Here is a 144,179-nt window from a genome sequence, read left to right on the forward strand (position 1 = left end):
TAATTCTATTTTAACCTTGCAGTCGCTGCAGAATGTACTGCGGAATAACTTAACTTTTCTGTGTGCCCAAGATCTAAAACACATTTCTGCTGCACCACACCAACCTCTTGCCATTAAGGCCCTCACAAACCCTACCTCTACAGATCCACTCCTGAGCTTTAGTCTCAGTTCAAGTGTATACTCTACAGGTAGATGATTGTTCAGTAAGTGCGAAACTGCAAATAAAATTGAGCATGCCCATACCAAATATGTTGAAAGAGAGGGTAAATCTAATAGCATTGTAAATGACCATCTTTTGTGTGGTATTCTCCTAGATTTTTGCCTTCAATAAGCTATTTTGCTACTGAACCGATTTGTATTGGCATCGGGAAGCTGTAGTTTGGAAGACAACATCCGCGATTGTATGTAAGTCCTGTGTCGGTCTCAGTGAAGCCTGCTGGTGTTCCTGAGAAGACTAGGGGCTGGTTATATTTCTCCAGCCCATAACCTCTGTATTATCCACTGGAGTTAAGTTCTTCCAGTGTACAGGTCAGAGGAGTACACTCAGGCACTAACCAAGGGTCCATGACCTGGGGAGGCACCTCTAAGGGATCAGGATTCAATCTAGTAGAGGACAGCAGCAGGGCAGGGCTCAGACAGATCCAGTTTGGGCTGCGCAACTGGATAGGTGCAGGGAAGGCCTCTGGAAGCGTGTTGTTGTGACCCTTGGAGTCACTTCTGGGATTCTGGATCCAAGGCAAACAGTTCCTGTCTCCCTTCTGCAGACAGCATTGCTGTACTATGAAATGTGTGCAGCAAACTGTCACATTCATTGGATAATGTAATCAGTGATGTTATCATTGATGTAATTTAACATTCCAAGATGTAAATATGTGAGGTCATAAGCAGGTCATTCGAGGATGTAAGTTATAACTACTTCGCTGATAACTGGCAAATGTATGTGATTTTTTGTTTTTAAGTGCTGGTTTTAACTCATTGCAACACACCTAACTATAACTTTGCTTTAACCTTAGTTTTTTTGCTGCAAAGTTCAGCATAATTTCAGGAACTTTGCATTGTACTTGTTGATTAAGAACATGGAACTGGAACAAAGTGGAGTAGTGTGTATCCCACTTTTATAATAATTTGCTGGAAATAGGATGTGGATGCACTGTCAAAAGTCTCAGAATTCGTTTGGGTTACTTCTCTCTCAAATATCATTTTCAGGCTGCTTCTCAGGCACAGCCTTTTTCAAGGTGATGGCTCTAAAAGCAGGTAGCAATGATGCTGGTTCCAAGCAGGGGTATCTAAAACAAAATGCACAAAATGAGTATGAGATCACTGCACCTGGATGTCATCAGCGTTCCGGAAGAAACATTCAGGTACAGACGAAAGGGCAGACCTAGCCTAGAAAAAAACTGTAGTAATGTTAAGAAGCAAGCAGTCTTTTAGCTATTACCACACATACAGATACTGTACTGCAGATAATACATACCCGACATTCACCCCTACAATCTACTAAAAGGCAGATCTCAGGAAGAATAATTTGCAGCACTCTACTAACAAGGGCCTCATTAAATGCCTAAGGGTATCCCTTGTATGGTCTTCAGACTATGAGCGCCAGAACCCCATGGTTCTGGGCAGACTCAATGAGAGAATTATGTAACCATTTGGGGAGGTGTTAAGGTGTGGTCATTGACTGTTAGGAGATAACGAGAAGTTCAGTTCAATGTTGTACGCTGGTGAATAGAGATGTCTGTTATGAGCTCCGTGTGTGGCATGTTCATTTTGCATGCTCCTGGATGATTATGGAGGGTGCTACAGCCATGTCTCGATCCTCCCTCATTTCAGTGTCCAAATCTTCACCCTCCAGCCACAAGAATGTAATCATTACAGTTCCACTGATGGGGAAATCTGTATCCTCCCTCCATTTTATGCCAGGTTTAACCAGTGGCCACTCAACATAGATTGCACTAGCCCTAGTTTGTAGACTCTCACCACACACAGCATCCTACTACCACATGTGATACACTGCTACTGCACACCTGACCCCAAAAATGGCAGAAATGTCTGGGGCTCATTTGAAAGTGGACATTTACACAAGAAGGTTCTCTAGACCATATTCTTCTTTGACACGGGAACATGGTTATCCCTAAACTTTTAGCCTTCCCCCTCCTACTTTTCTGACCCTCTTTTTGTTGGCTTTAGGATTCTGAGAACTTTACAACTGCTAACGAGCGTTAAAGTGCATATGCTCTGTACTCAAAACATGGTGACATTGGCTTATCCACAATTGGCACATTTAATTTACCTGTAAGTCCCTGCTAAAGTGCATTATGTCTGCCAATGGCCCTCAGATGAAATGTTACTTGTGGGCCTGCAGCAGATTTCATTACAAGACCGGAGGCTACATTATGCAATAACTTTTATTGCTGCCCAAGATATGCAGCCCTTTAAAATGTAACAATTACATCATGAATAAAAACATTCCAAATAACATAACAAAGCACCATAGCAACCAAATATCTTCCTCTTTTATTCGCTGCTCTTGGACAGTTAAGTACAACTTCTCATTAACTCCTATTACCTTTATCACTTTTGATGTAATTTAAACGTTATTTATACATGATTAATGTAATTTAATATTACGTATACATGTTTAACACTAATATACTTAATTGAACGAATATTTTTCCTTTTATTCAATAATTTAACAAGATCTCACACATAGAATTGCTTCTGTCACTGAACTGTAAGCGAAATAACTAACTTATTTATTTATCTAGCTTCAACCTTAAATGGTAAGTCTTTGTAGGCTTTTATCTACCCTTCCAATTTATGGTCGGGTTATTTTCCTTTGTCTCCTAATTACATTCAACCTTCTAATCACCCTTTTCATTAACCTTCTATACGAACGTCTAAACTATTTGAACTCTCTCCTTAACCGCTTTGCTTCGTTTCGTTTTTAACAAGAGCGATACTTCCCCTTTATGCATTTCAAACGGAGCGAACGAAGAGCTCCTTACCTGTGAACGTCTACGGTTCCACAAACGGAGCCTTCCGACATGTTCTCATGTTAAGTCTTCAAGGATTTAACATTGCCGATTTGCGTCTGAGTTCGTCTATCCGGGTCGCGACCCCTGTTGGGGACCCGCACGAACAATTTAAGATAGATGTGACTGGCAGAGCGAAAATAAACACGCTCGAAAGACTCCTCTCCAATATGTGTTTCCATGGTAACAGAGAGTGGAGCCAACGATATTTACTCGGCTCGCATTCCATATCAGCTGTTTTTTAATCGTTTTGCTTTCACAAACTGCAATAATTAGCGCTTTTGACTTATTTATAGTTTTGCAACATCCTTAAAAGGATTTTAATGAAGATTACACCCTTAATTCATTAACTACTAACTTAATCTTAAAAAAAATTACAAAAAATTAAAAAAGGGACAGAGAGAATTTTAAAGTCTAATCTATAGACCTACTTCAATAAACCCTCTAATACCAAAACAGGGTATTTAAACCATGTCTCAAGGTGACTCTCAACCAATCAATGAGTCACCACTCACAGATTCATCATTAATGAACCTCTTTGAGAGGCAATTAAAAAACTCATTGAAGGAAGCCGTGGAAGCAGCATTAGCCAAAAGAAAGAGGAATACTCTTAACGAATATCAATCTTCTTCCTCGGATGAAGACCAAGACTCCACTCAAAATAAATGCGGTAAGGCCACCAAAAAAAATAAACACATTGAGCCTCAACGTAGCCTAGACGCTACTCCAATGACAGGATTCTATCCATTGGTAGCCTGTGCGCTACAAAAGACCCAGGTGCCCTGAGCGGCACACAAAGAATGACCTAAATGGCGCAAAGAGTATAGGTGTCCCCTGCGGCACAATAAGATCAGGTGCACCTCACGGCACAATAGACCTCATCGAAGATGACGATGACTACCTGTCTCCAAATAATATGATTGACGAGGCCGATGAATACATCTTTGATCCCCAGGAAAAATTAGAACATGACCTCAACGAAGATCTATGTCAATCTAGTAATTATAACACCATTAAAGACCCTTCTGGGTGATAGATGTTTAACCCATTCTAAGATTACCCACCCTAGAGGTTCGGATTGGTGGCCTCTAGATCATGTAGCACAATTTATTAAGGCTTGGATTAGAAAGCCGCTAGAAAGAAACTCTAGAAATGTAATGAGATCGGAGTGCCCAAAACCTTTTCTGGACAACAAAGCCGGATTAACCCCCAACCTAGACCCTGAACTACTCACCTTCCTTTTTAAGGCTGGGAGAGATCCACGCAAGGGCCTGGAATGCTGTCTGAAACAGTGCCAGGATAAACTGCTCGACATCCTTGGTCCCCTTGCTAGAATCCTAGATCTAGCTGAAGAATCCTCGATGAATGGTACTCCCGTAGATACCGAACTCCTTCGAGGTTGGAGTCAACGTGCAATTTGCCTCATCGGTAATGCTAATGCCAACCTGACCTCAGAGAGACGTAGAGCCATCCTAATGCGGATGAATCCCAAATTTGGAGATCTGGCTAATAAAGATATCCAAGGAGACCCTAACGGCCTTTCTTTGGAAAGGCCTTTATTAAAACTCTGGGAAATTACGTGTCAACATTCTCCGCTTTTAACAAAGCACAAAGCAATATGAGAAGAATGTTCAGAGGAAGAGTTTTTGGAAGGGCTGACAGGGGAGGACCAGCTGCCAGCCGAGGATTCAACAGGTCCTCATATCACCAAAACCAACGCGGTTACTCAAGATACTACCGGGGGAATAACAACTTTCATCCCCTGAGAAGCCGCAACATACGAGCACGAGGTGGCAACAGTCGTGGAAGATTCCAAGGACAAGGACAACAAGGTAAGACCCTCTCTTCATGTTTCTTCCCTCCCAAGGGTAGGGGGAAGACTTTTAGAGTTCAGCCACAACTGGCCCACCATAGCGAACGATTTCTGGGTCCTAAAGACTGTGAAAGATTTCTAAATAGATTTTGTTACTACTCCTTTCCAGACCAAACTCCCAAGAGAATTTACCCTAAATCAGGAACAATCCTCTTTAGTAGACGCAGAGGTGACCCAAATGTTAGCCAAAGGGGTAATTCTCGTCGTCTCGGATGCAAGTCCAGGCTTTGTCAGCACAATCTTCCTTGTAAAAAAGAAAGAAAAGGGATGGCGCCCCGTTATAAATCTAAAGGATTTGAATTCCTTTCTTGTATACAGTCACTTCAAATGGAAGGAATACACCTCCTGAGAGACATCCTCCAAGAGAAAGACTGGCTCATAAAATTAGACCTCAAGGACGCGTACTTTACGTTCCCTATGGATCCAGACTCACAGAAATTCCCAAGGTTTGCATGGAGAAATGTAACCTATCAATTTTGTTGTCTTCCCTTCGGTCTATCCTCAGCTCCTTGGTGTTTCACCAAGATCCTGAGACCAGTGGTCTCATCCCTGAGGAGAAGAGGAGTTTGTCTTATTATCTACCTAGACGACATCTTACTGATGTTCCAAAACAAAGAAGACTGACTCACATGAAATGGACTGTAGATCTATGAGAGTGTCTAGGTTTCATTATCAATGTAGAGAAATCCATTATGACCCCTTCTCAGAATCTAGAGTTCCTAGGTTTTCAAGTGAACACTCCTCTAACTCAATTACAACTTCCCCAGAAGAAACTAGCAAAAATAAAGAAAGACGTTTCTTATGTCCTATCAAAGAACTCAGTCACCCTAAGAGAATTAGCAAGAATCTCTTCATCCATCCAGGCAATTTCTCCGGGACCCTTACATTACGGAGCCTTACAGAGACTGAAAGCTTCAGGACTAAAGAAAGGCTTTTGGTATTCAGACCTTGTTCCCCTATCCCTGGAAGCTCGAGAGGACCTTCTATAGTGGCGCAACAACTTAGACAGTTGGAATGGAAAAGCAATATTCGGGAACACCCTGGACCACACATTGGAATCCGATGCAAGCAACCTGGGGTGGGGTGCCAGATTAGGGAATCTAGAAACTGGAGGGAAATGGTCCCAGATGGAACTTTCCTTACATATAAATTGTCTAGAAATGATGGCCAGCTTGAACGCTCTAATGAGTTTCAAGGAATTACTGAAAAACAACGTAGTTCTTATCAAAATAGACAACTTTACAGCTGTGTCCTACATCAATCGTTTAGGTGGAGCCAGGTCAAAGATACTAGCAGATCTGGCACAGAAGATTTGGTATTTCTGCTGGAGTCAAAAAATAATTCTAAGAGCAGAATTCATCCCAGGTCATCTGAACACAAGAGCAGATTAGAACTCAAGGTTTCTGAAAGATTCAAGCGACTGGAAACTGAACCCCGTGGTCTTCCAGAAACTTCAGAATCATTGGGGTCTTTTCGAGATAGATCTCTTTGCCAGCAGGCTGACCTTTCAGATAGTTCGCTTCTTCAGTTGGAGACCAGACCCTCTAGCTTTTGGAGTGGACGCCCTTCTACAACCATGGGACACAGCGAATTGTTATGCCTTCCCTCCTTTCGCACTAATCCAGAGAGTACTCTTGAAGGTTCGAATGGAGCGTTGCCGCATTGTTCTAATTACTCCTTTTTGGAGTTCTCAAGTATGGTTCCCAACTGTGATGGAGTTGGTGATAGAAACTCCACGTTTTATCCAAGGGAGTTTAGACCTCCTTCAGGGCCCAGAGGGAGAAGTACACCCTCTTCTCTTAGAAGAAAAAATGAACCTTCTTGCCTGGAAGATTTCAGGGGTTCAAGAAGATACTCAGGCCTTTCAGGAGAAGCTAAAAACCTTCTGGATGAATCATGGGCTCCAGGAACAAGGAGAAGATACACAGGGTCTTGGAAAAGATGGTGTAGTTGGTGCATGGAACGGAATATGGATCCCATGGACGCACCTATAGTTGATGTAGCAAATTTCTTGGCAGACCTCTTTAAGTCAGGACTTTCCCATAGAACTGTTAATTGCTATAGATCTGCAATTTCTGCAGGACACTCCTTGTTAAATGACTTCTCTATCAGTATTTGTCCCCTAATTCGCAGAGTGATGAAAGGTATAAGACTCAAACATCCACCTAAGGCCAAATATGATTTGCTATGGAACGTAAATCTTGTCTTTGAGCTTTTTTCATCTTGGCCTGATAATTCTTCTCTTACAAGAAAACAACTCTCCATCAAGTTAGCTACTCTACTCTGCCTTATATCTTTTAGACGAGTGTCAGATGTTAAAGCATTAGAGATATCTAATAGGTCTTACTCACCTGATGGCGTATTATTTGAAATTTGGAAATGAACCAAAACAATGTCTGAGAATATTTTATACCCTTTCTTTTTTGACTGTCCCAAACTTTGTGTGGTAAGTTGCATGAAAGTATATGAACAAAAAATGAATGTCTTCAGACCTATGAAGGAAAACCAATTACTGATTTCCTTTGTTAAACCCTACAAGGCAGTCTCTTCTGCTACTATCTCTAGATGGGTTAGAACGGTTATGATGGAAGCAGGTATTGACCTATCAAAATTTGGTGCTCATTCTTCAAGAGGAGCTATGGCTAGCAAAGTTTTCTGGGGTGGAGGGTCACTTTCCGATATCCTTAAAGCAGCAGATTGGTCAAATGCTTCAACTTTTGTTAAATGTTATCTTAAGCCTGTAGAACATGTAAGCAATGTAGCATTGCAAAGCTTTAAACTTGCATAATGTAGCCTCCGGTCTTGTAATGAAATGACGATTCTACAATTATCATACAGAGAGAATCTTGACTTCATTAAAGACAAAGGAGGCTGACATTATCCCTCCCACCACTCCCTGATGGATGTCTGATTTAACTTTATTTTAATATGTTTTCTACAAGTATTATATTCTTTTCTTTTCCAGACTCAACTTGATTGTAAATTCAGAATGACGTCTAACGTGGAAGAAGTTGTCTTAACGTTTTGCATCTCTAAGAGGAAGATATTTGGTTGCTATGGTGCTTTGTTATGTTACTTGGAATGTTTTTATTCAAGATGTAATGGTTACACTTTAGAGGGCTGCATATCTTGGGCAGCAATAAAAGTTATTGAATAATGTCAGCCTCCGTTGTCTTTAATGAAATCAAGATTCTCTCTGTATGATAATTGGAGAATCGTCATTGTTCCACCCACTCAGTAGCCCTTTAAACATGGCTCAGGCCTGCCATTGTAGAGAATGCATGTGCAGTTTTAAATTGCAATTTTGACCTATGAAGTTAACCTACTCGCCATGCCCAAACCATACCTGTAAGTTAGCCCTTAGCTAGGTCTTAGGCAGCCCAAAGGGAAGGGTGCAATGTATTTAAAAGGTGGGACATGTACCTTTAAGTTTTACATGTCCTGGTAGTGAGAAACTGCTACATTTGTTTTTCACTACTGAAAGGCCTATCTCTTTCAGAGGCTTACATGGGGAGTCTTTTAAAGCATCTTTTAAGTTTAACATTCGATTGGGAGCAGATAGAAAACTGTAGTTTGGGATCTCTGGACTAACAACACAGTGGTTCCTGAACCTGTTGTGAACAACAACTACCGAACATTTTCATGGCCTACGATTATGGCCAATCAGAAATGGTTTACTGAGATATATCAGTGGTTCTTACACTTTTTATATAATTATGACGATTCCCCTGAGGAGGCTATACCCATTCCAGACATTCATGGTAGTGTTCTTTTAACAAACTACAAAGTATTTTTTATAACGACTGTAGTGGTAACATGGTAGGCCCTCCCAAAGACCCAACATGGTATTCGCCCGACTGTGAGAAAGCCAAGGAAGTGCTGAGAAGCGCTATTAGCGACCACAATCGATTCGAGATTAGCACAGCCCAACGGGACTACAAGTGTGGTATTGGTCATGCAAAAAAGAAGTGGGAGAATTCTAATTGGCAAGCCATGCTCCAGGCCCTTAAATGAATGATGGCTGAACATTTTGGTACATTACTACAAATGGGACCATTGAAAGTTTTAATCCCAGGCAGATTTTATATAGATTACATGATTGGATGGAAGATCTGAGGATTTTGACTACCTTTCAGGAAGGATTTCGTGCCACAGGTAGTACTTTAGATCAGGTTTTTAAATTGCCCTCCTCCATTGGAAATATGTCTTGCTGGGTAACCAAAATCTCTACATGGCATTTGTGAACCTGCGTGATGCATTGGGCTTGATACTTAGGGAGTGTCTTTGGAGAGTACTAGTGGACATGGGAGTCCCAGGGGGCTTAATTGAACTACTAGCAAGGTGACATGAAAATAACTATGTACAGGCCAGTTGGGGCAGTGAAAGTGGGTTGACAAAGAGCATCTCAGGGCAAGAGGGGTATGACAGGCGTGCGTTCTAGCCCCCACCTTGTTTACGTTATATGTAAATGATGTGGTTGAGGAACTGACAAAGTGTGCTAACGATTCTCCTGATCGCAGCAGTGTTGAAACACCAATACTCCTGTTTACAGATGATTCATCATTAATCTCCAAATCCCCAATGGGGTTACAAAATCTGTTAAGTAAATTCTTGGAGTTTTGCGATCACAGGGGTTTGGAGCTGCAAAAATTAAATGTATGGTTCTTGGTAATGTGTCAATAAGAGCTGTTCATTAATGGCTGGGAAAGACCATTTGAAAAGGGTTTTGTTTTGACTATTTGGGGGTGACCCTGTCGGACAAATTTAGGTGGGCTAACAAGGCAAATAAAGGAGCGCTTCTGATATCTCATAGGTCTAAAGCCATTCTACTCTTTCAGAAGAACACATACATGCTTTACATCTCTCCGGCCTTGGAAGCCTATCAAGCGAAGCCTCAAAGCGATGCATTATATGGCGCAGAAGTCAGGGGCTGGGTGATTTGGGAAGGCTCGCAGTGTTGGAAAGCTCATTTATTGGATTGCTGCTCTTGGTCCCCGTAAGTATCCCTCTGGTTCCACTTTATTTTGACACAGTGATGAAAAGAGTATCCGATCTGGTGCATTTAAAACCACTAATATTTTGGATCCGTATCTGAACTGCTCCAGAATTATCTGAATATAGAGATTACTTGAGGGATGTAAAGAATATGGGCCATGCTTTAGAGATAGCTTGGTTAAGTTTTGTTTGGGATTGGTTTAAAAATTTGGATCTGAGCAGAGTGTGGGAGTTTTCAGAATTACTGTGTAAGGAGAACAAGCAGGTCTTAAAATCATCCTACTGGTCACAAGTGTGGCAATAAATAACATCTAGGGGCACAACGGGCCTTCTTACTGAGCTGTTCCTTTCATTTAAACCCCTTCCTGTTTTGGAAAGTTATATCGACAATACAACGACACCACTGGTCAAGAGTTTATCAGATTCAGAGCAGGTTCTTTGCCGCGTTGATCATTTAGAAAAAACTCAAATAGTACTTCCTCTTCTTATTCATGTCCAGCTTCTGGCATGAATTCCGGGAAACTTGACCATATTATTTTGTCTGTCCTAAATATTGCGTTGTACGTAGGAAATTGTTACGCCTGATCTGCCTGGCCTTGGAGGTACCACACTTTAGAGAGGCTAAACGAATTGAGACAACTGATACATCTGGCCCGATTGTCTTTCCCGTGAGCCGATTTTTATTCAATTTCTGGATTAAGTGGGAGAAGCTACTGAAATTATTGTAAATCCAGTAGTTTAATGCATAGGTAGTGCCATGGGAACCAATGTAATTATATTTGTCAAGGTAAATTGTGTTTTTTTGCAGCCATTATTGATTGGCCAGTCCAATTTTAAAGCACTTTTTATGGTATTATATATTTTTTAAATTATAATGAATTTTATATGTTTTTGGAAACTAGGATTAGTTTTAATTATTAGAATAGATATGTAGAGATAGGACTATTTATTAACCTAAGGGATTCTCCTGAAATGTCGGAAAAAACTGCTGTATTGGAATGGCAGGGCACATGGGCTGCTGAGATGTTTTATGATTATGTTTTAATGTTTTATGAGAGTATACTTATGTATTATGAATGCTGAATAAAGCTAAACTGTTGCATGTACTACAGGGATGTTTTGTACTTTTGGTGGTTTGTAACCAAATAAAGGATTTAATATGTGTGGTAACAAGGAGTCGTTTCAGAAACTGACTGGAATTAGAAATTGAGAGAGGATGAAGTCCACGTTGAAGTGAGATTAATGATTGTGAATGGGTGGACATGCCGGAGCAAGAAATGGGATAACACCAGATCATATTGGATGATCAGACATGACCTAGGAGAAGTGGAAGTGTACTTATTTTGAGGTACTAAGTAAGTCCCACCAGAGAATATAGTAGAGAACCTCATAAAAACGTAAACGAGGGACACTTTGCTGTTTGCAAAATGAAGGAGAGAATAAGATTTGACTTCTGGTGGCCATGTATGGACATTCAAATTGAGAGGTTATTCAGTGAATGTTCCCTATGCAAAAATAGTGATATTATTCTATTCACATGAAGACCCCCAGTTCTTTCCCGCAAACTCTCAGATAAGCCCTGGAATTACCTATCTATAGACATCATAGTCTCACAGTCAGTGGAAGTTAACACACCACATATAGTCATTCTGATGGATTTATACTCCAGGTGGGCAAAAGTGAAAGTTATACCAGAAATTAATTCCAAACACATTATAAAGTTTCTTGAAGAGACTTTTGTGAGGGAAGGGTTACTCTCCTCTAGTCTCTCTGATAATTGGGTGCACTTTTCTTCAAATGAAATGAGAGAGCATTTAAACAGAATTGGTGTCAAACATCGCCTCTGTGCACTCTACCATCCCAAAATCAACAACATGGTAAAAGATTTAATAAAATCACAAAAGAAGGACCCAGTTTGCAAAAGCAAACAACATAAGTTGGAAGGGTGAAATATTTCTAAGGGTGACACTTTTCAGATTGACACCACATCAAACAATAAAGAAACCCCCTTTGAACTTCAAAAGGTCAGGAGACCAAATTCTGAATTAGCACCTGCCTGGATGAAGTGGCAGAAAGGCTGGAAGAGAATTAAGACAGCAAAAGATAAGAAACAAGAAATATGATGGGAATCACTATGCAAAATGAATAAATTTGAAAGTAGGAGAATGGGCAAAAAGTGAAGTGCCCTGTTGGAAACAATTGCTGGTCAAAGTTTAATAAACCCAATTGGTTTGCAATGCTGTGAAAACTGAAGATGGGAACATTTGGAAGTTAGGCGCAGTAGTTATGCTCCACTGCACTATGCAGTACTAGCATGGCTAAATCATCAGAAAACTATTTCAGGAATGGCAATAATCAAAAGCCCAGTAACAGTAAGAAGGTGGAGATGAATGTGAATGGAAATTCATTAAGTGTTGCTCAGTACAGAGTCAGCCCTCGGCCAAGTTCACTGGCTAAACCTTTTAAGGACTACATCATCTATTAGATATTCTGTGTAAAGATTGGCTATCAAAAGTTTAACATGGCCTCTTGCATGTTCACAAGTTACAGAAACTGATGATTGTTTTTACTATTAATGTTATAATTGCATCTCGCATTTATTGAACTACAATAAACATGGTCTCCATCTTCAATATGTTCAATCTATTTACTTTCTCTTTAAAAATGTTGCCTGTTGTTGCTACATAATTATTTGTATAAAATATAAAAAAGGAAGATGTGTAGTAGCTTCCCTCCCCATGGACATGGAATTTCCCCGTGCAAGGTTTTGACATCACCATGAGATGAGGGAGAAACTGTGAGAGAGAAAGTGGTGACAACGCTGTGGCTGGGGTGTCATGAATAAAGCCTAAGGACAGCCTTCTCTGCCATTTTCTCACAGATAGGCACTTATCTAATCTCCTTGTTGACTAACAAAGGTCCATACAACCATTGGCGGGGTTTATATGATGATTGAACTCGATGTCTGAGATACAAAAATCCCCGCTCCAGCAAGATCAACAAAGCCCTGCAAGATTCCATAAAATACAACTTACGTACAATTTTCCTGCCTACTTCCCATATGCTGCACAGCAACATATGAAGTAAACAGAACATGTTAATCACTGTGCTGAGATTTATGGCTATTCTAAAGGCCTGCTGGTTGTTTTAAAAAGTGTTATTGTTCTTAATATTGAATGAAAGTTTTGATCTGTGAAGCTCAGTGTTACTGCCCCCTTGGAAAATAGTTTGCATTAAAAAAGGAAAGAGCAATGGTTATGCTTTAAATCTTCAAGTCAATTTCTATGCAAGCAGCAGCATCATGACCACTTAAAACAGGAATTCAATAAGTTAATTCTCAAGACTAAATGGTAGCAACACATATCTGAAATGCAAGCAGATTTACTCCAATTCCCGGGACCCCAGAGTTAGATCTGGAGCTCGAACTTTGTGTGATTGCTTGTATGTCTTATTTAGGAGATTTATGGCTATCGGAAAACCCTGAGAAAATTGCCCAATATGTCCCTACAAATTAGGCCATTTTTCAGGGTTTTCTGATAGACATACATTTCCTAAATAAAACATACAAGCAATTTTTCCCTTGACCGTGTATTGGAAATGACCATCTATTGTGTGGTATTCTCTCACAGTTCTGCTTTCAATTGCTGCACCATTTTTTGTTGGCCATAGAACTCGGAGTACTTTAACATTGCTAGCCAGTGATAAAGTGCTTATGTCCTCCCTTTCACATCTGCTAAAACTGGTACACATGATTGGCTCATTTAATTGGCATATAAGGTCCTAGCATATGGTACCACCTGTACCCAGGGCCTGCACATTAAATGCTACTAGTAGGCTGCAGCACTCATTGTGTCCCCACCACTTCACTAGCACTGTAAGACATGTCTCCAGGCCTGCCACTGCAGGACTCTGGGAGTGTAGAGGTGTTTACTTCCTTGACAGGATGGCCTGGGGTTTGTGCCAAGCCCCTTCCTGAGAGTGAAAGGACACCTGCCTTGTCACTGGCGGATGAAGCTCACACCTAGTCCTGCCTTTTCTTTCCAGTCAAGTTGGCTTCAAACTGATTAGTAGGGGGAAATTGACCAGAACTGGTACCCCAGAAGTGACCCCAAGGGTCAGTTGGCTGACGTCTTTTATGAGCTACAGGGAACTAGCTTCAGGAATCATTTCTCTCTGCAACTGCCCAGCTCACCGGTTACAATGAGACCTGCATTGGATCCTGTTGCTGGCCTCTGCTGGAGTCCAACTTTCTTCCTGGAAAACCGACAGATATCAGGGTCACCATCGCAGCAGCAGCTGTCAAAGTCAAATCATTAGTTGGCTTCAACATGCTGGGCTGCCCCTGTGAAAGAGATCCAACTTCCAGAAAAGTTACTAAGTCTGATGTATAGAGATTTCCTGGGACCAGCTTCAAGCAGCATCCAATTGATACTGAGACCTTCCTGGGCATGGACTTTGTTCGCTCAAAGCTTTTCCACCCTCATCGATAACAGCACTGGGACACGGGATTTCAGCAACCTACCATCATCAAGCCCTCACTTAGGATCTAGCTTGAAGCTTTCTCAACCAACAACTCATCAATGACCACTTTTCTCCATAAACGTTTTGAAGTCAGAAGGTAAACTTTCCACTGGAACAAATCTGATCCATGCTACACCACAATCAACCTTAACCTATATCTATGACCCACTCTAGAGTGACCGAATACCAGGTGACTGAATACCAGTGATTGGTGCTTTGTGCTTTTTGTCACTATTTTTAACTCAAACTTAAAAAAATCATATCTCTAGTTCTGCTTGTTGGATTTTTTCCATTATATGTAGTCAAAACATATTTTATTTTCTAATTTGGTTTGGGATTTTTCTTGTTTTGTGTTTTCACTTTATTACTGTTTAAGTGCTGCGTAATACATTACACATTGCCTTTAAGTTAAGACTGACTGCTTTGTGCCAAGATATCAGAGAACTAAACTCAGGTTTATTTAGCAAATAAATGTAAATTTGATACTTGTATAGCGCACTACTCACCCGCAAGGGTCTCAAGGCGTTTGTACGAATACCGCTGTGGAACCCATCCTGGCTTTCCCTGTGAGGCGACCACTCCTGGGCACCCCCAAGGTGGAGGCCAGGCATCCTTAGCGTTGTGGGGGCCGTTGTGGAGATTAAGCAAGCTATTGCCCAGAGTTGTAGAGTGGGACTCCATGATTGGAATAGGCACCGAGGCAAGAATCATCAGGTCCGTGGAATTTTTGAGCCCAAGACCCGCCGAGGTGGGGAATTGAACCCTGGTCCCGGGCTAGACCTCTGCATCAGGGTCTGCTGCTCTAATCATTGAGCCACACTTCTCCACTAGTAACTTTTGTGATTCAACCTGACAAGGATTGTGCTATTGTTTGAGATGGGTTCTCACCCTCCTCAACCAATGATCCAATTTCTTACAACAATTTTAAATTTTTAAATTCTCCTTTATTTTTGGTTTGGATTTTTTACTTTTTCCTAACTCTCCCTCCTGTTATCTAGTTCTGTGAATATTATTTGAGGGGGCTATTACCCCCCTCAAATAATACTCCAATTTCTTATTCTGTGTCTGTAAACGTTCACAGGATTAGCTGAGCTGTACCCCATTGCTCTTTATACTCAACCTGGCTTCTAAATCTGATAAATAAAGTTGCCACACAGTACAGTTGGTCAGAGTTCAAATCTTTGATTACCTAGGGTTCACACATACCGAACAATTTGATTAGTCTCCACATATTGTAAAATGTAGGTTGAAGCTTGAACAGTACTCTGCTGGAATTACCAGGTCCCCTAGGAGCTCCCAATTTCGCCCCATTTACCCATCTCTACAAATGTATAACATGCAAGCTGGGAGGGGGGGGGGTGGGGGCCCAGCATATGGTGTGGAACTTTGCAGCTCGTTGGACAAAGTTGAAAATTGTTTTATGCATTCACTGACCAACCTCCCTGTTAGCACTCTACTCATTCTGTTGCACTTAGATCTGGGACTGAGAGTGCTTAGCTCAAAAATAGAGCTCAGAACAATATTGTATTGGTGCAGAATTTAGGTGATACCTGAGCTGCTAGCCTATCAACCGGCTCTAGAGGATGTCCTCAGGTCGCCTAGTGCCCTAAAAATACCAGGCAAACCTTTATCGAATTGGCTTGTGCGAATCTTTGGACTATTCAAGCAGACCTTAGTGGAATAACCAAGGCTGCCTAAAAGAGCTTGTATTTGCAGTATATGATATCCACATACATTGGGCAAGTGGGAACAGGCTCTCTACCGTCTGTATTTTTTTATTTTAAAGTAGATTTTAAATTGGAACCCTTTTTTGATGAGGTGGAGCCCTGTTAAGCTAAGTCATTATACTTGAAATTCCGCTTTGAGAATCTTCCTCTATGTTCCTTTACTTTTAAACGTCAGCGAGCATATAGGGCGATGAAACAATTATATCCTCTTTATGCTGGATTCAACGAGACCATTGAACATGTTATGCTCTTTTGTCCAGGTTACAAAGGATATCAGAAAAAATAGATACTTCCACTTTGTCGGCTTTTGGGCATAAGAGATTATAGAACAGCAACTAGGATATTGAGAAGTGATTCAAGGCAATCCAATGTGTTTGCTGTCTCATGATTTCTGTTTTGTCTGTGGAGCTTAAGGTCCAAATATCTGCAGTCCAGTGTTCCTGTTTTTATTGTTGCTTGATTTGCATATACTTTGTATGTAAATTTGCTGCTAAATTGTATAGCTGGAATGATTTTATTTGTTTTTTTCATTATGTACTGCACCATTTGATTCTAATCAAATTATATGTTTTATGTACTTTTATGGCTCTGTGGTGAATAAAGAATTTATATATATAATCTGGGAGTTTTATCCATAATAATGCGATTAGAGTTCTGCCTGTACTTTTGGATTCTGTACAGATAGTTCAAGGAGATGCTATATGTTGTACAAATAACACCCTTCTAATACTGATCTGAAGTGGGAGAGTAATGTAATCTTTGGTAATTTGTGGATGGACCAAGCATAGCAATATAATGCGATGGCTAGGGCTCTGTTCAATTTAGAGAAGAATGCTAACGCCCATACATCAAGGCTGGAATAAGCTTAGCTTATATGACCATAATGTTAAACCAAGTGAACAATGAGGTATATAGCTACAACTCTTGGTGTATCCCAGTAGTTCAGCCTTTACTTTTTGCATCCCTACTTTGTGCCCATGGAAAGCCAAGGCATTCACAATTAAACTCCGAAAGTTAGAACAGTGAATATGCTTGGTCTCTGCTTCAGTCAAATACCATCTAAATGTATGTCTTTGTATATACGTATTAGAAGGTTATTATCTTTGCTGAGCGGGCTTATTGCACAAGGGCAGGCTAGTTGTATAGAGGCCAAATACATTTGGGATAAATGTGTAGCCTTGATTTAATCATGTAATAGTTGCACTCTTGGTGAAGATTGCCCATCTTTGTCTATGTTCTGTTTCAAGTAACTTCGTATAATATTACTTGAAGAAAGACCCCCATCTAAGCCTTACTCCATACACTTTGACTTGAAGAAATGTCATTCTATCCAAATAAGGCAGTGATGAGTCAATGGAGTGGTCATAGAAGGGGAGCTGCTGAGGCTGTACCCTTTAGGCTATTAGCTGCATGATAAAGATTGTGTCTGTTGTCCCGCTGATAAGCATTAAGTCCAGTTTGACATCAGTAGAGCAAGACATTTCCTTTGCCCAAGTCCTTTCTCATATAATTATACTTCAACAACCAACAAGGTTGTCATACTATATTTGGGACAAAGGACCCCTCTTGCTTAAAAGTTGGGCAAATTATCCAACCTTACCAAGTGTATGTTATAATACCTGGGGGCTATGCTTCGGTAAAAGGTGAACTAAGAATCTTTGCCTAAAATGGTGTACCATATTTCAGCACTTTAGAGAGTAGGCCTTTGGCTTCGGGGCTTCTGCAGAGTTAATGCAATGAATAGGTTTTAATATTACTTTTTGTGTTACACTTTTCCCTGAAGTAAAAGATGCATCGTGGCACTTCTTACTGTAGTTATCACCTGCATACAATAGAGGAGGATGCCTAATTGATACCGAGGCCAGCACAGTGTCAGCTCCTAATACATAGTCCTTTCCTACTGACCCTTACTAAACCTCAAAAATCTTTGAGGGCATCTTGACAATTTTATAAATTGTGACCCGTTTCTTTTCCCAGCAACACATTTGGCTTTTCATAAGTACATCTAAACAGGCATTCCTAGTTGGTCAGGTAAATACCATTGGTCTTTAGACCATTATCATTTCTTAAATCTTGGAATCAGTAGGAAATGGCTTTCTTTTGTTACCTTACCCTATTTCCACTTTAGTAGAGGTCATAATTCTATTTTAACCTTGCAGTCGCTGCAGAATGTACTGCGGAATAACTTAACTTTTCTGTGTGCCCAAGATCTAAAACACATTTCTGCTGCACCACACCAACCTCTTGCCATTAAGGCCCTCACAAACCCTACCTCTACAGATCCACTCCTGAGCTTTAGTCTCAGTTCAAGTGTATACTCTACAGGTAGATGATTGTTCAGTAAGTGCGAAACTGCAAATAAAATTAAGCATGCCCATACCAAATATGTTGAAAGAGAGGGTAAATCTAATAGCATTGTAAATGACCATCTTTTGTGTGGTATTCTCCTAGATTTTTGCCTTCAATAAGCTATTTTGCTACTGAACCGATTTGTATTGGCATCGGGAAGCTGTAGTTTGGAAGACAACATCCGCGATTGTATGTAAGTCCTGTGTCGGTCTCAGTGAAGCCTGCTGGTGTTCCTGAGAAGACTAGGGGCTGGTTATATTTCTCCAGCCCATAACCTCTGTATTATCCACTGGAGTTAAGTTCTTCCAGTGTACAGGTCAGAGGAGTACACTCAGGCACTAACCAAGGGTCCATGACCTGGGGAGGCACCTCTAAGGGATCAGGATTCAATCTAGTAGAGGACAGCAGCAGGGCAGGGCTCAGACAGATCCAGTTTGGGCTGCGCAACTGGATAGGTGCAGGGAAGGCCTCTGGAAGCGTGTTGTTGTGACCCTTGGAGTCACTTCTGGGATTCTGGATCCAAGGCAAACAGTTCCTGTCTCCCTTCTGCAGACAGCATTGCTGTACTATGAAATGTGTGCAGCAAACTGTCACATTCATTGGATAATGTAATCAGTGATGTTATCATTGATGTAATTTAACATTCCAAGATGTAAATATGTGAGGTCATAAGCAGGTCATTCGAGGATGTAAGTTATAGCTACTTCGCTGATAACTGGCAAATGTATGTGATTTTTTGTTTTTAAGTGCTGGTTTTAACTCATTGCAACACACCTAACTATAACTTTGCTTTAACCTTAGTTTTTTTGCTGCAAAGTTCAGCATAATTTCAGGAACTTTGCATTGTACTTGTTGATTAAGAACATGGAACTGGAACAAAGTGGAGTAGTGTGTATCCCACTTTTATAATAATTTGCTGGAAATAGGATGTGGATGCACTGTCAAAAGTCTCAGAATTCGTTTGGGTTACTTCTCTCTCAAATATCATTTTCAGGCTGCTTCTCAGGCACAGCCTTTTTCAAGGTGATGGCTCTAAAAGCAGGTAGCAATGATGCTGGTTCCAAGCAGGGGTATCTAAAACAAAATGCACAAAATGCGTATGAGATCACTGCACCTGGATGTCATCAGCGTTCCGGAAGAAACATTCAGGTACAGACGAAAGGGCAGACCTAGCCTAGAAAAAAACTGTAGTAATGTTAAGAAGCAAGCAGTCTTTTAGCTATTACCACACATACAGATACTGTACTGCAGATAATACATACCCGACATTCACCCCTACAATCTACTAAAAGGCAGATCTCAGGAAGAATAATTTGCAGCACTCTACTAACAAGGGCCTCATTAAATGCCTAAGGGTATCCCTTGTATGGTCTTCAGACTATGAGCGCCAGAACCCCATGGTTCTGGGCAGACTCAATGAGAGAATTATGTAACCATTTGGGGAGGTGTTAAGGTGTGGTCATTGACTGTTAGGAGATAACGAGAAGTTCAGTTCAATGTTGTACGCTGGTGAATAGAGATGTCTGTTATGAGCTCCGTGTGTGGCATGTTCATTTTGCATGCTCCTGGATGATTATGGAGGGTGCTACAGCCATGTCTCGATCCTCCCTCATTTCAGTGTCCAAATCTTCACCCTCCAGCCACAAGAATGTAATCATTACAGTTCCACTGATGGGGAAATCTGTATCCTCCCTCCATTTTATGCCAGGTTTAACCAGTGGCCACTCAACATAGATTGCACTAGCCCTAGTTTGTAGACTCTCACCACACACAGCATCCTACTACCACATGTGATACACTGCTACTGCACACCTGACCCCAAAAATGGCAGAAATGTCTGGGGCTCATTTGAAAGTGGACATTTACACAAGAAGGTTCTCTAGACCATATTCTTCTTTGACACGGGAACATGGTTATCCCTAAACTTTTAGCCTTCCTCCTCCTACTTTTCTGACCCTCTTTTTGTTGGCTTTAGGATTCTGAGAACTTTACAACTGCTAACGAGCGTTAAAGTGCATATGCTCTGTACTCAAAACATGGTGACATTGGCTTATCCACAATTGGCACATTTAATTTACCTGTAAGTCCCTGCTAAAGTGCATTATGTCTGCCAATGGCCCTCAGATGAAATGTTACTTGTGGGCCTGCAGCAGATTTCATTACAAGACCGGAGGCTACATTATGCAATAACTTTTATTGCTGCCCAAGATATGCAGCCCTTTAAAATGTAACAATTACATCATGAATAAAAACATTCCAAATAACATAACAAAGCACCATAGCAACCAAATATCTTCCTCTTTTATTCGCTGCTCTTGGACAGTTAAGTACAACTTCTCATTAACTCCTATTACCTTTATCACTTTTGATGTAATTTAAACGTTATTTATACATGATTAATGTAATTTAATATTACGTATACATGTTTAACACTAATATACTTAATTGAACGAATATTTTTCCTTTTATTCAATAATTTAACAAGATCTCTCACATAGAATTGCTTCTGTCACTGAACTGTAAGCGAAATAACTAACTTATTTATTTATCTAGCTTCAACCTTAAATGGTAAGTCTTTGTAGGCTTTTATCTACCCTTCCAATTTATGGTCGGGTTATTTTCCTTTGTCTCCTAATTACATTCAACCTTCTAATCACCCTTTTCATTAACCTTCTATACGAACGTCTAAACTATTTGAACTCTCTCCTTAACCGCTTTGCTTCGTTTCGTTTTTAACAAGAGCGATACTTCCCCTTTATGCATTTCAAACGGAGCGAACGAAGAGCTCCTTACCTGTGAACGTCTACGGTTCCACAAATGGAGCCTTCCGACATGTTCTCATGTTAAGTCTTCAAGGATTTAACATTGCCGATTTGCGTCTGAGTTCGTCTATCCGGGTCGCGACCCCTGTTGGGGACCCGCACGAACAATTTAAGATAGATGTGACTGGCAGAGCGAAAATAAACACGCTCGAAAGACTCCTCTCCAATATGTGTTTCCATGGTAACAGAGAGTGGAGCCAACGATATTTACTCGGCTCGCATTCCATATCAGCTGTTTTTTAATCGTTTTGCTTTCACAAACTGCAATAATTAGCGCTTTTGACTTATTTATAGTTTTGCAACATCCTTAAAAGGATTTTAATGAAGATTACACCCTTAATTCATTAACTACTAACTTAATCTTAAAAAAAATTACAAAAAATTAAAAAAGGGACAGAGAGAATTTTAAAGTCTAATCTATAGACCTACTTCAATAAACCCTCTAATACCAAAACAGGGTATTTAAACCATGTCTCAAGGTGACTCTCAACCAATCAATGAGTCACCACTCACAGATTCATCATTAATGAACCTCTTTGAGAGGCAATTAAAAAACTCATTGAAGGAAGCCGTGGAAGCAGCATTAGCCAAAAGAAAGAGGAATACTCTTAACGAATATCAATCTTCTTCCTCGGATGAAGACCAAGACTCCACTCAAAATAAATGCGGTAAGGCCACCAAAAAAAATAAACACATTGAGCCTCAACGTAGCCTAGACGCTACTCCAATGACAGGATTCTATCCATTGGTAGCCTGTGCGCTACAAAAGACCCAGGTGCCCTGAGCGGCACACAAAGAATGACCTAAATGGCGCAAAGAGTATAGGTGTCCCCTGCGGCACAATAAGATCAGGTGCACCTCACGGCACAATAGACCTCATCGAAGATGACGATGACTACCTGTCTCCAAATAATATGATTGACGAGGCCGATGAATACATCTTTGATCCCCAGGAAAAATTAGAACATGACCTCAACGAAGATCTATGTCAATCTAGTAATTATAACACCATTAAAGACCCTTCTGGGTGATAGATGTTTAACCCATTCTAAGATTACCCACCCTAGAGGTTCGGATTGGTGGCCTCTAGATCATGTAGCACAATTTATTAAGGCTTGGATTAGAAAGCCGCTAGAAAGGAACTCTAGAAATTTAATGAGATCGGAGTGCCCAAAACCTTTTCTGGACAACAAAGCCGGATTAACCCCCAACCTAGACCCTGAACTACTCACCTTCCTTTTTAAGGCTGGGAGAGATCCACGCAAGGGCCTGGAATGCTGTCTGAAACAGTGCCAGGATAAACTGCTCGACATCCTTGGTCCCCTTGCTAGAATCCTAGATCTAGCTGAAGAATCCTCGATGAATGGTACCCCCGTAGATACCGAACTCCTTCGAGGTTGGAGTCAACGTGCAATTTGCCTCATCGGTAATGCTAATGCCAACCTGACCTCAGAGAGACGTAGAGCCATCCTAATGCGGATGAATCCCAAATTTGGAGATCTGGCTAATAAAGATATCCAAGGAGACCCTAACGGCCTTTCTTTGGAAAGGCCTTTATTAAAACTCTGGGAAATTACGTGTCAACATTCTCCGCTTTTAACAAAGCACAAAGCAATATGAGAAGAATGTTCAGAGGAAGAGTTTTTGGAAGGGCTGACAGGGGAGGACCAGCTGCCAGCCGAGGATTCAACAGGTCCTCATATCACCAAAACCAACGCGGTTACTCAAGATACTACCGGGGGAATAACAACTTTCATCCCCTGAGAAGCCGCAACATACGAGCACGAGGTGGCAACAGTCGTGGAAGATTCCAAGGACAAGGACAACAAGGTAAGACCCTCTCTTCATGTTTCTTCCCTCCCAAGGGTAGGGGGAAGACTTTTAGAGTTCAGCCACAACTGGCCCACCATAGCGAACGATTTCTGGGTCCTAAAGACTGTGAAAGATTTCTAAATAGATTTTGTTACTACTCCTTTCCAGACCAAACTCCCAAGAGAATTTACCCTAAATCAGGAACAATCCTCTTTAGTAGACGCAGAGGTGACCCAAATGTTAGCCAAAGGGGTAATTCTCGTCGTCTCGGATGCAAGTCCAGGCTTTGTCAGCACAATCTTCCTTGTAAAAAAGAAAGAAAAGGGATGGCGCCCCGTTATAAATCTAAAGGATTTGAATTCCTTTCTTGTATACAGTCACTTCAAATGGAAGGAATACACCTCCTGAGAGACATCCTCCAAGAGAAAGACTGGCTCATAAAATTAGACCTCAAGGACGCGTACTTTACGTTCCCTATGGATCCAGACTCACAGAAATTCCCAAGGTTTGCATGGAGAAATGTAACCTATCAATTTTGTTGTCTTCCCTTCGGTCTATCCTCAGCTCCTTGGTGTTTCACCAAGATCCTGAGACCAGTGGTCTCATCCCTGAGGAGAAGAGGAGTTTGTCTTATTATCTACCTAGACGACATCTTACTGATGTTCCAAAACAAAGAAGACTGACTCACATGAAATGGACTGTAGATCTACGAGAGTGTCTAGGTTTCATTATCAATGTAGAGAAATCCATTATGACCCCTTCTCAGAATCTAGAGTTCCTAGGTTTTCAAGTGAACACTCCTCTAACTCAATTACAACTTCCCCAGAAGAAACTAGCAAAAATAAAGAAAGACGTTTCTTATGTCCTATCAAAGAACTCAGTCACCCTAAGAGAATTAGCAAGAATCTCTTCATCCATCCAGGCAATTTCTCCGGGACCCTTACATTACGGAGCCTTACAGAGACTGAAAGCTTCAGGACTAAAGAAAGGCTTTTAGTATTCAGACCTTGTTCCCCTATCCCTGGAAGCTCGAGAGGACCTTCTATAGTGGCGCAACAACTTAGACAGTTGGAATGGAAAAGCAATATTCGGGAACACCCTGGACCACACATTGGAATCCGATGCAAGCAACCTGGGGTGGGGTGCCAGATTAGGGAATCTAGAAACTGGAGGGAAATGGTCCCAGATGGAACTTTCCTTACATATAAATTGTCTAGAAATGATGGCCAGCTTGAACGCTCTAATGAGTTTCAAGGAATTACTGAAAAACAACGTAGTTCTTATCAAAATAGACAACTTTACAGCTGTGTCCTACATCAATCGTTTAGGTGGAGCCAGGTCAAAGATACTAGCAGATCTGGCACAGAAGATTTGGTATTTCTGCTGGAGTCAAAAAATAATTCTAAGAGCAGAATTCATCCCAGGTCATCTGAACACAAGAGCAGATTAGAACTCAAGGTTTCTGAAAGATTCAAGCGACTGGAAACTGAACCCCGTGGTCTTCCAGAAACTTCAGAATCATTGGGGTCCTTTCGAGATAGATCTCTTTGCCAGCAGGCTGACCTTTCAGATAGTTCGCTTCTTCAGTTGGAGACCAGACCCTCTAGCTTTTGGAGTGGACGCCCTTCTACAACCATGGGACACAGCGAATTGTTATGCCTTCCCTCCTTTCGCACTAATCCAGAGAGTACTCTTGAAGGTTCGAATGGAGCATTGCCGCATTGTTCTAATTACTCCTTTTTGGAGTTCTCAAGTATGGTTCCCAACTGTGATGGAGTTGGTGATAGAAACTCCACGTTTTATCCAAGGGAGTTTAGACCTCCTTCAGGGCCCAGAGGGAGAAGTACACCCTCTTCTCTTAGAAGAAAAAATGAACCTTCTTGCCTGGAAGATTTCAGGGGTTCAAGAAGATACTCAGGCCTTTCAGGAGAAGCTAAAAACCTTCTGGATGAATCATGGGCTCCAGGAACAAGGAGAAGATACACAGGGTCTTGGAAAAGATGGTGTAGTTGGTGCATGGAACGGAATATGGATCCCGTGGACGCACCTATAGTTGATGTAGCAAATTTCTTGGCAGACCTCTTTAAGTCAGGACTTTCCCATAGAACTGTTCATTGCTATAGATCTGCAATTTCTGCAGGACACTCCTTGTTAAATGACTTCTCTATCAGTATTTGTCCCCTAATTCGCAGAGTGATGAAAGGTATAAGACTCAAACATCCACCTAAGGCCAAATATGATTTGCTATGGAACGTAAATCTTGTCTTTGAGCTTTTTTCATCTTGGCCTGATAATTCTTCTCTTACAAGAAAACAACTCTCCATCAAGTTAGCTACTCTACTCTGCCTTATATCTTTTAGACGAGTGTCAGATGTTAAAGCATTAGAGATATCTAATAGGTCTTACTCACCTGATGGCGTATTATTTGAAATTTGGAAATGAACCAAAACAATGTCTGAGAATATTTTATACCCTTTCTTTTTTGACTGTCCCAAACTTTGTGTGGTAAGTTGCATGAAAGTATATGAACAAAAAATGAATGTCTTCAGACCTATGAAGGAAAACCAATTACTGATTTCCTTTGTTAAACCCTACAAGGCAGTCTCTTCTGCTACTATCTCTAGATGGGTTAGAACGGTTATGATGGAAGCAGGTATTGACCTATCAAAATTTGGTGCTCATTCTTCAAGAGGAGCTATGGCTAGCAAAGTTTTCTGGGGTGGAGGGTCACTTTCCGATATCCTTAAAGCAGCAGATTGGTCAAATGCTTCAACTTTTGTTAAATGTTATCTTAAGCCTGTAGAACATGTAAGCAATGTAGCATTGCAAAGCTTTAAACTTGCATAATGTAGCCTCCTGTCTTGTAATGAAATGACGATTCTACAATTATCATACAGAGAGAATCTTGATTTCATTAAAGACAAAGGAGGCTGACATTATCCCTCCCACCACTCCCTGATGGATGTCTGATTTAACTTTATTTTAATATGTTTTCTACAAGTATTATATTCTTTTCTTTTCCAGACTCAACTTCCTTGTAAATTCAGAATGACGTCTAACGTGGAAGAAGTTGTCTTAACGTTTTGCATCTCTAAGAGGAAGATATTTGGTTGCTATGGTGCTTTGTTATGTTACTTGGAATGTTTTTATTCAAGATGTAATGGTTACACTTTAGAGGGCTGCATATCTTGGGCAGCAATAAAAGTTATTGTATAATGTCAGCCTCCGTTGTCTTTAATGAAATCAAGATTCTCTCTGTATGATAATTGGAGAATCGTCATTGTGCCACCCACTCAGTAGCCCTTTAAACATGGCTCAGGCCTGCCATTGTAGAGAATGCATGTGCAGTTTTAAATTGCAATTTTGACCTATGAAGTTAACCTACTCGCCATGCCCAAACCATACCTGTAAGTTAGCCCTTAGCTAGGTCTTAGGCAGCCCAAAGGGAAGGGTGCAATGTATTTAAAAGGTGGGACATGTACCTTTAAGTTTTACATGTCCTGGTAGTGAGAAACTGCTACATTTGTTTTTCACTACTGAAAGGCCTATCTCTTTCAGAGGCTTACATGGGGAGTCTTTTAAAGCATCTTTTAAGTTTAACATTCGATTGGGAGCAGATAGAAAACTGTAGTTTGGGATCTCTGGACTAACAATTTAAAAACATAACTTTTGGTAAAGTTGTTTTTTAAATTGCAGGCCTGAAAATGCCACTTTTAGAAAGATGGCATTTTCGTACTTTAAATGTACTGTGCCTCTGCCTGGCTCTGAATGCATATCTGGGTCAGGGTAACAGTTGGGCCTTGTGTATTCCCAGTACAATCACAGAAATGGAGCTGGGTGTGACATTTGCATCCTGGTGGCCCATCACCAAACTCATGGGTCTTTTCAGCGGTATATTAGGAGGGAGGTGCTGGCACCAGCACCTGAATAGGGTTGTGCCTGTCCCCACACAGAGAGCTGCATACTCCAATGTTTCTGGAGTGGGAAAGGAAGGGTGGGGACTTAGGGGGATCAAAGGACTCCTTTGTTGTCTCCTCCACTGTAAAGACACAATTTTGTATAAGTACTGGACCTCTGACAACCCCAAATTAGTTCACTCAGGAGTCCAGAGGAGACTCTGCAATGCAGAGGAGCTATGATGCTAGGAGGCACTGCCACTTTGCAACTTCTGTGCTTTGTTGGCCTGATACAACCTGATTGATGTGTTCTCAGGAGGAACTGCCACTTTGCACTGTGCTCTGCTGTGTTGGCCTGCTGCTTGCTGCCTCTACAGTGAGGGAAGAAGGATTCTGACCTCTTCATTCAATCACTCAAAGAATTCAAAGGGCATGCCAAGCTTTCCTCCTGTTTTCGAGACCTCAGACCCATAAAAGGTTTCCTCCTTTCCACCTGAGCACCACTGCCATTAGACTCTGTTCTATTGTGAGTCTGGCATCTGTGCGCCTTTACAAAGACCTCAGTGAGGGGTGTAAGACCTCAGCTTCAGAGGGCGATGTGGCATTCATGCACCATCATTGTCGAGAGCGCGGAGCATCGATTCCATGTCATTGCAGCTGAACCACTACGCCCAAGGCGATGCGCTGATCGGGAGTCATGCAGAGCCTGGAATGCAACAGAGTTGGGATGCAGCACCACGGACGTCGGTGGCGAGGTGCCGAGACTTATGCTGTAGTGGTTCTTTGGCAAAGCTGCAGCAAGGTCGATGCTGCATTGAAGTCATGATCGTGGCTTTGCATGTGAGTTGTGTCCATGGCTTCAGTGTGGGCAACGGTGATGCAGGACAGGGCTGGTGCTGACCGTGTCAAGGTGTCAATTGTCTTGTGTTCTAGCACCAAATTCACCTCCTATGGCCCAGGACTGGGTCTGGCACCTCTTGGCAGGTCAGGACTCACTGCAGAGGTGCTGTTTGTAAGAGGCAGGTGAAGTCTTTGATGTCCCTGAGGCTTCAGCAATAGGAGGCAGGGTCAGTCAAGTTAGAGAACCTTTAAGAAGCAGGATGCAGAGAGTAAAGTCCAGTCCCCTCACTCCCAGGCAAGAAGCAGCAGGCAGCAAGCTAACAAAGCAAAGCAAACAGTAAAGTGGCAGTCCCTCCTGGCAGCACAACAGCTCTTCTTCCTGACAGAATGTCCTCAGTCCAGAAGTGTTCTGAGTATGTGGTTTCAGAGGTCCAGTACTTATACTCATTTCAGCCTTTGAAGTAGGGAGTTCTTTGTAGTGCACAAGACCCTGCCCTTAATGGCCCTGGCTCACTACAGGGGGTATGCAGCTCTTTGTGTGGGGACATGCACAGCCCTATTCAAGTGACAGTGTCAACTCCTCCCACCTCTCTAGCTCAGGAAGACCCATAAGCCTGGTGATGGGCCCTCAGGCTATGCAGGGCACACCTCAGCTCCCTTTCTGTGTCTGTCTAGAGGGAATTCACAAAAGCCAACGGTCACCCTGACCAGACATGTATTCTAGAGACAGGCTGGTACAGAAAATTCTTAAAGTAATAAACTGCCAACTTTCTAAAAGTAAAATTTTCAGACCTGCAATTTATAATCCAACTTCACTGAAAGATGTTTTTTAAATTGTGAGTGCAGAAACACCAAATTCCATGGACATCATTTAGGGTCACCAGGGGTCGCAGCTGTGACCCCTAGATTGCCCTTTTCCAACCCTAACACTGCCTCTGTTACTCCTGACCTCAGAGGTCGCAAATTTAGTGCCAGGTACACAGAGGCAGCTGGGGTTCCACTCTCTTTATTTTATGTCATTTTTTTTATTACACTAATAGTGAATAAATAAACTCTATTATTCACTAATAGTGTAATAAAAATGGAGTACAATAAGCTAGAACATGCCCATCCATGGCTGCTGAAGTGAGTAAAAAATGCTTCTAAATGTATGTTGTGTGTGTGCTTGCGGGTGAGAGTATGTTTATGTATGAGAGAGTGTATATGTGTGAATGTGTGTGTATGTGTAAGTATGTGTGTGGCTGAATGTGGAGGTCAAAGGCCATGTGATGTCACTTCCGCTACCCCTGGCATTTCGGTGAATTGACTTCCATGTCAAACTCCAATTTTGTACCTGCTTTCAATTGGAAGATACACTTGTAAAGTGTTACACGGCAGCTTCAATGCTAATGGAACATGTAAAACAAAAAAGCACATGTCCTACGTTTGAAAATACACTGCACCCTGACCATGGGGTTAACTAAGGCCTACCTTACGTGTGCCTTACATGTCATAAAAAGGAAAGTTTGGGCCTGGAAAGTAGGTGATCTTACCTGGTCGACATGGCAGTTTAAAACTTCACACACAGGCTTTGCATTGCCAGGACTGAAACATGTTTGAAGAGCTACTCATGTGGCTGGCACAATCAGTGCTGCAGGCCCACTAGTAGCATTTGACTTACATGCCCTGGGCACATGTGGTGAACTGTAGTAGGGACTTATAGGTAAATCAAATATGCTAATCATGGAAAAAACAATCATACCATGTTCTAGAGGAGAGAGCATATACACCTTAGCACTGATCAGTAGTGATATAGTGCCCGGAGACACAAAACCAACAAAAAGAGGGCCAGAAAAGTAGTAGGAAGAAGGCAAAAGGTTTGTGGATAACGCTGCCAAAAGGGTCAGGTCCAACACAACCACTTTACACCTTCCAATCTAAAGCCAAGGTGGACTAATCAATACCTTGGTGGGCTTCCCTGCTTAGGGTGATAGAACATGGACTCTGGCCCGCTACTGCAGGGGCATGTTCGACTCTACTCCTCTCTGAACCCAGTTGGATTCCTCTGTCTATACTCTCAAGGCCCACTGAGATAACCCAATGGGGATTTTTATTCCTGACCTGTGGATCCCATCTGTGCAGCACCTACCCTTAATTTGCTCACAGATGCATCCCAGTAGGCAGACAGTATCACCATGCCAATGCAGTGATGTGGCCCATTCCACCCCATGGATTTGACTCCTGCCCCCAACCCAAGGGCAACTCTGTCCACAAGGACAGCAACCAACAGTGGCCACTGACAGCTGTCAGTGACAAGAGCTAGGCATCAGGCCATCCAGGGTTCTCTAGCCTCTGTGGTTTCTCAGAGTGGGGGTGGTAGCCCAAGGTGACTGGCACTCTTTGTCCATTCTTCCTCCCACAAGTTCAGGGATGGTTTTCTGAGACAGGTCCTTCAAACCAGGGTCTGAACCCTGAGGCTGAAGATGTGCCTGGCAAGCCAGGATGTCCAGGGGAGTACACCTATCCCCCCCAATGGAAACACTTACTCTAAGTATTGTGCAACAGTCTACCTGGCAATGGTCTCCCAACTCCTGTCCATCTGACAGAGCATTGAGTCCTCCCAAGCCAGAGGTGGTATCACCAGGGTCAGTCTTCAGCACTCTGATCCCAGAGTGGGCAACTCCTGATGCACTGGCCCTCTTACTGGGGAATGTCTCCCCTCTTACCCCTTCATCTTGAATTATTCACCCTCCTCTGTGGAGTGGTACTGCTTGTATGATGCTTGTGGCAGCTGGCCCCCACACTCTCCTGACACTATGGGGTCCCCCTAAGTGGATGGTCTCCTGGTACAGAATATGCCCCCTTCCTGGTGCTCACTCTGGGAACTATCCAGGTTCTGGGACTGGGTATGGGGCACCCTGGGCCTCTCGCTCTACTCTGAGAAGGGACATGGTACCCTCTACCCATCCCACTACACTGGGACCTGTCTGTACTACTGCGAACCTGCCCCATCCTCGGTTGGGGGGAACCTGAGCCACCCCCTTTAGGATTACTACCCAGTGCCTTTACAGACACTTTGGCACTCACCCAGAGGTCTACCTCCTTTGCAAGCTCACTGGGGTCATAGAACTTACCCTTCACCAGATGTTGGTATAGCTCTGGAAAACAGAGATTGAATATGCTCTACAGTAAGAAAACTGTACTGCCCCTCAAGTGTGTTCACCACACTACTCTTCATCCAACCATCAGGTGCCTTGAAAAAGTACCCCACAAACTCCCCCAGGACTGGTGATACAGTATCTGACTGACCCTCAAACTCAACTCACACTCTACTGGAGTGACTCCATGCTGCCTTACCAGGGCTTCCTCCATGTGTACACCTCTCCATGCCATTTACTTTCTAAAAGTGCCATTGTTGGACCTGCAATTTATAATCCACTTTACTAACATATATGTTTTTAAATTGTGAGTCCAGAGACACCAAACTCCAATTTTCCGTCTGCTCCCAATTTGAAGATAAACTTGTAAAGTGTTACAAGGCAGCTTCAATGCTAACCTATGGGAGAGATAGGCCTTGCTGAAGTGAAAAACGAATTTAGCAGTTTTTCACCACTAGGACATGTAAATCATAAAAACACATATCCTACCTTTGAACACTGCACCCGGCTCATGGTGCCACTTAGGGCCTACCTTAGGGCGCCTTACATGTAATAAAAGGGAAGGTTTAGGCCTGGTAAGTAAGTGAACTTTCCAGGTCGACATGGCAGTTTAAGAATGCATGCACAGGTTCTGCAGTGGCATGTCTGAGACATGTTTGAAGGGCTACCTATGTGGGTGGAACAATCAGTGATTCAGGCCCGCTAGTAGCATTTGATTTACAGGCCCTGGACAGATGTAGTGCACTATGCCATCGACTTATAATGACATCAAGTATGCCAGTGATGGAGAAACCAATCATGAAATGTTTTAGAGGAGAGAGCATATACGTTTTAGCATTGATTAGCAGTGGTAAAATGCCCAGAGTTCTAAAACCAACAAAAAAGGGTCAGAAAAGTAGAAGGAAGAAAGTAAAACTATGGGGATATTCCTGCAAAATGAGCCTGTTCCAGCACCTTAGCCAACCAGAAACCCCATTTCTAACAGCAAGGCCACACAAAAAGTCAACATATTTGATTGCAAGGACTGCAACGAGGCTGGTAGTCCAGGCTCTTATTCTCTCCCGCCTGGACTACGGTAATTCCCTTTATTTGGGAGCCCCAAAGGCCACAACAAGGAAACATCAGGTGGTACAGAAGTGTGCCGCGCAGTTGCTGTTCAACATAGTTAGGCACCAATGGACCCGACAAGCTTTGAATTCCCTTCATTGGCTCCCTGTGGCTGCGAGCATCAAATTTAAATGCCATCCAAATTGCTCACAGGGCTCTTGCAGACACAGGACCTCTGATCTCCGGTTCCCTGCTTTCCTTTTACCTTCCTCAAAGAACCCCGTGTTCCTCTAACGCACACCTGGCCAAAGTATCCCAAGTCAGAAGGGAAAGATTTGGAGGGCGTTCTTTTTCATATAAGATGGCCAGGCTATGGAACAGCCTTCCCCTTTCTTTACGTTCTGTAAATCAGCTACTTCATTTCCGGAAAATGCTCAAAACTTGGCTATCTCAGAATGTCTCCCTGCATTCGAGGAACAATATTAAAACCCTTCTGACGCTTCTGTGCCGCACTCTCAGCACTGGGATGCCTACGGTTAGGTACGTGCTCTACAAGTGCTTCATAGACAGATAAATTCACATGAAGGCAGGCACTCCGGGCAGGGTACACACCTGTTTACTTGCAGGGGACATTCCCATCCCAAGAGTAACGAATCATCCTTTGCTGGAACTTTGCCCACCATTCCTGACCTTGCTTTAGGGTTCTCCCTCCTATTCTCTTCAATGCAAATGTCTGCTGTCCTAATTAATGTCCATTCTTAGCCACCTTCTAACGATAATATTGCAGTCTGTGTGAGCTTTCTATTGTGATTCCACTTCAGACAACTTCACGTTCCTGTCGTGTTTCTTCATATTTTGTGGCATATCAGCAACACCCGGCGATAATTATCGCTCAGCGCTCTTAGCGCTAGGATAATTATCGCCGGCTAGCGTGAATTTTTATCGCTGAGATAGCGTGCTATTAGCAACGCTTATCTCAATAGCGATAAAAATCCTCACGCTAACAGGCTAACGTGAGATTATCGCTGGAAACCCAGCGATAATCTCACGTTACCTTGTTGATAGGGACAGACAAACTTAGCCATGATATCCTCCTTCCATAGGATATCATGGCTAAGTCAGAAAAATACCAGACGTAAAAAAGCTGCGTTAACCGCGGTTAGCGCTGCTTTTTTTGTCTCTAACAGGGTTAGCGAAATTCTTGATAATAGGAGAAATGTCGCTTAGCGACATTTCTCGTATTATTTTACTCTGGAACGCCCCCTTTGCATCTCATTAGAGATGCAAGGGGAAGCGTAGAGTAAAAGGGTGCTAACATGCAAATTTGCATGTTAGCACCCTGTTGTTGATAGGGCGCTAGTTTTATCTCTCCTTTTTTGGCTTTTAAAGCCAAAAAAGCAGAGATAAAGACCTTGTTGATATGCCCCATAGTTCGGCCTTGCTGACAGTCGGTGAGCATTGATGGTAAGGTTATTGATTAAAAATACTTGGCTTGTCTACTGTGAGATGGTGGATTATTTTAACGGTTACCGATGCCCTTGGGGTGAAGCCCGAAATGCAAATAGAGAAAAACGGAGGGAATTTAACTGTATGACTTCCATCTCAATTTGGGTGTAATCGGCGATCAGCACGAAGCTCTGAAGTGTCTGAAAAATATGCAGAGCGAGTGAGCTATCGATCGGACATGCGCAGTTTCGCAAATGGATGTTGGCGTTTCCATTCATACTAACCAGGTCCCAGGCCAGCTATATATTTATTGGGTCCATATTATTCAAATTAATTTTGGACTAAAGAGAAATGCACTTTTAAGGCAGAACTTACATTTCTAAGACCATGCACTGCTTGGGACTGTATATAGACTTTCAAAAGCCACAAATATAATTTTCACATGTTTTCTAATTAAATCTCAAACATTAGAAAAGCGTCTTCCTATGTTCAGCACGCACAGCTCTCTTTTTTACATCAATGTTCCCTTTTATTTTTGGCAGATACGCTTAGTCAGTGAAGTAATGGATGTACTTTTTTGTACATTTCAGCTATTTTGGCACACATTTGTTATGTTTTGTGGGTGGTGTGGAACAGTCATTCTTGCAATCTCAACCTTTAAAAAATAACAGGTACCTCAAAATCCTCAGACATTAAAATGCCCCTTGGAAATCATTTGCACCATTCTTCCACTAATCTCGTTACCCTATTTCCAGTTAAAAAATAAATGTATTGAAGGAATCTTCAATCATTAGTGCATAACAAAGATGAGTTGGTGGAAAAGGGGATCATTTCTTTGAATCCCAATTTTCTTGATGCCTTTCCTTCCCATGGACTAGCACCAGGTGATCATGGGTTTACAGTTAAACCAGCATTTGGATTATTGGAACACATTATACAGCGTGCTGCTTTCCCCATCTACTAATTGCAATTTCTCAAATGTTTTTTGGCATCAAGAAATGTGATGTTATCTCTGATCCCAAAAGATCACTCCACTGGTGCGGTCTAAGGTAACTCTGCAGCGGTTCCCATATATCCTGAGCATGGGCCTGCACAGGCATTAGTTCCCAAACTTCCGACAGCTGATTGTGGCAGAATGCCACATCCTTGAGCCAATCAATCATGGTGGGTTTCGCCTTTGGCCACAGCACATCGCAACTCGCTGCTTCGCTAACAATAAGAGCAAAGCCGCCAATTTCCTAGTCTCCACAGGCACCCTGCGCACATATCCGAGTAAAGCAGTCAAAGGGGAGCGTTCAAACTTGCTTTCTAACAACGCCTCCAGCACATCAAAAATACACCCCCAGTATCTCGCGATGTCCGGGCAGACCCAAGTCAAGTGCAGAAAGGTTGCCTATGGCGCCCGGCACCGCACGCAGTGCGCATCCTCGTTCAGGCCATCTTTATGCAACCACACAGGGGTCCTATACAGTCTATGAATGAACTTAAAGTGAATTAACCGCAGTCTATAGTTAAGTGACATCTCCCTTGCCTGCGTGCAGCAGTATGACCATGTACCCTCCTCAAAGGGGACTCCCAGTATCTCGACCCCCTCGTGTGTGCCGGGGGGACACTTACCGGTGACATGCGCTGCATACCAGAGTAGAGCCTTAATGATGAGTTTACGTGGTGAGGGATTCCCCAGGAACTCTTCCAACACCTGGAACGTTGGCGGCGCTATTGGGAAGGAAACGAAGAGTGCGCGCAATGCTGCTCCATGCTGATAGTATGTCAATCTGTCAAGCAGTCCTGAGCTCTCGTCCCTGAGTGAGCTGTCTGTGGAGATAAAGGTACCATCTGGAAACACCTACCCCATTGTGCGGAGCCGAAGCTTCTGCAAACTTTAGCATACTCCGCTTCCACAGTGAAGGGTAGTGCCGGGTGTCTTGGTAGTGGTATTGAGGGGGCAAAGAGTGTCTCCAGGCGCGCCCTGCATCTAAGTTCCTGCCACGCCCATACTGTGCAGCCAACCATACTCACCTCTGCATGCAGCCGGGTCTCAGGTCCATAAAGAGCCGTATGCAGTGGCGTCGGGCCAAGAATTGGGTCGGGTATATCCAGTAAAACCCAAACTGAGCCTGCACGAAAATCCATGTCAAAGGCACCTAGACCTCCCTGCTCGAACAGCAGCATTAGGGTCTCCCATGCAACTCAGGGACGCTTCCCCGCAGAGGGGAGAGTATCAGGTTTGAGCATAATCTATGCCTGAAATCAGCGGTGCGAGGAAGTGGAAGGTTAAGAAAGACATATAAAACTTGGGAAGCACCTCCATTTTAGCAATGGCAAGACGGCCCGCCAGTGACAATGGGAGCGTTATCCAGCAGTTCAGCCTGCTCTCTAGCCATTCCATAAGCCTCCCATAATTGCAACACCATAGCTCTTCCAGGTCCCGGCTAAGCCAGATTCCCAAGTATTTTAACGGGGAGTCTGCCCAACTGAGTGAGAATTCCGACTGGAACTTAACTGTGGCAGGGGTGATTGGAAAAAATAATAATTGACTTTTCCCAATTTATAATAATGTCTGATAGTCCTCTTAACCAAGCAATTTCGCTAATTAGGGGGTCCAGGTTCACCGCTGGGTGTTTGACGTATAGGGTCACATCATCAGCATACATGGACACCAGGACCACCCGAGGAGTAAAAGTGAGGCCGCGTTGTGTATGGTGTTGCCTTAGTGTGGCAGCCAGTGGTTCCATGGCTACGGCAAAAAGGAGTGGGGAGTGCGGGCACCCCTGTCTCATGCCGTGGGCCACCAGAATGGGGGGGGGGGATTATGCCATTGATTTGCAATCTTTCTGTGGAGGCAGAGTATAGCAAAGCACCTTTTTAAAAAAAAAGGTGGAGCCGACACCGAGGCGAGACAGGAGTGCAAAGAGGTACGGCCGCTCCAAGCTTTCGAAGGCCATGGTAGCGTCCAGAAAAATAGCAGCAGCCGGGAGGGAGGGGTCTATTTCTAGCATGGTCACGATAAAATTGCCGAGATTGTGGGAAGTGCCCCTACCGGGATGAAGCCACACTGGTCAGGTATCAGTACCATGGGCAGCAGAGGGAGCAGTCTAGTAGCTAACAACTCTGCAAGAATTTTATTAGCAAGGTTGATCATCGACAGTGGTCTGTAGGAGTCACATTGCTGCGGGTCCTTTTTGTCTTAAGAATAGTTACAATAAATGCCTCTCGCAGGGGGAGAGACTGCCCCACTCCAGTGATTCATTAATCATATTGAAGAGGTGGGATGCTAGTAGTGGTACAAATTCCTTGTAGAACGCAGATGTGAGTCCATCCAACCCGGGGGCTTTGTCACCAGGCATGGCCCGGATCACACCAATCATCTCCTCCTACGAGAACAGTTCATCTAAGTATCTGCGCTGGCCACAGCAGTTCAATCAAGTCTAGGAAGGGAGTCAGATTGGGGTATACTTCTGATTGGCATTCGGATTAAAGTGAGGAGTAGAAGTAAAGCGTTTCTGCTTGTACAGCCTCCTTCAAACCAATACTCCATCGTCTACAGTGCGTAAGACGCTAATTTAGTCGCTTGCCCATGGCTTTTTTAAAAGGCCCGCCAGTGTTTTTCCAGCTCGATCTCCTTCGGCCCGTGTTTCTTTCCCCAGATAGTGCGTCTCTCTGTGAGCTGCCTCATCGAATTCTACAATTTTCTTTTTGATGCTCACTAACTGGTTGGAGGTTAAGTATTCTGACTCCAGCACCCATATGACCCTCTCAAGGCATCTGAGATCCCCTCCTAGCGATCACAGTACACCCACTAGCTTGGCGATGCATTCGCCTCTGATAACAGATTTGAAATTTATGTCGAAATACTCTACTATGGCAGAGCGAATTGCTTCCCGATAGACCCTGTCCCGAAGCGCACTGGTGGGGAGTCTCAAGCTGAAGGCCCTGCTTGGAGCGCCAGGCAACGAAAGCTCAAGTAGCACTGGAGCATGATCCGAAAGGGGGTAAGCAAGATGGGTAGTGCTAAGCACCCATGCATCTACATCCCGCGACGTTAGCCAATAATCAATCTTGGACCAGGTTGGGCCCGCTGCGGATATTCATGTGCCCTCCCTTCTGTGTAGGTGTCGGTGGTGCCAAACGTCCACAAGCTCACGATCAGCCATGAGGACCTGCAGCTACTCTGCTGCTCGCGGGTGGGGCTGACGACAATCTCCCGATCTGTCCTTGTCCAAATCTACTATTACATTGAAGTCCCCCTCCACAGAATAGCACCAGGGCCCAGCATCTCAGCTACCCACCACACCTCACTGAAGAAGTGTGTATCATCAACGTTGGGGCCGTAGACCGATATTAGCCTGACCAGTTGTCCCCCCAACACCTCTGCACCTATTACATATCTCTCTTGAGGGTCACAGAGCGCAGTATGTGTGCGCAAGGGGAATTCCCTCCTAAGACTGTTATCTGTGCCTCTCGCATATTTTGAGTAGCCGGCTATGAATTTCTCTCCTATCCAACCCGCTCACAGGTGCACGCAGCTGGCTCCTGTCAGATGCAACTCCTGCAGAAAGCAAATATCTGCACCATGGCGGTTAAGATATGCCGCAACCAGTCGAACCTTTCTGCAGTTGTTCAGACCACGGACATTCCACGTTGCTGCTTCCACTGTGGTCAAACTGTCAACAGTCATGCCCGTGCATACAATGATGCAGTTCCTTGTGCACCGGGGGTGTGACAGCACCAAGCACCTGGTGGAGGGAGGCCAGAGAGGAGTATGAGGGGGGAGGGACGAGAACAAAAACATTACAGCCATTCTAAGCTGCCCAACTCCCAAGAAACCCACCCCCACCCACTACAGCCACCCAACGTGGCTGAAAAGTGATACCCTACCCCAAACAGGCTCCAAGTGGCCAACTGTTAGGAATAACACAGGACTCATCTCAGAGGGGAACACTAGGAGCCCAGCACATCCCAGCAAGTGGGTGCTGGGTTACTGGATGAGGTGCACCTGAGAGGGAGATCCCCTCAGACATCCGGGCAAATATGTTATGTCACTAAAAAGTTATTGCAAGGGGGAAGGTCAGCCTGAATAAATACAGGGGGAGGCTTTTCCCCGTCGGCTCATGGAGAGCACAGCGCATTGAGTATCTTGTGTCGCCCAGATTCTCAGTCATTTTCGTTGAGAGGCTCATCTTCCGCCGTACTTCTGCCTGCAAGTGCGGGCTGTTTGGATTGCTTGAGATTATGAGCATATTTGGCAGCAAGTTTGGGGTCCGTGAAGAACGTGGTTTTGCCGAAGTGAAAAATTCGGAGCTTTGCAGGGTAAAGCAGAGAGTACGTGATGTCCTACTGTTGCTGCAGTCTCTTTCCCGGATCGAACTCTCTCTTCAGCCTGAACAGTTAAAGTGAAATTGAGGAAGAAAAACCCAACGTTGCCCTTGATATAGTTTCTTGTTGGTCCCTGGCCTTGCGAAGTACAACATCACAATCTCTATAATTTAATAACCGCATGATTATTAGTCTTGCCATGGGCTCCTGGACGGGGTCTCGGGCCAAGGGATCTGTGGGCCCACTCGACTATGCAGACCACAGACAAAGAGTTTCCAAATAGGGACTGAAGCATCTTTTCAACATAGTCCTGAACACGAGTCATGGCAGTGGACTCCAGGATCCCCAAAATTCTCAGAATGTTATTTCTTGACCTAGCTTCTAGGTCTACATTCTTGTTTCTTACGACTTCCAGGATTTTTTCCATGTGAAGCAGTTTCTTTTGTGTAGCGGTTCCCTCATCTTTTAGCACAGAAGTGCGCAGCTTGCCATACGCAATGAGTTTCGTCATAGTTTGAGACCTTGTTCTGTAGCCGGTCCAGACGATCTGACATGAAGTCAATATTTAGATCAATGGCCGATAGTAATTCTTTTAGATCCTTGAACATTTCGCGGATGTTTGGTTCTGGTGCAGACGTGGGGGCCATGGTTGTTTCTGGCAATTCCTCCTCTGGGGTTTCCTCCCACGTGTTGTCTTGCACAGTTCAAAGGACATTTTCGGTTGCCTAGCATCTGCTTTGCCCATGGTGCGCAATCTTTTCTGCTCCTCAGGGGATGTGCATCACCAGGATAACCGTACCCATTTGCAGTGTATCTGTCATGCGGACCCCGGGCTGATTAGGAGCTTTACTGTGCGTGTGATGTTCCACAAGAAGCGGTGACAGCATGATCTGCTAGGCTGGGGCAATGTCTTAGCATGGGCTTGCCTCCAGCAAGGCAGAAGGTAAGGCTGTGAGGTGCCCTATCCAGAGTGGCAGCATTCCGTGGAGCACACAGTTTTGGCATGCTCAGGTGTGACACTAAGTGCCCACTCCCAGGAGCAGGTTCAGTCGTAGATCTGCAATTCCCGGCAGGGCAGCACAGCGGGGTCTCACAGCGACGAGTTATCCAACTTCACTACGCAGCCCCCCCAGCACGGTCGCATGATTTGTGCTTCAGGGGAGAGCAGGGGCCAGTCCTCCCTCAATGCCCCTACTCTGGTCCCAGAGCTTGGTCTCAATGTTCTCGAGGGGGAGGGGTTGACGTGCACTTACAGCTGCATGCTCTCCCCCCGCTGCCACTCCTACATTGCTTCTCGAGGGTGTGTGGGCCTGATGTTTCCCCCGTGCCAGTCACCAGTAGGCCAGGCCCTCTAGTCTCAGATATCAGCAGTAATGAGGCAGGGGGTCGTTTTTCACCCAGGCCCTTCAGCCTCCTCTCGAGTCCCACTGGTCGCCGCCCCTATCGGGCCTCCAGCCAGTTTACCTCAGCCTGTCGTGGCCGCTCCTCCGTACAATGTCGTGCTGAGCTGGGCATCCTCCCAGCCAGCCTCCCCCCGCATTCGCGTCCTGCTGCCTCACTGCTAGGGCTGCCTGGGAGGGAGGCAGCCATGCATGACGCTGAGGCCTCACAGCAAATCCAGCCTCTCCTGATGCTGTTTGCAGGCTTACAGCAAGGCACAACAGGAATCCTCGGGTTTCCGCTACCTCCCCGTTCAGCGCAGGTCTGGTTAGGAGCAGGCCGTCTGCAAACAATGGTGGCAGGCTCCACCGCGCACCTCTCTCCATGTTAGCTGTGGACAGAAGAGGCGGCAGATCACGTTCCGGCGTCCGGGCCGAGCACACTGCTCGGCTGCGCTCGCTCCGATCATCGCGGGGCTACCATCTTGCTGTCTCAGACGGCTCCCATGGCTCCGCGTTTCCTTATCTGCTGCTCGAACTGTGCAACCAGGAAAATACAGGGCACAGTTATTCTGTGCCACAAGTATCATGGGGCATTCCCCCACAAGCATGGCCTACGATGTTCGCCCGGGCTGCTGGATTAATGACGGATTGTCTGTCCAGCCTGCAAAGCCTCACAATGTAGTTGCCATCTTGCAGCCGGTACTTTAGCACCCCCACAGTTAGAAACATCTTTAGCAGCCTGTTGGACGACCTATTGTTTTCCAGTACATATCATATACTTACAGTGGAATTTGGGTTAGCTGCTTGCTCCTTATTGGATGACTTTGTTGTATATGTCAGGTGTCTGCTCTGGTTTGATGGCTTTCCTCCTGATTCTTGTATGCTCCCTCCAGAACATTAATGTCTCACGGTGCTCTGATAGGATGAGTTGTATCCTTCCACTGCTGCCTTCGGGGAACTCTTTAATATGTATCACTCCATGGGAATACATGTTTTTCCTTGCTCTCTTTACCAAGCTTGTTCCTTTGCCAATCTTCCGCACCATTTTTTATTTCCTTCTTCCTCCCTGCTCCCCAATGCACCCCATCCTGTGCTTCATCCTGAGCCTCATCCTGCTTCCTGTTTTAAATATTTTATCATTATTTTATTTTTATGAGGGTGCAGGAGCTGCAAAGTGCAGCCTGTCCACTTTATAACTGGTATATTTCTTTTTTAGATTTATTTACCTTTCTAACATGTCCATATACCATGTTAGAGTGGTAACTTAAAATAAGAAAATGGCTACTGTGCATCACAGCACGTGCACATGTGTCATGATGTACATGCTTGTGTCACAAAGCGCATACATGCAGGATGACTTGTGTGTTCACCTCGTGTTGTGTGCGTACACATCAGTGCCCATTATGTGGTGGATTTTGTTTACTAAAAACCCAGTGTAAGTAAGGATGTGTGGGCGAGTATGTGCATCTGTTTGAGAATGAAGAGACATTATGCATGTGTATGAGATGTGCTAAATATTGATTTTGGTCTCAGAATAGCCTTTGGTAACAAATGATGGATAGTGCTTGTCTGCATCTTCTTTTGAATTCATTGCTGCGAAAGTGCCTGAAATGTCTTATTCCATAGGAAAACAATGTTCAATCTATCTCTCATATGCTATTTTAAAAATGTGTACATGTTTTAAAATCGTAAACAAGGAAGTTGTGAATACTTAGAAACTGTATTAGTTGAGAGAATGCATTTGTAGATTATACGTATCATTGTTATGTCATCAATGGAAGCACTCGCTTCCCCTCTGTTCTGCCACATCGCCCAGGGCGCCAGGCATCCAGAGATTTGAGTTAGGGAGGGAAATGGCGGCTGGCATTTCACCCACCTTCTATCACCTCTCCTGACTCTCCACAGACCCAAGAGAGGAAGAAAGCAGGCAGCCGTGCGTCTGTGCTAATTGCCACACTCCCATGTCAGTGCTGGAGACCCCCGCTGACAGGGAAATACATTTGTCAGAGGTGTTATGTCTTCACTCATATGAAAGCGTAGAGGTCTACTTGAGGCAGGAAGGAACAGAGATGTCACAGAATGTCGTGGAGATGGGTAGTGGGAGGCAATGTTTTATTTCAATTACGAATTGAGTGGAGTAAAGTTGTATGTTTAGGATAATAGGGGTGGATGGCAAGAGACTGGAGGTTTGTTTATATTTTGGAATGGGGGTGGACTTGTGGTGGCCAATAGCAGTTGGCCAGGTATTTTATTATCAGTGGAAGAGAGCGGATTCTCTGTTTGGCTTCCCCATTTCTCCTCTGTCATTTCTGAAAAAAGGGCAGATGGTCAGAAGTGGGTGTACCTATCATAGAATTAAAGATGAATAAAAATTAAATGAGCGGTTCTGGTCAAGAACTACTGTCCTATCTCTCTGCTCCTCTTCCCAGCCAAAGTAATCAAGAAGGCCTTCAATCACCATCTCAATGAACACCTGGAGAGCAACACTCTACTGGACACCTCCCAAACTATGTTCAGAGCCAACCACAGTACCAAGACTGGCTTAATCACCAACACAAATGACCCCATGTCCTTCCTCGACCACTGCGAGACAGCAGCCCTGATCCTCTTCAACCTCTTAGAAGCGTTCAACAGTGTATCCCACCACACCCTCATAAAAAGACTCCACCACATCAGGTTATAGGGAGTCACCCTCATATGGATCACATTCTTCCTCACAGGACAAACCCAAAAGATCCGCCTACCACGCTTCATTTCGGAACCCAAGAGCATGATTTGTGGCATCCCTCTAGGTTCATCTCTCAACCCCGACCTGTTCAACGTGAACATGACACACCTGTCGGACATCGTCAGAACCCACAGCATCAACATCATATCCTATGCAGACAACACCCAGTCCATCCTCTCACTCACAGAAAACCACTCTACCACCAGGACCAACAACCACAACTGCATGAAGAGCGTTGCCAACTGGTTGAAGGCCAACTGCCTGAAGTGAAACCTTGACAAGGGTAAGTGCTAAGACACCTGGTGGCCCTCTAAACTTGGACACACGCCGACAGACCTTGCCCGCAACCTCTGCATCATCCTGGACAGCAAACTCACCAAAAAATGCCAGATCAACTCAGTCTCCTCCACCTGCTTCCACAGCCTCTGCATGCTCCAAAAGATCTGCAGATGGCTTCCCATCAACATGAGGAAATGCGTCACTCAAGCCCAATTCACCAGCTGACTGGACTACGACAACGCGATCCATGCAGGACTCACCCCCCAACTTCTGATTAGACTCTAAATGATACCGAACTCATCCGCCAGACTCATCCTCGACCTCCCTAAATGGACCTACTTCACCCCCCACCTAAGAAACCTCCACTGGCTCCCCATCCAGAAATGATGCCAATTCATGATGTTGGCACACGCCTACAAGACCCTCCACAACCAAGGACCAGCATACATCAACCACCGCCTGAACTTCCACCAACCCTCCAGACACCTTCGCTCTGCCTCCCTCGCCCGCACTCCTCGCTTGCATCTGCCAAAGCAACAGTGGAAGACAATCCTTATTTCAATTACGAATTGAGTGGAGTAAAGTTGTATGTTTAGGATAATAGGGGTGGATGGCAAGAGACTGGAGGTTTGTTTATATTTTGGAATGGGGGTGGACTTGTGGTGGCCAATAGCAGTTGGCCAGGTATTTTATTATCAGTGGAAGAGAGCGGATTCTCTGTTTGGCTTCCCCATTTCTCCTCTGTCATTTCTGAAAAAAGGGCAGATGGTCAGAAGTGGGTGTACCTATCATAGAATTAAAGATGAATAAAAATTAAATGAGCGGTTCTGGTCAAGAACTACTGTCCTATCTCTCTGCTCCTCTTCCCAGCCAAAGTAATCAAGAAGGCCTTCAATCACCATCTCAATGAACACCTGGAGAGCAACACTCTACTGGACACCTCCCAAACTATGTTCAGAGCCAACCACAGTACCAAGACTGGCTTAATCACCAACACAAATGACCCCATGTCCTTCCTCGACCACTGCGAGACAGCAGCCCTGATCCTCTTCAACCTCTTAGAAGCGTTCAACAGTGTATCCCACCACACCCTCATAAAAAGACTCCACCACATCAGGTTATAGGGAGTCACCCTCATATGGATCACATTCTTCCTCACAGGACAAACCCAAAAGATCCGCCTACCACGCTTCATTTCGGAACCCAAGAGCATGATTTGTGGCATCCCTCTAGGTTCATCTCTCAACCCCGACCTGTTCAACGTGAACATGACACACCTGTCGGACATCGTCAGAACCCACAGCATCAACATCATATCCTATGCAGACAACACCCAGTCCATCCTCTCACTCACAGAAAACCACTCTACCACCAGGACCAACAACCACAACTGCATGAAGAGCGTTGCCAACTGGTTGAAGGCCAACTGCCTGAAGTGAAACCTTGACAAGGGTAAGTGCTAAGACACCTGGTGGCCCTCTAAACTTGGACACACGCCGACAGACCTTGCCCGCAACCTCTGCATCATCCTGGACAGCAAACTCACCAAAAAATGCCAGATCAACTCAGTCTCCTCCACCTGCTTCCACAGCCTCTGCATGCTCCAAAAGATCTGCAGATGGCTTCCCATCAACATGAGGAAATGCGTCACTCAAGCCCAATTCACCAGCTGACTGGACTACGACAACGCGATCCATGCAGGACTCACCCCCCAACTTCTGATTAGACTCTAAATGATACCGAACTCATCCGCCAGACTCATCCTCGACCTCCCTAAATGGACCTACTTCACCCCCCACCTAAGAAACCTCCACTGGCTCCCCATCCAGAAATGATGCCAATTCATGATGTTGGCACACGCCTACAAGACCCTCCACAACCAAGGACCAGCATACATCAACCACCGCCTGAACTTCCACCAACCCTCCAGACACCTTCGCTCTGCCTCCCTCGCCCGCACTCCTCGCTTGCATCTGCCAAAGCAACAGTGGAAGACAATCCTTCTCCTGCCTCGCAGCACAGTTCTGGAACGACCTCCCCCGTACCTTCGAACAGCATCCTCTCTCCCTGAATTCAGAAAGGGATTCAAAACCTGGCTCTTTGACTGATCCCAGCAAGAACCCAGCGCCTGAATACCCCCATGGGTGATTAGTTTGCGCTCAACACATCCGACTTGATTGATTGTGATCTATTTTACACCTTTTGGTGAAAAACATCCCTTATATTCATAGTTACTCAGCTATTATTCTGTACGTTTTTCACTTCGGTGTTTAGTTTTAATACAACTGGTTTATGACCGTACTGGTTTAATTTTCAGTACTGTGGCAAGGCTAAGGGTTAATGCTGCCATAAGTACCGACTAAATACTATAGACCATGGGAAATGCAATGCATGTTGGAAGACAGCACCTCGGATAAATCACCAACAGCAGCTTGAAGCAATAAGCAAACTGGCATCGCAGGATATCAATTGTTTACAAACCCTGCTACCTCATGCGGCATCTTTTATTAAATTTTGCTTAAAGACCTGAGAGAGTGTGAAGAATGACCCAGCAATTTAATGAATGGGACAATGTCGCTCAGTTTAGAAAAAAGCCTATAAAAATAGGTCTAAATTAGCATTTTTACAAATTGTTCTATTGTAGCTGTGCTTTGAAGTCAGACAAGCCGAACAATTCCCCAAGGGAAGCCTGCACTCTGAAAACAATTAAGAGCCAAAAGTGCTATGGTTAAATTAAGTGGAAAGTAAGCCTTTGAATAGTCTAGGGACTAAACAAGTCACAGAACTACTTAATAAAAGCACTTCCTCAAAACACTTGAACGCAAATAGACATCATAATGCAGAAACGGATACATTACAGAAAGAAAAACAAACCCTGAAATTAAATAAATTGTAGGTTATGTACTTTGCAATTGAATTGTAATGATTTTCGAGACAGCTGAGTTTTTTAAAGTTTGCCGCACGTTGACGTGCTACCAGAGCGCTCTAAATGTATTAAATTAAACACACACTAAGACCCCACACAAAGACCTACAGACACAAAAAATAGGTATTCTGAAAAATCGGCGCCACTGACTGTAATTTAATTCCAATTTGCTTTACGAAAACATATTTTTGTGTGCTTTTTGACCCTCTTTTCTCAATCTGTATGTAATTATCTTCATTGCCTTTTGGCCATCTTCGAATTGTGATGCTAAGTTTAGTAAAAAATGGCTAAGGGTAGCAAAAGTCATAGGGGAGCCCAATAGATTAAGTTTTATTGCAGTATTCTGAGTGCAGCACTAAATTTGGAATCGTGTCTTAAAATTCAGATAAGAAGCTGAGTGCAAAATGCTCTTCTTCCTGGGGCTTGGACCCAAGGACGTCATTTAGGGGTCTACAGGAGTCGCAGCTGTGATGTCTGACTCACTCCTTATGACCCCTGGCACTGCCTTTGCGACCCCTGGACTCAGAGGTGGCAAAATCAGTGCCAAGAACACAGGTGCAACTCACCCTTATGGATGTTACTTGGGGCTCCACTTTCCTTGTTTTATATCACTTTTTATTACACTAATAGTGAATAATAATATATTATTCCCTATTAGTGCTATAAAAAATGGAGTAAAATTAGCTGGAAGATGACTCACCCTGGCAGCTGTGGTAAGTAAAACACTTGTTTAAATGTATGTTGTGTGCGTGCTTGCGGGTGAGAGTGTATTTGTGAGAGACAGTGTGTATTTGTGAATGTGTGTGTGTAAGTGTCTGACTGAAAGTAAAGGTCAAATGGAGTGTGATGTTGCTTCCGCTACCCGTGGAATTTTGGAGAATTGACTCCCATGCTTAGACCCACGGCCGGTTCTAGGATTTTTCAGTCCCTGGCGAAGGGGCCCCTCTAATTTTCAAAGTGACAACCTCAGGGCTCGGGAAGCTGCTTTGTGAAGATTTTTCCTGGGCTGCAGCGTCTCCTCTCAGCCACCTACAAGCACATCTTTTACAGCTCATATCGCGCCGAATGTGTGAGATTTGCTTGGGGTCTGAGAGTTAAAACTGTAGGGGGGCTAAAGTGCTGGACAAAGGGCGTCCCGCAGTGTCTCTAAATGGGCGGCCGGGCAGGAGGCCTAATTGCTGGGCAAACCTCCAAAATGTATCTCCTTGCAACTGGGACAAGAGGAGGTGTCCTCCACCCCTAGGCCTACCCATACCATCCCTGAGAGGCCCAGGGAGGAGGGGGCCTCCCATAAGCCCAATTGCAAAGAGACACCTTTCTTTCAATTCGATCGGGAGGGGTACATGAGGACCGGTGGTGTGTTGAAATTGTGCGGGTCCCATGCTGGTAGCCTGAGTAGGAGGCCCTGGGCAACTGCCTACACTGCCCATGCATAGCGCCAGCTCTGCTTGGACCATGCAAAAAATCTTCTGTGTATTCTTGGGGAATTTGCATGGTCAAACCATTACACAGAGTTCAATTCCGTGTAATTTTACACATTGAAAAGCTAGCATCTCACGCTATTCTCTACTCAATGCTCAAGAACTCGAAAGGAATGTTAAGTGATGGTGTTACAGCAGTGCTTTTTATACACTATGTTGCTGTGTATCTCAGATTGAGGGACTTACATGAGGATTTCATTGGAAATTTATTGTCAAGGATTGTTGAAAATCTTTGGAAACATTTAACACTAAATTAGGTATGTTGTCAAAGTCTGGACAATAGAAGTTATTTTTAAGAGGGTGCTCACCTGTTAAGGATGTCTAAGAACTGTGCCATGAAAAAAGGTCAATCGATAGTAAGTATATATTGCCTGACATCTGGGATTTGAAGATCTGTTCTTTCACTCTGCTGCCAGCAAACGATATCCTTTTTATATACTATATTTGTACCACACACATCCCATCATTTAAAATGTACATCTCCTCTCTCTTTCTGTACTGATTAATATGACATTACAGTGGCCAGTTCCTGCTCTTTATCTCTTTGGTCTATAAATTTGCAATGAATATGACCCAGCTTCTCAAATCTACTTTTTGTTTGTTAATTTCTCAATCAGGTTCTGCGTCCCCTTGCACCACGCAAGGGACACAAGGCGATGTAAAACCTAGAATGAGATTTACCAAGCCACACACACACCTTGCATTGCTCTTCATGGCTTGTGGTAGATCTGGAGCAAGGTATGGCAGTGCAAGTCACTGCCTTGGATTACTAGGCCCTAGGAAGGCCTGGGTGGAGCACAGGTGTTCCCACGCATTCGCCCATGGATTTTGGTGCATTCAATGATTTACCATTAGTGGTAGACCTTGGAATGTGTTAAAATGCTTTGCCTTCCCTGGGGTAGGTGCATCAAGGAGAAATACCTTTATTTCTCCTCATTGTTTCCCTCTTTATACTAATGCTGCATTCTTTTAAACACAGAAAGAGGAAAATGAGTGTTACAAGGGTGGGCATGCGAATGAGGATGCCAAGTGTTCCAAGGGGACACAGCCCAGCACTGGAGGGCAGACCCAAGGGTTGACCTCTGTAGCACTTGGAGAATGAGAGAGAGAGAGAGAGAGATAGCGAGACAGCTGAGGTTACCCTCGTGTCCCTGAGTGACAAAGAGATGATGCCCAAAGCCCACTTACCTGTTAACTGTTAATTCTTCCAAGTATAGTCAGTGAGCAGATGGTGGAGGCTCTATGGGACAAAGGAGTCAGCATGGCTACTATAAGGTGTCATTTGGTGTCTTCAGAGTAGGTAATTCCCAAGTTGTAGGAGAAGACAACTGTGAGAATCACTACCCAGTAGCTCTGGTCCCCTTTGTGTTGGGGGGGGTCTGTGTTTTTTTTTAGAGTAGTTGTGAGTCCTGCCCTGCATGTTGATTTTCTGCTCGGAAATAACCGAGTGCACATTGTCTGGAAGGAAGTGGAGCTCAAGTCACACCTGGGGATGTTAGGGTTGCCTGAGTGGGAGTGCCTAACCACAAGGCCGATGGCAACCTAAGTGGGGAGGCAAGGAGGCCTGAATACTGGAAAAATGGCCCAGGTAGCTGCCTAAAGGAAGAAGGGCAGGGGGTATTGGAAACCTGCACCTGAAACTCCTGCACTCCGGGTTGAAGGGACGCCTGAGGTGGCCACACTGGAGCATACCAGGGAGAAGATTACAGCCCATAGAGACCTGCCTGCGTTTGCTGGATGGCAAGTTGAGGGTGGACCCGCCAGGGAGGAGTTCAGCAAAGCACAGAACGATTGTCCAACTGTAGAGGACTTGAAGCAGCAAGCTGAGGCCCAGGCAGCTGGTGACAGCTCTGAAGATCACCCGATCTATTGGGAGAAAGACCTCCTATTCTAAAACTTCTGAAAGTTGGCATTTTCTTGTCCTAACCACTGGTGCCTGCAGCCTGTATCTAGGGTCACATGACTAGTCATAGTTGCAAGTAGGCGTTTGTGTATTCTTCCCAGACAGTGATACATAGGGGGACTAGGTGTTGTCAGGATGGGCCATCTTGTTAGGATTGGAGGGGTGGAGCTGACGCATGTATTTCACTGGGGCTGCCTCAGCCCACTCACAAATGACTTCACATTAGTCTGTTGTCTCCCCAGACCGCACGGGTCAGGGCAGAGGAAAAAAAGAAATTCCAGAGCCAGGGAAGCTTACACCTTTCACCAGGAATATATATTGGACCCTTAGGCTAACTCTTCAGAACACTCTTGGACCTGCGGACTCTGCAAGAAGGACTGCCCAGCTTCCTGAGGACTACCCTGCTGCCTGAGGACTATCCTGCATCCTGAGGACTCTGTGCAGCTTGAACAAGGATTACCAGAGTATCTCCAATGGTCAGTTGACTGACCTCCTGTTTTGAGCTACAGAGATGCAGCAGGCGCCTGAAGAGCAGATTCCTCAGCACCAACCCAGCACGACGCGTCTCAAAGCAAAACTCACAATGCAACAATCTCTAACTGTGCAGACACTGTTGTACCCATCAAAACTCATAAACACCACAGAACCAACAAACAGGCCTCCTGGTACATGGAAGAATCTGGGACAAAAGATATGCGAACAGCTGGAAAAGAAATGAAGAGCCACCCACGATGCTGACGCCATATTAGCCTGCAAGGCTGCACTGAAACACTACCACCCCCTTCTGAGATACTCCAAGAGAAGATCCCTCAGGACTGGATCAAAGCCAGCTCCAACAATGGCAAATCTTTGCTATCATCAAGGAGTTCACTACTCCAGAAGCCTCAGACAATTCCATCACCCCATCCACGGAACTTTGCAACAACCTCTCCAACTTCTACCACAGCAAAATTGAAAAGATCTACAATAACTTTGAAAAAATAAAACGGCAAGGACATAATAAGCAACATGCCCACCTCCTATGTGGATACACCAAATCTGGTAGAGAACACTGACTGAGGGAGACACCTCTTCAATCATGAAAACTGTACACTCTGGGACCCCCACAGATCCCTGCCCGCATCATATCAGCAACTTAGGAGGACCTTTGATCAGCATATTCCACACCCATATCATCCATTGTTTCCACTACCTTCCCAGCAGCGGCGGCTACTCTGTTATAGCAGAAGAGCATCGCCTCACCTGCTGCCAGTGCAAAAGGCACACACATTAATAAAATGGTAATAAATACCATTTTATTAATGTGTCCCAGCCTCACGCTGTTATAGCATGTGGGCAGGTGGCGGACTGATTAGTGCAATTGCACTATTAATGCAGCCCCGGGCCAGTGCACATGTCAGATTGGCCGGCTGCCTACTGCCAACCAATCTGACCTGCGCAATTCAGAGCCTGTAATCCTAAGGCTGAGAAATAGCCAAGGGAATGCATCCGAAGACCCCCAGCCTCAAAATGAGCACCGTGTGAGCATGCTCCAACCAATCCTGGAGCTAAGTTCTGCTCCAGGATTGGTTGGGTTCGGGTTGCATAAGGGAAAAAGTCGCTCCCTTTCCACCCGAGTCAATGGCGAGGAGGAGAGTGCCTGGATGCCAGGAGGGGAGTCCTGTAAGATGTGGGAAATATTGGTAGCAGTGATTCTCCAGCATAATTATTATTATAGTGTGGAATGTATCCTGAGAAGCAAGTAATCTCTTCCTCATCTGAAGCCAGAAAACAACTTGGAACTTCAGTACATCTCAACATCAAACCTGCTGTATTCAAGGACTTGCCTACTGATATTTAGATGAACATTAATAATAGTTCAGACCCTGTGGCTGGCATATATGGTGAGTGTTTTGGGCATCGCGCCTCACCATATTGTAATGTTGCTGGCCTCCGCTCCTTCCCAGAGGACTGGAAACATGCTGCATTCAAGGTCCTCCTCAAGAAACCTTCGACAGACCCCAATGAGATGAGCAACTTCCATCCCATCTCCATACTACTGTACCCAGTAAAAGATTTTGAGAAGGCAATCAACCATCAACTCACAAAACCACCTGGAACTCCACAATCTTCTTGACTACACACAATCTGGCTTTCGAAGCAACCATAGCATGGAGATAGCAATCATCACTGCTACAGCTGAGATCCACACCATATTGAACTGTGGAGAAACAACTGCCCTCCCACTGCTGGACCTCTCTGCTGTGTTCAACACTGTGTCACACTCCAGCCTCTTCTAAAGACTACACGCAACAGACATCCAAAATCCAGCCCTCTAATGGATATGCTCCTTCCTCATAGAGAGAACACAGAGAGTCAGACTCCCTCCCTAAATATCAAAGCCCAAGTACGTGATCTGCAGAGTTCCTCAAGGATCATCTCGCACCTCTACCCTATTCAACATTTACATGACATCACTTGCCAACATCATCAGATCTCATGGCATCTCTATCATTTACTATGCTAATGACAGCCAGCTCATCCTCTCTTAATGTTGGTGAGCTGGGGGAAAGGAAAAAGTGTGCCCCGCCCCACTACGCAGAGTTTTTTGGAACTCTCCGCAGACCGCAAGTGGGAAAAACTCTGCAAACTCCTCGAGTGGAGCAGAATTTCATGCCTAGGCCTAATAATAGTAAAGGTACATAACATAGTTTGACATTTTTATTGATATATTTGTAATATTTATTAAATATAAATGTATATACTTTTATTACGGATATTTTTATACATATAATAAATAAATTTTCATAGTTATATTTAAACATTATTTTCTTACAGTTTTAATATTAATTGAAACATGCAATTAATATTTAAACAGTGTTGTACAGTTCAGTATTTTTCTTTTACATTTGTTACATTGTGGTGCATTTATTTTTGTACATTAACACAGATGTTTCATATATATTTTCAAACATTTTTACATACTTTTTAAAAGTATAGTTTAAATAATTAGATATTTTTTATAGCATTATTTATTTTAGATTTTACATAAGTGTTTCATAGTTCCATATCACTTTTGACATGTGTAACATTATTTAAACATTTTTAAAAAAAATTCTTTAGGTACATTGCCAATGTTATATATATGGATATAGTCTATTTTTAGATTCAGTAGTGGAATTGTTTTGAAGCAGGAATTAATTTTTTAAAGGTTTTGTATAGTACATTTTTTGGTTTCTAGTAAACCAATATTTTTAATTTTTATTTCCTTTCATTTTTGGATATTAAGGAAGATTTGCAGCTACAAGTCCACAGACTGCTAGACTCATGGGGAGCAGCGGTGGCGGTCTCCCGACTGCCCTATTACGATATGAGGTGTCGGACTTCCACAGCCCTGCCTCAGCCACCAGGGAACCACTGTTCCCTGGTGTTGTTGCGGCAGTCAGGAGGTAGTAATATGCTTGGAGGGACCGCTGTGGTCCCTCCAAGAATATTATACGTTTCCTGTCCGCAACAGGTCCTACTGCCATGAAAGGAAACAAAAATGCCCTACAGTTCCCCTTGGTGACTCACGCCCTGCGGGTGCACAACATTTTCCCCCCTGTGTACATGCACACCAGTTCCTGCACAGCATGGACTTTTCAGTCCATGCTATGCAGGATCTGTTTTTGGCAGTTCCATTGCAATGCCCATTTTCAGGGCATCGCTGTGGGAACATCAAAAACAAAGTCTGCCTAACAGGAGGAAGCTCCTGATCTGGTGCTCGGTCTGACCATGGTTTTGGCGGTGCAATGGCAGGGCAGACCCGGTGCCTCACTGCCAAAGTTGCAATTGGGCCCCAAGTTATATTCAACTTATTTTTTGTGTGGGAAATGTCATATTTTACTATGTATGTGTATTTGATGTGATTGATAGTTATATTACATTTTATGGGTTGTAGTTTATTGTTTTAATTTGGTTTTAGTCGCAATTTTGAGCTTTCTGGTTTGTGCCTTTTTAATATGCATAAAAATGTTAGTCATCAGTCTTATTTGCAATTTTAGTTGCATATATTTTTGCCTAATGTATAAAATATTTCTTTAATATTTAGTTAACAAATATGTTAGTTATGCTTGCAAGGGTTGTTCTTTTGGGTTATTGGGTGCTGTGGCTATTGATTCTAAGTAGTGTAATCCTTTGTTAATAAAAAGTTTTACTTTACATTGCAGCATGTCATACATTCTACAATCTATTGGTTTGTTTGCTAACTTAAGGTTTAATTTAGGTAACTAATTATTACATTCATAGTTATTGGTAGCTTTGTTCTTTTTGTAGAGCTACCATATATTTGTACACCATTGGTTGGGTTCTGTCTAGTGTGGATTGGAAGGCATCATGCCACTATGTTGCTGGTTTTGACTTCTTGTACCATGGTGCTGTTGTAGATATTCCACCAATGTTTTTGGACTTTGGGTTGGCGTCTGTGTACAGAGCAGTGCAGTCTACCAATGCAGCTGTCTTCAAAGTAGTCCACTAGGTGACATAGTTTTTGTTCATTATTTTATGTCAGGAGTCGTTGTTTGTTTTAATTTTAATATGGTTTAGCAATTTATAGTAAGTTCTTTATTTATTAGGTAGTAGGGCATACAGGAATGTTATCTTATTGTTTTGATATTCACCATGTATGGTGTATATCGGAGTGAATGATTTGGGGCTCATTTTGAATGTTCTATCCATTTTTTACTCTGGCCTAGTTTTAATAGGTTATCTGCTGTAGAAAATATCTAAATGTGTTTGTCATTGTTAAGGTTATCATGTACGAGGAAGAGTTCCTCCCTATGTGTGGTTGCAAGGTATTCAGGAATTTGGATATCTTGGTATCTTGTGGTGGGCTTGAGGGGTATCACTGGTGGCCTTTTTAGTTTGTCCTATTAAGTGTTTTAAGGAGGGAATAGGTGATAGCTGGCCTTTAATGTATTCAGGGCCCTTAGTGGGTATATCTTTTAGTATTTTAGTTGTGGGCTCTTGGGCGCTAGTGCTTGCCTTTCTTAAATCTTCACTTCAATTTCAATGACATTTAGGAGGTGGAAGTGTTCTCTTACATTAGTAACAACGCCATCTTTCGTTGTGGCTCTCTGATAGAAAGCATTAGAGTAATATTTTGTACATTTCCAATTGATAGTTTCTGTGCTTGTACTTTTATTAGTTTATTATAGGAAGAATTTTGTGAACGATATTTATTTTCTGTTATTTTTGTAATTTGAAATTATTAGCCTCGATATTATGTCAGTGATCCGTCTGAGTCATGTAATATTATAATCTGTGGTTTGATTTATGCTGGTATTTGCCATTGAGTTTCCACTCACTGAGTATTTTCTTTTCGTTTCATGTTGCAGAATGATATATTATTGTAAATAGGATTCCTTTTTAGGTCTCGCCTGAGCTAGCGCTTGCGTTGCTCTGTGCGAGACATTTTGTAAGTGGGATTTTCAAAGTGCTACCCACAGTCTTTTGGCTGGCCTAAAGCTTGAGTGCACGATCACATGTACGTGCACAGCTGGCATCTAATGGCTCCTCAGCTCCCACTCCCCCCTCCTTTCTCCATAGCTTTGGCTCCAGCCGCCATCTGCCTTTCTTATCTACGAGCTGTCATGGCTCATTAAGTGCTTTCGCGCGCCAATGCTTGTTTTAAGAATGCAGCAATACTTCTAAAATACAGCAGAGGGCGCCATTGTTCTTTCTTTTAATAGGTCTCACCTTTTGTTGGTTAGCCTGGCTGCACCCGCCCACTTCCGCCCTGCTCGTACTTCCTGATAAACACATGTTAAAGCATTCATGTCCAGGAATACAAAATGCTGCGTGTGCATTTTGTTTTTATTACCGCTGCTCCTCACTACTCGTGGATGCACAGGGCTGCCTCCAGACCCAGTCTCTAAATCTCCCCTCCAGGCGTGGCTGCAAAAAGGTAAGTATTCAGCAAATGTTAGACTTGCCTATAAAATATACATCCCATTTACCACATGGCCAACAACAAACCAATGGAAAATCTACATTTCCGCTGGCTGCTCAGCTTCTGTCTCCTTTGCCCGCCGCTCTTGGTACAGCCTCACTGATTGCCACAGTTACCTCTTGACGTGAGTCTTACGCCTACCCCTGAGTTTCAGGCGTCAGTAGTAACCAGAATGACTGCTTTGCACCCTCACTCTCCCTGCTGTTCTTCAAAGATCTGCAGATCACAGATTTATGTCCCAGCAACGCAGGCTCTGCCATCCATCCTTCGGTGACCATTAACTTGGGTAGAAGTAACACCTATTATTTATAAACAGCTGATTGCAGTATGAAACGCTATACGAAACACGTTATTTCCGCTGTGCAGAGATCTTGACCACATAAACGAGAATTAATTCCCTGCATATTACTGAAACAGCAGGGGTAGGCCGAGAGACCATGTAAGGACTGCAAATAGGATATAGAAAGGGGCAGTCAGCACCAGCTCCTTGCCTCCTGCGAAATTGCAGGCTGGAACTCAGAGTAGCTAATGACCATTCACCAGAGTGATGTCATGCCTCCTGGTGCACAAAGCACTACAAATGGACTCGGCTTGCTTGAGAGGGAACAGGGTGTGATCAAAGGCGCGCATTCCTTACGTCCTAAACCCAAATTATGAAAAGTATTCAGGCTGAATGAGTAGGAAAACATGAAACCATTCTACACTTCAAAGAGTTTTACTTTGAAGTCCGTTGGCCACAAAAGAAGTCCCCTTGTAAAAAAAAAAGAGTGCACACTTCTAACTTGCTCAACGTCAAGCACGTCTAGTCACGTGGCAAAGAGCTTCTCTCCACATGCTGTGTGTAAAAGCGTATGATGCACCCTGCCTTGTTCCACAGTGTGTTCCAATAATGGGAGATGGAACATGACAAAGCCCTCTAGGCGCACTCTCTCCGCCAGCTCTTTACACATTACTAACGCTCCGAGAGGGGCATGATGTCTCTCTGTGACAGGGCTGTTCAAAGGCACTTTCCTCATGACACCTACTTAGTCATCGGTCGACGTATCTGTCTCGGCGTTTATCTTATCTTCCCCGTCCTGCTATGTGGCTTAGTCTCCTATTCTCGCTGTTTCTCCCTGGGTCATTATCTGTGCTTTTTGACATTTCTTTCTGTCTGGCCCAGCTTTCTCATTTTCCAGGCTGCACAGACATACCTGCACTGCTGCCACCTGAGTGTCTACCCATCGGCCTCGTGCCCGTCTAATCAACGTGCATGTCTCTCCATTGTACACCATTTTGCTTGCCTTTGTCCATCTGCTCTCACTGCCTGTCTCTCTAGTGTTCTCTGCCTCTTGCATTGTGGGTCTCAACACACAGGTTTCTGAGTCGCAGTCGCTGTCTCGCCTCACTGTGCTTCTATGCATCGTTCTCAGTCTCTATCCTTAGCTGTTTCTCAGTCGCTTACTTTGCCTGCTCACTCCACCAAATAGCAGTCGGTTTCATTAGTCCAATAGGTCTCCCCTTTGAGACCTTATAAGCGTTTAGCCATGCAACAGTTAATGTTGTTGCACCAAGGATATTGTGCTGCATAACTAAACACTTATAAGGTTCCAAAGGCGAACCTATTGGCTATGCCAATGCTTGTTTGTAATGCGTGTTGACTAAGTGTAGAGGATAGGGCTGTACTACTACTACTGACTGATGGAAGGGATGGGATCAGTACTCTAACAATGATTGTAGAGGATGGACTAGAGTCATGCATTGGAGTTAGTTAGCCTGGTGGTATAATAGCTGAAGCCAAGTAGAGAGAGTAGAGAGAGAGAGGGAGGATCACGAGAGAGGACAATTGGCAAATTTCTTTGTAATGGGCCAGGATCAGTGTCTATTGTGATGGTAGGTATTTGGATCATTCTTGTTTGTGAGTGTTGCAGTAAAATGTACAACCAACAATACAACTAATCGCCATAATAATAACTATAATAATAAATAAAAACCGATAAATAGGAACAAATAAAGTGTTAATATTTCCCAATTATCACAAAATGCAAACTCCTCAACAGAGCACCCAATAAGTGCCTACAAAACTTATTTTCTTCTACATGGACAGATCCAACCTCCTTATAATCCCAAATACCCACTCCATATGTCAAAATGGGACTATATTTTTCATAGAAGGTACTGATGGACTTTTTCCCTATATTAGAGACAAGATGAAAATTGATCCAAAACTCAATTCTTCCTGTTTGATATGCAGGGGACCCAAGAACAAGTGCTTTCAAACATTATTCCCACATAAGAAACTGGCTAACTCTTGCTATAGGCCTATTAAATTTTTAGGGCCACATGCTATAATAAATATTTTGGAATAATTTGTTTCTATTTCAGGCTCTACAGAAACCCTACATATGCATCAAACAATAATTTGAGCACGTTCGGGGTTCTTGCAAGCTAGACTGCATCGTCAGCCTACAAGAGCCTCGGAATGGGTTTATTATTCAAAGCCAGAGCAGACAGCCCCTTTTTGACCGAATCAGTTTCCAAAGTGATATGATAAAAGGAAAATAGATTTGGTGCCATAACGCAGCCCAGGCAGACACCCCATGATAAAGGGAAAGGGTCAGTACATTTGTCCCCTTCTCCGTATACAACAGAGGCAGTAAGATCAGTATGTAGGGCAAAGAGGAAATCAATCAGCCCAACCCCAAAGCACATCCCAGTTAGGAGTTCCCATAATTTGGACCCATTGACACGGTCAAACGCACAGGAAAGATCAATAAATGCTAGATAAAGCGAGCTATGCTTAGCAACTGTATATTTGTTATTCAGCAGATACAGGATAAGACATTGCTCGAGTGTTCCCAAACCATTCCTGAAACCCTATTGGACCTCGTTCAGGTTGTTGTTCTCCGAGGTGAGGTCCAATGTCCAAATCAGCAATCTATCCAGAACGATCCTTCCTGATTTTCACTGTGGAATCGATTAAGGATAATGGGCGACAGCATTTTGAAATTTGAGCGTTTCTCTTTTTAAAAACTGAGGCAATTATCACTGAGCGCCAGGAGCACAGGGAACAAGCTTTACTGGTGGCATTAATGGTATTGGTGAGTTGCCAAAAACTCCAGGTTGTTCTTATAGAGGTGCACAGGAAAACCATCTGGCCCCATAGCCTTTTTAGATGGACTGGTGTCTATGGCATCCATTGCCTCATCTTAATAGAATGAAATATCTATTGCTAAAGGAAATACATTCCATTGGTAGGATTTAGAGCACAGTTGAAAGGGCAAGAAATAGAACGAGAACACACGCGTCAGGCCCAATATTCATACTCAAGCTTTTTTGTAGGGATTATGGGGGATAAATTTAAATTAACTAGCTTCCAAAACACCTGGGCATCCTTTAATTTACATGAGTAGATTACCTCTTCCTAGGTCTCATTCTGCAAGTCCGCCTTCCTATTTTTAAGAGCAAGCTTGTTCTCCCTTCTGCATAGTACTAAAGTATCTCTATTTCTAGGTTAACATTTCAACTCTATCTGCAGCCTGTAATTTTGAGCTCTATAAAGCCTGTCAAACCACAACGGATTATTATCTTGATTTTGTCCCTACACATTTAAAAAACAAGGCCCCTCTATTAACATTTAATGTGGAAAAACATTCAGTAATACTGAAGGGATTAACATCAAGAAGAACACAGGTACTAATTAAATCTTGATGACTACCAATAATCTTGCACAGTATTGAGTCCATATTAGCAAACTTCCAAACTAGCCTTCGACCTGAGTCTTTGGTAGACAAAAGTACACAAGAAACAGCAGCTGAGTTGAGCTCCCTCTTAGGGATACCAATTGAGGTAAATAAAGGATTGTGGTCCTTTTATACACTCACCTGGAATTCTCCATTTGTTATATAACTTAACATGTTCCTTGTTACACAAATATTATTGATAGTGGAACAACATCTTCTACCAGTAATAGTTGGAACAGCCTGGTCTGACTGGATCATAACATTCTAAGGGTGATATCAAAGTAAATATTTATTAGGCAAGTACCTCCTCACATCCTGAAACTAGGCAACATCTTGCTCCTGATTCCCAGTAATAAAACTTTAATGTGAAGGAGACATATTCGTGCCCAGGTTAGCATTTAAATCCCTGCTAAGAGAAGGTTAAACCTTGTACCCAAATTTCTATTTCTACTTACAACATTGCCCACAAAATAAAAAAGAATACAATAGTTTTGATTATCCTTAGTAGAGAATTTATCGATATAAAAATTCACAACTACCAGCCAACACTTATTATCCAACGTCAAACCGAAAGCCTGAATATTCCCACCGGCAACAGTAATTGTTTTGATGCAACAGTCAATTCTAACCTTAAAACATGACTCGAGACCTGCTCTAGACTGGCCCAATGCAGATGTTAATGCAAGTAGATTATAATATACGTATCCAACACAGTAGACATCATTTGTAGCACAGGTTTCTTGCACTAAAATGATATCCAACTTATTGATCTACTTTGTCCAGTGTTTTAACTTTACTTTTGCATCCAAACCCACAATATTTTCCAACTTAATTTTCACTAGGAGGGATTGTATGATTGCACAGTTTAGCACTTTGAGTGCCAGGTATTGGCATTATATTTTAGGGTGAAACGTGCCAACTGTCGATCCAGCAATCTTATTAAACAACCCAAACTCCTACTCATAAAAAGGTATGTCCCAGATAAGTTCATATTACAACATCTTATGCCTTAAATATTACAGCACTCATGACTGTTCATTGCCCAAAACACACCCCTGGATGGCACACAAGCTTCCTTCAGGTTCTAGATTTCCCTCATAATAATGCATTATGGGATAGTTTGTAGTAAGGCAAATGGGTTGTGTGGAGACCTGAAGGGCTGGATCTCCTCCTACCTGTACCCAAGACTTAATAAGTGGACTCCAAGGGTCAGTTTCCTGACATTCTGTGTAGCTGCTGTGACACAACAAGCTGAAAGCAGGTTTTTGTCCTGTAGTGTCTATCTGACCAATAGCAATTGGAGACGGACGGTATCCTGCTCGTGGTCTGCGTTACAGCAAGTCCTGGTCACGAAGTGCTGCCCCTGAAGTCCCTGGAGCCTTAGAAGTGCCCAAGAGAAGCTGCTGTAGAACCTGTGGGGTTGCTCTACTTTGGTAAGTGGGGATCTGGGGATTAGCTATACTATGTAGGAACAGTTGAGGCATGGCACCTTTATGTCAGTGCTCTGCCCTTACTTGGCTCATACTGTTGTCAGAAACCCATGTGAGAATGTGTTGAAATGCACACTTTATTGAAATTGGTGACCTCTTAACACAACATAAATTAAATATGTTGTTTATTTCTGAAAATTGGACCTAGTTAGAATCTGTTCTAAAATTGGCAGGGCCATGAATGCCTAGTTATGGTGAGTGGTATCCTGTTTTATCAACCTGCTTCTACTGTTCCACAGTTTGGGGATCTCCTGGCAGACTTTGTTACACCTTTTTTAATCAGTCATGCTGCCATGGTTATTCTTGAGTTTTTTAATGTGTTGGTCAATGTCATCAATAATGCACAGCCTAGCAACCTGGAGATTTTTGGGCTCTTTCAGATGGTTAATAGCCCTACTCACCAAGCCATTCACTGTCTTGATCTTATCTTTTCACCTCTTGGCTTGATAGGCTTTGATGAAATTATGTCTATGTTCTGTAATGATCATTTATTGATTCAGTTTAAGATAAATGTACCCCCGAATGAGAGGACTGACAAGAAGCTGCCCTGTAAAATGTAGAGCAAGAGGCTGTGGAGCAAGGTATCTGTTAAAGCACTGGAAACAGCACTTGAAGTTTTTGATTGACATTCTTTTACTTCAGCCATTCAACTTGATTATGAATCCTTTTGCAGTTGGATTTCGCAGGTGATAGGCAATGCAATGTCATGTTCGGTTAGAGACCATGCCACATCCTTTGGACCGCTAAAACAGTAATGAATTAAAGAAGACCAAATTAAATGTTAAAAAGCTTGAAAGACAGTGGAGACTTGGCTATACCACATACAATCTCTCTGTATCGCGTATTGGTGGCCTGTACTTAATTCCTTCTTATTAAGACCATCTCATGGCTAAGGCGCCTTGTCGACCCTTACAGATGCCCGGTATGTTCGTTCCTGAATACTATCATAGAGTTTCCAGTGAAGAGGATCAATTTTAAAGAAGATCTTACAAGTGACAACTACGGATTAGAAATGCTGCAAAACATGGGCGATAGAAGAGATGGTCTTAATAAGAAGGAATTAAGTACAGGCCACCAATACGCGATACAGAGAGATTGATTGCCAGTTTTTAGGTGTACATTGGCCCTTGTGCTCAAAGAAGGTTATTTAAGAAACAGACTTCTTTGTTGCAGACAACCTTTATGAGTGTGAGATTCTTTCTTCACAATCTTTGGTCCTGAAGAAGGTGGTGTTGCCACTGAAATGCGCATAGACCAAGTTTGCCCCTGAGAAGTGGTCTGGGAGAGACAATTCCATCACTAGCTGTGTCTGTAGGCATCTTGAAATACAAATCTCTCCAATACAACGTGGTACCTCCCAGAGGGCTGAATCTCTAGTGATGTGTATTTATAGTATGATTGTAGACAGAATGAGTGTGAATGTGGTACGAACGAACAAATTATAGGTTGCTGCTGGTTTAAGTATCTTGATACTTTTAGTAAATTTAGTTGTAACAATCCATGAATTTTGATTCAATTGTCTGAAGAGATGAGAACTGTTTTGTACATATGTATGTTTTTGTGACTTTTTGTTATTTAATATTATACTAAAAGATAAAATAATGCAATGTAAACTGAAAAAAATATTTCTATTGCACAAAGAAATCATGTTTCAAATATAATAAAATACAGTAAAACATTTTTTTGTTTGTCTTAAACTTTGAGGTGCTGCATAATATTGGTGGGTTACTTACATGGTGGAACCTGTTTAGGTCATATAAAGATCAATATAAGTCAGGTAAGAGGTCTTTAGTGTTAGTAGCTTTTGTTTTCCCCCTTCCTCTTGGGCCTGAAAGTATTTTAGGGGGGGACTTTCTTCCTTACAGTCAGTACATCATGTTTCTCCATTTAGATCAGAAGCAGGGTCAGTGATTTGTGGAGTAGCACAGGGTTTCTCCCGTTCTCCGGTCTTTGTCAACTTCTACTCCCTCTCCTCATTCACATCAGCAACTTCTTGGGGATTGGTTGTGTTAGACCTGGCACCTTGGCGTGAGTCTCCCTTCCACTTTTTTGTCGCTGTGCCTCATGTGTTTTGCTGGTGTTAGCTGCTCAGAGCACTGTGCCACTGCCAACCAGTGCCACAGTGCAAGTGCTCCCTATTTAAAATGTATATGTTGGTTGGATTCCATGATTGGCTTATTTGGTTTACTGTCAGACCCCAGTAAAGTGCGCCAGGAGTGCCCAGGGCTTGAAAATACAAATGCTGCTGGTGGGCTTGTAGCACTGGTTGTGCCACCCACAGAAGCGGCCTGGTAAAATGTATCTAAAGTCTGGTACTGTCTTGCTGACTGGGCAAGTGCACACACTTGCCAGTCCCTAAACCTTCCCTTAACTTCATATCAGTCACCCCTATGGTAGGCCCAAGGGCAGGGTGCATTGTAAGCATAAGGTAGGACAAGCCCTGATGTGTGTGGCATGTCCTAATAGTGAATTACAGCCATTTTCGTTTTTCACTATTGTAAGGCTACCTGTTCTCCATAGGCCAGAATAGGCTGCTAGAATTGTTACATTCTATGATCCTAACAGACCCAGGGAACATGGTAGAAATTCGAGTTTAGTATGCCTGAACTCAGAATAATAAAATACATATTTTAGTAAAGTTTATTTTAATATTCTGTGTTTGCAAATACCACTTTTAGAAAGTTGGTATTAGCTTGCCTGACCATTTCAGCCCGCCTCTGCTAGGATGTGTATCTGCCTGTCTGGTTGTGTGAGTGACAGGGCTGGGGAAACCCAGAGGGGCAGGGCTAGGTAGCCTGGTGGTGAATAGGAAGATTGGCAGCCAGATGGGTGGGAGGAGTACACCTGGGCTCTGAATAGGGTTGTGCTCTGCTATCACAATGCTGGCTCCACCTCCTGCGGAGCGGCTGATGTCTCTGCCCTGCTCCCTGAATAGAAAGGCAGAGTCATGTCAACAGAGTGCTCAAGAACTGGTTTGGACTGGGCAAAGACCCCTCAACCCCAGAGGAACAAAGGAATTAGGGGTATAAGTATTGGGACCCTGTTCCCAAGAAATTAGATCCTGCTGAAACAAGAAGAACCTCTGCCAGAAGAGAAGGAACTGGGAAAGTTGTAGGAGGAGTAACTGTCCCTGACCTGGGGGATTGGCCTGCAGTGGTTGCCTTGCTGCTGAAGGAGAGGAGAAAGACTACTAAAGACTTTGCTTCAACTTGTGCTTTAAAAAGATCTCCAAGGGCTTGAACTGAGCTTGCCCCCTGAACGAAGTCCCAGGACCAGTGGACTTCACCCCCAGCTCCCCAGAGTCTTTTGGAAGTGCCTGCTGCTGTTGTTGGGCCTTCTGAGGGTCTGCGTCTCGCAAGGAGCTGGAAGCGCGACGCAAGGAAGAGAATCGTGCCGCCGTTGGAGCCGCTGTCGTCGCATCTCGCAGAGGGTGTCGCCGCTGCAGCATCGCATCGAGCGGAAGCGTCTCGCATCATTCCGGAAGTGTCTCGCAACGCCGAAGAAGCATGTCGCCATCGCAGCCATAGTAGCTGTCGCATTGCACAGCATCGAGAGAAGAGTCTCGCATCGAAGAGGAAGCGTGTCGGCATCGCAGCCATCGTAGTTGTCACATTGCACCGCATCCAGAAAAGTGCCTCGCATCCACAGAGAAGCGTGCCGCCGTCGGAGCCGCTGTCGTCGCTTCTAGCAGAAGGGGTGTCGCCGCTGCAGCATCGCATCGAGCGGAAGCGTCTCGCAACGTCGGAGAAGAGTGCCGCTGCCAAGGCCGCTGTCGTCGCATCTCGTCAAGGGTGATGCCGCTGTAGCTGACGCATCGAGTCGAGCCTTCTCGCAACATCGGAGAAGCGTAACGCATCTGGAAGATCCCGTCTTTATTTCTTTTGCACCAAGAACTTCAACGCATCTGCATCGCTGCAACACTTTTGTTGCCCTGCGTGTCGCATCTAAGGTACATTGACTTAAAGTGTCGCATTTAAGAACTTAAGAGAAACTAAGCAATCTTCTACCAACTAAGCAACCGTATTGTGTATTTTTAATCGTTTAATGGTCTTGTGATAATCCTATATAAAGAATCCTTATTTTTAATATAAATACCTGTGTGGTGTCCATTTGTAGTGTTGTCACTTGGTTACTGTATGTGTTCACAAATGCTTAACCTATAACACTCTGAGATAAGCCTTGTCTGCTCGCGCCAAGCTACCTAGAGGGTGAGCAAGGTGTTGTTTTAGGAGTGTAACCCCTTACCCTGACTAGAGGAAAGGTTCCCTGCTTGTCACAAGTACCTACCTGTGCCAACCAGAGAACCCGGATTCTAACAGGTTGCATTTCATACATTTGACACACAACTGCTTTGTTAGCTAGACTGGTCTGACAGTGTTCACCATGCTTTTTTATTGTCTGTATGTCAGCCATTTAGGGCTAGATGACCAACAGCCTGCTGAAATTGAATGCAGACAAGATTGGAGCAATACCATTTGACCTTGACTTCACAGCTTCTAGTGAAGCTCCCTCATTGTTCCTCCAATCTGTCCACGGTGAAAAAACATGCTTTTAAGCTAGACAAAGAAGTGTCCTTGGAACCCCAAGCAAACTCTGTAATGCCAGTCTGCCTTTTACAACTCAACTTATGCAGGAAAAGGCTAGAAGTAACTCCTCCAAAATATTGCTTAACTATTGTGGTGGCCTGTGCCACAGCAAGGCTCGAATATGCCAATGCCTGTTATTTGGGCATATCACCGAAGCTATTCAGACTTCAACTCATGAAGAGTATGGCATTATAGCTTGTTTTCGGCTTTCACAAATTTGATAATATCACAGGCACCGGGTAAAACTGCACTGCCTTTGAAATGAACAAAAAATCTATTTCAAGCCATTATGCTTGGTGCAATTCAGGCACAAGTTTTGAGATATGCCCCCAGGCGTCATATGATCCCGGTTCACTCTGATTCAGTCCACTCTATAGACTTATGGGAGATAAGGAATTCTCTGTCATGGTTCGCAACTTTGGGGCTGTTACTTGTCTTAGTTTAATCTCCGGCCATCTGTACTTTTAGAAAAAAACAAAAGTAATTTTTTTTAAGTTTCAAAAGTAAATTTATTAAAATAATTAAGTAAATATCAATACTTCGTACAATTAAACATCAAAGATTACATAGGATGTAATACTAATGTTACATATTTTGTTTGGGAGAGAAAAACAAAATGCTTTAAGAAATACAGAGAGCTGGTTCTTGGAGGTCTTACTATAAGAAGAAATAAAAAGAAAGACTTAATATACTAAACTAAAGTAAATTAATGTTCGCCTCTTTCTCTTAAGTAAATTACTCCTTTTGAGGGCAGCCATGTTTCTCTCCACCTTTTCCAAGCACCACGATGCCATTTGGTGAATGCTTACAAATACCTGTTTAATTAATTTATTCATCCACATTAAAATTAATTAAGCCCAGTTCCGTGATTTTTGGTTTCTTTGGTATGAGATAAGTTCTTGTTGAGTCAAACAAACTTTGATTTGCAAAAGAGGGCCTGATTTTGACTTTTGAGAATGGAGTAATGTCCACCAGCGCAATGGAGTACAATTCCTAGTCCCGTTAATGTACATCCTGGCCCTGCGTGCATCTCTTAACATTGATAGGAGCCACAACCAACATTCCTGCCAATGTTGAAAAGGTTTGACGAATGGCTGTGAACATGGTAGCCAACTATCATACTTTTACAATGATTTTCTTTTTTTTAAAACAAACACCCAAAGCAGGAAGTTTGCCCACACTATAGGATGGAGTTTTATTTCATGGTGTAAGGGTCATTTTTTAAATGTTTACTGTTACTTGCCCTTAAGTTAATTATTCCGGAATTTACATGCATTATCTCCTTTTGGTATTTCAAGTGAACACCAGTGCTGGGAAGGTAGATTGCATGTAGATCTTACAAGGGCAGAGGAAGGAGGAAATATTTGCTAAGAACTTTGGCACCATTTGATGAATTTACATAAAAGTTAAGATACCAGGATAGGGCTTAACTTGCAAACTGCATTGGTAGTTTTTGAGGGTGCTTACAAGGGAGGCTGGTTTCAAGCGGCAAACCACAGTAACATATGACCGAAGGCTTCATGCAACAGATGTTAGCCACGAGGATGGTCTGCGCAGAGCCAGGCCTTGCACTCAACCCCCGCTGTGTGGACACACACACACACACACACTTTTAGATTCTCATGCTCTGATAAAGAATTCACTCACGCTGTATTAACACAACTGGGACTGTAAAACAGCATTTCAATGATTACTTTTTTTTATGAGGCTTCAACTTGGTTAAATTATATGCTGTTTAACTAATCAGGCGTTTGGCTTAACAGATGAAGTATTTGTGGTAAATGATGAATTCTCAAGTACATTAGTAGATGTGTTTTTGAGCTTTAATGCAATTTAAGTGGTGAAATTACAGTTTGCTGTCAAACCGATGAGTTAAACACAAATGCTTGATATGGAAACAAGAAGCACGCCTGGTTCTCTTTCACTTGTTTTTTTAACAAAAATTCCATCTAATTATGCTCCATTTACAGTACTAAAAATGTCTTGCTTAGTTCCTGTAATGCATTCTTTTCAACTGAAGAAGCCATTGTAGGTTTAATTAATCAATCAGTCAATCATGCTGTATGCATAACACCGTATGCGGCCACATGTTTCTAAAGTGGTAACCAATTATGGGTAATTCGTCTTGCTCACAAGAAAGTAAAGTAATCCTCACAATAACAAACAAGATATCAGGAAATAAGTTCACATATTTCGATTTTTGTGAAGATGATAGATAACATTATCACTGAGTTCAGCTAAGGAGAGAAGCCCTCAGCTGGACCCTATATCTTTTATGGCCAGTGGCTGAGTTATCCTAATGGGTTCTAAAAGCCCATTCCAGCCAATCAAACTGATCATCTGCCACTGCTTGTGAGTCTGATTTCGGAACACTAAGAAATGATACCTGGATTCATTTGATGACTTCCATAGAGCAATACACACTGGCCATGGCCTACTGATGGCATAAACCAATTGACAGAAAACTTTAAGTGAATAAAGTATATGTAGAGGTTAAGGTTTGGACAATTTCAGAGTGGGCAGCTGAACACGAGTAAACATCAAATTAATTCTGCAGTATCTTGAAGCTACAGACCCTGGGGAAAAAACAGACGTCTTTATAGTTGTGTCTTTTGTCCTATAGTAATGTTGAGCACATTGTGCAATTTCCAATTGTACTTTTATACAGTACTACATCTTTGAGAAGAACTCTACGAAAAGGCCTTTTATGTTGTGCACATTGCAGAACATGGCTAATTAACACCGTTTCTTATACTACACACGTTGAACTGATTACTTGCTATAAAGAAAAGGTTTAGGGAATGATTCCCAAAGGTCAACTTAAATGAGTAGAACTACTCATGCTCAGATCTACTCCAGTACCTAGGCTTAAATCTCCACTTTTTTGCCATTCACCATTTCTGAGTTGAGATTTAAACATATGTGTAGACTTACCTGTCTCCGCTCCTAAAAGAAAGGGGTGGAGCATTTTACAAAACATATTATGACTGCAAAGCTAACATTAGTAACTTTTAGGCTGCCTGTACGTGTCACAGGGACAGAGATCTCTGCAGAGGATAACATATGAAAATTATTAAAGTCTTGTTAAATACAAACATTTTAATGTGAAGAACAAATGTAAAAATAATCCTACTAAATAATATTAATATACAGGTTACATCACGTTGCCCCTTTTGTATTAAATTGTAAGTAACTTTGGTATATGAATATAATTTATAAATAATAATTATAAACAATAATTAAAAAATGAAATCACCCCCTTTGCTCGGAGTTTTCATTAATTTTGTAAACAACTTGATTAAAAGTGATGTTTTTAAATAATTTCAGAAATGCTATCATTTTTAAAAATAAGTTAAAAAGTGTAAGTATGTTTTATAATTAGGTTTATCATTAAATGTATAAAAATAAAATTAATTATTATACTTAATATGTTATTAGTGAAAAATGTAATGTATTGTTAATTTAAATTTACAATGGTTGGCCATGTGTGGTATTTGGCTTACGTCAAGATTGGGCTGAAGTACACTTAAGCCTGTTTTGACACTATAATGACTGTAGTAAACTTTGAAATGCATTCTTCGAATTACAATGGTCTTACTCTTTTGTAGGCATGAGGAATGCATTAGATCATCACTCCCTAATTCCCTCCATATTTTTTATTATGCCATCCTATTTTGTAGTCTTTAGTTTCTATTTTTTCACCACTCCTGCTTGTCCCTCCTACATTTAGTACAAAAAGGTACAAATATGTGTGCAGAAGTGAAAAAGTGGAATTATTATGTTGGGTGGGCAATGACCCACCTCAAGCAACAATAAAACTTCTTGTCTGTGTGAACCCAGAAAGTAACTAAATTGACCTGAGCTTAAAACCCTTGTAGCTATGGCACAGAGCTGACACGCTTAACAAATGGCAATGTGTAAGTACTTATGCAGTACCAAAACAGTACTACTCAAATTATCAAGCAATACAAATCCCAAATGAATTAGAAAACCGGAGTAAATTTGTATTAAAAAGTACACCAAAATGATAAAAACACAATAAGGGAAACCAAAGGTATGAATTTTAAAAAGCATGATGCGCCAATGACAGTCTATGGAATCAGTAGACCAGGATGTAGGTGTGATTTGAGGTCAACCGCAATAGAGCCCTGGTTGGATACTCCATGTGGATTGGTCCTGTTGAAAGTACGGAAGTAATAAATTTAGAAAACATTTCTACGTCCCTCTCCAGAACGGAACGTTATCAATTTTAGGAAGTAAAGCTTCGGAATTTCTTATAAGTCCCAAAATAGAAAGGAATTTTGTGGGTTTTTGAGAAAAAAAATCCTCCCCTCATAGGCCACAGCAGAAATTGTAGCTGCTAGGAATATTTAACAATAGCCGGGCAGCAGCATTTAGTATCGACTTTAGCTTTAACCCCTGGGCTTTGTCGATGCCTATATACAGTGCATTACAATAGTCAAGCCTCGAAAGACCAAGGGCAACAACCACTGATTTCTTCAGATACTGGGGGATGAAAGGGAATATCTTCCTAAGAAGCTTCAATATGTAGAGCAGGCGGAGGGTACGCTACTGATCTGGCCTGAAAAGTTAAGCTGATCATCAAAGAGAACCCCAAGGTTCTTAACTTTATTAGACGGAACCGGACATTGACCCGCCTCTGTAGGGCACCATGTGGAATTCCATAGTGATGGACCTTTGCCAAATTCCATCACCTCGGTATTATCGGTGTTAATTTTAAGATAGTTGAAGCTCATCCATCTTATGATGTGAGTCATGCAGGCATGGAAGCTGGCAGCCGTGGCCTCAGACTGTTTGGATACAGAAATGACAATTTGTGAATCATCTGCATAAGATACCAACAAAAAACCATACTCTCTGATGAGTGCAGCAAGTGGAGCAACGTATATATTGAACAATGTAGGTGACAGTGCAGATCCCTGTGGCACTCCACATGGAGTGCAGAAAGCCTTGGGTTGCAAACTGTCCCAATGTATACTCTGCTGCCTTGAGGCCAAGAATGAGGAGAGAAGAGACAGAGCCAGCTCCTCAACCCCTACCGCCCTCAGCCGCCTTACTAACACCGTGTGGTTCACAGTGTCAAATTCCGCCGAGGGGTCCAGGAGAATGAGGATGGTTCTACCCCCTCCATACACCTGTCTGCGAATTTCCTCCATTGCCCTAATCAGGGCGGTCTCGGTCGAGTGACATGACCGGAAGCCACGCTGTCTAGAGTCAAGTTGATTATTGATATCTAGATATTGCATAAGCTCCTGATTCACCGCCCTTTCGAGAATTTTGGCTGTGACTGGCAGACAGGAGATGGGTCGGTAATTCTCTACCTCTAAAGGATCGAGAGTAGCCTTTTTTTAAATTGGTCCTATGCAGGCTGTTTTCCAAGCCGTTGGGTATATCCCGGAGTCAAGCACTTGGTTTAAAAGAGGGGTTAAGTGTGTACTGATTAACCCAGCAGCTAGGTGCAAGACCAAAGGTGGACACGGGTCTTGCGGGGAACCAGATTTAATAGCCAGTAACATTTTATTGACTTCTATAGATGTAAATGGACTGAAACTTGCTAGTTGGCACTGAGGTGCTATTTCTTCCGGTACCAAATTATGATCAATTCCAGCAGGCTGCAATTTATTGTGGAGATCGTCAATAATTAATTGCACCCTGGCCTGAAAGAAATTCGCCAGTTTGTGACAAAAGGCTTGGTCGGGTTTAAATATACTAACCGGTTGGGGTTGGGATCGCACTCGAACAGTTTTAAAAAGCTCCTTAGAGGAGTTCTTAGCTGCCTCAATTCTAGTAGTATAGTATATATTTTTAGCTTTTATAATGGCTTCTTTGTAGGATTGGAGTGCTATATTGTATGCAGCCTTATGTTCGGTGCTATAATCCACCCTCCAGATACGCTCAGCCCTTCTGCACAGAGCTTTCAGGTTTTTGAGATCTTGTCCGCACCAGGGAGACGTCACACGGGATCTTTTAACTTTGATGATTCTTTCAGGTACCACCTGATCAACCGCAAAAGCAATCCAGTTATGAACTGGATGGCTGCCTCATTGTTATCATAGGCTGGCGTGGGAGGACAGATGTTTAGGGCCTTCCCAAATTTCGCCCCCTGGATTTTATTCTAAGATCTGATTTTTAAACTTGCTGGTTTATTTATAGTGGTAACAGATGTTTCAGTGACATTGATATTAAAATAAATCGCCCTGTGATCAGTCCAAGGGAGAGCGGAGGTTTTAACCACCGTAATATCAGGGTTGTTTGTAAAGATAGCATCAAGTGTATGGCCGGCAGAGTGGGTGGGTCCACACACTAGTTGGGACAGAACAAAGCCAGCTAAATTATCAAATAATCTATTGGTGTCAGGAATATTGCTGAGTTCTAGCTGGTAGTTAAAGTCACCTAAAATAATAAGCGTTTTAGAATCTAAACAGGATTCCAACAGTGTCAAAAGTATGCCATGGAGGGTAAAACTATTGTTGACTTTCAGCACGGAGCTCATTGCCTCTGCTGGTAGCTGAGTAATGGACTCTACATATACCTTTAATTGGCTACGATAGATGTTCGCTATTTCCCCGCCAATATTCCCTCCCCTGTCCTAGCTGGAAACTGAATAGCCAGATGGGAGTGCGATGTTCCAGTCAGGGGCAGATGATAGGTTAGTCCAAGTCTCAGTTATGAATATTAGATCAGGAATAGAATCCTGCAAAAGGCATTCTAACTGATACTTGTGTTTGCTCAATGAGCGCATATTGAGCAATAGGCACTGCCGTGGTTGCTCACACAGCGTCCCCCCTTTACAATTGAGCTGCCTAGAATCAGCACTTGAGCTCTCAGTGCTCATTAGGTCACCTGGCCTGTAGTAGTTGGCACAATAGATGCTGAAGTCCACAGGTGGTTTTTAACTTTCAATGCTAAGGATGTATTTCTACAGCTACCCTTATAGGTAAGCTCATTGCGCCAATCAGGGTTATGTCAATTTCGACATGTTTATAGGGGAAGAACAGGAACATTATTCCTGTTTAGCAAAGGTAAAGTGCACAAAGTTTAAACACAAGCAAAGCAGGGCAAACATTTAGGAGAAATCACACAAATAATGGGCATTTTCCTACAGCGGCGATCTCCACTCCAATGGCAGATTTCCCTATATACAGAAGTGTGGCAGAGATCTTCAGCCGCAGGCTTGTGAATGCATCTTGTTGTAGGTAAATCAGTCATTTCTTCTCCAGTAATATGTCAGTGAGGAGTGCATTCCATAATCTACAGTGCCAGACAGCCTAGCAGACAAAGGGTCACACTTAGACCTTGGAGAGGAATGAAAATCTTCCAATGTCTGGAGGAAACTACAAACACAGAGAAGAATTCACTGGCTGAATTTCCTATAACACATTGAGCCGAAATGCATGGGTGTATTTATGCATTCAGATAACGATGCTTAGATTTTGACCTGAGTACATGGGGTTAATTTGGAAGGATACGATGAGAGACATGTTTGTGTTAATGAGACATCAAAAGCACCTCTCTTGCTATGGTTTTGGCAGAGTTTCAACTGAAAAGGCATGGTTTTTTGAACAACTTTTGTGCTGTTTGGCAAACCTGCATAAATATTTCCAAAAATCTTATATCTGCATTGGGTTCTTTAAGGCAAGCTTTGTGATGATCAATCAATTGGAGGCCTAAAAATAGGGAAGGGCCATAATAGTGACAATTCCCATTTTACATTTCATATTATTCTTTCCTTCACAATGCAGAGAAAATGGAAGAAGAGAATTATACCAAACTTGGCACATATTGGTGCTTTACTCTAAAAAGTACCTTTGCTGGGTTTGGTGTAGGGTTGGGTGTAACTCACGTAATTCCATGCAGCAAAATCATTCTCACCTCTTATTGTCCGAAAACTCCGTAAGATTACACAGAATCATGCAAGAAGAACAATTCTGCATTTAGCACTACTTTCGTAGTGCTAAAATGTCCCCTCATGTCTAAAATGGACGCCAGGATGCATTTTGCAATAAGTAATAGTGGTAAATGCAACAGAAATGTGCTCTAGGGTGGGGTCGAATTTGCCCCCAACTTACTCCCAGCATTCTATTTTCTTAGTGAAAAAAGCATTCTTGTGTCCAAAATGGACACGAGGATGCATTATCGATAATTCTGCATCAAAGAGTAACACGGAATAACTGAAATTGCTCCGACTACTCCGGCATCATTAGTTCCACCCAGCCCTGGTTTGATGTAAATCCTTTGCATAGTTTTCAAGAAATTACGGTTTAAAAAGTGTTCCCTTTCTGGGTTTGAAGAGGATACATTTTACAGCTTTCTGGACTGTTAATACATGGATCATCTGTGATTTGGTGAATCCATGGCTGATTTCTGGATCCGATTAAAAAATAAAAACACACAGTAAACTAGGGAGCATTTTCTTCCATTGCCGCTTATGAATTCACAAATCTGACTGCAGATTCAAAAATTGCCATGCTCCAATTGGTTGGCCATACAGAAAAATTTCTGGTGTGCACTGCAAAATGCAACATCATGCACTGAGCACCGTGTTGAGAATATTAAAATGAAAAACTGCATAAAAGGTCACGGAGAATGTGCCCTGGCCGAGGACCCATGTGTGGGGATCATAATGAGCTCCAGGCTAGTAATATCAAAAAACTGATTTTTATCATTGAATTCATGATTGCTATGCAAAGTCCACCAATACTTTTCTGGATTCATATCTCTCTAAAAGAATAAAAAAGGATTCTGTGCACAAACACTGCTGTAGCCAATTGCCACACCTAGGGGTTGACCCTTTGAGAGTAGAGCCAGACTGCAGTCCAGTCCCTACTGTAACATTTTGCAGCAGAAGGGGAAGCTATGGCCAACTCGTGCTGCAGACAGACAAAGGTCCTGGACAACCATGGATGGTCGAATGCTGCAGGTAGGGCGCAAGTTGGATTCCCTCGTATGCTTGTGCACCGGCAAAGCAGAGTTTGACCATCCCATCTGTGGAGCACTGGGCACATGGCCTGGGTGAAGGCCAGTCCCTGGGACCAGCCACCGCTGTGCATGTTGGAAAGGTTGTGCACAGAGGGGAATGGCTGCTCATATTTTATTAGGTGCAAAGAACTGTGACATGCGGTATATAATAGCAAACAAGAACCTGTGCACAACCTGCTCAGGAGGCAGCTCTCTGCTGCACACAGTGTTCTGCTCTGCACAGTGGGGACGGCCACGGGCCTGGACTATTGTGAGACACTCTCAGTTTTTAGGTCTCGCTGAGCCCCAGCGCTTGCGCTGGCTCGGAGAGACATTTTATAGTTGGGATTTTCAAAGTGCTGCCGTGGCCTAAAGCTTCAGTGCACGTGAACGTGCACGCGCGCAGCGCCATGTGTCTTTCCTCGGCAGCACGCGATCGCAATCGCGATCACTTTCACTTTCGTGGCCGCGGCCGCGTGGCGAAAGCTTGTTGTTTTTGCACATTGAATCATGGCGGCCGGCAGCTGCCCGTCTTATTGTGCACAGCTCTCCAACTCGTTGTTACATCAAGGTGGCCGTGCGTCTTGAGATGAGAAGGAATGTTGAGATCCAGTCCCCTCTGTGAATCCTTACTCGGGACCAACTGCTGCCGTTCACAGCGCCACATTGCTGTTTCTTTTTCCACTTTACGCCCACAAACGGGCCCACACGAAACACACAAACACCCCTCGCTCTCACTAGTCCTTCGGTATCTCTGGCACTGCCCTCGCGACGTCAATTCCCGGGAATCGTGGACAGAGTAGAGGGGTTCAGAACTCCCTGTAGTTTCAACACCTTGCCGACCCCCCTCAACCCATCACCCTTTCGGAACAAAAACAAAGTATGTTATTGAGGGGTTAAAGGTAACACTACGATTCAGCCCTGCAATGTCATTTGGGGGTCAAAGGGCATGTAATATCACCTGTTACGATTTGAACTTGCTCAGTCAAAATACATGCAATTCACTGGGTCCGTGCTTTCAAAGGGTGTCCAACACAGGTCCAGGAAGGCTAGGTCCTGCATTATGTTTTCCGGATAACCACTGCCTACGTAAATAGTTTTCATTTACATTATTTCTATGTACATTACGTAAATATGTCTAATGTGGACATCCTGAACATCGTGCAGGCGTCTGGCTGCCTTGCACCTAGGTCGACCCTCACCGGTTTACTTCCAATCAACAACATACTGAATACGTGCTGCTGAAGGCTCAATGTCATTGCGTCCAACAACACTTAAATCATTCACATCACTGTAGGCACACCCATATACTGGGAGGTTGAGTGCCAGAACCGTACCGAAAACGACATTCCAGACAGCGCTACAAGGCCATAGGAAATTGTGGATGTGCGCTACAGAGCGCTTTAAACCAGTGTCTACTCACAGATACAGAGTACATGTGTTTTTTTAATTTTAAGGGAAAAGTCCCTGTACTTCTCTGTGCAGGGGTGCACATACTTGTACTTAAGGATAGTGATTAGCGAGTTCCTGCTCTTTTTTATTCCAAGCACCTAAAAATTCATAACGATCGTCCACATACCAACAAGCATTGAAATGCAATAAGTCTCGCCTTTGCACATTGAATCATGGCGGCCGGCAGCTGCCCGTCTTATTGTGCACAGCTCTCCAACTCGTTGTTACATCAAGGTGGCCGTGCGTCTTGAGATGAGAAGGAATGTTGAGATCCAGTCCCCTCTGTGAATCCTTACTCGGGACCAACTGCTGCCGTTCACAGCGCCACATTGCTGTTTCTTTTTCCACTTTACGCCCACAAACGGGCCCACACGAAACACACAAACACCCCTCGCTCTCACTAGTCCTTCGGTATCTCTGTCACTGCCCTCGCAACGTCAATTCCCGGGAATCGTGGACAGAGTAGAGGGGTTCAGAACTCCCTGTAGTTTCAACACCTTGCCGACCCCCCTCAACCCATCACCCTTTTGGAACAAAAACAAAGTATGTTATTGAGGGGTTAAAGGTAACTCTACGATTCAGCCCTGCAATGTCATTTGGGGGTCAAAGGGCATGTAATGTCACCTGTTATGATTTGAACTTGCTCAGTCAAAATACATGCAATTCACTGGGTCCGTGCTTTCAAAGGGTGTCCAACACAGGTCCAGGAAGGCTAGGTCCTGCATTATGTTTTCCGGATAACCACTGCCTACGTAAATAGTTTTCATTTACATTATTTCTATGTACATTACGTAAATATGTCTAATGTGGACATCCTGAACATCGTGCAGGCGTCTGGCTGCCTTGCACCTAGGTCGACCCTCACCGGTTTACTTCCAATCAACAACATACTGAATACGTGCTGCTGAAGGCTCAATGTCATTGCGTCCAACAACACTTAAATCATTCACATCACTGTAGGCACACCCATATACTGGGAGGTTGAGTGACAGAACCGTACCGGAAACGACATTCCAGGCAGCGCTACAAGGCCATAGGAAATTGTGGATGTGCGCTACAGAGCGCTTTAAACCAGTGTCTACTCACAGATACAGAGTACATGTGTTTTTTTAATTTTAAGGGAAAAGTCCCTGTACTTCTCTGTGCAGGGGTGCACATACTTGTTATTGTGTGTTGTTGGTGAAATTTTGCACTATTATCTTACTCATTTTACTGTGAGGCCTAGTCTGCCCACGTGCCATTTTGGTGGGGCAATTTTTAATGCCTTGGGGTGTTTGTGGTTGGTGAATTTTTAAAATTGACAGATAATTTTCATTTTTGGCATTGCTGAATTAATAATAGTGTTTTCTTCTTTGTGCCTCCTTTCTTTGTTGGGCAAGCAGCCATTTTTGTAGTGTGGCCAGTGTGTGTGTGTTTGTAATTTTGTCTTTGTTCTCAATGCCATGTGACTGGGTGGCCATTTTTTTTTATGTAGTCAGTGTACTTTTTCTATAGGCTTGCAGGTGTCTCTGTTGTCCACGCCTTTGCCCTTGGTCGTCATGAGGCTGGTGGCCATTTTGTAGTTACTGTGCGCTGCTTTTGCCATATAGTCCTTCATGTTTTCTATGTTGTCCATGCTTTTGCCCTTGGTGGCCATGCCTAACAGCCAATTTGTAGTCAGTGTGCTTTGCTTTAGGCATAGGCCTGCATGTTTTTTTGTTGTTGCCCATGCTTTTGCTCTTGGAGGCCAAGTGGTCGGTGGCCATTTTGTAGTGAGTGTGCTTTGTTTTGGTGTCTTAGTTTTCTCACAACGGTCTGTGTTTCGGTTACCAGCCGCTTTGGGATTGTATCGGGATTCAACTGTTGATTGAGAAATTCTCATTGGCTGGCTGCTTCCCAGTGCAAGATTTATCACTGCAATCCCAGGACCAATTCTTGGCCGATCATTTTACTTTCTTTTATCTTCAGTGGAACTCCTTACATTGGTTTCTTCTAAATGTCCCTGTGACAAATTGTCCTGATGATGTCCCTAGTCAAATCCTGCACTGGGCTGAAACGTCAACATTTTTCATATAATATGGACTGTACAAATTTACATGAGTCACAATTGAATATTTGCAATTGACTATTTGATATTTTCAATTGATTAGTGGACATTATTTTGTACTATTCTCTCATTGCAGACTATTATTCTGTATTTTATATCTCTGCTTTTTGGATTGCACAAGAACTTCTTAATTGTCTGAACGATTTTTTTTTCTGTTTCGTTAACTCCTCATGAGTTGACTAGTTTGTGTGTAAAAACGTATTTTTGTAAATAATTGTGTTTGAGGAACCTGCCACAGTTTGTCTTGCTGTCTTTTGATAACAGAATATAATCATTTTTAAATATGGATATTATTGTTTTTGACTTTCCTTGGTTGTCTCTCAATTTGTTTTTCCCCGTTTCAACCTTAGTATTTTTATATAGTTGCTTTGCCGTAGGCCTGCATGTGTTCTTTATTGTCGATGCCTTCGCTCTTAGTGGCCATGTCCCAGGGCGGGCCTTTTGTGTAGCCAATGTGTTCATTTTCTTCTGCCTTTCAATAGGATTTCTCATAGTCCCTAGGGAGATTCCAGCAATAATTTTTTTCAACCAGTTTTGATTTTTCCTTACACTCCCTGCACACCAGTAATACTTTTTTAAGGATTATTCAATTCCCCCGTGCCTGCATTGCCTGCAATAGGCATCTCATTGGCCCACACCAGCATCCTGCTTGCCATTTTGTGTAAACTCCATTCCGAATCAGTAAAAGCCTGCTAAGATGTACGCCAATTTTAGGACTGGTCTAGAGGCGACTTTAGCTGTTTCACAGCCTCATTTTATATTAAACAAGCATTTGCAATGCAATAGGTCTCGCATTTGCAAAAGTTTAAGCTATTGGCATTGTTCATGACAATGCCTTTTTTAATCTATTTTGTAAAACAAACACATAATGGCATTTATTTATCATTTACAAAGCCAATAGCCAGTGTTGCATTATTATTAGCAATGCCAGCTGCTCACACTTTTATAATGCGAGACCTATTGCATTGCAAATGCTTGTTTTAATTTTGAAGAGTTCTAACACCTTGTCTCTTGCAAACTTTTGCGCTCTTTTTTTACTTTTTTTTAAAAAAAAACAAATCCTTTCCAGGTATACAAAATCCACATGATGGCCAAAAAGGGTCTAAGGCTGCTTGCCATGGGTTTATGGACCTCGGACATGTGTTTGCGTAACTCTGGACCACGGTAAAGTTCACAAACCCAAAGTCAAAGTCCATGAACCCATAGCAAAATCAGCATATTCTTTTTAACCGATGTTTTTTAGGGCCCTCCACCTGAGCCAGGAGACCAGGAAATGCACCCTCTGACTCCATGACACAGCATATTCATTCCATTATCGAAATGTGGAATGAAGTATAGATAGTAGCACCAGTCATGAACGTTCTGGCAGATCAAGCTTAAATCCTTATGCCTGTTCCCTTTGGTGGTTATTTTCGAATCCATTTTGCATATGCTTCACTTTGAGGACTTTATATAATCTTGATTCCGCCTTTTTGGGCACACTTAAAGTATTTCAGAAATCTAGATGGTTGATAAGACTTTCCCTTCGGGCAGCATTCCACAGCCTCCTTCTGTGATGGTGGGCTGGGATAACGAAATATGGAGCAGCCAATGGTCTTAACACCATCCGAATCTTACAAATTCATATGACTCCGGTGCTACTTAGGCTCCCGTAGTGATATTCTGATATACCTCACATGAATAATGCCACATGTCAGCCTTATGAATTATCTTTTGAGGTCTTGATTGAGAGGTTGCTTTAAATAGGATGGCCAGTTTGGGGGATAATAGAGATTTATGGTTAGCTGTGCATGTTCTCTTTTGCTGTGGTCCGTCAAATCTAGACTGGTTGATGATATTCGTGCTTGTTTTGATAGGACACGTGCCAGTTGTTTACTGATGACATCAATCACGTCACTTCTGACATTACATATTATCTTTGTGTTTATATTATGGATGATGTTCGAATGGATACAGCAACATTTCTTTGTCTGTTATAGTGCTGTGATTTAATGATGCTAGGTTATACACTTCTGCTTTTTACTTGTATAAATATTGGGTGGTTGTAAGCAGTTCATTTGGTGGGCAGTTTATCCCTGCTGGCCCTGCAGGGCATTTGGCTGTGTATGGCAGGGCTTTTGGCTGAAGAGCCTGGACTTGAGCCAGACCCTGTGCCCAAACCTCCATGGGTGGCCAACTACTCCAAATGGTTATCCCATCTATGGCTCTGGATTCCAAAGTGGCACTGTGCCTGGTCATTGGTAAGCATATTAGCACAGCAGATTACTGTTGTTCTTTGATGTTTTTCCAGGATTTTCTAAAAAGAGATATCAAGTTTTTCAAAAACTTTGCCGATCTACCTTTGAATTCACAGATACATGGATCCAAATTTAGTCCTGCAAAATCTACAAAGAAAACAGGGAAATGTTCTTTTACTTTTGGGGACAGCGTCTGCCCTTCTGTGGTCCGCTAACATTCTTCCTGAGTTAGGGCATGCTTTTTTAACTCCTTTTATAATCTTTCTCCCTCTTCCTTACATGACACAAGCGTTAGTAACTGGCATCCTGTAATGCTTATCTTAATAATTTTCTGATGCTGCTAGCCAACTAGACAGCCCAGATACTAAAATTATATCAGACTGAGCAAATCTTAAAATAGACATAGCAAAAATTCTTCCTGCTTCCAAACTTCTTGATACAAAATGTGATGGCTCCTTTGCACCTCATAAACGCAACACACAGAGAAGAACACGGAAGCAGGCCAGTTGGTACACTGAGGAACTCCGCACAACAAAACAACACTAAAACAACACTTAAAACAATAGGAAAGCAGAGGGAGAATTAACCACCTAAAAGATGACAAAAAACACAAAAGACAGCTCTGAGACTCTACCACCAACTCATCAAAGAAACCAAGATGAGGCCCTAGTAGAGGGCATAAACAACAGGTATAACAACTGCACAGAAATCTTCGCAATTATCAAAGACTTCACATCACCAGCTGCCACCACCAACAGCATCATCCCCTCATAAGAACTATGTGACAACCTTTCAGAATTCTTCAGCAACAAAATTAAAGCCATCCGTAACAACTTCAGACCCCAACTGAACCCTTGCACACTCATCCCTAGCCTGCCCACAAACACCCTGCGCTCACCATTAGTTCAATTTGAGCACCGTCACTATCAGGGAAATCCTCACCTGCATCCTGAATAACTCCATCACCTACGAGAGATTCCCAGATGTCTATAAATGCGTGATGGTCAACACATTGGTAAAGAAACCATCACAAGACCCCACCATACTAGCAAACTACACCACGATCTCCCTTCTACTGTACCAGTGGAGAAGTGTAGCTCACTGGTTAGAGGAGGCATACCCTGAAGCAGAGATCAGACCCGGGACCTGGGTTCGATTCCCAACGCGGCAGGGTCCAGAGCCCAATCGTCCACGGACTCGATAATTCTCGCTTCGGTGCCCACTCTAAGCACGAGTTCACACTATGCAGCTCTGGGCAACAAGCCTGCTTAATCTCCACAACGGCCCCCCGCGGCGGGATGCCTGGCTTTCACCTTGGGGATGCCCAGTACAGGTTATCTTACAGGGAAAAACCAGGACGGGTTCCCAATGCAAGCGCCAAGATACCCGTAGGGTGATAGCTGCGCTCTATAAGTACATCAATCAATCAATCAATCAATCAATCAATCAGGCCATAGTCATTGAAAAAAGCCATATACAAGCAACTCTCTCACTACCTCAATACACACCAGCTCCTAGACTCCACGCAATCAGGTTTCCTTGCTCATCCACAGTACCCAACTGCCTTAATCACAGCAACCATTGAGACACAGCAGCTTTTGTACTGCTTGACCTCTCTGCAGCTTTTGATATGGTCTCCTACTCCACCCTGATCCGAAGACTACATGATACATGCATCCAAGAACCCGACTTCAACTCGTTTTGCGCCTTCCTCACAGGAAGAACACAAAGATTCAACCTGCTGCCCTACATGTCGGAGGCCTAGAACCTTATATACGGACTTCCACAAGGTTAATCCTTCAGTCCAACGTTATTCAAGCTATATATGACCTCATCATATTACATGACACAACATCAACATACTCTCCTACTTAGATGACACCCAACTGGTACTCTCAATGTCAGACAATAACCCACTACAAAAAACGTATTTGCCTCCTGCTTGACCGCCATAACCTTATGGATGAAATCCAACTGCCTCAACATTAACACAGGCAAACGTGAGGCGGTGATCTACAGAAAGAAAGCTTCTGCTTCCATTTGGTGGCCAACTGACCTCGGCCCCACACCCACCCCTCTTACCCATGCCAGACATTTTTGAATCATCCAGAACAACAAGCTCAACATGAGAACCCAAGTAAGCACAGTGACTTTTATTTGCTTTTAAATTCTGAGGATGTTGCAAAAGATCTTCAAATGGCTACCAGAGAACACCAGAAAAAATGTTACACAGGCCCTGAGTGCCAGCAGACTTGACCGTGACAACACAATCTACGAAGGAATCACTAAGGAGCTCCTGAACATGCTTCAGACCATTCAAAACTCTGCAGCAAGATTCATCCTCAACCTTACTCGTCTCACACACTTCACTCCACATCTTAGAGAAAAGCACTAGCTGTCATCAATAAACCCACCAACTTCAAACTGCTAACAGACACACATAGAAGGCACAACACAACTCTGGGCCTGCCTACCTTAAAAGCTGCATACACTTCCACACACCTCTCAGGCACCTCTGCTCAGTCAGGCTCTCACTGGCATGCATACCCTGCATCCACAAAGCTACAGCCCAAGGCTTGACCTTCTCCTCAAGCTCCGATAAAGCATGGAACAACTTCTTCCACTGCATCAGAACCTCCTTGTGGCTTCTAAAGATCTGCAAAAAGCTGAAGAACTGGCCTTTCAAATAACCTCATCTAGAAGACAATTGACTAGCCCACCTTGAAAGTGCCTGGATACCCTCACGGATAATTAACACTCAAATATACAAATACACATAACATAACATTATGATATCATTGATGATGTAATATGTAAGGTCATGTGCAGTGTATGGCAGGGTGCAAACTATAGTTTGAAAGAAATACCATACCTGTTAAAAATCAGAAGTATTTGGTTTCACTTTGGAACCATAAATTCACTTTTTCGGTGTTAACTTCTGTGAATTTCTGAAGTTTTTTACAATATGCTTTACTGTCAGAGTGGTACAAAAGGGGTGGTGATGGACGGAGCATCAGAACCAATCGAACACTCACACCCAGTCAACAGATCTGGGTTTGATCCATCACCATTCTTTAGCCCACTCTGCCACCCCAGTTCAGACATGGCCGTATGCAAATCAGTCTGACCCTGTGCCTCATGGGAACAGTCCAGCCCGAACTGCCAAGCCCTGCCTTCCCTGGACAGGAAACAAGCTTCCTAGGACCGGTTTCTGGCATTTCAGCCGTCTTCAGCCAGGCTTGCTTGAATCCAGTGGCAAAGTGAGCAAGGGACTCACGTCTGAGCATACCCTGCCAACTTATGGCGAACAAAGCAGTACAAAAGGGGTGGTGATGGACGGAGCATCAGAACCAATCGAACACTCACACCCAGTCAACAGATCTGGGTTTGATCCATCACCATTCTTTAGCCCACTCTGCCACCCCAGTTCAGACATGGCCGTATGCAAATCAGTCTGACCCTGTGCCTCATGGGAACAGTCCAGCCCGAACTGCCAAGCCCTGCCTTCCCTGGACAGGAAACAAGCTTCCTAGGACCGGTTTCTGGCATTTCAGCCGTCTTCAGCCAGGCTTGCTTGAATCCAGTGGCAAAGTGAGCAAGGGACTCACGTCTGAGCATACCCTGCCAACTTATGGCGAACAAAGCAGTACAAAACCCAGATCTGTTGACTGGGTGTGAGTGTTTGATTGGTTCTGACGCTCCGTCCATCACCACCCCCTTTTGTACTGCTTTGTTCGCCATAAGTTGGCAGGGTATGCTCAGACGTGAGTCCCTTGCTCACTTTGCCACTGGATTCAAGCAAGCCTGGCTGAAGACGGCTGAAATGCCAGAAACCGGTCCTAGGAAGCTTGTTTCTGGTCCAGGGAAGGCATGGCTTGGCAGTTCGGGCTGGACTGTTCCCATGAGGCACAGGGTCAGACTGATTTGCATATGGCCATGTCTGAACTGGGGTGGCAGAGTGGGCTAAAGAATGGTGATGGATCAAACCCAGATCTGTTGACTGGGTGTGAGTGTTTGATTGGTTCTGACGCTCCGTCCATCACCACCCCCTTTTGTACTGCTTACTGTCAGAGTGGCCAGTATGTGGAACCATATGCCTGGGCACCTGAGATCTATTACGGAGGAAACGGATTTTAGGAAGGAGCTGAAAACCTATCAGTTGTAACTCTAGGGAGAGTAGGAGTCCTGCTGTTCCCTGCTTCTACTGCAGTCTTTGATTAAGTAAGTGCCCGGACACTCCTGGAGTAGCCATGCGATATAAAAGAGTCTCTCATTCATTCATTTGCTCATTAATTAATTAGTTCATTCATTCATTCATCAATTCATGAGTTACTGTAATATTAGCAAAACCTGTTGTTTTTTACTTTGTTTTAATGTACTGTATAGAGCACCCACATTAATATGTTGTACTTTACTGGACCCACTTTACATCAGCCGTTAGAACAGGCTTTTCAGGCTTTCATCAGAGAATGTGCTATTCCGTACCTGTTGTGCATAGACATAGGCTGTGCACAGCGGACTTCCATTAGCACCTGTGCTACCAGACCAACTGTATAAGCCTTTGTATGTTCCCTGCATGTTCTTGACACAAGGGTGGACTGCAGCCAGGTCTTTCACCATCCTCCACACCACTGTGCCTAACATGTACAGCCTTTAACCATAGGCAGCTAGCTCTAGCACAAGGCTTGAATCTGGCCATGACCTGCTCCTGTCACAAACCAGCAGGTCCTGGCCAAACCTAGTCCATTGAGGAAGCTGGTTTCAGCCGTTGGCCATACATAGCCACCTGGCTCACACTGCATTTATTTTGGCCATGTGCAGTTGGCTCTGGGCTCAAGACCTGGCTGACAGGGCATGGATTATCCCGGGTCCTGCACCACTGGTTCATTCAACTAAACCAGCAGCAGCGGTCCGTGGAGGGAGTTCCGTGGGGCGGAAAGGCGGGGCGGGGGAGGGGCAGAGTGGGGGATACTAAACACCGGAATATGGATAATTGGAGGTAAGTAAATCATTAAATAAATAAAACGAATTTCGTAGCGTGCCCTGCATCACAAAATGTAGTGCAGCGCGCGCTACGAAATTCGTTTTATTTATTTAATTGTTTACTTACCTCCAATTATCCATATTCCGGTGTTCAGTACACCCCACCCTGCCCCTCCCCCGCCCCACCTTTCCGAACCACGGAACTCCCTCCACGGACCGCTGCTGTAAACCAGCCGTGGCAAGTCTATGACCATGGGATGCAGCCTCTAGACTCATGATCTGCCTGGCTGCTAAAGTGTGTGTAGCGAGAGTGGTAGTGGCTGTTCAAGGTTACCCAACCACCAGGTTAATTTCTCTTCATTACAGACAGGATTTTGGTACCCTTAGTAGGTTTAGCTAGATGGATTGGCTCTGGTGGACCCTGTTATATGTTGGGTCAATGTTTCTGTAGGCTGAAGGGAAGAGGGCAATGTCATTCGCATGCCCAATGAGGACTTTACAGAAGGGGTTTATGTTTCAACCTTTCGATCTCAGAGGGTGAAGGGGAAGAAGTGGACATTTTTCAACCAGGATAGTGACTGGAGAAGCTGAATTGCCTGTTTGGTGCATTGATTGCATCAGAGATGTTGATGCACCTCCAATTCCTATAGATGTATAACGTATCCAGAGTTCTTCCAATCTGAATCTACCTCCCTCAGGTTATATCACACTACTCCCTTCTAGAAGTTAGTACTCAATGAGAGAGAAATGTCCTGTTTGCTAAACGAAACCACCGGAGGCACGAAATGTGGCGGAACCAGAGTTGTTCCCACCTTCCTCACATCCCCACCCCTCTTAGGTCTGTAGAGATGAGCAGGAGGCACGGGTGGGATGCGAGATTCCCAGGGGAGTGGGAATTTTCTTTGGTGACATTGTTACTATGAAACATGAGTCTTGTGGCCTCACAGCAGTGAGTAACTTGATTTCTAATCTGGTGTTCTTGTCAATGGCTTCCAATGAAAGAACTACAAAGTAATACTAATGTTATGTGTCTATTGATTACTTTAACAATATAGAAAAATACGCATTAGACTTATATTAGGAACTGATTATGCAAACCACAAGACAGTATCATTGCTGGGTAATGTAGGTGCAAATCGATGATGGGGTGAGAGTACCTCCTCGAAACCACCGTTGTTTTTGGTATTAGTAATCAGAATTATTTACAAAGTACACTCGACAGGAAGGAGACTTTTCCTAACATACTTAACATGATTCCTTGTCAGGTTCTATGATAAATCATATTAGTGAAAAAAAAAAAGATGCCTTCGTCGGCCAAAGACAAAGAGGCCTCTGTGCTTCAAAGATGGCAAAAACAATGTGTGCAGACACGGTAGAAATCCCTCGCTGCTACACATATTCATTCCTAGATTGGATTATGGAAATATGCTATATTGCATCTCTTGGAAGATTATTTTTTAAGCAAATTGACAAATTGGACACCTTTGGGTGACATCTGGAGGAGGCTTATGGATGCATATGCTAAACCGTGTTGCACATCCGTATCTTTGTAATTCCATGAGCAAGATGGGTCTTTGACTGAAGAGCTGCATGTTATTTCCATTTTGTTCTTCGTTCCCGATGAATAAACAAATAACGGTCTGTTTCTAAAAACTCGATTCATTCCCCTGTTTTTCTCTGTCGCAAACACAATGTTGCATCTTTAGGGCTTTTTCCTCGTCGTTCTGTTTTTCTGGATCCCTGTTCTGTGTGTCTTTAGCTGAGCTATTGCCAAAACCCGGCTGGACAAAGTATGAATCCACAGGTTTCCTCCTATATTTGAAATAGGATTCTGCCTTTCTGGAGATTTACAGACAGTCTCACAAGTTATAGAAATCTATGCCATGCACAGATTTCTATGGGTATTCGTGCACTTTTGTCATTACGTAGAAAATCTGCGTGAGTAATTAATGCGGTGAGATGTGCATTTGCACATTTAACCTTTTGCTTTTTCTCCATATGGAAAATATTTGTATCTGAGTGAAAATAATCTCCTACATCTCCATTAAACATGGTGATCTTCCTTTCATTTCCCCCAGAAAATATACCTACGTTTCACATTTTATCGGAATAACTTTACATCCACTTTCAGATTGGGAAACTGCAAACTGTATATGAACAGCCACGAACGCATGGCTCCGCTGATCCTGATTCTTTGAATTGGAAATTTCAAAGCACAGTTGGAAACTTTTGCACACCTAAATAATACTTAGGTGCGCAAAAAACGTTGTGATGATTTAGCCCTTCATATATAAATATACCATTTTCATAACTTGGCGCATAAGTGTGTAATTCTACCATCAAAATCATATTTTTGGGTGATCAGGCCAAATATAACATTTTACTATAACGACACAGAATATTGCTAAATACTATCTCTGTTTATTTGTCTAATTTAAAAGAGAAGCATAGAATGGAAAAGAAAATCTGACTGTATGAAGAAATGTATAGCATAGGCCGCAGGAAAGCAAGATAACAATGTCTTACCACTAGGATTCCTGTTGTGTACCCATTAGTGACCAATATGCCTACCTGACAGCACAGTTCGGTTTTCAGTCTTTGGCTTCTCTGCTGTGAGTAACACGGTACCTGGCTATCACTGCAAGGTTAGGATGCGGCTGAACGGAGTTAAGGAAATAAATAAATAAATACAACAAATGACATTGCGCGTGCTGCATCGAGGCAGCGCGTGCAATGTAATTCGTTTTATTTATTTATGTATTTTCTTAACTACGTTCGGCCGTATGCCGGAGTTTACTGCCCCCCACCCTGCCACTCCCCCGCCCCACCGCCCCGCAGCACTCACTCGAGGAGCCGCTACTGAAGCATTACATGCAGGGACAAATATTTGTGCACTTTTTCTCCAAAGGCCCTTTTTAGGTCTCGGCTTTGCGGCCCATGTGCTATCTCTTCAAGTGTATTGTGTACAACAAGAGGCTTGAGGCCTGCCCATTGCATACCCTTGTTGATTTATTACCACTCTTCTTAGTTGCTTTATAGTTGACTAGCACGCACCAGTTGTCATTCCCTTTTCTTTGTGTGGTGCATGGGCCAAGCACAGATTGATTCATTTTAATTAGAGTGCATCCGTCTCTCGAGATGTTATTCAGGTACTATTTCTTCTACCCCCCTCCACCCACCACTTTTCCCTGTTCTTGCCCCCTGCCCCTCCACCCCGCCGCTCCCCGTCTTTACTTTAAAAATTAGCATGTACATTTTCAACAAGCCATGTGACTAATTTCCCCAAATGTTACCCGATTGTAAAAAATTTACTTGCACTGCCACGTTGACTCAAAATACAACATATTACCCTATTTTAACTGCTATTTACAATGCACATACTTCGAAAACATAAACATTCACATTTGTAATAGCCAGGATACCTTTATCTAAACTGATGCCTTCTTTCATTTACTTAACACAGACAAGTATATTTCACACAACTCGTGCCATTGCCTTTGTTGCCAAGAGATTGAAACCAAATTCCATCGTGGACACATGAACTTCAGATCATTCCTCCAGCCATTATTACAAACTTCAGACGCCCTTTGTCCATGATGCAAGTTTACGCAGGTTTCCACAAACATGTCTTCTTTATAAACAAATACTCTTCTTTTCACCACGTGCTGTTTCATTTTGCTACTTATATTTATATCCTTCATCTTCACTTTCCAAATCTTGCTTCCCCAGTTTACCAAAACCATCCCTGTTCTTTGATTTCTGTCCTTTGTCTACACTATTCCACTTCACACCATTACACTCCATGCCACTCCATGGCATACAATGCCACACAACACAATTCCATGCTACAATATTCCACTCAGCACAATTTCACTTTACACAATTTTATTCCACACAATTTCATGCCACATAATTCAAAACCGCACAATTTCACATCACATCACACACTTCCTCCACACACCACACAATTACACATGTCACAATTCCAAGTCTCGCAATTCCACACCACACCTTTCCACTCCATGCCACATAATTACACTCCATATAATTCCAACTTGTGCCACATAATTCCACTCCATGCCAAATAATTCCAGTTCACTCCACATAATTCCACTCCAAACCATGCCATATATTTGCACTCCACCCAATGCAACACAATGCAATGCCACACAAATCCACACCATGCCATAAATTCCACATAATTCTACTCCACACCACATAATTCCACCCCACTCCATGACAAACATTTCCAATTTCCACCCCATTATTCCATACCATGTCATGTAATTCCACTCCATCCCATGCCACCTAATTTCAATCCACACAATTGCACTTCACATTACACAATTGCACTCCATGTCGCACAATTCTACATCTCACAATTCCACTCAAGCCACATATTTCCACACAACACAATTGCATGCCACATATTTCCACTTCATGCCACATAATCCCACTCCACATATTTACAATCCACTGCATGCCATATTATTTCACTCCATGTCAAATAATTCCATTCCACTCCACACAATTTCACAGTACACAATTCCACAACACAGAATCTCACACAACATAGTTACACACCATGCCACATAATTCCACTCATGCCCCACACAATTCCACTCAATGCCACCACATTCCTTGCCATGCCACATAATCCCACATCACACAACAGTTCATACCACATCAAATAATTCCACATCGCACCGCATAATTATACAGCACATAGTGCTACATAATTCTACTCCACTCAACCTCAAAATGTCATGCCACACAATTCCATGCAATCCTACACAATTCCACACTATACCATTTCATGCCCTCCACATAATTCTACTCCAAGCCACATAGTTCTGCTCCAAGGCATGATACATAGTTCCATTTCACACCACATAATTCCACACCAGATCATATAATTTCACTTAACCCCAAGCCCCATAATTCCACTCTACACAATTGCAATCCATGCCACACAATTACACTCCACATCACACAATTTTACGCTTCACAATTAGACTTCACAATGCACAATTCCATGACACGCAACACGACTCAACACCACATAATTACACTCCATGCCACATAATTACACATCACATATATTCACTCCATGTCACATAATTCCACTCCACCTACACAATCCCATTCCCCTCCACACCAATTAATCCCACTCCACTCAATGCAACAAAATTCCATGCCATACAATTCTATGATAAACCACACAATTCTACTACACACCATTCCACTCCACACGACATCATTCTGTGCCACCTAATTCCACACCACTTAATTCCACTACCCAACACACAATTCCACTCCATGTCACAAAATTCCAAGTCTCATAATTCCAAAAAAAGCCACACAATTCCATTGCCTGCAATACAATTCCACACCACATAATTCCCACCACACCACATAATTACACAGCACATCACATAATTCCACTTCACTGCATTCCACTCCACACAATTGCACTTCATGTCACACAATTGCATTCCAAACCATACAATTCCATGCCACACAATTCCATGCCACACAATGATGTGCCAAATAATTCCACACCCTGCACATAAATCCTCTCCACAGAATTCCAGTCTATGCCACTTAATTCCACTCTACACCACATAATTCCACTCCATGCCACTTAATTCCATGCCACCTATTCCATTCCATTAAACTCCACTCAATGACATAATTCTACTTTACTACATAATGTCACTCCTCGCTACATAACTCCACTCCATGCTGCATAATTCCACTCCATAATTCCAGTCAACTCAACACTATTCGATGTCACACAATTCTGTGCCATGCCACACAATTCCATGCCACACTACATAATACCACACAACACAATTGCACTCCATACTTCATAATTCCACTCCACACCACAACATTTCATGCCATATCACATAATTCCACACCACATAATTACTCTCCCCACACATAATTCATCCCCATGCAATTCCAGTCTATGTCACACAATTCCACGTCTCACAATTGGACTTCACGCCACACAATTCCATGCCATGCAACACAATTCCATGCAACACAATTCCACAACACACAATTTTGTGCCATTTTACACAATTCCACACCACATAATTCCACTCAACAGCACCCAATTCAATGCCACACAATTCCACTTCATGCCATACAGTTCCACTCAACACCACATAATTCCATGCCTAACAATCCCACTCCATGCCATACAATTCCACACAACGCATCACAATTTCACATCTTAGTATTCCACTCCATGCCATATAATTCACCTGCACACCACTTAATTACATGCCACATAATTACACTCCACTCCACATAATTACACTCCATACAACACATTTTTCCTCCACTCAAAGCAGCACAAGTCCATTTGGGCAATTCCTCACCCCATAATTCCACTCAATGCCACATAATTCCACTCCACACAATTCCACACCACCCCACATAATTCCACGCCATGCCAATAATTCCACACCACATATTTCCACTCCAAACCACTCCAGCTCACACTGTCACTCTACTCTGCTGTACACCGTCACTCCACTCTTCACAGTGCCACACAATGCCACTCTAAACAATGCCATTCTGCTCTAATCCTCAAAGTTTCCCTCCACTCCTTGCCACACAATGATACTCAAGGCCACACAATGCCACTGCCTGGCAACCAAGCCAATAACTCTCACATAGGCCCAATAGCTCTCACATAGGCAAAACCTGTTGGCGTTGCCAATAGGTTTCACATGTGAGAGCTATTGGCTTTGACAATGTTTTGCAGTTATGCTGTAGAGCAGCGTGGATGCTTGGCAGTGTGGTTAAAATTAATTGTAAAAAGCGCTATGAAGCAGATAGAGCTAATGAGAGTTTTTAAATTAACAGGATATTAGTGCTGGATGCATCAGAGTTAATTTTTATTATTCATTTTAGCCATGCTGTTATACAGCATGGCTACAAATCTTTGCCAAAGTCAACAAAGCCCAAGTTACACAACAGGAAGAAATTGCTAGAGGCAATAGTCGCAAAGGCGAGACCTATTGGCTTAGCCTTTGCTTGTTCTAAGTACATCAGATTTTCTGGGCAGGAAATGTCCATGGGTAGATCTATTACTGCACATCACAGTTTAACCATGGAGCGATTTAAACACTCCATTCTGAGTTTCTCAGATGATAATCAGGAATGACGTACATAATCAGAGTGCATTATACGTAAATTTAACACGTTTTCCATGGGTCTGGCCTAGAGTATAAATATGATAGATAGATAGATAGATAGATAGATAGATAGATAGATAGATAGATTGATTTTATTATGTGTCACTCTCTAGAGTGAATAATATTCAATTTTAGACATTTAGTCTATTATGATGTAGGGTGGATCACCACTGCCCGCATGGCGGTGGCGATCCGCCTTACATCATACCCCACCCACCGCCCATTTCACCCCGCCATATTAGTATGGCGGGGGGACCCCGGCAGACGGAAAGACCGTCTGCCGGTTTTCCACCGGTCGACCAGTCGACCGGACAGAAAAGGGTCTGGATATGGTGGCGTGTCTGCTAGACCACGCCATCCATATTAGCCTGGGAGTGGGAAGCAGCCTTTCCGCCGCCACAGAAAGGCATGCAGATTTTGCTTTCGGGGGCCCGTTGCAGGCTCCCCGGGTATTGGGGGGGTAGAGGGTGCACATGGGGGTACCTATGGTACCCCCTACATTGTCACAGACAAGGTGGCAGGCACCATGCTGTGCCTGCCACCTTGTGCATGACAATGCAAAACGTGCATCCCCAGCATTGTGGCGGGTGGTGCTGTGAGCACTGCCTGCCACAATGCTGGGAATAGAGGATGCCACCGCCACAGTGGCATCCTAATTGCAGGTGCGGGACCGCCGCACCACTGGCGGCCGGTCCCAGCACCGCTAGGGTGGCAGGCGGACTTCATCCTAATAGGCCCCTTACTATCAATTGTGGTCAGGAGTTATTCGGAGGATATGGATGACCACGCGTGCTATGTTTGCAAAGGTCTATATGGAATTTGAAGTTAATTACAGAGTTCTTCATCATCTATCCTATTATATAAGCCTGTAAAGATACAATATTATTAGCTAGGTTTTACTATCCAACCATCGTACAGATTGTACACACATGCTCTGGTGAATGGAATGAGTGTGAATGAGTAAAAGAATAATGGTACTTGCATAGCACCAGAGCAGATATAATGGTCAGAGGTAGATCCTGGAAGACTATCCATGCTCCCCCTCTGAATTGTAGTGAGGGACCTTTTACAGAATTCAAGAGCACCAGTCTGTGACGCTGGTACAGTTTAGAAATAGTGGGGTGGGATAATATTGTTCCCAGTTTTCGCCTAGCAAGCAAGCATAACAAGTGTGCTGGACGTTCCTAGAAAGGGCTCAGAGAGGGGTGTCCCGCCTAAAAAATCTTTTAAATTATAGTAAAATATTGCATTTTATAGCACTTTTTGAAAAATAATTTGCATAAAAAGGCATAGATTTAAAGGACAATTTAGAGGAAGTAGTGTATTAAATACTTGAGAGTATGTCTGCATTTGTGTTGCAGTAAATGTGATGCTAGTACAGCCCAGCAGCCTTTTTCTGCCATGCCTATTGTTTGAGTCACTTGAGATTCTGGGCTGGAGTCCACATCTGGAATGGAGTGATACATGAAGTATCTGTGCTAGGGCCAGGCTGGTGTGTGAGGACACTGGTCAAATCTATTCTTTCATGTTTTACAGTGGGTTAATTAGACATGGTCTAAACAGGTCAACTAGGCTTTGAAAACAAGTTCATTATAACAATGCATGACTCACATTTTGACAGATTGAAAAAGACACTATTCAATCATAGAACAAGACTTAGTTGCTATGAAACTTGCCTGCACTAAATGGAGAAACTATTTGATGGGTGCCCAAAACCCCTTAGAAATTAGAACTGACCATTGCAATCTACAGTGACTTCAGAATTAACATTGTAATAATAATCATCAAACCACGTGTGCCTACTTCTTTAGTCACTAGGATTTTAAGATTGCTTATATTCTAGGCACCAAAAACATGGGGTATGCATTATCCTGAGGATATCAAGATTACCAATTGAACTTCAAACAAAACTTGATTAAACCTCAGCAAAACATTGGGCTAGTTCAAACCTTCGTCAATAGAGTTAGAACTAGCTCTTCATAAGTTAAGGTGAAAGAAATGAAGGATTTATCTCTAATCAAGATAGACAAACTGTCTTTTAAGGATCAAGCCTTACTTACACCATCTAAAAGATTAAGGGTTGACGTTCTTTACATGTGCTACAACTCCTTTACTGCAGGCCATACAGGGGTCAAGTCTACATTGGGCCTTTTTCCATGGCCTTCACTAAGGACAGATGTGGAACAGTATGTGACTACTTGCCCAGTTTGTGCCCAGAGCAAACCGCTACATGTTAAACCTTTTGGGTACCTTTTACCATAGTCAGGTCCTCCTGAATTATGGAGGACCATCGTCACAGATTTTATTGTAAGTCTTCCACCTCCTGATGGTTATAGTGTGACAATTTTGACAGTGGATTTCTTCTCCAAGATTGCCAATTTTTGATCATGGAAACGAATACCATCAGCTAAGACCATGTCTCAAATCTTTTCACAACATATTTTTCGCCTTCATGCATTACAATGGGTGATAATCTCCAAATTGTGGATCTCAATTTGTTTCTCATTTTTGGAATGCATTCTGCAATATTCTATGGCTTGACGTTTCCTGTCCTCTGCTTTCCATGCTCAGTCTAATGGTCAGACTAAACATGATAATCAAAGTCTGGAGCAGTTCTAAAATAGTTTTTGTAATTCCACTCAGGATGATTGGGTTTCTATTCTTCCCCACGCTGAATTTTCCTACAATAATTGAATTTACACAGGGTTCCCCATTTTCTACCAGCAAGGTTTTTTACAATGTGGATTCTTTTCTAGTGGCCTTTCGATTTGTGGAAGATTTACAATCTTTGAGAAATGAGATCCAGGAAACGCTACAAAAAGCTAAGACTAGGGTGAAGCAAAGTGCTAATGTCCATAGAACCCCTTCTCCTAAATACCCCTTGAGGAGCAAGGCTTGGTTATCATTAGGGGTGAGCACAACATGCGTAATTTGTTGTATTTGAATCACGCAGAATTGACCAGGAATTCTGCAAGATTATGTGGAATTATGCAAGAAGAGTAATTCTGCATTTAGTGCTATTTCTTAGTGCAAAAATGCCCCCTCACATCCAAAATAGACGTGAAGATGCATTTTGCCCTCAGAAACAGCGTTAAATGCAGCAGAACAGAACTGGCGAGACACTACTGGTGCTGGCTAAATGTGTTCTAGTAGCAGGATTTTTTCCCCCCAGACTACTTATAATTATAGAAGGAGACACAATCATACAATTATCAGTAATTCCACATCAAAGAGTAACATAGAATTACTGAAATTAAGCCAATTACTCTGGCAAACTCGAAATTCCGCCCATCCCTAGTTATTACCAAGATTCCTTGCATCTCATTTGACGTCAAATACATTTAAACCTCAATTCTTTGGCCCCTTCAATATGATTCAAATGATAAAAACAGTAAGCTTCAAACTTCGTCTTCCTGTAAGGTGAAAAACGTTTCCAGTTTTTCAAACATCTATTTTAAAATGTTTTCATCTAGATCCTTATCAACGTATGCCATCTATGCCACCTCCAAGCTTGGTATATGGTTCTTTTGAATATAAGGTTCAAAACATCTGCAATTCATTAATTTAATTAGGGAAGCTGCAGTTCTTGATAAACCGGAAAGGACATCCTTCTGAACAATCCTGAAAATGCCTCCAGTATTCATGTTCAAGTATTGATCCACCAGTTTTTCAGTCCTCACCTAGAAAAACCATGAGCATCTAAATGGAGATGTACTATCATTCCTGCCCCCAACAGATGTCACGCCATGTCTGCATGTGCATCAGAGACCCTCTGGTTAACGCTGTACTCATCCATGGTACCAGAGATCACGCAGTACAGTTTTTCATATATTACATACTGCGCTTCTCACTTGCAGGTCCTCCTGTGGTAGCTCAACGTCCATTATTATTATTATTATTATTATTATTATTATTATTATTGCTATTATTATAATTATTTCTTCTTCATCTTTTTCTTCTTCTTCTGCTCTTCTTCCCCTTCTTCTCATTCTTCTGCTCTTCTTCTTCTTCACATTCTTTACAGGAATTGATGTGGAGTCTTTTTCTATGGACCCATCCAAGATGATGTTTTCTGCCATTCCTTCCAGTAGCTCCCAATCCGATTGTCAGCGGAGAGAAATGTTTGCTTTCTGTATGGAGAGTTTTTAAGCAGCCGTGGCGTGGAGGGAGATAAGTCTGAATGCTTTCATAATTCTTTGGTCATGTTTCCCGCTCCTTCTCCTCCAGTCCTTGCTGCTTCCAACTACTCTGGTTTCCAGTGCAGTTTTCTACTCTACTCCTGAATTGCTGTTCCCCAGTCTCCTGATTTTCTATCTCCTTGTGCTTCAAATTATACTCCATTGTCTTCAGAAGGTTTTTTCTGCCATTGGCTTTTTTATTTTTGGCAACTTTTTCTGGAGTGCACCAGTTGTTCAGTAAGATTGTTTTCCGTGGACGCCACTGTGGGGTTGCCCACATCTCACTCAACCCTGGTAGAAGAAGGAAGATTCAAGGATCATGCATCCAGCCCTTGATATTTAATCCTGAAAAGCAGCAGCTAAAAGGCCTGGAGTCCCAGACTTAGAATTTTCTCCAAACTGGTTACCAGTTTACCTAGTGCCCGTGTGAAATGTAGTTTTAAGCAGATGGTTTTCAGCTTTTTGAGCTACCTAATGATGAAAGTAATAACTTGCTTTTTATATAGCCCTAAATGCTGCATTTCTAGGTCCCAGATTATGAAAGTTGCACCCAGTAAAAAACACGACTCCCCCGGTGTGAGCTTTTTACTGGATTCAGTAAATACCACTGATTCTGAGTTTTCCCAGGGAAAATGGCGAATTAAATGTGAACATGGGAGAACAGCTGACCCAATTTCACACGCTTTTGTGTTATCCCCATATTTTCTCCCATTAAGTTTTGGCAAGTTTCACCTGCCAAAGTTTATTAGGAGAAATTCGGGGGGAGAAGGAAGGGTGGACGTTGCTCAAAACTCATACATTCCAGTCACTGTGCAAACCCCTGTTTGCTCAGAAACCTGAATTAACCCCCCAATCAGAATCAGGGTTTATGTGCTGTAGATACCTTGCTGCTATCTGCCAATATATATTATTATTTCAGCCCTCAAGGGAAATTTGGATTGATGCGTTTGCCTTGGCTGGATGGAGTTAAATATAAGTTTTCGGGATCACAATTATTTTTCTGGGGAAGGTACTCAGCTCACTAAGTTATCCTCCGGGTTAAATATGTTAAATTGTTCTGTCCTTACAAATTTAATAACTAGGAAGCTCAGCACTCCGCATTACCATTTGGCCTCCAATAGCAAGATATTCAACGCAGTCATAGAGACAAGATAATTCACTAAGGATGTTGGTAGGTCACTCAATCGCCCCTAGGGTGCCAGAAAGACTGTTTAATTTTTTTTTAATGTCGAGAAGCACTTACTCATGCCTGGACACCCCCGCTTCTTTATCTTTTTTTTTTAGAGCTTTATATAGTGTGAACTAGACCCGAAGATATCCGGTATCAGAGCGCTTTACATGAGCACCAGTATCGTTACAGATGGAGACATTCATTTTTGTTAGGCACTGGAAGATTAAGATATTTGCCCAGAATCACAGGATGTTGAGCGTTGCTGCTGAGACTCGAACCTGGTTCCTCCATTTCAAGGTCCACTGCTCTAGCTGTAAGGCTACATAATTCACAGATCTCTGCATGTGGATTGAGGTCCCGCGGAGATCCCCAAGTGGGCTTCCACTAAGTAGAGGTACCATTGGAGAGGAAATATTGTTGTCTTTTCAGCAGTACCTCCCCCAAGATGGTCAGTACTCAGGGGCAGAGTCATGTCCCCGTGCACTGATAAAAGTGAAAGCAGACCATGCCTAATGGCTTTCCCTTTGCGTACCGTGATTTCAGCGTGCTGCCGATGATGTGCATCATAGTAACCAAAAAAGCTTTTCTCCCGTTTCCTGGCCTGTTTTTTTAATAAGAAAATCAGTCTGCTGTTAGCAAGAGAAGTATTTTCTTTAACAGTGTGTCGGCTGACAAACCATTCATGTCAGCCACACTGCATGGGTCGTGTAGCTGACACGAACGACTCGTCAAATGCCCTGGAGTTGTTAATGTTTACGAATTAGAAAACCTGGTACAAACATCTTTTCAATAATGATGTGTGAGCAGTTCCACACCATATGATAAAAAGTGTCGTCATTCTTATTACATTTAGGGCACATACCTGGCCTCGCGTCATCAATCCTGTGTGGAATGCTTGGGGTCATATATGTTATTTATAGAATGTCAAACCGTGGTAATTTAAATTTAGAATAACTAGATGTTTGTGCACCCAGCTTGCATGGCTCATTCCATTCGTGTGGTTAGCTATTTCATACAATCCTTATTTCAGAAGAACTTCGCTGCAAACTGTGAATTTTATGTGTCTTCTCTAATTTTCCTATACAATTATGTGGTCTATTTCTTACCTATAGTTGTATCCACCACCATCAATGCTTTAGATATTCTATTTACTGCTGAGAAAGCCATTGTACCACCACCACAATACTATCGAATGTTCCTATGTGCAACACCCAACCATTGCTCTACATCCTCTAATGTTACATACCTACCAAAAAAGACAAGATAGCCCATTGTGTTCATACCTCCTGTATTCTCAGTGATTTAAGACATATCATTGGATGCTTTCTGAAATGCTCCAACCGCCCATAATGCGGTGCCTACAGAAGAGGGCTTATAAATACCGGGACATTTAAAATAAAGTTGCCCCTGGTACTTTGCAAATATGATAATATAGGGCGAGGTTCTGTCAAACATGTGCTTAGAACATAGCATGCTCTACTATTCCAGGTCCTAAAGCTAATCTTTGGGACCTGGAATAGTAGAGCATCCTATGTTCTCAGGACGATTGACAGAACCTGGCCCCATAATATCAAGTTGTCTATTTAGGTCTCCCTCTACTGCAAACCATGCCATTAAATACTGTAAATGAGAGGCTAAATAATCAGCCATTTCAGACTGTCTAGGCTTACTCTATTCCTTTTCCTACCCCATACCTGCATACGTAGCCATTCATCCCATCTTCAACATGAATCCCTGACATAATATCGGAGTCAAAAATATAGAACACAAAAATATCGATGTAAAAATATCGATAGTCAAAATATCGACATCCTATCTTTGAAATGTAAATTACAAGAATATCGAAAAAAATATAGATGTAAAAAATATCGATGTCCAAAATATCGTTTTTTAATATATAAAAACATAATGTTAAATCAATTATATTATAAAATTAACTATATAAAATCACTTTAATATAATATACATTTAAAATTATATAATAAACAAATTTAATTTATGAAAAATGTAAACATACATATATAAAATGTGATATATAAATGTATATTTACTGTAAAAATATTAATAAACTAATAACTCTAATTAATTGTAAAATATTATAAATATATAAAAATTAACTATAATATATATATATATATATATATATATATATATATATATATATATATATTCACTGAAAAAAACATAGGTTTCAGGGGCGTTATAGTTAGCTGGACTTTTCACTCGTACAAACCATTGAAATTCCCCCGTTATAGTTAGTTCAGCTAACTATAACTCACGCGCCCGCAATGCACTGCTGATGATGTCACATATTACATCACTCATGACATGGTCAGTGACATCACTCATGACATCACTGATGACATCACTGATGACATCACTGATGACATCATCCAGTGAATGTGTGTTTTTCTGAAAATTACATATGTTTTATATAAGTATATCTCAAGGTTGATGGAAGAATAAATGGGTATATAAGTGTCTAAATGGATGATTTGTTTTTGAAAAATTGATTGTATAACTTACTGATTAAGTGTATCTTTGTGAATACATGGCTTAGTGAGTAATGTTTAAATATGTAAATATTTGTATCAGTCTCAAGTGGCTGCATGGGTTGGTGAGTAGCTACATGAGTGTCTATAGAGGTTATTAGTTGGTTTTTTGAGTATCAGTATGAGTGTCTGGTTCGGTGGGGGTATTACCTAGTGCATAGGTGCATGAATGAGTGACTCACTGTTTGTATGTGTTGAAGACAGCATGTTTGCAGGACTGTATGGGTGGATGAGTGTGTGCATGGGTGTGTTAGTGAGTGAATGACTGTCTCAATAGTGTCTTTATGAGTAACTACATATGTTTTAAACTAGTATATGTGACTATTGGTGTATATAAGTGAGTATATGTGAGAGTGAGAGATTGAAAGAGTTCCTGTATGAATAAGTATGTGTTTCTATAAGTGATTGTTTAAAAGACTAAGTATGTGTAAGTTTCTGTAGAAGTAAGTGTGGTGGTGTGTGTATAACTGTATATGCAAGTATATGGATGTTTGATTCTTTATTAACATGAGTGACTATGTGTGTGAGTAACTCTATGGATTAGTGGCGTTGTGTAACAGGATGTATAGGTGTATGAGTACATATGATGAGTGAGTACATGTATGAGTGACAGTAAAGGACTGTTGGTGAATGAGTGGATGTGTATGTGGATCTTAGAATTACTGAATAGGTTGTTGTAACTGGTATTGGTATGTCCATTGTTTTGAAAAATGTGTTTCTATTTTTGAATGTGTGTATCAAAGGTTATATTAGGGGGAGAGGAGGTCTGCCACTCTATCACAAGGATGATGTAATCAGTGATGTCATTTGAGATGTCATCAGTGATGTCATGAGTGATGTCTCTGACCATGTCATGAGTGATGTAATATGTGACATCATCAGCAGTGCATTGCGGGCGCGCGAGTTATAGTTAGCTGAACTAACTATAACGGGGGAATTTCAATGGTTTTGTACGAGTGAAAAGCCCAGCTAACTATAACGCCCCTGAAACCTATGGTTTTTTCAGTGAATTTCTAAGGTTTTTTAAATGCTAATTCCTAACTATAACGTGCCTGAAACCTATGTTTTTTTCAGTGAATTTCAAAGGTTTTTTAAATGCTAATTTCTAACTATGCCTATAGAGATAGGACATGTGAAGAAAGAAGAAAAAATGTACAGAAAGAAAAAAAAAGAAATGCAGAAAGAAGCAACAGAAGTCCTCAAAGACAAAGAAAAGTGCAGGAAGAACAAACAGAAGAGCAGAAAGAAGCCTTGTTGCAAAATCATCCTGTACCCTCAACTTTTTCAGACAGATACTGGTGGTAACTGAGTCTGACTAACCAGTCCTAGAGCCAGTGCTATGTTAAAAGACACTCAGAATACAGTGAAAACACCTACATACACTAGGGAACACTATGCATTGGGGTCCCCCTGTGATTAGCATTACCTCCTCTGTAAGCCCCTAGTATATAATAGGGCAGGGGATTAAAACTACCTCTTAAAACGCGCCACAGGGAATGTTTGCACACGTCACCTCAGGCCCCGTCCCCTCCCTTCCCCACTGTGTACACACGCCCTGTGGCCGTTTTAAGTTGGGAGATTAAGTCCCCTTGAATCCTGAGGGTCCCTAGGGTCCAACTAGACTACTAGGTACCTCCAGTAAGGACCACAGAGCTGCGTTGCAGAGAGATGTCAAAAGGGGCACGGCCTAGACCACCTCTCTGCAACGCAGCGCAGTGGCGCTTACTGGAAGCACCTGGTGGGCTAGTTGCCCCCAGGGTCCCTCAGGATTGAAGGGGAATTATTTCCCCAACTTAAAACGCGCCACAGGGCTTGTTTGCACACGTTAACTCAGGCCCCGTCCCCTCCCTTCACCACTGTGTAAACACGCCCTGTGGCCATTTTTAGTTGGGAGATTAAGTTCATTTTATTCCTGAGGGTCCCTAGGGTCCAACTAGCCCACTAGGTACCTCCAGTAAGCGCCACAGAACTGTGTTGCAGAGAGGTGTAAAAAGTGTCACGGCCTGGACCACCTCTCTGCAACGCAGCTCAGTGGCGCTTACTGGAAGCACCTGGTGGGCTTGTTGGCCCCCAGGGTCCCTCAGGATTGAAAGGGAATTATTTCCCCAACTTAAAACGCGCCACAGGGCCATATACTATATCTAATTTTCATTTTCAATCGTGCTCTCAGGACTATTTTCTATATAACACTGCTTCCACCTACCCTTTTCATGGGCATTACATTTTGCGATGGGGAGTGGAGGGTCAGGGGGTGTTTCTGCCAAATGAGCCCGGAGTCACAGTCACAAAAGTCCTCTTCTTTCTGAATAAAAGTGAGATTATGCTGCATACTTGTTAGTATTTTAAGTAGTTCGCACAGACACACATTTTAAAAACAATAAAGTTCCTAATACCCACCTTCTCTGAACAGTTAGCTTGCTGCCCCATCCACCTCCTCCCTATCCTCAGTTGTCTGAATCCATGGACTAGCCTCCTCCCTCCTGCCATGCATGGTCTGATGTGCTGCCACTGCCCTCCATTTAGCATGATGTACCAGTCCACTCCTCCTGCCCTACATTGCCCAATTCTATGGCCCATCATTGACCTCCTGCTTAGCCTGTGTACTTAGCTTGCTGCCCCTATTCTCCTTCCCCCTGGCCTCCGATGTCTTTGTGTATGCCCCTTCTCCATCCTTTTTGCCTACCATGTTCCATGGACCTGCCACTCCTATCTACTCTGAGTGTTCTGTTGAGCTGCCACTCCCCTCCCACCTGCCTAGCATTGTCAGATGACTGTAACCTGTCCCTGCCACCTCCACCCTGCCTGTCCACATGCCATGCCCCTATCCCCTTCCTCCTGTCCTTCATGGTCAATTTTACTGCCACACCCTTCTGCCCTCCCTGGTGTGTTGTGCAGCAACTGCTCCTCCTGCCTGCCCCGTGCGGTCTGTTGTGAGGCCCCTTCCCCTGAACTCTCTTGTCTGTGCCCAGGTCCTGACCCTCCCTTCTATCCTCCATGGTCCTTTGTGCATGCCCCTGCACCCTCCTTCTTGCCCATCATAGCCATGGTGCTGCCACTAACCCTCCTGCTTGCCATGCATGGTCTTCTGTGCTGCCATGGCCCATCCCACCTTCCCTGTGTGGTCAGCTAGCTTCCCCTGATCCCCTCCCACCTTCCCTCCATTGCCTGTGTGTATGCCATCATAGTCTCTTTGTTGCTTTCCATGGTGTGTCTTGTTTCTAGTGCCCATCCTGCCTGACCTCCATGGTCATCTTGCTGCTCCTGCCCTGCCCCCTTGCCCCTAGCCCTATATTTCCATGTGCAGACCCCTATTCCCTCCGTGCTTGTCTTTCCATTGTAATGCCCCTGATCTGTCCCTCCTGCCCTTTATGGTCTGTTATGCTGCAGCTTTCTCTCCTGTCTGTCCATTATGGTCAGCTAGCTACCATTGCCTCTTTCCCCTCTGTTCTCTGTTGTCCATGTGCATGGTCCTGTTGCCTCCCTATTGCTTTCTTTGGATTGTTGTGCTGCATTCCCGTCCCGCATGCCCTGTGTGGTGTATTGTGCTGCTGCAAACCCTGATGCCTGCCCTGTAGGGTCAGTTTGGTGCACCTCTCCATATCCCTCCTGTCCTCTGTTATCCGAGTCCATGTCCCTACCCCAATTCCTCCTGCCTACCATGATCCAATGTACCATACTTGCGAACATTTTGAACTTGGTAAGAGGGAGATTTTGAAAAAAACTGGGGTATTGATTTTCCCCTTTGAGTTACATTGAAAAAGAGGAGATTGTAGACAGGTGACAGATCAAATAAGGCCCATTTGAGCTTAAAAACATTTGACGTTTCCTGGCTGAAACAGGTCTGTTGGCATGTATGGTTGTACTACCACTGCCTCTTCCTTCTGCCAAAAATGGTCTATTATATTGCCACAGCCTCTCTTGCCAGTCCTGTATTGTTGGTTTGTTGCCCCTGCCCCCCTTTCCACTGCCCTCCATAGTCTGTTGTGCTGCCACTGCCCTTCCTGCCTGCCCAGTGTGGTCAAATTGTTGCCTCTGCACTCACCTACCTGCCTTCAATTTTCAGAGTCCGTGCCCCTGCCCTCTGCCTCTCAACAGTATCCCAATAAACAACTAGATTGCTAACATTCTATATTTATTACAAAAGTGTGGAACGCCTGATGTCATTTTGATGTAATCAAAACTGTAATACCTAGAGCATATCCTTTAGAAATTACATATATGAGAGGGTCTTATTTGCATAAAAATTATGGTTAGTGCTCTAAAAAACTAAAATGAGGACATATTTTCTGAGTTTTCAAATAGCGACAAATAACTTTTAAATTATTTGTAATCTTTATGTTTTTTTATCCAGTTACCCACTTGATTAAATGCTGCACCTAGGGGAGAGGATGTGGAGCTGCAGACGTTGCAACTGGGGAACCAGGTTGGAGTTTCTGCTTCAGCTCAACATTCTGTGATTCTGGTCAAATCACTTAATCTCCCCATGTCTACAACCAAAATGAATTTGATCTTGTGTGATGTAACCAATGCTCATGTAAAGCACTCCAATACCTGACAAGTCTGCAATATATAAAACTGCAAATACACAACAAATAAGTGTTTTGCCCACGTCTGTCATTGGGCTATACTTATGCTACATCTGGGTGATATTTGGGCTACATTTGGGCTCTTTTGTCTCTGGTGGCCATCTTGGGAGATTTATTTCTTATGAAGTTTCCTAATTTCCCCATTTACTGCAGTCTTCTCAGTAGGAAATTCTTTCAGTTTTTTACTTCGATTCCATCAAGAAGGTATTCAGATATGTCACGCATTTGCCATAAATTCTGAATGTTCGCACGCTAGTTGCTCATTAGATCACTGTAGTAAAGCTACTGCCCACCACGGAAGTCTGCTGCTGGTATTAAAAGTGCATGTTTCAGTCTGCATATCAGAATTTTTTAATGGAATAGAAGAGGATTTGAGAAGTCACTCAAATTGTGCCATAATTTTTCGTTCTTCAGCACTAATCATAATTTCTATGGCAAAATGAACCCACTCAGTGTGCTCCTTTTTAAATTAAATGTTTTAAGTGTTACCAGTTTATTCCAATCAAGATGGCTTCAGGTGTGCCATACTTTTGTCATAAGTAAGACAGTAAGCACTCTAGTTGTTCTTAAGAACACTCTGGGACATTCTGTCATTGGGCTATACTTGGGCTACATCTGGGTGATGTTTGGGCTACATTTGGGCTCTTCTGTCTCTGGTGGCCATCTTGGGAGATTTATGTGTTATGAAGTTGCCTAATTTCCTCATTTACTGCAGTCTCCTCAGTAGGAAATACTTTCTGTTTTTTAATTTTGGTTCCATCAAGAAGGCATTCAGATGTGTCACACATTTGCCATAAATTCTGAATGTTAGCACTCTAGTTGCTCATTAGATCACTGTAGTAAAGCTACTGCTCACCAGGGAAGTCTGCTGCTGGTATTCAAAGTGCATGTTTCAGTCTGCATGTCAGAATATTTTTATGAAATAGAAGAGGATTTGAGAAGTCAAAATGTGCCCTAATTTTTCTTTCTGCAGCACTAATCATAATTTCTATGGCAAAATGAACCCCCTCATTTTGTTCCTTTGTAAATTAAATGTTTTAAGTGTTACCACTTTATTCCAATCAAGATGGCTTCAGGTGTGTCATACTTTTGTCATAAGTAAGACTGTTAGCGCTCTAGTTGTTCGTTAGAACACTCTGGGACATTCTGTCATTGGGCTATACTTGGGCTACATCTGGGTGATATTTGGGCTATATTTGGGCTCTTTTGTCTCTGGTGGCCATCTTGGGAGATTTATTTGTTATGCAGTTTTCTAATTTCCTCATTTACAGCAGTCTCCTCAGTAGGAAATACTTTCAGTTTTTCACTTTGGTTCCATCAAGAAGGCATTCAGATGTGTCACACATTTGCCATGAATTCTGAATGTTAGCACTCTAGTTGCTCATTAGATCACTGTAGTAAAGCTACTGCTCACCGGGGAAGTCTGCTGCTGGTATTCAAAGTGCATCTTTCAGTCTGCATGTCAGAATATTTTTATGAAATAGAAGAGGATTTGAGAAGTTAAAATGTGCCCTAATTTTTCTTTCTTCAGCACTAATCATAATTTCTATGGCAAAATGAACCCACTCAGTGTGTTCCTTTTTAAATTAAATGTTTTAAGTGTTACCAGTTTATTCCAATCAAGATGGCTTCAGGTGTGCCATAATTGTGTCATAAGTAAGACAGTAAGTGCTCTAGTTGTTCTTAAGAACACTCTGGGACATTCTGTCATTGGGCTATACTTGGGCTACATCTGGGTGATGTTTGGGCTACATTTGGGCTCCTTTGTCTCTCGTGGCCATCTTGGGAGATTTATTTGTTATGAAGTTTCCTAATTTCCTCATTTACTTCAGTCTCCTCAGTAGGAAATACTTTCAGTTTTTTTATTTTGGTTCCATCAAGAAGGCATTCAGATGTGTCATACATGTGCCATAAATTCTGAATGGTAGCACTCTAGTTGCTCATTAGATCACTGTAGTAAAGCTACTGCTCACCGGGGAAGTCTGCTGCTGGTATTCAAAGTGCATGTTTTAGTCTGCATGTCAGAATCTGTTAATGAAATAGAAGAGGATTTGAGAAGTCAAAATGTGCCCTAATTTTTCTTTCTGCAGCACTAATCATAATTTCTATGGCAAAATGAACCCCCTCATTTTTTTCCTTTGTAAATTAAATGTTTTAAGTGTTACCACTTTATTCCAATCAAGATGGCTTCAGGTGTGCCATACTTTTGTCATAAGTAAGACTGTTGGCGCTCTAGTTGTTCGTTAGAACACTCTGGGACATTCTGTCATTGGGCTATACTTGGGCTACATCTGGGTGATATTTGGGCTACATTTGGGCTCTTTTTTCTCTGGTGGCCATTTTGGGAGACTTATTTGTTATGAAGTTTCCTAATTTCCTCATTTACTACAGTCGCCTCAGTAGGAAATACTTTCAAATTTTTACATTGATTCCATCAAGAAGGCATTCAGATGTGTCACACATTTGCCATAAATTCAGAATGTTAGCACTCTAGTTGCTTATTAGATCACTGTTGTAGTAAAGCTACTGCTCACCAGGGAAGTCTGCTGCTGGTATTGAAAGTGCATGTTTCAGTCTGCATGTCAGAATTTTGTTTATGAAATAGAAGAGGATTTGGGAAGTCACTCAAAATGTGCCCTAATTTTTCTTTCTGCAGCACGAATCATACTTTCTATGGCAAAATGAACCCCCTCATTTTGTTCTTTTTTAAATTAAATGTTTTAAGAGTTACCACTTTATTCCAATCAAGATGTCTTCAGATGTGCAATACGTTTGCCATAAGTAGGACTGTTAGCGCTCTAGTTGTTCTTTAGAACACTCTGGAAGCTGCAGTAGAACACAAAGGAATCAACTGACAGTCTCTGCCCTTGTTGGATGTACATGTTTTACTGAGAATGTCAGACTTCATTCTCACATGACTGAGAAAGATAATATGAATTTACAGAAAATATGCTCTCAGTTTAGCTAATAGATCACCTTCCAAACCTCTGTGGGAAAAGCATGAGAAAATAGTTTTCTCTCAAACATGATTCATGATATCACAGCAGAAGGCTTTTTCACATGGTAAAATCACCTTAGAACACACCACAATTCCTAAAATGAGTATGGTACAATCAACAAATGATTTATAATGTAACTAAAGTCTTAAAACCTTCTATTAACTGCAATGCTTTTTAATGAGGTGCTATCATGTATATTGGTCCCAAGATGGCTGCCAGCACTTCTTGGATGAAGTACTGACAGCCAATCAGATCTCACGATGAGATGCGTGGTTAGGCTCCGCCCAGATATATCTATCTTTTTAACTCTAATTTTCTCAGGAACTACTGAATGGATTTACACCATTTAAGCAAAAGGCACGAGTCTGAACTGAGGACTACCTCTTTGCCAAATTTGGTGTAATTCCGTTCAGCAGTTCGGGCTGTAGCTGCGTCAACAGGTCCTATGGGAAAATGCATGGGGGAAACGCGTTTTGGGATCCCCCTTTTTTCTCGGCCCCTGCTTGACGAATCACCGTGAAATTTTCAGGATAGGACCAGCCCGGAGCTGGCCAAAAGTTTGGAAAATTTTGCGAAGATTCGTCAATCGGCGCCAACGTTATTTCAAATAGAATGTTGCGGATTTCCTATGGAAAATAGGTCCTAACTATAACTACCTACTGGCAACTGCCAGTAGGTAATATATATACATATATATACATATATATACATATATATACATATATATATATATATATATATATATATATATATATATATATATATATATATATATATATATATATATATATATATATATATATATATCAGAGCACACCTGGTCCTCGGTCAGTAAACAGCGTCCATTACACCAGCCTTTTACACCAAGGAACCACGAACCACCGATTTGAAGCAACAAGTTGTTTATTGAAGCTGTTTAGTCCTCTTGAAGACGCGTTTCGGGCGTCACTCGCCCTTGTTCACATCAACGAGGCAAGGTAATTAGACCATTTTTAAATAGTGATGCCAACACCCATGTGACCACACACCCCGTATAGACATAGACAAAATACTATGTATATACAATATTAATACTTCCGTTTTAACATTTGGATAGTTGTTTTCATTCTATTTCTTTACAAAGAGTGCCCTTAGTTCTACATATTTGCTGATTAGAATACATTTCAGGTATAGCGTATAACAGAAAAACATATTAAAATACATATGTTGTCCTTATAGATTTCTATTCGATATATTCTTAGAAACACAGCAAAGAAAAGTCCGGAGTTAAATCTCATGACATTGTGGAGTTATGTAGACGGCAAATTGATACAGTTCATGAATCCAATTTCATCTGTAACAAGGCAAAAGATAAAACAAATATAAATATGTATAAATATTTTAAAAGCATTAAAAAGACTATTCAATAATATTGATAATAACATTGTTGCAAATAATGCTGTCAAGCCTATCTTCAACAACAAAAAAAGGGCCACTATTCTGTCGTAATTCTAGGACTGTGTTCTTAACAAGAAAGAACCACCCAAAGCATTTGTGGTATGTGCAAATTACGCAGGAGTGTGATTGTGCAAATAACAGGAAATGTATTAAACTTATTATGGTGCTTGTATATCTAAAAACAGCAAATATCAAATTATCACATTGTACTGGAATATTCCATATGCAAAAAATGTCATAGCATAAAAGATCCAAGTGTGAGAATTACAAATATACAGACACCATATAAAAAATCTAAAAAAAGGGAATGGAATGTATGTACACAGAGTATATATATGAATATAAAAACACCGGACTTAAAACGGATATTGGAAAATTCATGAAATTCTAAAGTGCTAGTTTATAGAAAGTTGTGTAAATCCTCAGTATTGTTTAAACTGGATGGGAACTTAGTATCAAGTTCCAGAATGAGTTTGGATTCCAACTGTCTAAGGGCTTTTTCACGGTCACCACCCCGACGTAACTTGGGGACGGCGGCTGCCACATAATAATTTAGACAACTAAGATCATTGTTGTGCGTCAATTTAAAATGGCGAGCCACTGGATATGTGCTGTCGTTGTTAACGATGGCGCGTAGATGCTGCAATATCCTAACATGCACCTGCAACTTCGTACTACCCACATACTTAAGTCCACAGGTGCATGTCAAGACATATACCACAAACTCAGTTTTGCAGGTAAAATTGCCCCTAATGGCTATCTTGTCTGGACTAAACAGGGAAAAATAATGTGTAGTATTGGTGCCGAACTTGCAAGCCCTACATGTAGTGCATTTGGTAAAGCCATTTTTAGGCTGTAGCCACTTTTTGGCTGTAATTAGTTCAGGGCAAGCCTTTCCTATTTGTGTTCGCATAGAAATGCCCTTCCTGTATGTGACAGTTGGTTGAGATGGTAATCTAGTAGATAATACTCCATCCGTGAGGATAATTGGCCAATGACGTTTCATAATGGCACGGATTTTTCTCTCTTGTTTGTTGAAGCTGTAATCATCCTAGGGGCAGACTTATCATCACGACTTCGCGGTTGGAACACTGAATTCCGTGGATGCCAAAAGATCCGAAAGCATTGCAATACGACAGTAAGGCGGTGAGGTGATTTGAAGCAACGTTCGACTGGTGATATATATATATATATATATATGCCACAAGGAATCGCCTCACCAAAAGCACAACGTGTATGCGCAAGAGACGAACACGGACCCAAAAGTAAGTGCTAGTGGTTTTTATTTAATCCAAAACCCAAAAGCTGCCATGATGTGTTTCGGCCTTCCAGAGGCCTTGATCACATGACGCTGTCTCGGGAAGCCTGAGCTTTTAAAGTGCAAGTGCAAAGGTTGATCATGACATCATCACAATGAACATAGAAGACAGAATATGTAAAATACATCTGTGCAAATACGCAAGCAATTATAAACATTTTTTCATTTTGTCATTCTTTCTCTAATTAACTCTCTGTGCCAACCAATGAAAGTCAGATACAAAGACATGTACACCGGCCAAAAAAAGTTAAATGGCTAATGAGACGATATGTGCAGCAAAATCAATCCAATAAATTAACCAACAAATTTTAGTTTGTGTAGGTGTCACTGCCGGAGGTCCATTTAAATATACAATTGATAAATACCACATGGACCCCCTAATTTATGTGTGCACACGACAAAGGCATAATAAAAAAAGCCTACATTGTATCATTCCATCAATGGTATATCTTGTTGCGTGTGATTGGCAAAGGCATCCTTGGTTAACAATTGCCTGCACGAATAGACAAAAATAACTGGATCAATCCGGTTATAATTCTTCGCAATCTTGCCTCATACCCATTTAGTGAAAAGGAAAGAATTAGAAAGGCCATGTATGTGTGATAATGTTCAAAGTGATGGTCTGATCACAATAGAAAGAATACAAAATTATTCTGTGTAATGGTGCTGACTAGTGTAGAGGAGGAAACATAAAAGAAAAACGACAACGTTGTAAAACATATGACAGACAGATGGACATAACTGTCATTATAATCAGTATACTCAGGAGGAAAATTTCTTATTCATGTTGAAAATTAAAGATTAAAAATGTGCAACCCAGAATACGTCAGCAGTAGAAAGCAAACAAGAGCTATCATAGCCAGGTATAAAAGTCCTCGCTCGAATTCAACCCATTGGGTACCTTGGAGTCTAGCTCAAGAATGTACCTTGTCTCCAATTTTCTGAGCATGGCTTCCTTATCACCTCCACGCCTAAGTGGAGGTATTGTGTCAATAACAAAGTAGCTGAGGTCCTCTAGGTTACTGTTGTGTTTTTCACCGAAGTGCCTGGCTACTGGGTAAGCTACATCATGATTAATGATGGCTCTCATGTGCTGGAGTATACGTTTATGTGCCTGCAACTTGGTGCTCCCAACATATTGCAGGCCACATGTACACTCCAGCACATAAACTGCAAAATCGGTCTTGCAAGTGAGTTTTTTAAGGATTTTGCAGGGAGTACTGGAGAATGGAGAAATGTAGTTTGACGTGCTTTTACCTAAGGAACAAGCCTTGCAAGTGGAGCATTTAATGAATCCCTTGCTGGCTTGTAACCAATTGCCTGTATTACTCTTGAGCTCTGGACTGCTTTTGACCAGCATGTTGCTCATAGAATGAGCCTTGCGGAAAGTAATGGCGGGGTTCTTCGCTACACTGTTGCCAATCACAGGGTCTAGTCGAATCAACGACCAATTCTTCTTGATGATTTTGCGCAAGTTATTGTGCTGGCGACTATAGGTTACAATTAGTCTAGGTGTATCATCTTGGACGAGTGCTGAGCTGGGGGTGCTCTCAAGGCTCAAACTAGTGGTATTGATACCCAGAATCTGATCCCTGACTAGAGCCCTAGTCCGGGATATAGCCTTTTCAATAATGGTTGGAGAATAACCCCTGGCGAGGAACCTGAACTTGCTGTGTTCCTGGGCAATCCTGCAGTGTTCATCAGTACTACAGATCCGTTTTATGCGCAGCATCTCCCCGTAGGGGATGCTGCGTATAAGATGGTCGGGGTGGTGGCTATGTGCATGCAACACGGTGTTGCCCGCAGTTGCTTTGCGAAACAGCCTGGTATGTAGCTTACCCTCGGAGATAAAAACCTCCAAATCTAGGAAGTTGACTCGAATCTGACTCAACTCAGCTGTAAACTGTAGGTTAAGCTGATTCACATTAATGGCTTGGATGAAATCAGAGGCTAAAGTTTTTGACCCATTCCAGACCACGAAAAGATCATCTATATAGCGATGCCAGGCAATGATGTTATTGGCCATGACATCGCTATATTCCTTATGCAGGACTTGCTCTTCCCACATGCCCATGTGCAAACACGCGTAGCTTGGGGAAAAGCAAGCCCCCATTGCTACGCCTCTCAATTGCTGGAATACAATATTCTGAAACAAAAAATAGTTATTATTAAGGCAGATGTTAATCATAGCTGATATCATTTTACAATGGTCCATCATATAAATGGGTTCAGTTTTGAGAAAGTGTTCCACCGCCTTGATACCATCTTGATGATGGATACTGGTATATAGTGCGGTTACATCCAACGTAATTAGCCAGTAGTCATCCTGCCACTTGATCTCACTAATTTTCCTCAGAAAGTCATTGGTGTCCTGTATATACGAAGGTAGTCTCCTCACGTATTTCTGTAGGAAAAAGTCTATATATAGTGAGGTCTTTTCCAAAACACTCCCCCTGGCCGAAATGATTGGTCTTCCTGGCGGTTTCACTGCGTTCTTATGTATTTTGGGGATCAGGTAGAAAACCGGCATGATAGGATGATTGACCTTCAAAAATTTCAATTCCTCAATACTGAGGAGACCTGCACTTTTCCAAGCCAATAACATATTGTAAAAGTCACTCCAAGCTGCTTTTACCACTTTCCACTCGGTTCTCTTGTAACACGTTCTGTCATTTAGTTGTAGCAGGGCCTCTTCCACATACAATTGTCTTGGCCATAGCACCACGTTTCCTCCTTTGTCCGATTGTCATATATATATGTGTATATATATATATATATATATATATATATTATCTACTGGCGGTCGCCAGTAGATAGTTATAGTTAGGACCGTGTTTCCATAGGAAATCTCAAAATTCTATTTTGAATAACTTTGGTGCCGGTTGACGAATCCTCGCGAAATTTTCAAAACTAATGGGGCGCTCCGTTCAGCTCCTACCCTGAAAGTCTCGGGGTGATTCGTCAAGCGGGGGCCGAGAAAAAAGGGGGGTCCCAAAACGCGTTCTCCCCATGCATTTTTCCATAGGACCTTTAGACACAGCTACAGCCCGAACGGCTGAACAGAATTACTTGAAATTTGGCAGAGAAGTAGCCATAAGGTCAAGGAAGTGCCTTTTGCAGGTCTGGTGTAAATCTGTTCAGTATTTCCTGAGAAAATAGCATTTAAAAGCATATCAATATCTATACGCGCGCAGGGTACGCGCACCGTGCGTGCACCGTGCGAGCACCGTGCGAGCACCCTAACGTGCGCGAGCGTAATTCTGATTGGTGGTTACATGTTAGTCAACGTTCGAATCGGTCGAAATCAGGAAGTGTCGGCCGCCATTTTGTTTGTTTTCAGTGCGAGAGTGAAAAAGGAAGGTGGCGAACGTGAAAAGGGGGCAGGGTAGAGAGTTCCTGACCCCCTAGGCTTTGTCAGGGGGTCCCTGAAGGACCTCGAAGGCAGAAATTTTTTTTTCTGTTTTTTTTTTTAAATTGCGGGGGTGCGCGCACCGTGAGCGCACGGTGAAAAAACAAAAAAAACTAATTTATGATTTTTTTTTGTTTTAAATCGCACGGTGAAAAATTTTTTTTTTAAAAATTTATACGTAGTTTATTGTAAAATATATATATAAAAAAATAATAATACATAAATAAATTAGCATTTTAAAAAACGTACAAATTCACTGAAAAAACCATAGGTTTCACACACGTTATAGTTAGGAATTAGCATTTAAAAAACCTTGCAAATTCACTTAAAAAACCATAGGTTTCACACATGTTATAGTTAGGTGGATATTTCACTCGTAAAAAAACAATGACATTCCCCCGTTATAGTTAGTTCAGATAACTATAACTCGCGCGACCGCCACTCTATCACAAGGATGATGTCATCAGTGATGTCATGAGTGATGCCACTGACCATGTCATGAGTGATGTAATATGTGACGTCATGAGCAGTGGATTGCGGGCGCGCGAGTTATCGTTATCTGAACTAACTATAACGGGGGAATTTCATTGGTTTTTTACGAGTGAAATATCCACCTAACTATAACATGTGTGAAATCTATGGTTTTTTAAGTGAATTTGCAAGGTTTTTTAAATGCTAATTCCTAACTAGAACGTGTGTGAAACCTATGGTTTTTTCAGTGAATATATCTATCTATCTATATATATATATATATATTACCTACTGGCGGTCGCCAGTAGGTAGATATAGTTAGGACCCTGTTTCCATAGGAAATCCGCAACATTCTATTTGGAATAACTTTGGCGCCGATCGACGAATCCTCGCGAAATTTTCAAAATAGGTGGGGCGCTACGCTCCGCTCCTACCCTGAAAGTCTCGGGGGGATTCGTCAAGCAGGGGCCGAGAAAAAAGGGGGGTCCCAAAACGCGTTTTCCCCATGCATTTTTCCATAGGACCTTTAGACACAGCTACAGCCCGAACGGCTGAACAGAATTACTTGAAATTTGGCAGAGAGGTAGCCATAAGGTCAAGGAAGTGCCTTTTGCAGGTCTGGTGTAAATCTGTTCAGTATTACCTGAGAAAATAGCATTTAAAAGCATATATATATGTGGGCGGAGCCTAACCACACATCTCATCCTGAGATCTGATTGGCTGTCAGCACTTCATCCAAGAAGTGTTGGCAGCCATCTTGGGACCAATATACATGATAGCACCTCATTAAAAAGCATTGCAGTTAATAGAAGGTTTTAAGACTTTAGTTATATTATAAATCATTTGTTGATGGTACCATACTCATTTTAGGAATTGTGGTATGTTCTAAGGTGATTTCACCATGTGAAAAAGCCTTCTGCTGGGATATCATGATTGAGAGAAAAATATTTTCTCATGCTTTTACCACAGAGGTTTGGAAGGTGATCTATAGGCTAAACTGAGAGCTTATTTTCTGTAAATTCACATTATCTTTCTCAGTCATGTGAGAATGAAGTCTGACATTCTCAGTAAAACATGTACATCCAACAAGGGCAGAGACTGTCAGTTGATTCCTTTGTGTTCTACTGCAGCTTCCCAGAGTGTTCCAAAGAACTACTAGAGCGCTAACAGTCCTACTTATGATAAACGTATGGCACACCTTAAGCCATCTTGCTTGGATTAAAGTGGTAACTCTTAAAACATTTAATTTAAAAAGGAACAAAATGAGGGGGTTCATTTTTCCATAAAAAGTATGATTAGTGCTGCAGAAAGAAAAATTAGGGCACATTTTGAGTGACTTCTCAAATCCTCTTCTATTTCATTAAAAAATTCTGACATGCAGACTGAAACATGCACTTTCAATACCAGCAGCAGTTTTCCCTGGTGAGCAGTAGCTTTACTACAGTGATCTAATGAGCAAAAAGAGTGCTAACATTCTGAATTTATGGCAAATGTGTGACACATCTGAATGCCTTCTTGATGGAATCAAAGTAAAAAACTGAAAGTATTTCCTACTGAGGAGACTGCAGTAAATGAGGAAATTAGGAAACTTCATAACAAATAAGTCTCCCAAGATGGCCACCAGAGACAAAAGAGCCCAAATGTAGCCCAAATATCACCCAGATGTAGCCCAAGTATAGCCCAATGACAGAATGTCCCAGAATGTTCTTAAAAACAACTAGAGCGCTTACTGTCTTCATTATGACAAAAGTAAGGCACACCTGAAGCCATCTTGATTGGAATAAACTGGTAACACTTAAAACATTTAATTTAAAAAGGAACACAATGAGGAGGTTCATTTTGCCATAGAAATTATGATTAATGCTGAAGAAAGAAAATGAGGGCACATTTTGAGTGACTTCTCAAATCCTCTTCTATTTCATTAAAAAATTCTGACATGCAGACTGAAACATGCACTTTTAATACCAGGAGCAGACTTCCATGGTGCAGTAGTTTTACTACAGTGATCTAATGAGCAACTAGAGTGCTAACATTCAGAATTTATGGCAAATGTGTGACATATCTGAATACCTTCATGATGGAATCAAAGTAAAAAACTGAAAGCATTTCCTACTGAGGAGACTGCAGTACATGAGGAAATTAGGAAACTTCATAACAAATAAATCTCCCAAGATGGCCACCGGAGACAAAAGAGCCCAAATGTAGCCCAAAATCACCCAGATGTAGCCCAAATATAGCCCAATGACAGAAGTGTGCAAAACACTTATTATTTTGTGTTTTTGCAGTGTTATATAGTGCAGACTTGTCAGGTATTGGAGTGCTTTACATGAGCATTGGTTACATCACACAAGAACAAATTCATTTTGGTTGTAGACATGGGGAGACTAAGTGATTTGACCAGAATCACAGAATGTCGAGCTGAAGCAGAAACTTCAACCTGGTTCCCCAGTTGCAAAGTCTGCAGTTCTGGAAGTAACACCACATCCTCTCCCCTAAGTGCAACATTTAATCAAGTGGTCAACTGGATAAAAAAACATAAAGATAACAAATAATTTAAAAGTGCTTTGTCGCTATTTGAAAACTCAGAAAATATGTCCTTATTTTAGTCTTTTAGAGCACTAACCATAATTTTGATGCCAATAAGACCCTCTCATATATGTAATTTCTAAAGGAAATGCTCTAGGTATTACAGTTTTGATTACATCAAGATGATGTCAGGCGTTCCACACTTTTGTAATAAATATAGAATGTTAGCAATCTAGTTGTTCATTAGGATACTGTTGAGAGGCAGAGGCCAGGGGCACGGACTCTGAAAATTGAAGGCAGGTAGGAGGGTGCAAAGGCAACAATTTAACCACACTGAGCAGGCAGGAAGGGCCGTGGAAGCACAACAGACTATGGAGGGCAGTGGAAAGGGGGGCAGGGGCAACAAACCAACAATACAGGACTTGCAAGAGAGGCTGTTGGAGGGAAGATCTATTACGGGTCAAGGAAGCTAGGGGCGGTCCCCAGATCCCCGGGAGCCACCACAGAACTGAGCAGGAGAGTGAGTCAGGGACAAAAGGGGCACCTTAATTTGAGCCGGGGTGCCTAGGAACGCTTGCTCCAAAAATGAAGAAAACAGACATATGAGACATGGAATTGGAGGCAGAATACAATGGCAGTTTAATGAGAAGATGCAACTTCAAAGAAACCGCAGAATAGAGACATAAAGTACAAAATACAGAATCCAGATAATCATACAGCTGTCATAATATTCTCTGTATCTCAATTAATGTACTGACAGAGAGAGAGAGAAAACACATCTATAAATGCATCATGAGAAACAAGTTGCACCAAGGAAAATGTTACCTAGGAACACTCACGTTTACTCTTAGAGCAAGCATTCCTGCAATTACAATACAAAATCTTTTAAATGCAAAAGTAAAGAGAACAATGGTTAAACATAACATGACATTTCATATAGGTAAAATAGAATAAGATACTTCAAGCAAAGCAGAGCAAGACATTTTAAGCAAAGGAAGACAAGAGCTCCCAGCTCTTGGGGAAAACCTGCACTGCCTGTTAACCTACATACAGACGGCGAGGTAGTCCGTCGATATCTGTGGGTGCTCCCTTTTTATATCATTTTGTGGGCTCCTTTGCACGCTACATCTACCTACGTATGCTACCCAAAAGCTTCGTCTGCAGATTTTACCAGACATTTCGTCATTTACCCACTTAATGCTGACAATGGACTGGGTGAAAAGGTCAGTCTCTCAGGCCAATCGCTTATCGTAAGTTCCATAGAGCAAGCAGAAAATAATGGGTATTGTACGGGAATTCAATATATTCATGTATAAAATCTCCTCAGTTCTCCTAACTTGACGCTCTACGGTTGCCACTTCCTTAAAAGCGGGAAACCTGCCCAGGAAGCAAGTACCAGTCCAGGATGCAGCCTACTGTATGTCGACAGCTTCAGGGGGATGTTGAACTTTGATACCGAGCACGGAGCACTCGGGTAGGGTGGGGGCTACTAGTTTGGATCAGAAGGCCTCGCAGACCTGCCTTCAGACTGCTATACACTAAAATTGCAGAGCTATGGTCAATTTAACAAAGAGGCCTACATATTGAACAGAAGGGCCTACACAGGGGTTTTATGCTGGCTGAGTGGTAAGGATGTCTCAGGATAATTATATAGCAACACAGGACCCGCTGGTCAATTTAATACGGCCTACAAATGCAGCTGGCAGGGCAAGGACAAGAGTCTCATACTTCAGGTGTGGACAGAACGGGCCAGGGGCCCCCTGTGATACAAAATCTACCCTCCTTCAAGGCTGTGGCAATGTAATAGACCATTGTGGGCAGAAGGAAGAGGCAATGGTAGTACAACCATACATGCCAACAGACCCGATTCAGCCAGGAAACGTCCAATGTTTTTAAGCTCAAATGAGCTTTATTTGATCTGTCTCCTGTCTACAATATCCTCTTTTTCAATGTAACTCAAAGGGGAAAATCAATACCCCAGTTTTTTTTCAAAATCTCCCTCTTACCAAGTTCAAAATGTTCGCAAGTATGGTACATTGGATCATGGAAGGAAATGGGATAGGGACATGGACTTGGATAACAGAGGACAGGAGGGACATGGAGAGGTGCACCAAACTGACCCTGCAGGGCAGGCATCAGGGTTTGCAGCAGCACAATACACCACACAGGGCATGCAGGACGGGAGTGCAGCACAACAATCCATAGAAAGCAAGAGGGAGGGGACAGGACCATGCACATGGACAACAGAGAACAGAGGGGCAAGAGGCAATGGTAGCTAGCTGACCATAATGGACAGACAGGAGAGAAAGCTGCAGTATAACAGACCATAAAGGGCAGGAGGGACGGATCAGGGGCATTACAATGGAACAGACAAGCCAGGAGGGAGGGAGTAGGGCTGGGGGCAAGGGGGCAGGGCAGGAGCAGCAAGATAGCCATGGAGGTCAGGCAGGATGGGCACTAGAAGCAAGACACACCATGAAGAGCAACTGTGAGACTGTGATGGCATACACACAGACCATGGAGGGAAGGTGGGAGGGGGTCAGGGGCAGCTAACTGACCACAGAGGGAAGGTGGGAGGGGCCATGGCAGCACAGAAGACCATGCATGGCAAGTGGGAGGGTTAGTGGCAGCACAATGGCTATGATGGGCAAGAAGGAGGGTGGAGGGGCATGCACAAAGGACGATGGAGGATAGAAGGAAGGGTCAGGACCTGTGCACAGACAAGAAAGTTCAGGGGAAGGGACCTCACAACAGACCACACGGGGCAGGCAGGAGGAGCAGTTGCAGCACAACAGACCAGGGAGGGCAGAAGGGTGTGGCAGTACAATGGACCATGTAGGACAGGAGGAAGAGGATAGGGGCATGGCATGTGGACAGGCAGGGTGGAGGTGGCAGGGGCAGGTTACAGTCATCTGACAATGCTAGGCAGGTGGGAGGGGAGTGGCAGCTCAACAGAACACTCAGAGTAGATAGGAGTGGCAGGTCCATGGGACATGGTGGGCAAAAAGGATGGAGCAGGGGCATGCACAAAGACATCGGAGGGCAGGGGGAAGGAGAATAGGGGCAGCAAGCTAAGCACAGAGTTTAAGCAGGAGGTCAATGATGGGGCATAGAATTGGGCAATGGAGGGCAGGAGGAGTGGACTGGTACATCATACTAAATTGAGGGCAGTGGCAGCACATCAGACCATGCATGGCAGGAGGGAGGAGGCTAGTCCATGGATTCACACAACAGAGGATAGAGAGGAAGGGGATGGGGCAGCAAGCTAACTGTTCAGAGAAGGCGGGTATTAGGAACTTTATTGTTTTTAAAACATTGTGTCTGTGCGAACTACTTAAAATATGAACAAGTATGCAGCATAATCTCACTTTTATTCAGGAAGAAGAGGACGTTTGTGACTGTGACTCCGGGCTCACTTGGCAGAAACACCCCCTGACCCTCCACCCCCTATCGCAAAATGTAATGCCCGTGAAAAGGGTAGGTGAACACAGTGTTATATAGAACATAGTCCTGAGAGCACGATTGAAAATGAAAACTAGATATAGTGTATGGTATAAACTATGCACCAAAAAGTGTGATATAAGATGAACCGGGCGTGAAATATAATATGCAATACATTGTGCGCAATGACAGATTCATGGGAGAGAGCGAGATAGCACAGGCACTAGCGCGTGCTATGCGATATGCGCCTTGGAGTGTAATATGCACAGGGCAGTGTTGTGTAACCTAACTAGTCTCTAAAGTTGTGTTATAAAATATGTGCTGGGGAGTGTAACGTTGCATATGCACTGTGACAAAGATATGGATCCCAGATTGTAATATGTATGGCATAGCACTGTGCGTTATAACATAGGCATCGAGAAAGGCACGTTAGATGGGGCAATATAACCCGTGCGAAGACAAGTGTGGCATGACATATTCACGGGGTGGTGTTACAGTGCACATGGGCTAGAGAGTGTCATAGCATATGCACTAGCTAGTGGAATACAACACAGAGGTGTGTGGCACTCGGCAGGCAATGGTGGGTGTAACACAGCATTGGGCTCTGTCAGGAGCACGCTGTGACTCTCAAGTGATGTTCGTCCCCTTTCCAGAGAGTAAAATAAAAAGTATTACACATCCGGCAGTGGATGTGTGTTTTATTAACCGTGAGGGGGGTTTCTTGCATAGTTTTGGTCGAATTTTTGTCGAATCCCCTTTGAATGGCTTGGTGTGCATGTGTATTAAATGTGCCCGTCAATAGCTACCCATGCTTGTATAAATAAACGACAAGGGTGTCTACCAGGATTAGGCACGGTAGGGCATCAGACATGTCAGAGCTTCACTAGTGGTGTAAATACATTCCACGTGGATTCATTGCATGCATAGTCGCCTTTTAATGAATATCACGCAAATCGTCATGGTGATAGGTACGTACGGTTTGTCCAGCATGTCCTAGGTGTGTCTATAAATATATATTTTTTTAAAATAATAAAAAATAGTGGCCGGCCCTGGGGATTGGGGTCAAAAAAATATAATTAGGAGACTGGCCCTGGGGGATGGGGTCATCAGGGCCAATAAATTAGAATAAGAAGGGGAACCAAACAGCCCCCCTTCTTAAAAAACTAAAATAAATAAAAGACTGGCATCGTGCCGGAGGCCATGCCCCCTCCGTGCAGCACTCTGCAAACGCGCCCCCAACAGGCATCTCCAGTATGCGCCAGGGAGCTGCGCTGCAGCCAGGTGTTCTGAGGCCAAGCCCCTTTTTACACCTCTCTGCAACGCAGCTCTGTGGCGCTTACTGGAGGTACCTAGTGGTCTAGTTTGACCCTAGGGACCCTTAGGATTCAGGGGGACTTAATCTCTCAACTTAGAACAGCCACAGGGCGCGTTTACACAGTGGTGAAGGGAGGGGACGGGGCCTGAGGTGACGTGTGCAAACACACACTATGGCACGTTTTAAATTGGGGATATAATTTCCCTTCAATACTGAGGGCCCCTGGGGGCTAACTAGCCCACCAAGTGCTTCCAGTAAGCACCACTGAGCTGCATTGCAGAGAGGTGGTCCAGGCCGTGCCACTTTTTACACCTCTCTGCAACGCAGCTCTGTGGCACTTACTGGAGGTACCTAGTGGGCTAGTTGGACCCTAGGGACCCTCAGGATTCAAATGAACTTAATCTCCCAACTAAAAATGGACACAGGGCGTGTTTACACAGTGGTGAAGGGAGGGGACGAGGCCTGAGTTAACGTGTGCAAAAACGCCCTGTGGCCTGTTTTAAGAGGTAGCTTTAATCCCCATGCCCTATTATACACTAGGGGCTTACAGAGGAGGTCATGCTAATCACAGGGGGACCCCAACGCATAATGTTCCCTAGTGTATGTAGGTGTTTTCACTGTATTCTAAGTGTCTTTTAACATAGCACTGGCTCTAGGACTGGTTAGTCAGACTCAGTTACCACCAGTATCCGTCTGAAAAAGTTGAGGGTACAGGATGATTTTGCACCAAGGCTTCTTTCTGCTCTTCTTTTTGTTCTTTCTGCACGTTATCCTTCTTCCTGCACTTATCTTCGTATTTGAGGACTTCTGTTGCTTCTTTCTGCACTTCTTTTGTTTCTTTCTGTGCATTTTTACTTCTTTCTTCACATGTCCTATCTCTGTAGGCATAGTTAGAAATTAGCATTTAAAAAACCTTTGAAATTCACAGAAAAAACCATAGGTTTCAGGCACGTTATAGTTAGGAATTAGCATTTAAAAAACCTCAGAAATTCACTGAAAAAACCATAGGTTTCAGGGGTGTTATAGTTAGCTGGACTTTTCACTTGTACAAAACCATTGAAATTCCCCCGTTATAGTTAGTTCAGCTAACTATAACTCGCGCGCCCGCAATGCACTGCTGATGACGTCACATATTACATCACTCATGACATGGTCAGTGACATCACTCATGACATCACTGATGACATCTCAAATGACATCACTGATGACATCACTGATGACATCATCCTTGTGATAGAGTGGCAGACCTCCTCTTCCCCTAATATAACCTTTGATACACACATTCAAAAATAGAAATTAAAATTTTAAAAACAATGGACATACCAATACCAGTTACAACAACCTATACAGTAATTCTAAGATCCACATACACATCCACTCATTCACCAACAGTCCTATACAGTCACTCATACATGTACTCACTCATCATATGTACTCATACACCTATACATCCTGTTACACAATGTCACTCATCCATAGAGGTACTCACACACATAGTCACTCATGCTAATAAAGAATCAAACATACATTTACTTGCATATACAGTTATACACACACCACCACACTTACTTCTACGGAAACTTACACATACTTAGTCTTTTAAACAATCACTTATAGAAACACATACTTATTCATATAGGAACTCTTTCAATCTCTCACTGTCACATATACTCGCTTATATACACCAATAGTCACATATACTAGTTTAAAACATATGTAGTTACTCATAAAGACACTATTGAGACAGTCATTCACTCACTAACACACCCATACACTCACTCATCCACCCATAGAGTCCTGCACACATGCTGTCTTCAACACATACAAAGAGTGAGTCATTCATTCATGCACCTATGCACTACGTAATACCCCCACCGAACCATGCAGACACTCAGACTGATACTCATAAAACCAACTAATAACCTATATAAACACCCATGTAGCTACTCACCAACCCATGCAGCCACTTATACACAAAGTGAGAGACTGATACAGATATTTACATATTTAAACATTACTCACTAAGCCATGTATTCACTATGAAACACTTAATCAGTCAGTTACACAATCAATTTTTCAAAAACAAATCATCCATTTAGACACTTATATACCCATTTATTCTTCCATCGACCTTGAGATATACATATATAAAACATATTTAATTTTCAGAAACACACACATTCACTGGATGATGTCATCAGTGATGTCATCAGTGATGTCATTTGAGATGTCATCAGTGATGTCATGAGTGATGTCACTGACCATGTCATGAGTGATGTAATATGTGACGTCATCAGCAGTGCATTGCGGGCGCGCGAGTTATAGTTAGCTGAACTAACTATAACGGGGGAATTTCAATGGTTTTGTACAAGTGAAAAGTCCAGCTAACTATAACACCCCTGAAACCTATGGTTTTTTCAGTGAATTTATATATATATATATATATATATATGTATATATATATACACAAAGTTGTCCCCTAGAAAGAGCCCACAGCAGGAAGGTAAGTTTATTGATGTAAATTGCAGCCTCTCAGTCAGAACGAATCTCCTTAATAATCAATTCTTTATCGCTGACGCATTTCGAGCGCCTCGCGCACTTCTTCATGGGCAGACTCTGGAAAAGCATCGCCATGCAGCCCCCAGCGCTGAAATCACCTGTAATGCTCACCCCAGTGGGCGGGACAAACAAGTTGCCTGTTGGTCTTGGTGGTTCTTATAGCGCCGGGCAAAATTAATTCCAGTGAATTTGCATGCGCGCTGCCAAATGTTCCAAATTAAAACCACAGTAGGCTGGTGATACGTCCCGTACATGAGGGGTTGCACCATGCGCCTTACATCTCGCTACTCCATGCTGATATCAAAAACAACCAAAGGTGATGGACTTAAATAGTAGCACCTCACTTTTAATAATGCTGCTGCCTTATCTGGCTGTTAGTGCACAATAACTCCAGCACCATTCACCTAGTGGTGCCTCAGAAGAGAATCTCTGACAATTTATTCACAACAAATGGAGGTGCACTGAACATAAAATAGAGAGTCCAAAGTGTTTTTCTGTTTCTTTGTTTGACTTTTATTTCATAGCTGATAAAAACACAACAACAGCCAACGCGTTTCGTTCCTTTAAAGACAAATTTTAACGGAACTTCTTCAGGGCTCAAAATGACAGCAAGTCAAGTATAGGCTTTTTATTTGATGATTGGTAAATAAGAAATAGACAGCAAATCCCACATCAGGACATCCAAAATATCAGAATTAATCTTCGTCGGTCGCAGAAGGTATAAATGTGTCTAGAGAGCCAGTGATTCAATATTAAAGATGAGGAGGTCCAATATAATGATGGCTATCAGATTTCCTAATAAAAATCTTGATACGTGATTCCTGCTCTCTCTCCGATTCACCGATCTCGCTACTCCATGCTAATAGGTGCTGACGTCGGTTGGCACCAGCAAACACCGTGTTCACACGGCAGGGCTTCTTTTGCGGCAGGACTGGCCGCTAAAGATCCAAACACAAAGTTGTCCCCTAGAAAGAGCCCACAGCAGGAAGGTAATTTCTTAGCGTTTATTGATGTATAAAATATTTATACATTTTCAAACCTACATTTTGCACTCCATTGAGTGTAACAGTAGGAAAATTGTTGAATAGCATAAGTGTAAAAATGTACTATTCCCACTGCAATTACTGCAACAGTTGGGAAAGTGTTGGATAGCTTAGGGGTAAAAATTACTATTCCCACTCCAGTGAGTGCAACAGTAGGGAAAGTGTTGGATAGCGTAGGGGTAAAAATTACTGTTCCCACTCCAGTGAGTGCAACACTAGGTAACGTGTTGGATAGCGGAGGGGAATAATTTACTATTCCAGCTCCAGGGAGTGCATCAATAGGGAAAGTGTTGGATAGCAGAGGAGTAAAAATTACTATTCCCACTCCAGCAAGTGCAACAGTAGGGAAAGTGTTGGATAGCAGAGGGGAATAATTTACTATTCCCACTCCAGGGAATGCAACAGTAGGGAAAGTGTTGGATAGCGGAGGGGTAAAAATTATGGGGCTCATTAGGATGGTGTAACGATCGCCACCGCCGGGCCGGCGATGGCGATGGTTACGCCATCCTTTTGTGAAATACCCCCCGCCAAATTATGATGGTGGTGGGTATCGCGGCGGACGCAAAGTCCGTCCGCCGCTTTTCCACCAGTCTGCAATAGTTACGATTGCCAGCCAGGCGGAGCTGGGCCAGTAATATGATGGCGGTGCCTAGCAGGCACCACCATCCATATTAGGATATGGGTGGTTTCAAGGCCTTCCCATGGCGGGGATTGGCTTAGGGGGCCCGTTGCAGGCCCCCAGGGGTATTGGGGGTGCACTTGGGGGGTACATATGGTACCCCCTGCAGTTCCCTGCACCAAGTGGCAGGCACCCCGTGGTGGCTGCCACTTGGTGCAGGGAGATGCTGTGAACCGTCCGCAATGGTATGACGGGCACATCCTAATTGGGCCGGTGGGACCGCCGCAAGTCTGGCGGTCAGTCCCATCACCGTTATGATGGCAGGCGGACTGATGTCCACCCGTCATCACAATGAGCCCCTATTTCCCATTCCAGCAAGTGCAACATTAGGTAAACTGTTGGATAGCGGAAGGGAATAATTTACTATTCCCACTCCAACAAGTGTAACAGTAGGGAAAGTGTTGGATAGCGGAGGGGAATAATTCACTAATCCCACTCCAGCAAATTAGTTAGCATTCATTAACAAAATATTAATTAATTAAAAATAATTTACCTCACACCATATTCCCCTATAAATGACACCACCAATGTTGTAAAACAAGACACAATTAACATAATTAATTAACAATGAATTACTGAATTATTAACAGTTAAAAAACAATGCATAAACGATTATTAATACACTAATTCACACAATTAACATCATAAAACAACATTAAATAATATTTTATAAAAACTATTTAAAAATTGTTAAAATTAAATTACTTCCCACCATACTCCCCTATTAACCCATAACCCGCTGCAAAAAAATGACACAATTAACAATAAATGAATAGAAATTAATAACCATTTAATAACTAATTAATAATAAATGCTATACCACAGCTAAGATTATAAAATAATAAATATATCAATATTGATTAATAAAAATATGGATGAATTAATTATAATTAAATTACTTCCCACCCTATTCCCCTATAAACCCACAAACCGCCCTAAAAAATATAACACAATCAACATAATTATCAATTAATTTATAATTAATAACCAATTAATAATTAATTATTAAACAGTATTTATAAATACTAATAAATACAAATGATTAATTACCTTATTATAATCAAATTACTTAACACCCTACTCCCCTATAAACCCACAAACCGCTCCCAAAAATATAACACAATTAACAGAATGATCAATTGATTATTTAATAAATATTTAATAACCAATTAATAATTAAGTAATGTAATACTTATTTATAAATACAAATAAATAACAATTCTTAGTTACCTTATTATAATTAAATTACTTCCCACCCTCTTCCCCTATAATCCCACACCCCGCTACGGAACTAAAACGCAAAATTAATTTCAAATAAAATTAATATTCAATTTATTATAATTAAATTACTTCCCACCCTATTACCCTATAAACCCACAACCCGCTACGGAACTAAAACGCAAAATTTAATTAACATAACATTTTTCCACACATAGATGAAAAAAAAGCAATACTTATACAAAAAAATTAAATCACATACTTTTATAATATATACTAAAATACATCACACTAATATGAAAATCGATATTATAAACAATATTTTTACTAACGATATTACTGACTGCAATATTTAAAAAAACGATATTTCTTACCTTACTGTCGATATTCTGGACCAAGATATTCTTGCAGTCTATATGCTTGCATTACGATAGTTGCAACTCAATATTATGGTAGGTCGATATTTGAAACTCGATATTCTGTCTGTGCACCCTTTGACATACATCCATATTAGTACACGTACATCCCTCAGATACGTACAGTCACCTAGGGATTACAATCACATTGACCAAGGCTACTCAGCTAAAATGTGTGTGCAGTTCCAATGTTAGATAAAAGGTAGACCTGGGAATGCGTCAAAATGCTATGCCTCCCCAGGTGAGGCATAACAAGGAGAAATATAACAAGTCTATTTGTAATATAACATGTGTATTTGTGAACCACGTGTTCATCACAAAGGGTATTTTGGCGCTGAATAACATGCATGTATGTTTGGTATGTGTGTGTATGTATGTATAAATGTACGTGTATTTGCTAGTGAGTGTTATGAATGGGTGTCTGTGTGTGTATGTGTGAATGCATGGGTGTGAGTGAGTGTGTATGCGTGCGTGTGTGGCCCCCCTCACCCCTCTTTGGTTAAATTACCAGCCGCCACAGACTAGACTGCTAACTCTGTGTTCACCATTGGAACCTTACCTCTCGACGGGATAATATTACTCAGAAGTAAAACCCTTGCAAAGGGAGGAGAGTGAGCCATTCAAAGCATGGTATCCTTCGACAGTTTATGAACGTCACAAGCGCATTGGTTTTTGGCATTCACAAACGACCCTTCTGCAAGTAATGAGAAATGTACCCCTGCCAACAGCTGGTATACACAGAACATATACAAATGAATGGGCTCATTATGATGACAGGCAGACCTGAGTCCGCCAGCTATCGTTGCGGTGTTTGGGACCGCCCGCCAGACATGCAGCGGTCCCACCACTGAAATTACAATGCGCCTGCCATACCGGCGGGTGCATCCAGGGCATTTAACATTCCGGACGGTGCTGCTAGCTGCAGCACCATACGCCATGTAAAAATGTCATGCTGTGCGTTTCCCTGCACTACTTGGCAGGCACCACGGTGTGCCTGCCACACAGTGCAGGGAAAAATAGGGGCGTACCATGGGTATCCCCAATGAACAGCTACCTCCCCCAACACAAGGGGGGGCCGCTACGGGCCTCCAAATCTGTTTCCACCTGTCTCTTCGTGGTGGGATGACCACCGCGGAAAGGGATATCGTAATCTCTACGGTGTTGCCTACAAAGCACCGCCGCAATGCTGCCCTATGTTTTGGTTCCACAAGGCGGGCGGAAAATGACCGCCTTGCAAAACCATGGCAGACAGTCTTTGATTCCTCCACGCTTCCCTGAGGATTCCCCCCGCCATCATAATCTGGCGGAGGGGAAAACTTCTGTCAGATGGTGGAGGGCCCGCCACCGCACGGCTGGTGGTGGAGGTCCTTCCGCCATCGTAATGAGCCCTTATGTTGGATTGTAGGTCTAGAGGTCCTTCCACAAGGAATATTTTTTTTTTCCACAAAAAAATGAAAAAGCAAATCTGTTATTGCACTAACCCGTTACAACATTTATACATTGTTCAAAAAGCAGGGCATACAGAAAAAATTGAAGTTTAGTAAATTCCAAATGACTCCAGTCTATTAACAATTAGCAGCACACCATTTTACATAGACACATAACAATGAAGGCAGAAATCCCATATTTCTAAAATACCCAGACATTTTATAGCAGTAGGATTCAGAAGACACAAAGAGAAGTAAACAGATTATAAAGACACAGCTACGGAATGTAAGTGAGGAGGAAGGACAGGCGAGACATAACAAGGAGCTACAGAGAGAGGTGAGACAGAAAAAGGTGGGATAGGGATGTAGAAACAGGTGAGAGTAATAAAATAGAGGTGGGTGAGAAATGTAACTGAGAGAACAGGGGAGACATGTCAGTTTTGATAAAGAGACAGATATGTGAGAAACATATAACTAGTAGAGAAGAAAGGTGAAAAAGGGGATAGATTATAAAGATTCAGCAGCTGTGGGAAGGAGACAGCTGAGAAAGAGGGAGAGAGACAGGCGAAAGAGTCAACTTAAATATAAAAAAGGAGGGAAGAAAGATTACAACATGGAGAAAGAGAAGGGATAAAAATGGCAGTAAAGAAGAGGAGATGGCAAGGGAGAGAGAAAACGAAAGATGAATCAAGAGAGAGGACAATGACAGAACAGGACAAAAAGGATGTGAAGGCAAAGCAGTGCTGAGAAATATGTAGTATAGAAATTTGACAAGGGAGAGAAAGAGATTTGAAATGAGAGAAGGGGGAGATAAAAGAGGGAGATGGTCAAGGTAAGCAGTAAAATTCTCTATCTAATAAATATGCATTATATGGCATAGTATGATGGTTTAAGGCACTCTAGTGTGACGATGAAGAGGAGAACAATAATGATGAATTGAATGCCAGAGCATTCAGCAGTTGAGCCTGGACCTTTAAGGTTGCATTTCCATATCACCACCTCTGGCATATGATGGTTGTAACTGAGCCAGTAATATCTATGACTCTGTGATATCTTGACTCCATCCTTCTTAAAATATAGGTGTTATAATAAATAGACACACCACTTATTTCATGGTTGTTAATTTCAGTGACATCACTTCCTAGGATTAAATTAGGTCAAAGGTCAAATGGTGTCTCTTCCTGTGATGTGTGTTGTGACTTCCGCTACCCCAGGCATTTTGGTGCCAAGTTGACTTCCCTATTATCACGCTGTACGCTGTACTGCTAACAGCTGAGACGCCATCTTTGGGATGTAAACTTTACTTACCACGAGTTGAAGAATTCTCCGCTCCTTGCTATGTCATCATCCATATTCTGCATCCAGGGTAGGAAAACTGAGCAGACACTGCCAAGTTAACTTTCCTCCTATCATCCCATAGACTGTTCCGCTAACTGCTCAGACGCCATTTTGGGGAGGTAAATGCTACCACCAATCGAATTCAAAACCAACCATCTTATGCATATCACACAACAACCTATTAATTCAACCAATACTAGATCCAACTCATCAGTAAAATATCTGTGGGCTCAAAAAGACACTCAATGATCTATACTTAGGGCCTCATTATTAGTGAGGTTCTCCTGGGACCACCATGCTCACGGTGGCTGTCCGACCACCACCAACAGTTGTATTGCGAGTGTAGCAGTGCGACCGCCACAAGACCACTACCTCTGCCGTGATCAAGGATCCCGCTTCAGCAGCGGTCTACAAAGGGCCTGAATATGCTGGCGGTGCCAAAGTCGGCACTGCCAAGCATATTACCTCCAGCATATACACCAACCTTTTCATGGCTGGGACCCTGCCATTAAAAGGGTGGCGGACATGCAGGTAGGGGGGCCCTAACAGGTCCCCCGACAAAATCTGGGCCAGGGGGAGTGTGCGGAGGCACATATTGTACCCCCCTTGAATTGCAACCTTGTTCCTGCGCTAGGTGGCATGCAGGGCATGGTGCATGCCACACCGTTCAAGAACGTACTGCAGGCACTCTCACGGCAGCTACATGCTATTGAGGCTCTCCTATGAGCCTAACACAACTGCTGACGCAAGACTACTGCCGCACCGCCCATCTGATTAAAGTCATGATCCAGCAAGCAATCTCACCAAGGGCTTGGCAGTCTTCCTGGGACCACTGCGGTAGTGGTCCTATTGGAAGACCGCCAAACTTGTAATAAGACACCAAGGGGTCAATTAGGATGGCGGGCAGATCACCACCGCCTGCATGACGGTGGTGATCCTCCCTACAACACACCCCGCCCGCCACCCATTTCCCCCCTGCCATATTAGTATGGCGGGGGGACCCCGGCAGACGGAAAGACCGTCCACCGGTTTTCTGCCGGTCACACAGGTGACCGGTTGGAAAAGGGGCCTGATATGGTGGCAGTGTCTGCTAGACACTGCCATCCATATTAGGAAGGCAGCGGGGAGCAGCCCAACGCTGCCACGGAAAGGTATGCAGATTTTGCATACGAGGGCCCATTGCGGGCCCCCAGGGTATTGGGGGGGTGGACATGGGGATGTACCTTTGGTACCCCCCTACATTGTCATGGACAAGGTGGCAGGCACCGCGTGGTGCCTGTCACCTTGTGCATGACAATGCACACAGTGCATTCCCAGCATTGTGGCGGGCGGTGCTGTGAGCACCGCCCACCACAATGCTGGGAATGGAGGATGCCACGATGGCAGTGGCATCCTAATGTCAGGTGCGGGACCTCTACACCACTGGCGGCTGGTCCCAGCACTGCTAGGGTGGCGCATCCTAATCGGCCCCTAAATCTTTTTGTACCCAAGGACATCCGAGTGCCAAAACTACTGTTTTCCTCTCTTCCTGTAGCTACAGGTTGTATACTACCAGTATAAGAAAAAAAACAGGATTGATTCCATTAACATCTAGTCTTACATTAACTTTCATCCTATATCATAGTAGAGGACAGCTTCCCCAATTCAGTTACATCACATTGACATGAACGCAGCGGTGACAGTTTTGCAGCGGCAGTGCCACAACGGGGAAATACTGGGCTCATGGGAAGAGCATGTAGCATATCACACAGCCGTGGCAGCACCTCCGGAACATCGGTGCATTGTGTGCTATGCACCATGTTGTGCATGGCACACAGTGCACACACAACCGTGCAACAGAAAGGGGGCACTACATGTGTCCCCAGGTGCATTTTTTTCTGGACTCCGGTGCCCGGGGGCCCTGTTTGGGGCCCCTTCCTACCCTTTCTGATAACCTTTTCATGGCAGGGTTCCTGCCATGAAAAGGTTGTCGGAAAGGCGAAATCGTAATCACAACAGTGGTGCCTGCCTCGGCACCGCCACCATTGCCTGTCATTTTCCCGACTGCCGCACCGTCGGGATCCAAGATCCTGGCAGTGGCTGCGGTGTTGTGTCGGGATGGTGTGGGTCCAACTACATGAATTCAAATACAGCACTTGGACCGATGGACTGGCGGAGGTCCGCCCACCTTTATCATAATCAGGCCCTAAGTCATCAAAGTGGCATTAAATACTGCATGAATCACACATCATACACGTTATTACCAGCTATTTAAGATGACAATCATCATCGAAAATATTTATTTTTCACCTCAGATCATGGGGTTAGGCATGCATACTCAGGGGTAGGAGTGCTACTATTTAATGTCTGTAAAAGCTGCAGGAATAACACTATTGGCCTGTGTAATTTGTGACCCCGAGAGATTGAAGATCTAATATATGCACTCACTACTTGACTGACAGTTTCTACAGCATGTCGCCAATATCTAACCCTGTTATATTTTAGATTAAATTTAGCAAGAGCTGATTAAATGATCAACCTTATAATGTTTCCAACAAATGAATATGTATGTTACAATGTATATAAAGTTTTGAAAACAACTTTTAACTTGTTTTAATATCGAGGATATGTACAATATCGATTTTATGGCATGACTTCGGTAACATTGTCTTATATTTTTGATCCTGGTAGGGGTCTAAATCAGTAACGCTTTTATTTCATGTACAAGATCTAGTACATGTAATGTTCTTTGATTTAAACACACATGTTCCAAATTACAAGGTTATTAAGACTAAGGTATGGTATTGTTGTGGTTTTTGGTTTTGACTCCACCATGAATTTGATGCAAGTTGATAAGTAGTTACAACTTTTTATCCTTTGTTTTAACCTTCCGATCACTAGAGGCATGTTTCGATATTGGGAAAGCTGTCCTTTATGGATAATACGTATGGAACCTAGTCCCGTCGGTATAGGGTTCTCCTTGTTATGTACAAACTGGCTGTGCTATAGCCACTAATCACATAAGGGCTCTCTGTGACAAACGCATCCCAAGGAGTACTGGTACAAGCAGAGAGAGCAAATGATCCCCTACACTACCAAAGACTGTCACTGAGGGCCCCATTAGGATGGAAGTGGGACCACCACCATCAGCCCATCGGTGGCAGTCCCCATCGCCATTGGACCCTGCAGGACCACCCGCCACATTACTTAGGCAGGCGGGTGGTGAGACTGGCCGCCACGCATCTGACGGGCTCAAGGAGCCTGTCAGTCTGTCGGAGGGACTGCAATCCCTACAACAGTGTCGGTGCCTGCTCAGGCACTGCTGTAGGGATTACAATGTCCCTTTCTTCCAGTTAACCCACCATGAAAAAGCAGGGAGAAAGTGCCTTGGGGGCCCACAGAGGGCCTCCCTTCCACCTGGCCCATTGATATGGGCCCTGGGGGGCACCTATCGTGCCCCCCTACATATCTCTGCACCATGTGGCAGACACCGCACGGTGCCTACCACACAGTGCTGGGATATGTCAGATGTGTATGTTTTGTTCTGGGGCACCGCAATACAAAGTATACACATTGCGACCACCTTGAAGGCGGTCGCATTGTAATGCTGACAGCGGGACTGCCGACGACTAGTCGGGCAGTCCTGCTTCTGCCATGGTGCCGATCGGACTTACATCAGACAGGCATCGTAATGAGGCCCTAAAACAAGTGGCTTATGAGCATTACCATTACTGTGGTGGAATGCCAAATATAAGGAACACATACAAATCTAATTCTAGACCCAGATCTTACCAGCTATCATGTGAAGGCTTCCATCACAGTTCAGGGCCAAAAACATCTAGGATCCAAGAAAGCTGGGTTCCTCTGTAGCCAACACCTAGATGCCAAGAAATCTGGGATTATGAAAAGGCTGTGGTTCCCCTAGCTGACCTTACTGTGACCAGGCACGACCCATGCAGGTAAGAGTGGTGGAGTCGAGGATTTGACATTCAGTGATGACCGGGCACCACCTGACTGGGACTCAGCATACCATGAACTGTTAGGGAAGGTGAGCTGCAGAGTAGTGAGAGTTCCTAGGATACCCTAGCAACCAACAACAGCCATGTGTGCCCAGCCAAGAATTCAAGCCAGCCTTCATCCTTATCTATCCATCTTCCACTTCCTGGTCTATAGATCCCTGGAAGAAATTATCTGGCCACAATAGATACAACTATATAAAGAGCATGAGGGAAAGTTAACACTGAGCCACCAAAGGTTCCACTGGAAATTCTGCTTCTCAGAGACCAAGAGAAGGATAACTTTGTTTTCTTGTACCTACATAGTTAGCAGTTGTAATGCCTGCATTCTCTGCTCATGAATGCAGACTTGGAAACGCTTTCTCCCATAGTTATAGTTTTAACCAGTTCCACATTTCAAGGCAGCGAAGAAACAATAATGTTGATTGCTATTACCCTAAAGCTCTCTCTACTTCAGATTTCTGGGTTCCAAGGAGAGCATTGAAAGGGGCATGGAGGTGTCGCTTTCCACTGCCATGTGTGTAGTGAGCCTGGAAGTGAGCCACGGACTTCGCAAGGGCATCCATATGAGGGAGGCAGTGAGTGGGGACGGGGTCCCCACAAGATTTGTTTTTACATTTAAATAACTAATTTATTTTAAAGGACGATATTCGAAATATATTGCTTAAAGCCATATGATTTAAGGAGCCAGTGACGGAGTGCAGGCCAGGTGTTGTTTGTCTCCTACGAGTCTGTTAATGGAACTCTGTGGTTTGTGAGCTATAGGTCTACAATATACACAACAAGAAACTATTTACTGACTGGATGCTCACCTCCAACCCCATGGTCACATGTGGTAGCATCATTAGTATGGATATAATGGATCTTAATTAAATCTGTGAAGTTTGCATTGACAGCATGTCATCAACAAATATATGCACCCCAAATTTTCTCTGGGAGGAATTATTAGAACTGAGTAGAGAGATTCTTAAAATGCACTTAGAGAAGTTTCCTTATTGAAAAACCACAACCTTAGAAGAGGCCAATGTTAATCGCAAAAGAAACATTGTCAAAAAGTACTATTGTGAAAATAGGCACAGCCGAAGGGAATTTCGAAAATAAGCACGGTTTCTACAAACTTCTGATGGGGATGAAAAAAGTGGTTATAAAATGGAAAGAAAGTGGAAACAAGACCAGACAAAAGAAAGCCTCCTATCCTAAAAAAAAAGTCAAAGGAAGGTCTATAAAACTGAGATCCTAGTGAGGGGGAGAAATGAGCATCCTATTTTGTTTAACATCTATGCAAAAACTCTGGATGACGTGCTGCTGTGATTGAAGGTTACATTTCTCAACTATGCAGACAACACTCAAAATGTGTTTAATCTTTCCAAATTCAAGGATGATGTCATCAGCAAAGTAGCTGATGTTTTGGGGTTGAAACAAATCTGGGTGGATCGGCATTTTCTGAGCGAAAATAAGACCAAGACGGAGCACCTTGTTGTTTACCAAGACTGCAGATGAAAAGAGAATTAAGAGAATGTTTTGACTGTCAGCTTTGAGAGAGCGTCATAGCTATCAAGAATGATGTGAAAATCTTTCAGATAAATTGTGACTGTTATACTTGGCCCTTTTTGCAGGGTCATCCCTGAACGTTATACGTTCCTCCTGGTATTTTTTCTAACCTGGTGTTGATGGTTTTAGGACCCCGGGCACTACATATGAGTCACCCCTAAGGTATGCCCTAGCTAGCCCTATGACCAGGGTGCGCTGTAGGTAAAAGGTAGGACATGGGCCTTAACTGTGTGGCATGTCCTGGTAGTGACAAACTTTGGTTTCTCACTACTATGAGGCTGCCCTCTCATAGGAATGCATTGGGATTCCCTGATATGTGCTTCAGTGGTAATTCCTGACCTGAGAGGAGTAGAGTGGTCAAGTTTGGTATCGTTGGAATAGTGGAAATAAATGCTGAGTAATGGTGTTTGCAGATTTATTATCACTATTTTAGAAATGCAATTTTTAGAAGTGGGCATTTGTGTGTGCTATGTATCTTTGTGCCTGCCTGATGTGTATTGCATGTCTGGCTCTGGAGTGACAGGGGCTGGGGAGGTGCAGTGGCTGCAGAGGGGCTGGGTGAGTCAGCACTAGGCTCATTAGGCCAATCTGCATTCGGAATAGTGGGAGGAGTAGCACCTGGGCCTGAATGGGACTGTCCCTGCCTTCCAGAATGCTGGCTCTGCCCCCCTGTGGTGTGTCTGGGGCCAGAGCCTACACTGACAAAGGATGTGATCGTGCACCTTAAGAAAAAGGTGTGAGTGCCCCCAGAACTGGTTTGGACCCGGCACTGTGCCCTGTGCCAGGGGGAAGAAAAAAGACATTTGTGGTGTACATTTTCGGGCTGTGACCCCATGTTTGGTTGAACCTGCTTTGGAGCTGTGTTGCTGAAGGACTGCTGGGCGCCAGGAGGAACCGCCACAAAGGACTGCCCCTCTGCTGGAGGGCCCTGTGAAGTGGCCTGCCTGGGCCCAGCACTCCCTGTGGGACTATGGGGGACTGAGCGTGCTGTGAGCACTTAATTTCCCTGGCAAGCCATCAGCGCACTAGAGTGCCCTGCTGTCCCCTTCAAGCAGAGTGTGGAGAGGACTGCTAGTCTTTGCACTGAGGACCGGCTGGGTGCTGCTGGGGCCGCTGGTAGCATGGGGTGTGCTGTGCCCATCTCACCTCCTGTTGCGGGTAATGCGGAGTAGCGTGGGGAGCCCTTTGGTGGATCCATTGCTCTCACGAGCGCTGCAGTAATCCGTGGAGCAGAAGTCAGGCAGGAGAGCCTGACCACGGGCGGGGCTTCCGTGTCAGCGAGGGACCGCCCCCTGTGGTTCCCATCCATGAAGAAAGCAGCCGCTGTGGAGAAGCCAGAAGTCAGAAAACATTCATGCCTGACTGTGGGTGGGGCCGGCTGGCAGGAGAGACGGGGCCTCGCAGGCTTTTCCTACCCTTCAGAGGAATTCAGGCGGCAACTGCCTGGTTGAGTGCGGAGCTGGCCTCCGCAGACGTCGACGCCAGAGACTCCGGGTTCTGCTCTGGTCTGGTGGGAAGCCACAGCAAAAGGATTGTCCTTATGAGGCATGGTGCCTCTCCCAGAACCGTCCACAGGGGCCCTGGGAGATCACGCCAGAGTGAGCGGGTGAGTGCCTAGGGGAACGAAGTGTCCCAGGCATGCTGTGGTTCTCTGGCCTGAGGGGTTAGTGGAGAGTTTCCCCTGGGTGCTGAGGTGGCACCGTCTCTTCCCCCGCATTCCCGGCATGATTACAGCTGCGCCGCATGATCGCAGCAGCTGCAGATTTAGCGCAGCACCATTGTCAGTCTCCAGGGAAGGAGACAGAGGTGAGTTCCAACCCACTCACCCCCCTTTTTTAGGCATTGTGGGGAGAGCCTAGGACAGGGCTCCCGCTGGGGATCATTTACTTGGGGGACAGCTCCCCTGTGGCAGATGTATTGTAGGTCCTTGTCGCTGCTGAGGTGTAGGCCTAAGGTAGGCCTGATATACTGTCCTACTACTGATTATGTTCTGCATAATGTGCCATGCCAAGTACTGTCCTGATGTTCATGCCTCATGAGATGTGCACCGTGGCAGGTATTACTGTAGTGCACTGGTGCTGAGTTAGGATGTTTTTCTAAAATGTTGATGCCTAATGTGTGGTGCTAAGAGAACCTTTAACAGTATTTACTGGTTGTGTTTATTCCTCATTACTTGTGTGTGCTAATGGTTATGACAGTGGCCTGATTGGCCCTATATTGTATATAATACCCTGTAAAGTGATACCTAGTGCCAGGTGGCACAATGTATATATGTGATTATGCTCTAATGTGTTTTATGAGTAAAACAAAGGCTACTTTTATATAACCTTGTGTGAAGTTTCCTTTGTGGTGTGCCTAGTGTGGTGCTGCTGTGTGTGTGTTGCGCAAATGCTTTACACATTGCATCTGGGATAAACCTAACTGCTTGTGCCAAGCTACCAAGGGCGTGAGCAGGGGTTATCTTTGTTGTGTAACTCCGTTGCCCTGACTAGAGTGGTGGTTTCTGCCTGGCTTAGGGGCTTGCCCTAGCCAACCAGAAATCCCATTTCTAGCATTGGTTGTCAGTGGTGAGGATAGGACTTGTGTTTGAACAGTACCACAGTGATGCATGGTTGCACTACGAACTCTGCATTTAGACAAGTCACTTGTTCGGGGATTTCTCCTGATTTTTTTTTATTCTCCTCTAAAGTGTCATTTTTGATTTGTGTACCCCTGTTGCAACTCTTACGCCTAGATCCCCTGTGTTGTACTTGTGTCTTAGTGCCTTGCCAAAATGGGATCTGCCTTTACTGTAAGGGATTCGCTCAAATGCGGTATGTTGGAGTTGAGGGGGTTCTGTGAAGAGAGAGACAGCAGTGAATGGATCAGACACCCAGCTAGACCTTCAGGAAACCCTACTCCAGTGGCAGGAGAATGAATGGGCATGGGAGGACAATGAGAGGAAGGGCTCCCAGGCCGCATACCAAGAGGGTGGTGGGTCTGAGGGAGGCCCTGAAGAGTTTGCGCAGGAGAAAGAAAATGACAGGGCAGAGACGCCAGTAGGTATGGAGGACCACGTAGACAGGGAGTCCCTTGCTGGGTCTAGCCCCGCCCCTTTCGTGGTCCCAGGAGGAGTTGGTGGACAGGCAGAAGGAAAGGTAGCACTAGCTGAAGTTAGAGAAGCTCCAATTGGAGCATGCCATGGGTCTAGCACAGCTGGATGTGGGGCCCAGGGAGGCCCAGAGAGCCTTGGAGGAGAAGGAGGCCTTGATGGCCCAGGAGTTGAGCCTCAGGGCGCTGGGTTTTGAACAGAAAAAGCTAGAGACTGAAAGGGTCTTAGCGCAGGAGAGGACCTTTGCCAGAGAAAATCTAGCTCTTGAGGATACATCCCCTAAGTGCAGTTTTAGTGGTCTGGATTCACCAGTGAGGGTGGGGTCCAGTGGTGGTAGCAATGGAGAGTCCAGTATAGGAAGTCCCACTCCCAGATTCCAGAGCATGGTACCTAGTTCCAAGGAAGAGGGTGTCATGCCTGAAGGGTATAGGTTGAGATTCAGGGGCAGTAGTAAACTGTCTCACCAGTCTTGTGGGGAGTTTGTGGATGAATGTTATGATGCACTGGAAGGTTGGGTGATGGGTAGCATGGCAAACAATTTTAAAGGGCTGTTCCATCTGATTGTCAGAGAGCACATGTTCCGTTGTTGTTTTCCAGGATTACGCCAACACCTGTTAGAGTGTGAGTTCTATGATTCCAGGGAGCTTGCATGGGAGGCAGACCTCTGGGAGAGTGCCACGGGGTCTGAGAAGGCATTTGGGAGTGACTGTAAGGGGAGTGGCTCAGGTATTTCCCAGCCCAGAGTGATAGGAGATGTTCTTAGTAGCCCAGCTAGGTGCAGTGTAGTGGGAGGGGTGTAGGGACTCACGTCCTGTCTCCACGGAGGAGTGAGAATGGGATGCATCCCAAGGTGCCCAAAACCCACTCAGGGCCTAGACAGATCCCTAAGGGAACACCAAGTGGGGAGCCTAGGCTGTACTAGTAGGCAATATGTTGAGGGGGATCTCCTAGTGTCAGGAGAACTTGGAGCGCCTGTTAGCAGAACTCCATTAGTTCTGGTGTCTGGCGGTGCCACTCCTAAGTGGGGGGTGCAGAAATCCAGATGAAGGGGTGAGAGGGGGATGAGGTCCCCAGTGGGAGAACCAGTGAGTCAGGGTCCAGCCATAAGGGCTGAGCCTCCTGGGTGTGACCATGGTGACACCACTTCTGTTTCGGGAGTTCTTTAAGCACTGTCAGATGGACAGGAGTCGGGAGATCAGCGCCAGGCAGACTGTCATGCAACACATGAGTTGTGTGTTACCCTTGGGGGGCATGCGTGCCCCCCAGGAAGTCCTGGTGTGCTAGGCGGATGCTCAGCTGCAGGGTGTAGTCCCTGGGTTGGGAGGCCAGGTTCAGGTTCTGCCTGACCTGTAGGGAAGGACATCTGTAACCAGTGTCCCTACGGTTTTGTCTTCTTGGGGTACCACTGCAGGTGGGAGAGTGCAGAACTCTGGAAGGAGGTGCAGAGGAAGGGAGTTCTCACCTCTGACCCTGGTTCAACCTGAGGGTTTAGATCCTAGGTTGGTATACCAGTTGCAGGAGAGAGGTCCTGAACTGGTTGGAGTATTGTGTAGGAGGGCTGATTCCAGCATCCTGACAGTTTTTGGTTCTGGGGGTGCTTCTCCTGGAAGGAGAGTGCTGGACCCCAGAAGGAAAGGTAGGGGTAGGAGAGCCTCGTCCGTGACCTGTGGTCAGCCTGAGGGTGCGGACCCTGGGTTGGAGGGTCAGTGGCAGTTTAGAACTGCACTGATGAGAGGTAAAGTGGAGAACGGATACTATGTGCCTGGGGCTACCGCCCCCCACTCTGTGAGGTGGCAAGGACCAGAGACATCTGGATGGCCTAGTGCCTGGTCCTGGCCGTGGACACCTAGGGAGTCCATGGCTTGGTCCTGGGACCTTTGACAGAGGGAATCACCTGGGTTCAGATTGGCATAGAACTGGAGTGTGCCCCTGCAGTTACGGGCCTGCATCTCTGTTCTATCACCCCAAGCAGGAAAGCCGATCAAGGTATTGATTGGCCTACCCTATCTCTAGGCTGGAAGGGGGTTGTGTTAGACTTGGCTCTTTTTGCAGGGTCCTCCCGAACTTTTTGCCTTCCTCCAGGTATTTTTTCTGAGTGCATGTGCTCTCTATGGTAAACGTGGTGAGATTGGTCTACACCTGTTTTGCGAATTTAATTTACGTGTCAGTCCCTTGTAAAGTGGTATCTCATAGACCCGGGCCAGTAAATTAAATGCTACTGGTAGGTTTGCAGCGCTGCTTGCGCTACCCACCAAAGTAGCTTTTCAAATCTGACTCAGGCCTCTGCTCTTGCAGGACCTGTGCACGCAGTTTATTTCAGCTGTGACGAGGCACACAAAGGGGTTGTCACGTCTGTGACTACCGTTTTACTACATATCAGTCACCTCTAAGGTAGGCCCTAGCTAGCCCTATGGGTAAGGGGTGCTATAGGCAAAAGGTAGGACATGGGCCTTAACTGTGTGTCCTGGTAGTGACAAACAGCCATTTCGGTGGGGCAGAGAGGCCAGGAGGGGGAGGGGCAGGTTGGGGAAAAGTAAACACCAGAATATGGATGAACGGAGGTAAGTACACATTTAAATAAATAAAACTAATTTCGTTGTGCGCGCTGCATCGCATTTTGACGAGTGGCACCTGGGCCTGAATGGGACTGTGCGTGCCTTCCCCAATGCTGGCTTGGCCCCCTTTGGTGTGTCTGGGGCCAGGAGGTGGTCGTGCATCTTTAGAGAAAGGTGTGAGTGCCCCCAGAACTGGTTTGTACCGGGCACAGAGCCCTGTACCAGGGGGAAGAACAAAGACATTTGTAATATGAATATTGGGGCTTGTTACACCATGTTTGGTTGAACCTGCTTTGCAGCTGTGTTGCTGAAGAACAGCTGTACGCTAGGAGGAACTGCTACAAAGGACAGCCCCTCTGCTGGAGGGCCATGTGACCTGGCCTGCCTGGGCCCATCTCTGCCCTGTGGTACTTTGGGGGACTGAGCGTGCTGTGACCACTTAATTTGCCTGGCAAGCCATCAGCGCACTAGAGTGTCCTTCTGTCCCCTTTATTCAGTGTGTGGAGAGCGCTGCTGGTCTTTGCACTGTGGACCAGCTGGGTGCTGCTGGGGCCATGGTAGCGTGGGGTGCGCTGTGCCCATCTCACCTCGTGTTGTCGGTCATGCGGAGGCGCGTGGGGAGCCCTTTGGTGGTTCCATTGCAGTCATGAGCTTTGCAGTATTCTGGGAGGGGAAGTCAGGCAGGAGAGCCTGACCGTGGGCGGCGCTCCCATTTCAACACTCCGTCCATCATTTCCTTTGGTTTTTGCTTTGTTCGCCATAAGTTGGCAGGGTATGCTCAGACGTGAGTCCCTTGCTCACTTTGCCACTGGATTCAAGCAAGCCTGGCTGAAGACGGCTGAAATGCCAGAAACCGGTCCTAGGAAGCTTGTTTCCAGACCAGGGAAGACATGGCTTGGCAGTTCGGGCTGGACTGTTCCCATGAGGCACAGGTTCAGACTGATTTGCATATGGCCATGTCTGAACTGGGGTGGCAGAGTGGGCTAAAGAACGGTGATGGATTAAACCCAGATCAGTTGACTGGGGGTGAGTGCTTGCAATGTTCAACACTCCGTCCATCATTTCCTTTGGTTTTTGCTTTGTTCGCCATAAGTTGGCAGGGTATGCTCAGACGTGAGTCCCTTGCTCACTTTGCCACTGGATTCAAGCAAGCCTGGCTGAAGACGGCTGAAATGCCAGAAACCGGTCCAGGGAAGACATGGCTTGGCAGTTCGGGCTGGACTGTTCCCATGAGGCACAGGGTCAGTCTGATTTACATATGGCCATGTCTGAACTGGGGTGGCAGAGTGGGCTAAAGAACGGTGATGGATTAAACCCAGATCAGTTGACTGGGGGTGAGTGCTTGCAATGTTCAACACTCCGTCCATCATTTCCTTTGGTTTTTGCTTTGTTCGCCATAAGTTGGCAGGTTATGCTCAGACGTGAGTCCCTTCCTCACTTTGCCACTGGATTCAAGCAAGCCTGGCTGAAGACGGCTGAAATGCCAGAAACCGGTCCTAGGAAGCTTGTTTCCAGTCCAGAGAAGGCATGGCTTGGCAGTTCGGGCTGGACTGTTCCCATGAGGCACAGGGTCAGACTGATTTGCATATGGCCATGTCTGAACTGGGGTGGCAGAGTGGGCTAAAGAACGGTGATGGATTAAACCCAGATCAGTTGACTGGGGGTGAGTGCTTGCAATGTTCAACACTCCGTCCATCATTTCCTTTGGTTTTTGCTTTGTTCGCCATAAGTTGGCAGGGTATGCTCAGACGTGAGTCCCTTGCTCACTTTGCCACTGGATTCAAGCAAGCCTGGCTGAAGACGGCTGAAATGCCAGAAACCGGTCCTAGGAAGCTTGTTTCCGGTCCAGGGAAGACATGGCTTGGCAGTTCGGGCTGGACTGTTCCCATGAGGCACAGGGTCAGACTGATTTGCATACGGCCATGTCTGAACTGGGGTGGCAGAGTGGGCTAAAGAACGGTTATGGATTAAACCCAGATCAGTTGACTGGGGGTGAGTGCTTGCAATGTTCAACACTCCGTCCATCATTTCCTTTGGTTTTTGCTTTGTTCGCCATAAGTTGGCAGGGTATGCTCAGACGTGAGTCCCTTGCTCACTTTGCCACTGGATTCAAGCAAGCCTGGCTGAAGACGGCTGAAATGCCAGAAACCGGTCCTAGGAAGCTTGTTTCCGGTCCAGGGAAGATATGGCTTGGCAGTTCGGGCTGGACTGTTCCCATGAGGCACAGGGTCAGACTCATTTACATATGGCCATGTCTGAACTGGGGTGGCAGAGTGGGCTAAAGAACGGTGATGGATTAAACCCAGATCAGTTGACTGGGGGTGAGTGCTTGCAATGTTCAACACTCCGTCCATCATTTCCTTTGTTTTTTTCATTTCAACGAGGGGCAGCCCTGTGTGGTTCCCATCCACGAAGAAAGTAGCCGCGGTGGAGAAGCCGGAAGTCAGGCAAAGTTCATGCCTGACTGTGGACGGGGCCGGCCGGCAGGAGAGACAGAGCCTCGCTGGCTTTTTCTTTCCTTCAGAGGAAGTCAGGCGGCAACTGCCTGGTTGAGGGTGGAGCTGCCTCCCGCAGACGTCGACGCTGGAGACTTCGCTCCGGGTTCCGCTTCGGTCTGGCAGGAAGCAGCAGTGGAATGATTGTCCTTAAGAGGCATGGTTCCTCTGCCAGAACCG

Source organism: Triturus cristatus, chromosome 4_1 (genome assembly GCF_964204655.1).
Source record: "Triturus cristatus chromosome 4_1, aTriCri1.1, whole genome shotgun sequence".
Classification (NCBI taxonomy): Eukaryota; Metazoa; Chordata; class Amphibia; order Caudata; family Salamandridae; genus Triturus; species Triturus cristatus.